The sequence below is a fragment of the Gymnogyps californianus genome, chromosome 2, assembly GCF_018139145.2.
Source record: "Gymnogyps californianus isolate 813 chromosome 2, ASM1813914v2, whole genome shotgun sequence".
Classification (NCBI taxonomy): Eukaryota; Metazoa; Chordata; class Aves; order Accipitriformes; family Cathartidae; genus Gymnogyps; species Gymnogyps californianus.
In genome coordinates, this window is record NC_059472.1 from 4,486,068 (window position 1) to 4,630,246 (window position 144,179).

At 40.1% G+C, this 144,179-nt stretch overlaps 3 protein-coding genes across 7 annotated transcripts in view; 2 read left to right on the plus strand and 1 right to left on the minus strand.

Moving 5' to 3' along the window:
* Positions 1-1,920: 1,920 nt before the first annotated feature.
* Positions 1,921-58,558, plus strand: AGO2 (argonaute RISC catalytic component 2). Its single transcript, XM_050890663.1, has 19 exons — positions 1,921-1,995; positions 23,917-24,112; positions 27,477-27,597; positions 33,579-33,760; positions 35,113-35,249; positions 35,389-35,523; positions 38,154-38,241; positions 39,313-39,460; positions 39,662-39,781; positions 40,140-40,262; positions 42,046-42,179; positions 45,133-45,317; positions 47,302-47,461; positions 49,805-49,895; positions 51,069-51,263; positions 52,444-52,578; positions 54,027-54,128; positions 54,945-55,144; positions 55,491-58,558. The coding sequence occupies exons 1-19, from the start codon at positions 1,965-1,967 to the stop codon at positions 55,597-55,599; spliced, it is 2,592 nt and encodes an 863-aa protein (XP_050746620.1). The 5' UTR covers positions 1,921-1,964; the 3' UTR covers positions 55,600-58,558.
* Positions 58,559-72,439: 13,881 nt separating this feature from the next.
* Positions 72,440-75,299, minus strand: CHRAC1 (chromatin accessibility complex subunit 1). The gene is made up of 3 exons (XM_050891894.1): positions 75,165-75,299; positions 74,376-74,502; positions 72,440-73,405 (listed from the first exon to the last, which is right to left on the minus strand). Exons 1-3 carry the CDS (start codon positions 75,297-75,299, stop codon positions 73,260-73,262), a joined length of 408 nt encoding a protein of 135 aa, XP_050747851.1. The 3' UTR covers positions 72,440-73,259.
* A 16,958-nt stretch (positions 75,300-92,257) lies between these two features.
* Positions 92,258-144,179, plus strand: part of TRAPPC9 (trafficking protein particle complex subunit 9) — a 520,942-nt gene continuing 469,020 nt past the window's right edge. For 2 of the 5 annotated variants that reach the window (XM_050890668.1, XM_050890671.1), the window contains exons 1-9: positions 92,258-92,852; positions 104,701-104,846; positions 107,429-107,557; positions 112,873-112,899; positions 114,328-114,449; positions 116,803-116,928; positions 123,222-123,438; positions 126,027-126,170; positions 143,198-143,324. In XM_050890668.1, coding sequence (XP_050746625.1) covers positions 92,269-92,852; positions 104,701-104,846; positions 107,429-107,557; positions 112,873-112,899; positions 114,328-114,449; positions 116,803-116,928; positions 123,222-123,438; positions 126,027-126,170; positions 143,198-143,324 — 1,622 coding nt within the window. In that variant the 5' untranslated portion in view covers positions 92,258-92,268. Of the gene's footprint in view, positions 92,853-97,131; positions 97,153-104,700; positions 104,847-107,428; positions 107,558-112,872; positions 112,900-114,327; positions 114,450-116,802; positions 116,929-123,221; positions 123,439-126,026; positions 126,171-143,197; positions 143,325-144,179 lie in introns of all 5 variants that reach the window. The other 3 variants (XM_050890669.1, XM_050890672.1, XM_050890670.1) reach the window with 3 other exon arrangements.

Below are 144,179 nucleotides of genomic sequence, written 5' to 3' on the forward strand. Positions count from 1 at the left end.
ACCCAACTCCTGACAGAGAGGAAAACAGCAACCCCTTGGCCAGCTCCCTTGTTTGTCTTTATAATTTTGCTAGAGCTACTTGGCTTTACTCTAGAACTAAAGTTGACCCATGATTTTGTCCTTTATTTGTTTATAGTTACTGGTAAATCTTTACTTTCCAGCAACTTGAGGAGCTTGGAATGCAGACAAATCCAAAATCACTCCAGTGGAAACTCTAGTGGTGACAATGGTTTCAGGAACAGTGCACTTGAAGTGAAAGCTGAGCTGTTAATAGCAACCCTTGAATAGCTAGAAGTATGACCCAACAGGAAGAGTAAACATACAGCTGATGTAGCTTTGGAACAGTGAGATGCTTCTATATCACTTCAAATATGAACTGATGAGGGAGGATATTAATTGGTTCGATGAACCATACAAGCCGTATGTTCGCCTCGTCCTTTGGCAGATAATATTTACCGAAGGAATTCAGTTGACTTTGAAGGGACTTGACTGTTCTGGGATGAGAACTGCATTTTTTTTTTTAAAGGCTTCCACATCATAATGGAGTAGGTGAATGAAAGTATGGATCATAGCTGCTATACTGTAATTCTGTAGGTAACACTTTTTGGTGGAAGCGAGCATCATTAACTTGCTCTTTGCCTCCTCAGCAGGTTTAACATTTTTTTTCCTACTTTCTCCTCCTAAAAGGAAGAGGTACCAATTAAGTGATTACAAAAGGATGATGATTCCTGCAGGAATCATCATCGATACCTCCTGGGTCTCAGTGCATCATACTGACCAATACTATGCCTCTTTCACATTATTGCTAGTTGGTATTCCCCCGTACTAAACTCTACATACATACAGAGATTATCTGGTTGTACAAGCCAGTAAGGTACCACACCACAGCTGGGTTTCATAGAACAAAAAGTGAATGTGGTATGGAGGTGTGAGATCCATGAGGTAAGTGATCTGAGGTTTTCACAGCAGCGTTGCCTTTGTCTCATAGGGCATTGGGGAGGAATAAAAGAAGTGAAACAAATCCAATTTTCAAGTACACAGGGTGTTCAAGATCAAGCAGTACGTGTTATATTGATGCCATTCTACCATCCCTTTTAAACATGCATAACTAGGCAAACTGCCTTGAAGGAGAGGTAGTGGAGAGAGAGCTAGAGGCACACAGTTATTTTCCAAGGTCTCATTGAAAGACAGAACAAGTCTCTAGCAGTCCTGGCTGCAGCATACACTTTTAGTTTGACTGTTGATGTTGCACCTGCCTAAGGCAGAGGCTTGGTAAAAAGGAGCCATGGTTCATCTTGGTGGGTGACTCCAGGGCCTAGAAAGGCTCCTGCTGCAAATGGTTCGTGTCTGGTTAGCCACATTGGCAGGCTGTAAGAAGAGCAAAGCACAACGTGCGTGGGTACTGACGGCAGGGCTGGGGAAGAGCTGTTTAGATCCAGTTGATGAAATTCGTGCGGGGGTGGAGAAGGAGGCGGCAGAAAGGTGGTCAGCTCCAATGGGCGGACTGGAGGCGGTGGGCGAACAGCTCGGCCCGGGCCCACCGCGCGGCCCGGCTGCGGAGAGCGGGCCCCTCGCCGGGGGGGGGGGGGGCGGGCCGCCCTGTTTCCCGCCCGCCGCGGGGGCCGCGGGCGGCAGGGCGGAGGAGCCGGCAGCGGGCGGAGCGCCCCTTCCCCGTGACCCCGCGGCTCCTCCCTTCTCCCCACCCACCTCCCCGCTCCTCAGTGCCGCCGAGTAACCTTGTTTCCCGGCGTCGGCCCGGCCCTCCTCCCTCTTTTCTTTTCTTTTTTTTTTTTCTTTCCCTTTTTCTTTTCCTCCCCCCTCCCCTCCCCTTCCTCCTCCTCCCCCTTCCCCCGACAGCGTAGCCGGGGCTCGGGCTCGCTCCCTCCCCCCCTTCCCTCCCCTCGAGCTGCTGCCGCGGTAGGGACCTGGAGAGAGGCGCCGCCTCCGCCGCCGCACACGGAGACATGTACCCGGGAGCCACCTCCGCCGGACCCGGTGAGGCTTCGGCCGGTTTTGTTTCCCTCCTCCGGGCCTCCCCCGAGCCGCCGGAACGACTTTCTGTTTCTCTCTCGGGGCGGCGGGGTTTGAGCTCGGCGGCCGTGCGTGTGGTGTGGTGTGTGTGTGAGGGGGGTGACCGTTGGCGCACGAGGCGGTCTGTCAGCGCGGGAGGCGGCACGAGCCCCCTTTGCGGCCAGCTCTGCACCCCCCGCCCCTTAGCGCCACGAGGCGGGGGGCGCGAGGCGCCAACGGCTGGCGGCGAGGCGTTGCGGGGGGGGACACCCCTGCGCGAGCGCGCCCCCCCCCTCCGTCCCCCCCCGCCCCGGCTCGGGCCTGGCTGGAGCCGCTGAGGCCGCGGCCGGCCGCGCTCGCGTGGGAAGGAGGGGTCAGGCCGCTGCCGCCACCTCGGGGAGGGCGGCGAGCGAGCCTGCGTGTCCGGAGGCCCCTTTTAGGGGAGGGTCGCCTTCCCCTGCTCTCCTCTCCCCTCCCTCTGCCGCGGCGGGAGGCTGGCCCCGGCCTGAGGTGGGGGAGGCGAGCCCCGAGGCGGCGGGGAAGGAGGGGCGGGCGGAGGGGGGCGAAGCGAGGGGGGCTGCTCCTCTCTCCTGGGCGAGAGGTCCCCTCACGGGGCTCTGGTAGCCGCTGCGGTGGCCGCTGGGGTGGTGGGAGACGGCAGAGATTTCCCTCCTCCGCCCCTTCCCCGGCTCGCCGCCGCTCCGTCCCCGGGGTGTCCCCTCGGCTGTGCGCTACGTGCTGCCTTCCCCAGGCCAGCGCTTGGCTGTTCCTGCCAACTCAGCCTCCTGCTGGCAGGGCGGTATGGACTGGGGTCTCCATTTCCTCCCTCCCAGATCCTCGTAGCGGCTGCATCCTCCTGGGCTAGCCTGGGATACCTGTCTCGCCGTGCACAGAAGTTCAGGCCGCTGTGGCCGTGTTTCCCTAACAGCGTGTTTGTCAACGACTGTGCTGTGCTAGTTTGTGTTGTTTAGAAGTAGGTAAACCGTATCCAGATGTCGGGTAGGGCTGGAAGAGGTTATCTGCTTCATGAGATGTCTTCAGGCTCCGTTGTGTAATGAAATCTGGGAGCAAAGGAAAGATGAGTGTAGAGAGAAGAAAGGTTACCAGCTCGCTCAGGGATGTTTAATATTATTTAGGGGAAAGATAGGTTAATACTGTGGGAGTTTGTGCAGTTGATATGGGAAAGTGTTTTTTCTTTTTAGTGCTAGGCTGTTGCTGTGGTGAGAATTCTTTTCTTATGTAGAAACTACGAAGTTTGGGTGACTGGTACCTAGTTTTCTTCTAGAAAAGTTTCAAAATAAGTGGAACTATTTTATATTACTGTTCTCAACAGTTTTGCATAAAATGTTTTCCCTTAGAAGGCTAATCTAGCAAAGAATAGTGTAGTGAAATGTAGGACCTGTAGCTGAGATGTCTTTTACTGCTTCTCTTACGAATGCTTCTACTATAAGAGCATTCATATCTTAGGATCCACTGCTAGGTGCTGGCTTCTTTTTTTTCTCTCATTTCTCTGATTCTCATGAAGGGACAAGTATCAAGAAAGGCAATCAGGATGATTGTTTTCCTCTTAGAGTACAGCTCCTCTGTTTTTACTTTCTTGCTTCTCTTTCTACAGTGCATGAAGACTTTCACTAGACACACCAGGAAGATAGGTCTCTGCAGCTGTGTGTATCCAGACTGATGTTCAAGATTTTGCTTGTGTATGTTCATGTATAACATCATTTGCACATTTCAGTACCAATAACTGTGTATAACTATTGATGTAATCATTTGGTGGCTTCTAGTGTCAGGTTCTCGTGCTCAGGTACAGGTTATACTTTCAGCGTACAGGTATTCATGGTGCTCAGATTGTGCTGTTGTTGCTAAGGCTGTTATGTTCACCTCCTATTGATACACCTTTTTCAAAATTGCACATAAGGAGGCAAATAATTGAAAATATTGCCAGTGTATGGGCTGAGAGTAGTTTTACATGTGGGAGTCTCTTTATCTTCCTTTATTTGCGCTCTCTCTGATCCTACCACTCTCCCTTGCACTCAGAATGATCTTACTTCCACGGCACCAGCGTTGGTGGCTGGTTTACCATCAGAGACCCACATTCAGTGCGTAAGGGTGTTTTCCCCTTACTGGAACAATCCTCTCTTAACTTCGGGCTCTTGATAGAACAACCACTATACTTTTACTGAGTCCTCGATTGCTACGTGTTACTGGTGTGTGTCTCGGGCTCCTGCTATTCTGCTTCCTCCAGCCAAGCGCATCTGTCTTGTTTACTTCCTAGTTTATCTCTGTGGCTCAGCCCTTTCCCCCTGTGCAGAGCTGGGCAGTGACGGTGTCTGTTCTGGGGTATGAACTGTGAGTTGTTCTCCAGATCGTGAGGCTCTCCGTTTCCTTCCTGTGAAATCATCCACAGAGAGCCTTAGCAGCACAGTGGCTTCTAGCAGTCCAAACAGCTTCCTGCTCCACACCAAATCATAAGGCAGAGCATTTGAGTAGAGTTTTTTAAGAGAGCATGGCTGTACTGTGAACCAGTCTGGAAATGGGGACTGTCAGCAGGATGCTGATAGTCTTGTGTAAGGCTGTGTGTGGCCCGCGAGCTGCCAGTGAAAGTCCCCTTCCATACGTTACTCTGATACCTATAAAATCAATGTACGCTGAAATCCTGTTCAGAGGAGTGAGCAAGAAGTGTGGTTTACAACCATTCACTGAGCCGCAGCTGCTGTGAATGCACAAGAACTCCAGCCTCTACATGTCTGTCAGCACATCCTTGACACCGCTTAAATGCTCCATTCATATCTCCTGTAACTTAGATCTTGCCGCTGTTTGCTTCTCCAAACGTTGCTGATGCATACAAGCTACTTTGCTCTTCCAGCTCCTGTTGCCAAACTGGACACCGCAGCCAACCCCGTTCTGAGGGTGCCTGTGGTGCTGGCCTCCTGCCAATGTAATCGCTCAATTTGCCACAGGGTTTGCTATTTTAATCTTAATTCTTTTTCTGGAAACAGTATAAAGCAAGTTAGGAGGCCGTATCTGACTAATTTCAAAAAATTGCTGCCGAGTGTGGAAACTTTGTTCAAACATGCAGTTACATTGGGAGTAAGATTTTTTTTTTTTTTTTTTAATATACAAGAGGGGGGACATCACGAAATCACTGTTTTCATGGTTAGGAAACCTATGATCCCTGTTCCTTTTTCCCCAGTAGTGTTTGAGTTCTTGATTTGGTGTTGAATTTGCTGAAACATTGTGCCCCATACACTTTTTTTGCCTTCAGGAAATGGTGAAAAGTAAAAAAATCTGAAAATATGAGAACTTTTTTTTTTAAAGGAAAAGAAGTTTGATACTGCTGCATTTTGGTGGATCATTTTCTAGAAGGGCAGAAAAATGTCAAAGTGGTGTAATAAAAATACAGTCGTTCAGTTTAAAGAATGGATTAAAACTTGTGTAAACTTCTGTAACTTACACTGATTGGTATTCGTGTATTTATAAATTCTAAACTTCTCACGCTTTGAAAGGATACTTGATTTTTGCCTGCTACTCAAGTTCTTAATTTATTGTTGAAGCAGCAGTTGTCTGAAAAAGAGTGTCTTTGAAGGGGGTTATGGCTTTGCATGTAAAATATAACCTTTCTTTCCTAGCACAAGAAACAACGTTGAGTCCTCTGTCAAACTAGTGAAACTAAGGTTGTTTTCTCACTTGTTGTTTAGTTGTAAATTACCTCTTTAAAATTGTTAATAGACTGTTGAAACTTTTAAGTCTTTCTTGTTTTTCAGTGTGTGTACTTGTTTTTAACTCCCATATATTTTCTGGAAGATATGCGATGGTTGGATGTTGATTCTCTTTAGGACTCTTTAGTCCTAAAATGTGGTGCAGGGAAGGGTGTGCTCATGCCTTACTTGGGGTGGTAGAAACGGCAACATCTTCATCTCATGGAATTTAACTCCACCAGCGTCCTCTTAGCTCGTGCCCCAGTAGCAGCAAGAACTCCCATGAACCTCCTGTCAAGGGTCTGCCCTTCTCTTCTTAGAAAGGCTTTTTGTATTCTTTTGGAGATGGATCTGGACCTGCTGCTACTGTGCTGGCTCTGCTGGTATCACAGAGTTGCCTAGTTTCTTTGGCTTAATTTTAGACAGTAAATTATGTTGAAATTCATTGTAAGCTGCCATACATAGAAGAGGAAATGTGAACTTAATGTACAGCTTCAGCTCTCTTCCTTTTTGCATGAGAATTTTTCCTTAAATTTAAATTGCATTTAACAACATTACAGCCTACAAAATGCAGTGTAACTTTTTCAAGCATATTGTTGTCGTGGCCAGTATATTTTCCAGAGGAAGAAAAAGATTGCATATTATTATGTTGTTTCAGCTAGCTGTGTAGTTTTAAGGTGGCTTAAAGATGAGGTAGTCATTTGATGAAAAGATAGTTGATGTTGTCATATGTGTGAACCAAACTTTCTCCTTAGTGAATTGAAGTAAACTGTTTGCTGTGTGAAAAGTGAAACATTTTTTTCAGCAGTGATTCTCTTGTTGACTCTGCAGTTTTATGGGATTTTGTACACTTACTTTTCCTTTGTGTTGAAATTTTTCACTTCTGCAGAATCATCGTGTACTCATACATACTTAGTGGTGTGTTGTAATGTATATAGAAAGAGAACAGCCAAACCTTCCTGACTTCCAGGAAAGTACCACTTTCACAATTTGTATACCCTCTCCTGCACTACTATCACCACCAGTCTTCCTCTATTTCACAGAAGGCTGGGAAAGGGAGTTAAATGCTTTAACTCTGTAAGAGAAAGTATGTCTTAGATTATCATATGATGGTCTGTTCTTCTACCCACTTTGAACAGTATAGGAGGGAAAGATTTTTCCATTTCAGAAAATAGCCCTTCTAAATACTTTTGGCCGTCCAGAAATGGCAGGGATTGTCGATGGACGTGGTAAGCTTGTAACTGCTAAATTGACTTTGCTAACATACCCAGTTCTCACTAATTAGGAGCTTTACATGCCTAATGAAAGTGTTGTTTGTGTTGGCTAAGCATGTGCCGACAATAGCTTTACAAAACTTCTAAGACTTGTCAAAATTTTGTTGTGCATTGCCTCTCTTATTTCAAGTTTTAAAGAAATACTTGGTCATATTTTTAGTGATGGAATTTCTAATACTCAGACTACCAGAAAATATTACTAAATTTGAAAATTAAGAAAAGTCAACCTCCAGTATCTTATTTTTGGTAAGTTATGAACTAGAAGAAAATAGCTGGTGGAAAATATTACGTAGTTTTAACTGTAGTGGCTGTGGGTAGGGATCTGTTCCATGCATTGTCCAATTAATTTGCTTTAGTATCGTGCATCCTTTCTGATGTACGCACAAAGCAGCCCACTAGAATGTAAAGTATCTCTTATCCTATCGACTAGGGAAGTGCAGCACTTTCCAGCTTGGTGCAGGGGGGTTTTTGTTATCTTTTCCTATTTATTGTAATACCCAAAGTTGAACTTAAACATTTCCGTATCCATTCTACGCTATCAAAATTGGAAAAGTAAAAGACATACCTGAATAGCATCATTGCCAGATACACTAAGCAAGTCCAGTCTATCTCATGTCTTACACCAGAGTTGTAATTTGTTAGTACACAGTTCTCTTTAGTAGACATTTCTAAGTAGTAGTGCTTCAAAGAGACTTTTTAGTACTGTCTAGGAAGTGTTTTTTTTAATGCTCAGACTGAGATGATGCCCATATTTTTGTATACTCATGACTATTTTAATAGGTGGTGTCTTTCAGTGTGTTTAGTGAGCACCATAGGTTAGTGCAATTCATTTTAACTTCTCCATTTTAATTTGTTTTGCTTTTACTATTCCCTAGTTTCCCTGAATTACTATTTAGTGCTTTAAATAAGAAGTTTTAGTATGAGCGTTATTTCATCTGTTTCTGTAGTGTCTCTTTGCAGAAAAATATTTCTCCTAAATATCTTGATAGCTTTGCTGCAGCTGTGAAGCCATGTGATACCTGGTGACCAGGCTTTCTAGAAAGAAAAGTTTTGGGTTTGTTTTTTTTTTTTTAAACTATATGACTTCACAAAACTGGACACTGCCAGGGTAGAAGCAAACCATTGATTTAGATGGGAAGGTACTGTTGATAATGACATAATCAAGTCAGTCCAAAGCTTGCTTTGATGTTTTTCTCTCTTGCTGCCATCAGTGTTGTCTTTTGAATTCGATTCTCATTGAGCTGTCCACAGTGCTGCCAAATTTTGTTTGTGAAACTGATTTTTTTTTTTTTTAATCACAGATGTGGCAAGAGTAGTTCATTCTCTCCTGTTGTAATTTGTTTGTCCTCTTCTATTTTTTGCCAGTGCTGCTCAGTTGTATTTTGTCTTTGTTGTAGGTTTTGGTCTCCATTCAACCTTCATTAAACAGGCAACTGAAAAATGAAACTCTTTGTTGCTGAAAGGAGATTTAAAAGCTGTCCATATGTCAGCCTGTAGTTTTACGTTCATCTTAAACTAGCGTAATCTAGCCCTGCCGCAGAAAGAAATGGTTGTGCAGGAGTTAGTGTGGGAGGCTGTCTTGTGCACTGTTGAGCAGACCAATCCCAACTAAACCCAAGTCCCTTTCATTCCTTGCCTTCATGCCCCCTCCTAGTTAGTTTCAGCTGCTTTGCTTCTCTGCAGGAACACTCATGGTAACACAAGTTTTGGGATCATAGGACAGACTGAACATCTGCGTGAAGGCAGGACTTCTCTCTCAGCGCTAGTTCTGTCTTATACCGGCTTAAGTTGTACGTGAGCTTATTATGGCCTGAAGTGAAGTTAAGGCCTGGGTGCCAGCGTTAATATATGCCACAATAGCTCTGCAGTTGTGAAAGTCTCTGTCTTTGAGAGAAGTGTTAAAATATTTAACTTTTCAGAGATACAGAATAACTACATATATCCACACTGTTTTGGGCCTCACATGTCTCTCCTAACAGTTCTTCTGGCAACAATCTGATTGCATTCCCTTGTACCATATAATTGGAACGTGGAGAATATGCTTCACCTCTGTGAAGAATTATATCACATTACATGTAATTCCATAAAATATGTGTAAGTCTGAAGACCGTGTGTTTAAACAGTACATGAATTTTATGTCTCATTATGTCACTTCCAACCTGTGTTGGGGTGTGAGTGAAGCAAGGGGACTGCGGAGCAAAAATTAACTCTCCAGTCTTTTGAGGAATAAACTAATCTCAGCTTGTCATCTTGGGGAGCTTGAAAATATACTTTTGAAACTATGTTGGTTTTACAGCGCAGATTTGCGTATAGCGAATCAAGCTGATGATTTCGTATGTGGTCTAGAAAAAAAAAATTATAACTGTTTTCTGGCCAGATGAGGAGCTGACTTGGCAGGCAGTGTTAGATACTGTGGGTGGCTCTGTTCGAGCTGCTAATGTCACAGATTGGAGCTTTAGAACTTTTTGTCTTAGTGGTGCTTTCAGTCATGAAATTTATGTTAGAGCTTATTAATGTGAGAAAATAATGAAATTTAAATTTTAATTTAGTAGTAGGAAGTGTGTGTGGATGTGCTAATTTAGATTTATTTTAAATAAGCCAATTTTAGAAGAATTCCCGAGAGGGGAGGTTTCACTGGCTTAGCTAGATCAATCTAAAAATTGTTTGAAGTTAAACTTGCCATGTAGATGAATAAGGCTTTAAAACATAATTATTACTGGGGCCTCGTTATATATGTTCTGAAACTTGTTTAGCAAGTGTTTACTATTAAAGGACAGGCATCTATTCATACGGAGGGTAAATTCCTATCTAAATGTTGCTGTGTTCTTGGCTTCGCATATCCTTTGATAATGAACTTATTTCATTGTCCTTTCATAAAACTTGTGGTTTGCAGTGAATGCTCCCTTTCTACTGTTTTTTTTTTTATCAACCCTCTGTTGGTTGTGCTTTCTTGCCCCATCGTACTCCTCCATCGTTTCTGAAATCTTCGTTTGCTCCCATGTGGATGACAAGTCTGAGGGCTTTGGGAGAGCAGGGTTTTCTTGTTTGTGCTTTTGTCTTTTTTTAAGTACTAGTGAAGGGTAAGGTTTCTCAAACAATAGTACTTGTCAGCTTCAACTCTTCTGACGAGTATTTCTGTTGAGAAAGCTAATGAGAGACATAGGTTTAAAAAGAAAACCCAAAAAACCACCAACCCTCCAAACCACAAACAAAACAAAAATAGAGAAGAAACCCAAGTTCAGGTCAAAATGTCAATACGGAAGAATGAATGTCTCTGTGAACCAGTACCTTTCTTTTTGGGAAGAGCTTCAGTGTTTAATGAGGGAATGCTTAGGAATAATTCATATGGATTCAGAATATTTGCATGAGGGTGTGTTGTTTAAAAAGTGAGAGCTTCTTTCAGAAGGAGGAAACTTCCCACCAGGGCAAGGAAGTGAAGCTTTATTGTTTGGGTCTCGTTATGTGATTAGAATACAGTAGTGGTATTTTTTTTTCCTAATTGTTTCTGACTTGCAAGTCCCCTTTAATATAAAATTTCAGTGGAGATACAGGCACCTCTGTAGGAAACTTGTACGTGCCTTTTTTGAAACTTACCTTTCACAGAATCCTTAAAATAATGCACAGACCAAAAATGGAAATTTACAGGACTAGGTGCCACATGGAATAAGGTTTTGATAGTGAGACTGCAGGAGAAAATTCATTATTTCCAGAGAAAAAAATCTGTGGGGATTTGGATCTCCCTATAGTAAGATGCCATTATTTGCAGTCTCCTCCCATGTTGTTGCTGTCATGACTGGGCTGGCGCAGTGCCACAGCTGAGTTTTGGGTTGTATCAACTAATATGAGAACTTAAGTTGCTTACAAGAAGCAGGTGGAGGAAAAAAAACCCGAGACGTAATAGGAAAAAAAAAAAAAATTCTCATGGGGGAGTTCTGCTGAAAGCCTACACTCTCGGCATATCTCAGTTATTCCATTATTATGAACCTGCATTTTACCCCTCTTTTCAATGATGCTGAAAACCACAGCCCTATCTCTTGAAACCGCATTAGATACTATTGGATCTCTTGCATGTTGAAGATGCTCCTACAGCTGCTTTCACTATCTGAAATGATAAAATAAAGCATAACCTCAGCTCTTAACGGTGAATTTTCTATTTCGAAACTAAGCCACAAGAGTGTTCATGTTTTTGTAGATTAATCCAGTGTGGATATGGGGAAAGATTTCTTTTTCGAGGAAAGCATGACTGCTTCTGAGTTATAGCTCAATAGTTGAGTTTTGTAAATGAAAAAAATATTTTAGGCAGGAAGACAACTTAAAATTTTTATTTTTAGATTTTACACAAAAATACTGCTAGCCACAGTCTGTGGGGGTATGAATGTGCTTGCAAAGGTACAGCGCAAAATACAGCCATCCTAGCTTATTTCTTTAATAAGCTGAGGACAAATCATTTCTGTGTTTCATTAAATTGTATACAATGTGAATACCACAGGGAACGTGGATTTGGGGCCTCTGTGGCACCAGTTTCCAGCTGGTACGGCACAGCACACTAGAAAGACATGCCAGTGGCAACAGAGTAAAGCCCAAGTCATTAGAGCTCGTTAAGCTTAGTGGAGCTTGTGTGCATGTGGGCACTAATGTCTCTAATAATATAGAAGGCTGGAGGAGAGGCATGGGATGTAATGGCAAGGGATCTGGAAGGAGAAAGAAGGGAAGGGAAAGGTGTTGGTAGAAAGGCTGGGGGAGCAGCATTGTGCTGACAACTACGGCTCCGGTTCAGGTGACTTAATCTATCCAGTGTCTGCTCATGAGCTATAATACAGAGAGCAGTTCTTACTATTTCTAAGGGTAAAAAAATCCATGAATACTGAGATCTCCAGGTATAGAGGTAGTGGAGTGTCATAGTGAGGTGTACAGTACGAATGGTGTTATTTGAAGGCAGTTTGTGTGTGCAAAAGGTGTTGAAGTACTTAATGCGGGGGGGTTGGGGCTAAGTACCCCTCGCTGAGCTCAGTTCTGCACCTGGCACTAGCTGGAATGACTGTGCGCTCTCCTTGGGACTGAATGCAAGTGCTTGTTCGTCTGATATGCACACCAAGTAGTTTGATGGAAACTCCAGTCTGTGCATTGAAGTAAATATTGGAAGAGTCAATACTGATGTATAAAGAAGTCATGCTTTACCAGCCTTGTAGTGACTTTGAAAAAAAGAAAAAGGAAAAAAGAAAACCATTAAAAGGTAAGACAGTGGAGGGTGGGTTATGCTGTTTCCCACATACCTATGCAGTTGCAAGTGTCAGCTAATACAGAAGGAGGGGGAGCCACGTTTCTTTCCTAACCTAAATGCAGCATTTCAGGAAACAAAGGGTAAGGGAAGGGTCATATGGAATGACGAATACAGAATTTCTGGTATTACCTTCTGTAGGGGAGAAGCAGCGTGGAGGGAGGAATAGGTGCTAGTGGGTGGGGCTTTTTTCTCTTAGAAGATGTGTATATTCACTACACAGGCCTTTTGGAGTGGCAAAGAACAGATTGTATTGAATGGAGGCATTGTTCTTTACAAATGCTGAAAATACTATTATATTCTTTATTTCAAATTGTTAGAAAAGGCATCTGGAATTAGTTCAACATCGTTTTCTAAGGTATGGAAAAGTGAATGAATCATTAAGGTCAAGTGTGATAAATAAGAACGTTCTCCATTTCCCCCTTCATCAAGTAGAGGTTTGCCTGAAGATAGAGTCACTTTGTAGTTTGAATTCACATTTAACTTTAAACTGGGTTGCTGACTTGTGGGTAAGCCATAAGCATCCCCTCCATTGTTCAGATGAGGCTCACTATTTGGATGACTTAATTCAACATTGCAGTTAGTAATTAAAAGCATTTCTCTGCATCCCTTAAGAAGGATTTCAGTAGTACTTTGTACAGTTTTGCGTACGGGGATCGGTTCAGCCACCTGATTAACAGTAAGGATGGATGTTTTATGCTCTGTATGCTCCTTGTGTGCTCTGATGGTGGTCTTCTGCCACTCGCCCCACTTGCAGGTGGCCAGTAGAGTGGTGAGAACCTTGAAAATTTGGAGGATAACTTTGACGGTCCAGGCTGCAAGGAGAATGTGGGAGGAAAAAGAAAGTACTAACACTTGGTGTCTTTTGCTAGTTGACGTTGTCCAGAAGAAGCTTGTGGGCTAGAAAGAACCATTCTTAGTTTTTTGCCTGCTGCTTTCTGCTGGAGTATTGATCTCTTCCTCTTTGGTTCTCTGGCATTTTGTTCTTGTAGTCTTTCACATATTCTTATTTGAAACGTGGTCATAACTTTACAAAGCAAGCTGGATTGATGTCTTGTTTCTCCCTTTTATCTCTGACTGCAACGCCCACTCACAATACTGGTGTCTGGGAGTGATTCCGGTCTCTGTGGATCATACCACTTCTGGCACTATGAATAGATCATGTCTTTATCTTACAGAGATCAAAAAGTAACCAGGATAACCAAGGGAGCTATAGATTGGTAACTGATTGATTATTCTAGACAAAATAATCATAGAATGATTTGGGTTGGAAGGGACCTTTCAAGATCATCTAGTCCAACCCGCCTGCCATGGTGTCATGGTTTAGGCCCAGCCGGCCACAAAGCACTACGCAGCTGCTCACTCACTCCTCCCCCTACCCGCCAGTGGGATGGAGAGGAGAAAATACAAGGAAAAGGCTCATGAGTCAAGACCAGGACAGGGAGGGATCACTCACCAATTATGGTCACAGGCGAAACAGACTCGACTTGGGGGAAAAAAAGAAGTTAATTCAATTTGTTAACAATCAAATCAGAGTAGGATAATGAGAAATAGAACCACATCTTAAAAACACACCTTCCCCCCCCATCCCTCCCTTCTTTCCGGGCTCAGCTTTGTTTCTGATTCCTCTACCTCCTCCCCCCGCAGCAGCGCAGGGGAACAGGAATGGGGGTTACGGTCAGTTCATCACACGTTGTTTCTGCTGCTCCTTCCTCCTCAGGGAGAGGACTCCTCACACTCTTCCCCTGCTCCAGCGTGGGGTCCCTCCCATGGGAGAAACTCCTCCACGAACTTCTCCAATGTGAGTCCTTCCCACGGGCTGCAGTTCTTCACGACCTGCTCCAGCGTGGGCTTTCCCTCGGAGTCACGGCCTTCTCTGGGCCCAGCCACCTGCTCTGGCGTGGGGTCCTCCATGGGCTGCAGGGGAATCTCTGCTTCACCGTTAACCTCCATGGGCTGCAGGGGGACAGCCTGCCCTCTCACCACGGGCTGCAGGGAAATCTCTGCTCTGGTGCACTTCCTCCCTCTCCTTCTTCACTGACCTTGGTGTCTGCATGGTTGTTTCTCTCACATCCCACTCCTGTCTCCACTGCAGGTTTTTTTTTAAGCAGTCTTTTTCCCCTTCTTAAATATGTTATCACAGAGGCACTACCACCGTTGCTGATGGGCTTGGGCTTGGCCTTGGCCAGAGGCGGGTCTGACTTGGAGCTGGGGAAGCTTCTAGCAGCTTCTCACAGGAGCCACTGCTCTAGCCCTTCTCCCGCTACACAAACCCCTGCCACACAAACCCAGCACACATGGGCAGGGACATCATTCACTAGATAAAAAGGTTGACTTGCGAGTTAACATTGCTTGAATTCTTTTGCAGTAAGTGACAATTATTCAGTAAAAATCATGTCTAGATTAGGTCTACTGAACATAATGAGCTTACAGGTTTGAAGGCAATGCTGTTTATCTAACACTTTGACTCGTTGTTAAGGTATTTAATTTCATACTACAATGCTAAGAAATTAGAAACAATCTGGCAGAGTGGGATCCCTAAACTTCTCAATAGTCATATGTGGGACTTAAAATATGATCAAATATGAGGACAGCTCCTTCATTTTTGCTCATCAGTATTGAAGCAGCCATAGCTCTGATAGCCCACCTTGGCATACGCAATGTACTGTGGTTAGAAAGTGTGGTAGCTGCTCACTGAGAGACCAGAAGAACTTTTAGAGAGGGGCTCCATCAAAAATGATGTGAAAGGCATCATACATGAATCCTTGACAGGATCCAGGCACAGTTTATATATGGTCAGAGTGAGAAAAGAAATAACAGAAATGTAACACATGCAGAAAAAATGAGGAATGCAAGAAGATAGTTGCGCTAAGTGGCTTTAAGGGTTGGCTTCCATGTGTAAATGGAGACACGCGGTGGCCTGGAATGAGCAGGTACTTGAGAGAAGTACAGGAACAGACTGAATGCAGTGGGGAATGAGGACACCCCATCCCCGAACAATCCAACTCTGGATAGCATTTTAGGGGTCATTCCAGGAAAATAATGATTTACCAGCTGTGGAGTGATACATGGCTAGGAAACTCATGACAAATATAAGATGAACATTACCAGGTACGTGTTGAGAGGGGGAAGGCACTCTGGTGCCTGAAGACGGTAAAAATCCAGCCTTCAGACATAGGAGAGGTAAACAAGGAATGAGTGAGCTTGAGCTTTAGAAAAGGAAATTGAGATCTGCAGATTCAGTGATTCCAAAGGATGAATACAAGCGGCAACTTAAATCTGCGTTCTGGAGCATGCATAGGTGCATACAGCTAGAGTTGCAACTTGCTTCAAAGCAGAAATGTGGCTCTGGACAAATAAAACAAGTCGTAAAGCATCATTAGCAGTGCTACCTGCTTATTTTGCTACCAGTAAAAGGACAAGCAACTTCAAAAGTTGATTTTGATGTGTCTAATGACTACTTTGCATGCTGTACAAGTTAGTGGAACACAGGGAGTTCAGCAAGTGATTAAAGGAGTTGTCCTAAGTAGTCTTACATATGCTTTATTTACATAAGCAAGGTAAGAACTGTTTTTCCCTTTCGCTCTTTACCTATTTCCATTCCTTCCAGTTGCTTATCAGGTTATTTACTGTGCTCTACAAGTACTGTTTTTCTAGAGGATGCATTATTAGCAGAAAACCTCATTAGATCTTCTGGCAATCACACCTTAGTAAAGAACTGTCGATAGCTGATATCTAAGATAATGCTGTAACAGATATTAGATTTAACTGAAGTTCTGATTACATCATCTCTTCTGCTTCCCTCTAGCGCTTTCCTCGTGGTTTGTTGAATTCTTGGGCACAGTAGATACCGTTACCTTTATTTGTTGTGTGTCATCTAATCCAACAATGCTATAGCTTGACTGAAGAACTTTTAGTTTCCATACTCTAAAACATGCTTAATGAGCAGCAAGAGACAGACGTACGGTTCCATATAGATTCCTCTACCCCCATAATATCAAGGGGCTATGAGCTGCAGCTTTGAGTTTTCCTTATCTCATAGAAAACACTGCCAGCCTTTCTCCTATCTTTCTCTAACGGTTCTTAACAGAAAGCCAGTACGAAAGTTAAACTTCTCTATAAAACCTAGACTGTAAGAAAACTTGAAGACAGCCCAAAGGTTTTTTTAGTTGGGTCCTAAAAAGAAAAGGCCGAACTCCCTGTATTCCTTTTCTTGCTCTGACCATACATATACATAAATAAAACACATTAAAAACTCCGTGCAGATCCTGTCAAGAATTTGTATTGGATATTTTCCACATTCTTTCTGAATTCCCTCTGTTACTGGTATTTGAATAACTATTTGTGGAAATCCTGTTTCTCCTGCCATGGGATGTCCCCTCTCCAAGTCTCCCATTCTCCCACTTCAGACTGCACTCCCAAAAGGGAACATTACCCATTTGCAAGCCCAGTGAGAGGCCACCAAGGTGCCTAGGGGAAGGAAGGAGTACATCACAGACCAGGAGAGGCTGAGAAAATCAGGTTTGTTCAACCGTAAGAAGAGAAAGCTAAAGGGTGATCTTCTGGCCGTCTACAACTACCGAAGGGGAAGCTATGGAGAAGATGGAGCCGGACTTATGGCAGGTGCACCAGAACGGGGCAGGAGGCAATGGACAGAAGCTGGAACACAGGAAGCTTCAGTTGAGTATGAGACAAGTTTATTTTACCACGGGGGTGATCAAACACTGGAACAAGTTGTAAGAGATGTTGTGAAAACTGTCCTTGAAGATATTCAAAACTTGACTGGACAAGTCAACCTGGTCCCTTCCAACCTACGTTATTCTATGTTCGTGATACTCGGCACCTCTACAGCAGCTGCTGGAGAGCCTTTTCAAGCAGAAGTGTCTGTTCCGTTGCCAGTCTTGGTTCTTTTTAACCTGACCATGATGAAGACGTTTGTCATTTTTTTGTTTCCTGCAGTTCTGGAGGCAAAATAGCTGATCACTAGTTGAGGACAAGTTATTAAACCCCTTTTTTTTCCAAGGAGCAATGCTTCCTCTCTGTGTCTGTGTGATGGAATCAATAACTGACCTGGAGGCAGCAACAAATATGCACAATGGTTGTATAGTCTGTGCCGTCTGCAAGGCTGGGATTAGCAAGCAAGGTAGATCAAATCAAGTGCTGCAGGAGAATAGAATTACATATTGAATTAAAATTCTGTATACTAGCATGAAATTTGGCCGCCTTTTATTAAATACTTGGGTATCAAGTAATCAGTGTATGTAAAATACTTTGAAAAGTGCATCTGTTATTGCGCAGCGGTATCTGAAAACACGTGTAGTGATGATCCAGAAGAGCTGCCCTGTTGTCTGATATTAGAAACCTTAACTGAAAGTGAAGCTTCCAAATAAGGCTTCCTTCCTTCACCTTAGTTTCATTTAGAGACTGTATTTTTAGAAAAATGGTTTGAGACTTCCTATTGACAAACATAGGTTGCGTTAGCCCAATGCTAATACATGCTTTGAGTTGTGAAAACATCACCTGATTATTAAATATGTGCTAAGACTTGCCACACAAGGAAACTTATTGATATAATTACACTAGTATAATTACGCTCAGACGATTTCCTGTGTCGACAAGCCCTTAGATGCAACTAGTTTGGCCTCTTCTTATTTAGCAACTCATTAGGCCTCTGACTGCACATTAAAATTGCATAATTCTTTGCTAAAAAGCCTTCAACGTGCAAGTTTAGTGCTGACTGGCAGCGCTTCCAGGGCGCTGAGCAGACCAGCAGTTAAGCTTTAAAAAATGATGAAGAATGAAAGACAAAAGACATGAACGCTCTAAGCCTGGGAAATGGTTATAAATTAAACGGTCCTGAAAAATCATCATTACGTAATTGCGTCGATTTTGGAGTAGACGAGCTGAGCCATGCTCCTTCAAGAGTGTGGCTCATTCACACCTTTTATATACTAGGAGTGTCTCGGCCAGCTGACTCCTTGAGTCACTTTCTTATCTCTAGTTTTGATCCACAGTAACGTGCTGGAGTAGGAGCATGCACACAGACAGCCTTGCGTTTACAATCGTCAATTTGCAAAACTCTGTATTTGTACTAAAGCAGCATTTCTGTGATTGTGTGGAGTTCCTCTACCACCACCTTTCCCCTGCCACTCTCTTTTGACAGAGTAATTTTGCCTGATTATTAATTTTATTTCAGAAAACTGCCACAAGACTCTTATTTTTCTAATATGTCTTTTTCCAGATTTCTTTTTTTTGTTAGAAATTACAGTTCTTAAGATTGATAACTATGAATGTTTAGTTTATGTAAATTGGATGAATTATAATAGGAAGTCTGGTTTTTCATGATAAAAATAAGCCTAAAGACAGTATACTGGCACCTCATTATTCAATACCCAGCTTACCTTAATTCACACCTTTAAAATGGGGCTCTTAATGGTCTCAATCATCATATCAAGGCTGAAACGTTCTCATTATTCGCATTATCATCTAGCAAATGAGTGAGGAGCTTCTGATACTTATCACACGGATGCTCCGGTTTATTAGTCTTTCATCTTTCTTCTAATTCATTCTTTCCTTGACAGCGCTTTAAAAGTAAAAGCCAGGTATGCATGTAGATTTTTTCCAACGCTTTGAAATACTGTCTCTCTGAAAGTATCATCTGTGTTCGTGAAGGGGTCTCTGAAAAACAGGAATGGAGCAAATAATGTGCGTTGGGGTATGAATTTTGGCAGGTTTCTTTGGGCAGGGCGTCACCTCGAGCTCTGGTGTCCAGCTGTATCCTCTGTAACACACCTCATCGCACTGCAAAACCTCCTTAGTAGGAACCTTTGCGCTAAGAAAAGCGTTCTTGTATTGGTATGGCTTCTGTCACATTTAAAAGTGAGTGATGGGAATTATTCGGGAGTGCTTCAACAAGGAGTTGGGGCAGCTGAATCACTTTGAATGTAGCAATTGTGTTTTACAATTGAGGCTCATGGTTTTTTCTTTGGTAGAAAAGAGTAATAAGGCTCTATCCTCTCCTGTCATCACCAAATTCAGTATTTTCTGACTCTACACTTCACAACAGGTTGCTGTAATACATTTTACACAAGATCGTTTGATTTTTGCATTCTTAATTTGAGGCAGTGGTCCTAAAAGTGAATTCAGATCAACAGTTGTAATATTTCAGTTTTTTCCCTTGAAGTTCAGTTCACATCCCTCAGTTCTATAGTTAATGCATATGTATCTGTTTTATGCGGCAAAAATATAGGTTGACTGCTTATCAGGTCAGTGCTGCTGTTTAATAAACAGTACTTATCTCCTTGAAGCAACACCCTGCCCTAAATAAGTTTGCCATGGGAGTTGAGCCAGAAATAGCTTCCTTTTTTTTAATCTTTTTTTTTTTATTGGCTTGTAAAAAAAAAAAAATATCATTGAAAAAAATGTTTAAAATGAAAATACAGGGTGGTAGTAATCCTGCTTTCTGAACAGCTTGATTCTTTTTTTTTTCTCTATCAGACATGCAGGTTGTAAAACTGTATGATCATGTCTTTCCCCAGGAGTCCGTACTTCTCTCAGCATTTCGTGTTATTCTCAAAACTGAATATAGGCCCTCACTTTTATTTACTGTTTGTCACTAAAATTCCAGTGGAGGAATGTAGTGATGTTCTTGAGCAACATATGATTGTGTTGATCATAGAATCATAGAATGGTTTGGGTTGGAAGGGACCTTAAAGATCGTCTAGTTCCAACCGCCCTGCCATGGGCAGGGACACCTTCCACTAGACCAGCTTGCTCAAAGCCCCATCCAACCTGGCCTTGAACACTTCCAGGGAGGGGGCATCCACAGCCTCTCTGGGCAACCTGTTCTAGTGCCTCACCACCCTCACAGTGAAGAACTTCTTCCTTACATCTAATCTAAATCTACCCTCTTTCAGTTTAAAGCCATTACCCCTTGTCCTATCACTACACGCCCTTGTAAAAAGTCCCTCTCCAGCTTTCTTGTAGGCCCCTTTAGGTACTGGAAGGCTGCTATAAGGTCTTCCCGGAGCCTTCTCTTCTCCAGGCTGAACAACCCCAACTCTCTCAGCCTGTCTTAACAGGAGAGGTGTTCCAGCCCTCTGATCATCATCTGATCTCTGAACACTTATAGATATGGCTTCGTTACGCCCCTGTGAGAAGTAGTGAATGATCCCATTTTAATACACCGGGAGGAGGATGTATTACTTAATTACAAAATTACTTAATTTTGCAGCATGAATAGCTTGTGGGGGGGTTCCCCCCTCCATGATGCTAGTCTTTGTACTTCCAAATCTTGTAAGCTTTTTTTTTCTATTTCTGAAAACTAGTTGTGACGTACCAAATCTGGCACAGAAAAAGGAAGGGCAGGGGAATTAGGATGTGGCAGTAGATACAGAAATGTTAGAAGGCATAAAAATAGACAGCAAACAGAAGGGAAATGCTTAGTATTGATGAGATAATAGTTGACCAGGTAATAGTGGTAAGGCAATACATAATATAGCTAGAATGCAGAGTGTGGATAACAAGAAACGGAAATGTTAAAATACAAATGCCAGGAGCCTGGGCAGAAAATTAAAATGTTTTTGAATGGGTGGTGTTATGGGGATCATGGAATGACACAGAAAAAATCCTAGAATAACGTTAATGACTAGGACGTGGTTTTCAAATGGGAACGTTCTGTTACGGAAAGATGGAAATAAAAATATGTGCAGTGATGAGCTGTAAAGCATTAAGCAACAGAATGGCTGAAATCATAGGTGGGAGCCAGATTTCTTCGGGAAAACGATGGTAAACAAGATTATGGTGGAGTGGAGGTAGATGCTTGGTGCACATCCTCCTAATCTGATCTGGAGGTGGATAATAGAAACCTTTGTCATATTGCAAGTATAAATATTTGTGGGAGTATTTTTTATGTTACTTTCCAGCTGTAGTGATAATGCTATAAATAACTTTGTTAGTTGTCATATCCACAGCAGAGGGTTCTTTCCACTTCATGACACAGAAACTTTGTGAATTTGTCATACCAAGCAAGGGGATATGGTGACTGCGGGGGCCACCTGAGTGAGTTAATCACCTTCAGAAAAAATATTTGAAGTAAGCAGAGATCCTGTAAGTGTTGGGAAGAGATGACAAACCCGTGTCTTAGAAGTCAAGATGTGCAGGAATTAAAAAAAATTGCTAAAGGTTGAGCGGAATTAGAGTCAGCTAAGTATTTCAGCTTGTCTTCGGGGATGTAAATAGGAAAGGTCAGATTCAGAGGCAGATGGGCTGCTTGTGCTGAGGACTGGCTTATAGATAAGAGTCTAGAGCTATTGTGTGAAAACTAAGAAAATACTTTGCTTCATTTCTCAGTACAGGTGTTGACACTGCAAAAGCAAGATGGATCAATAGTAAGAATAATATTCAAATGAGAATTGCTATATTGCCATTGAAAGCAAAACCGAAGGAGCTGGTGTACTTAAATTAGGGAGACAGAATAATCTTTTATCACAGAAACCTGAAGCTTTAGGTCATGGAAATGTGAGTCTTAGCAACAAGCATCTTTAACATATTGATCAAGTTAGTGTCGGAGAATCACAGACTTTAATAGCAATGTCTACGAAAGGGAGGAAGAAAAGCAAATTGAACTTCTGTAATGTACATCAAAAGGGTGTATGCCTCGGAATACGTTTGGAAGACAAGATCTGAAACAAGCTTCCCAAATGTAAAACAAATGAGAAAACCCAAGATTCTTTTAAATAAATAAAATAAAATAACTAACAAAACTCCTAATCGTATTCCCAATGTTAAACCAAACTATCTGGATTCTGATTAAATATCTAGTATGTGGGGAAATTGGTGCTGAAAGTCAGGTTCGTAGAATGATAAAAATAAGTAAGGAGATACTGATGAGTGGGAAACTGGCCATGGGGAGTGTTGAAGGGTAAAGTTGGGAAATGATGCTGCTAAGGTCGGGAATGGTCTTGTTTATTATTTCATTAACCGTCTTTGCATAAATGTTAAGAATAAGTACATGAAACTTCACCATGAGGCATAGGAGGCTTTGTCAGAAAAAGGAGGACCTGAGCATCATACAGAAAGCAGCAGGGTAATAGGTATGGATTAAAAAAATAGATGTATTAAAGATCATGTAGATGGGAGTTAATAGTGAACTGGGAGATGATCAGTCATAAACAACAGAGATGCACATACTGACTGGTCACTGGATGGCCAGGAGCTGCCATTATAAGGCAGTGGTACAACAGGCAAATGCAGTTTAGGGCTCATTAACCCAACGATTCCAATCGAGAGATGAAAGCATCAGTGTGGTTGCGCTGGACCCTGATGGGACCTCGTGTAGAATAACACTTGGTCTTGTTCAGGAGAAGTGAGCTGAAAATGCATTAGCTTGAAAAACAACTGGAAGGATGAGAATGAAGCCTGGTTTATGAAAAGAGACTAATAGAAGTAGTATAGCCTAGAATTAAGAATTAAATGGGAATTTGGTTTAAATCTAAAAATGCAATAAGGAGTACTTAATCTGAAGGTCAGTGAGTATAACCTGACAATGAATAAATAAAAATGGAACGAGGTTTTTGAGCATTAGAGCATCACAGTTCCGGAACCGCTTTCCAGTAGGGAAAGCGAGGGTGGAAAAGTGGTGACTGATCTGTTAATGGAGGGATGTGTATTGTTTCTGGTGCTAGCAGAGGACTGAATTTGATAATCCCAGGAAACCACACCTGGATTCCTACATAAGTAATGGGAAGCCTCCTGGGTTATTTCACATGTTAAGATTTTGCTGCAAGTTGTTATTGCTCTAGACAGCAGAAAACCTGAGTCCTGATGCTGCAGGAGTTTTGAATACTTGAGTTGGTACCTTATGCGCTTCTCCGTGGATTTTTAATGGAATTTCCTAGATTGAAACAACTGCAAGCAGCTATTATGCTTCTGCTTCACGTTGTCTGATCTACGGCTGGCGTTTGAGCTCAAGAATACAGTACAGCAGCAGCAGACTATTCGCTCTGTTTGCTTTCTGTTTAAAAGGAAGCAGTAGGATATAGTTTAATTCTGATACATCGCGTTTTCCAGAGAGCTGCAACATGCAGGAACAGCTCCTGTGCTGTATTTCTCTCTTTGGCAAGCTGTGCAGTATGGTCATTACAGCAAAATGTATATAGCTGAAATGCATGCATTGTATTCATTTTAGATGCACGCAACTCATCCAAATGTGATCGCAAAGGTGGTTTAAGTGGTAGAAATGCCATTTTATAGGTGTTTGCTCAAATAAACGTGGTTAGGCGATTTGCTTCGGTGCCTGTTTTGAAACCGAGGTTCTTCCTTGTAATAAAGATTTGGTTCTCACTTTCCCAGCAGTGTGTGCTTGGCTGCTCAAATTCCCACCCAGCTGACCTGTAGTATAGGAAAATGCAACTCATTTTAAGATTTTGTTCAGTAATCAGGGCTAGGAAATACAGCAAATAGTGAACCAGCATGGGAAGAAGACAGTCAGAATTCATGGACTCTTGATAGCAGGGTGTTTTTTTCAGTTTTTAGATTGCTTAATAAAAGTTATCAGTTTAAATGTGCTGTGCTTCATTGGTCAAATAGCCTGTAAATTTGTTTAACAGTCAATTTGATATAGCTGATGGCTAACTTGTGCTTTCTCTTTTTTCAGTGCTTGCACCTCCTCCACCATTGCCACCACCAATACAGGGATATGCCTTTAAACCCCCTCCTCGACCAGATTTTGGCACTTCTGGGAGAACAATCAAACTGCAGGCCAACTTCTTTGAAATGGACATTCCTAAAATAGATATCTACCATTACGAATTGGATATAAAGCCAGAAAAATGCCCTAGAAGAGTTAACAGGTAATGCTGTGCTTTGCTTTTCCTCAGTTTCTTTACATTCTTGTTTTCCTTTGAAAATGCTGGAGCTGTGTGCATCCCTGTCTTCACTGATGGCTTGGAGGATGTGTCTGTCTTTAGTCATTGTTTGTACTGATAGCTTCCAACTTTGCATATCCATCAACAGGCTTTTTTTTTTTTCTCTCCAAGTCTTTCTGTACCAATCCAAGATTTCAGTGCTTGTCATCCCTTATTTTGATTGAATTTACCAGCATCTTAAGATGCTGCTGATCAAAGCCACTGGTGACAGATGGATAAACTGTATTAACTAGTGGAGCTAGGTCAGTATAAGCCAACTTGATAAATACGATTCATAGTATTGCTTGGTTACATATTGGAGTGCAATTGGCTGACAAGTCCTTCAGCAGGGAGTTGGTGTTACCAGCTTGTTTTCCCACCCTCCCCTACTGACAGGGGGAGGCAAAACCCATTTGTTTGTGCTGTTGTGAGAGGACTGTGGAGGGACTAAATTAGGTAAGAAATTATCCTTCATCCGTAGATTCTATATAAAGGGAAAGATATGCTCCTGAAACAGATAGCAAGGTGAAAACATGGATCAGTTGCCCAAAGAAACAAGCAATTAAATCTTGCATTTTGCATATGTGCCCTATTAGTCACAGTGTGGCAACCTCATTGACTTGAAAATGAGTGGTGTTGCCAGAAGTGAAACTTGAGAACAAGACTTGGCACTAACTGGAAACCACAAGTGTGATCATCGTAACGACCTACATCTTGACTGTAGAGGATCGGAATGGCATGTTTATATTCAAGAGCAAAACCTTTCCTTATTAAAAAAGGTCACATGGGTGGAATATGCAGTCGTGAACGTGAACAAAGTGTGGAGTCAAAAAAGCCACCCAAAAGCCAAAGTTTTCTTAACGTGAATTAATTAACAGGAGTGCATTATCTGTTGTTATACTAAGGACTTGGTAATGATAGCATTTTCATAAAGCAGCATCACTATGCTTTGCTGTCCTGGTTTTTTTTCTGTGGTAATCTATTACAAATTTAATTTTTAAGCTAGTCGAGAATTGAATTGAATTTTCACTTAATGAAGTGTATATTTTATTTCTTTTGAGTGCTTATTCCTGCATGCGTTACCCTGTAGATGTACATGCAGTCACCTGCGCCTGGGTTTTTGTGGGCCGTGACCTTTCAGTCCTACATGTATACCTATATTTTTGTGTGTGCTTATATATATATGTATATAGGATTATGCAGGATGCACATGTAGTCCAATTGTAAATGATAGTTTTTTCAGCTGGCTTACACTTTTTCTACTATTTTGGTTATATAATTCAGATATCTATTTATAGTAAATAGCTTTTATCATTACTTTATATGTTGTAACCTCTAGAAAGCATAGAGGGAGATTTTATTTTCATTTATGCTACTCCCTCATCTGTCCTAGCTTCGTTCTTCAGTTTTATTCTAGGACTTACTACACCTTGGACTATGACCCTGCAGACCCACTGCAGGGATGTGTACAGTGCATACGCAAGTTCCACGCTGATGAGACCTGAGCTGGAGCAGGACTGGAAAACACACAGCTGAGACAATGTGCTGCTGTGCCAAATTAATACAGTCTGGCTACAGTTCTTCACATGTCGCAGAAAGGCCAAGATCTATTTGGATAGTTAGATACGCAGAGTGGGCAATGTGAGTTTGGTTCTGCACTGTGGACGCCCTCGGTTTAATTCACGAGGACAGCTAGGACTCGTACAAGGTTTAAGATGAGCTCTGCTTGCAGTCACTGGCCCTGAGTTCTTGGTGTGCTTGCATGATCTCGGTAGAATAGTAGTACCAAAGGGCTGAAGTTAGTGAATTGGTAAATAACTCTTCTTTTAACTTCACATGGAGAAAATAACTTACTTTTCATTAAGATCTCTCCACCCACAGCTGAGAAGCACCATTGCTAAATGTGGCTTGAAGCTTGAAAACGTTAATTAAGTGGAAGTGTTCATTTTTATATAAAGTAGTTCACAATCGGAAGAAGTTGCTCAGTAAGAGAATGGGTTTTCCATTGCTCAATCTTTAACTCAAGGTTCAAAAATACCTCCTTCCTCCCACTCTCCAAATTACGTACTTGTTCAGTCAGACATTGCAGACCTGAGGCAGATATACTGGGTCAAGTTTTATTTGTACTTCTCAAGAGGTCATACAGGTTTCTTTCAGTGGTCACATCTTGTCTTAAAGCCTTGAGACACAGCAAAGAAATTGTCAATTAAACCAGTCTTCATTCTTTTCTTGAATGAATTCAGAGTTCCATCTCAGCTTTTGCATTGCTATAATATCTAACTGTATGCTGGGTTAATTGCCTTTTCAAGTCAAGGTGTATGAAATAGTCATCTGCAGCCTCTCTGAGCTGCTAGTTGACAACGGTTCTGAAGAAAGAGCATGCCATGGCTTCCTTTCTGTGTCAGTTTAACTTCTTAATGCCCTTTAGCCCCAAGCTATGTTAAGGATCTTGTAGGCAGCATATTGCAGACTGCTGATGGATTTCAGATTTTACAGCCTTGTGGTACAGATACCCTGAAGGATGTCTCTTCGGGACATTTGGACCAAAGACCTTTGGCATCAAAGGGTGTTATTGTTCCAACAGACCTCTCATCGGCTGGTGAACTGCTTTGCATGACCAGTGTGTAAACACTGTGGTTTGACAAGAACTTTGTGAGTGGTTACCTCATTAATACAAACGTGCAACCTTAATTCCAGCTATGCTTAAAAGAATATGTATTTTTAATATGCACAGGTCCCAGTGAATGCACATACTCAGTTTTGTTGGATGGATCCTAGTTTTGTTGCATACATGAAAAAATTACATTTAAAAGTAATCTTTCTCAGTGTGATATAAAAAGTTTGCATATCACTGTCATCATAGAACTATCATCCTTACACTAAGGCTGTAAGCTTGGATGGTGATTTTTTTTGAAAGCTTCTCAGGCTGCTGAGCTTTTGGTACATGGTCCTCTGCAGAAAGGGCTGTAGGACAGGGGAGCAGAAGCCCCAGGAGAATACCAAGCACATCTCATTTTGAGCTTGAGAGAGCACGAGCTTTCGCTTTACCACTTTCAGTAGATCACAGAAAAGAGGAAGGAAAGTTTCAATCTGAAAAAGCTAAAAATAGCTGCTTTAAGAAAACAGTTTAGTCTGTGAAAAGGTTGCTTTAATTCACATCAGTCAAACAAATCTTGCCTTTAATACCCAACAGTGGACAACCCTTTCATTTACCTAATACCTCTATTCATAAATATTAGTGTTAGTCTTCATCTGCTACTTAACATTAAAAGTAAAAAGTTGAATTAATGTAATCTTTTTGTATTTTCAGAGAAATAGTGGAGCATATGGTTCAGCACTTTAAAACCCAGATTTTTGGGGATCGCAAACCAGTGTTTGATGGAAGAAAAAACCTTTATACAGCTATGCCGCTTCCCATTGGGAGAGATAAAGTAAGTTTTAAATAGAAAAGTTTCTAATTGGAGATTTTAATGTGATATTTGCAGAACTTTTTAATAACTGATAGAAACTGATTTTATATTTCTGGAACAGATGTCTCCTTCTGTTGCCACTTTGCTCAGGGTGTGGTTTGGCAGGACAGAAGTGTGAGCTTGTTGCCATCAAAATGGCCATTCCCCTTTCCATATCCCTCTTTCCTCCCTCTTTTTCTCCACTCCCGTGGTTTCTGCTGGTTTGGTGAGCTGGATCAACTGCCCGGGACTGCAGACAAGCTCCATACTGGCACTAGGGAGAAAGTGAAAGCACAGCTGAGTTTGGGAGAGGGGAGCAGAAGCACCCCTCTGAGCAGCAGCAAGCTGTTAAGTCAGCTCGTTAATCTCGTCAAAGCCCACTGTAAGCTGATTCTCGCAAGCCACTAGCTGGAAGAAACTCCTCCATCCCTCCGTTGCCTGTCTGGAACCTCTTCCCTAATCCTTTACGACGTGAGAACCAAATTAATTTAAATTGCACAGGTTAAGACCTGCTAGCTTAGCCCTGGGGCAACTGAAGAGGACTCGCATGTTCTGTACACCAGCTCTGTACGTGGGGCGGCGACCTCTTTGGTCACTCTGGTTGTAGCCACGAAGTGTACCAGTGTCTGTGCCCGTTGACTGGTGAAGTAGAAGGGACTGCGTTGGAACATGCTAACACACAAACCCTATAAAATCATTTAGCCTACGCATCTGTGGTCTAGTATCAGATTGAATTTTCTGTGGCCTCTTTTATTTAGATGAACATTTGAGGATACAGTCATTCTTGTTACTTGTTTGTACTATAGTAGTTCCCAGAGGCCATTTTACCCTCCTGCTGTGGGTGCAAGGTGAGGCATGCACAGTTACAGGGGAAGACTGTCCTATCCTATAGAAGTTGATTACAACCTAAGTAGACAAAAGTAAAATGTAAGGAGGAAAGGGAAATACAGAGAAATGTGGAAACTTGCTTATGTGATAAAACTGGGAACAGAGCTCAGGTCTTCTGAAATTCAGTAGCAGTGTGCTATAAAATAGTTCATGCTGTCCTTTGCTGTCTCATATTGTATGCCTGTGCAGTGCTTGACATAATTAATAGTTTTACCTGAATCAAGCTCTTAATCTCATATGTGTAATTTTTATTTTCCCCAAATGTATTTAAGTGAATGTCATGCAGTAAAGGTCAGTCTCTACTCCAGTCTTAATTATTTTTCATTAACCGATAAGGTAACGTCTGGGAAATACTTTTAATGATTCCTTTATAGTTTAGAGAATTTTTTTTTTCACTTTCATATATAGTATTCCAGTTCCTACAGATTTGACACATAAGATTGCAAAGTATTTGCCAAAGGTGGAATGACACTTGATGAGTGTCTCCTAGGGGTTTAAACAAGTCCTCTGAATGCACAGAGAGTTACCTTATAACTATAATACTTGCCAAATTGTGGATGACTGACAATATATTTTATGACAAGGATAAAGTTCTGCATTTAATAAGTAAAGGTAAATGAAAAATGGTTTATCTATGGAGGATAAAACTGGGATCAAATTAATCCTTGGATCTAATGAGACTCTGTGAGATGCAAGTTGACCCTTCTCTGGGAACTGGATGAGATGACCTCCTCCTCCTCCTGTTCCTTCTGTGTCTGAATGCCTGCTGACCGAATAGGACTCGATTCTTGATGCTTTGGATTTTAAAGCCCACGTATACTAAGTCATACATGGTAAAAACGAAGTCTAGTGGCAGTGTGTCAGCAGGAAGTGCTTTTGATGCCCTGATTCCTTTGTGTCTGTGCAAATGAATGTTGTAACCTACACCTGGGAAAAGGCTGACTTTAATGATTTTGTTAACTATTTTGGGTGGGTCAGAATTATCTAGGCAGAGTGATGATCATTTGCAAAAGGCAGTCACTGAAGAGAGTGTTTTTAGTGGAGGTTAGCACAAGGTGGTTCAGATAGTTTCATCTGTGGCTCACATTTAGGCTCACTTTTAATAAACTCATATTTTTTCCCTATTTTCGATGGGATATAGGACTTTGTCGGTTGTTCTGCCATAGACATATTAATGTTACTGCCCTGGAGGAAAGAGCTAATAGAGATAAATCTTCAGCTGGTTTAAATCGGACGTGGCGAAATTTAGCTTAATGAGGGAAATTTTTACATGGTGCTAAATTGATTTAAGCATGGTTTAAACCAGTATAAAGCTTGTAGGTATTAGGACTTTCCTCCAGCATAATTAGATTAGGTTTCTCTGGCGGTTTTTTTTGGCTGTTCTGTACATAACAGATGTAGCAAGTTTACTGCACATCTGATTACATTTAGGATGTATTGAAAAGATTCATGAATGTACACTGATTAATAGATGATCCTTAATCTAACTGGAAGAAGACCTTGATTTACTTGCAGTGTGCATTGGTAGTGGAAGAACTGATGCTAGACAGAAGGCTGACACCAAATTGCCAACATTTCCCTCCCCCGCCCCCGTTGCTCTTTAATTTAATTAATGCACTCTGTCCTCATCTCTTGTCGGTAGTGGTTGTTCTGGGGTGGTTGTTTTTTTTTTTGTTGTTGGTTTTTTTTTTTTGTCCTTGCTGACAACCCTGCTTCTTTTATAACTTTCTATTATATAAATACTTTTCTGCTTGGCCTTCATGGTTATCATACGTGTTTTCATTCCTTCCTTATCGTACCTTATTTTCACTCTTTAATTCCTTCATTTCTTTAGACCTTTTGGAACAAATATGGAATATGCAAATATTAACAGAATATTTTCTTAGTTTTTACTTGTACACATTGAGAAGAAAGAAGTGTATAGGTCACTGTCAAGGTATGAAGATCTTAGTCTCCTCTTTCCTCGTAGGTTCTAACAGCAAGCCCAGGTCACCTCTAACTGTGGCTTTGTACTCAACTGCTGCATTACTTGTGTATTTCCCTAAAATGTCCTTCTATGATTAAGAACCAGAATTAAATTTTGACTGAACTTGAAAGTTTTCTAACCTAGCAAGATTCAAGAACTACTGCTATATCTTAACGTACATCTTAAGCAGTCTTTAATTAGAAAAACAGTAATTACGAGTGAACCGAGCTGCAGTTTGATACAGAAATCCTACTGCTGTTCCCTTTTTCAGAAGGAAAGTGTTAATCCTGTCTATGGCCACAACCTTACTCCTCTTGACTTTGTCTATTTGAAGTACTGCTAATGACTCTGTACGTGATAGAAGCAGACCTCTTTCTTACATCCATAGCTTGAGATTTCCAAAAAAGTCCATGGGAGGTAGGTACCCAAATATTTGATTGGAAACCATGTATCTGTTTTCCTCTGAATCCCTGGGAAGGAAAAGCTCTTAGATTAATAGAGAAAAGGTACATTGTAAGCTCAAAACATGATAAAATAATCACGTAGTGTTGCATATATTTTATAGAGAAGAAGGAGTACTAAGAATTCCCCAGAAAGACATGGTCAAGTTTAATTTTTATTATTTTTAAACAGTCATATGCTGATTTGTATGAGTCAATCAGATTATATCAGCTACAAGACCTATTCTTTTTAAGAACAGCTTTCAATTTTTTCCACACGCTTAATGATTTTTCACATCCTTACAGTAACATCCCTTTCATTTAGTTCCTTTAGCTGCAAAATTACGTCAACTGTGTTGCAGTTTAGCAATGGGTCTAGCAGGTAGTAAGTTAGTGACTGAGATTGTAAATTTTTTATTTGGGGATAGATTACACCTGGTGAAACTGTAGGAAATCAAACATTAAATTTGGCTTTAGAGTTTATTCATAATAGTAAAGTACATGGTAAAATTCCCATTTAAAACTACTTTGTCTTGAAATTTTTCATATTTTGCTTACTCTGTCAAACATGAGTGTGTTCGTTTGCCCTTAAAAGTATAGAGTGGGGTAAATAAAATATTACTGAGAGATTTAAATTCTGATTAGCAGTGCCTAAAAGTATATGTGATCTTGTGCATGTAGATTAAGGACACATTTTTTTGGTCCTAATGTATTTTTGTGATTTTTTTTTTTTTTAAACATAAACTCTTCAGTAGTGAGTTAATTCATGTGAGATATTAAAGGAAGAAAACCTGGAAAGCTGGTTTTAAACCTTCCTTATTTAAGCAGTGACTCTAAGCTGTTTTGAAGTGGGGTTAGACCCAGCAGCAAGAACTGTTTGGGCCAAATTCAGTAGTGAGAATTCACTGTCACAGCTATGCTAAACTTAATCGGTATTTGCAGTCTAGCAACTGGAATAGAAATTCTTCGATCCTGGGTCTCGTATTTCCACCAGGGACGTGGATACTGCAACACAGGTAGTCCCGTTCTTCATCTTTTTCCGTTCTATTGCGGTGAAGGAACTTTGTTGAAACCAGGAGGGGAAAAAATTAAAATGACATCTTTTTTTAGATTAAGGGTACCAAAGTTGTTAATAATCATATTAGTTGCGTATTAACAGTATCGGGAATAATAGAAATTATGAAACTTGATTTGGAGGAGGAGAGAAGTTTAAAGAAAATGCAGCTCAGGTGCAACAGACGTCTTCCACCTGCTGTAAATGAGATGTAAGTTGAAGACCTTTTGATGGTGTGGTGGAAAAAAAGGCTTCATAGAAGGCTTCCAACCTGTGTCAGCTGAAAACCTGTACCTTTACTTGCACAGCTTTTCGGCAGAGTTAACCTTCTGGGCCAGATTCAGACCAGCGACCCCGCAATTACAGACTCCGGTTCCTGTTGCTCTCCCACAGCCATACAGCTCCTTGCTGTGCTCGAGTCTCCTGGTGAATGATGTTTGTACTAGGGGAGAGATGCAGCTGTAATATTAATTTTGACTGCCTACTGTAAATTGTCGACCTGTTTTTTTGGCATATGGAAAGGCTTATTATTTGTGTCTTATCTTTCCTTCCTATTTTTTGACTGAAGAAGCGAACTGTCGCGAAAGACCAGATGATTGCGTATATTAGCTTGCCCTTACCCATGTATTTTTGCTAGCCCACTAATTACAGTTTGTCTGTTAAGTGGATGCCTTTTATATTTAAATTGTAAGCTCCCTAGGACAGGATAATGCAAAGTTTTTGTTTATATCGAGCACAAAGCATACTCTGATCTTGTTATCCAGAACTGCTAATCATTTCAGACAAGCCTTAATTTTAGTTGGTTTAAAGACTTTGGTGCTCAGACTTTCTTTGTTTTAATAAAGAGGAGAAATCAGCATTACAAGTAATTGGCTTAAGTAATTTACCATAATGTAGTTTGCCAGTGTTTTTTAGACAAAAAATTCAAAGTAGGGCATAACATGTCAAAAGAATGCCCCTGTTTCCTGCCTGTGATAGCATCACTAATACTTGGGGGTCATCATTTATTCTGTCTTTGGTATTTAAAAATAAGAGGTTTTGGGGTTGGTGGGTTTTGTGGTTCTTTTTGTTTTGTTTAGGGGGTGGTGTTTGGTTTTTTTTTTTCCTCTTTGAAAGCTCCTTGTGGATTTTATTTTCTCTTGTTTGAAGTATGTCTACAGTAATAGTATATAAAGCACTCTGGCGCTCTAGAGAGCGAATACCAGAAATTCATGAATCTTGGCAGGTAGTGACAGACCATGTTTTATTTTAGGTATGCAGGAGCTGACATGAGTGGTGATGCATTAGTATGTGTTAGGTATCTGAAATCAGGTTATCGGATCTTCACGGAGACCTCCCAGTTGATATGGAAGCACTTCCAAATTATAATGTTGCCTTAAAGAGGGAGATAGATGCCAGTTGGGAAGCGTGCCAGCTTTCTGAAATACACCTTTGGAAAGATCTAGCTGTAAAAAGAGGCTGTACCTAATGTATGTTGTTTCTTCATCATTGCTTTTTGTCTCCTCCCATGCTTTATAGCGCTGTTCAGAGGAATCCATTGTCCCTTCCAAGCCCCTTCTGTTTTCCCCTTTAAATGGAAAGAATCATCTTGGTTTGTTGTTTGGCATTGTTGCAGGTGGAGCTGGAGGTCACGCTGCCAGGAGAAGGAAAGGACAGAATATTTAAGGTGGCTATAAAGTGGATGTCCTGTGTGAGTTTGCAGGCTTTACATGATGCTCTTTCTGGTCGGCTGCCGAGTGTCCCGTTTGAAACCATCCAGGCACTGGATGTAGTGATGAGGCACTTGCCTTCCATGAGGTGAGGGGAAGACCTTGACGTTGTTTAGGAGGTTCCATTGTTATTTGAATCGCTTCAGTGGCTTTTTGGGTAGGATGTGCTTTCATAGCCCAACCAAAATAATAGCTATCTAGCAGATGGCATGCTCAGGCAAGAGGCAATATGGTGCTTTTCTGGTCATCTGGTGGACTTAGTAGCCTCCAGCCTGCACACAAGTCCCTTCCCCACTGGTCTTCAGACTCGCTCCATGTTTGTATGCTCTCAGGTCAGGGGCTCTCTGCCATCTCACTCGTACCCCGTTTCTCTGTAGGCCTCAGAGAAGGAATCCCTCCCCGAGTGGAAAGTAGTTGAAGGTTAGTAGATGTGTGAGGGTGGTTTTAAAACTTGTTACCCTGTTCCTATGTGTCCTTGGGCAGATGTTTGTTGCCGATTTTGTATAAAGGATACTGTGCTAGGGGCACATTAATGTCAGCCAGTATAGCTATTTTTATAGAAAAGAGAAACTTGAAAATTATTTGGTTTTTTTTCCAAGCAAGTGGGATCTACAGCATTTGCAGTCAAACCCAAGAGATACTGGGTTTAGTTCTGCTGCCATGAAACAAGTCGCTTAAGACCACTGTTCAAATTACATTCAATTGGAAAGTAAAGTACAAAGCCTAATAGGGCTGAGCTTTCCTGTTTTGAAGGGCTAAACAGGGAAAATGAGTTAAATTTATGTAAATATCTTCAAATAGCCTTATATTATGTTGACTTTATCCTCACATTAAGGATAAAAAAAAAAAAAAAATCGCTTTAGTCAGGTTTTTGCAACACAGAAAACAGCCCAGACTAGTTAGTCACACATTTTTGTTCAGAGAAACATACTGGCGCTGGTTTTGATTAGTTTGATATTAAGTGCGCAGTACCGAATTACCAAGATGAAATATGCATCAAAAATATTTGTTAGAACAGTTGTTTACCCACGCAAGGTTTCCATGGATTTCAGAGGAAGCTATGCACAAGTAAGGGGAGAGATTACTACATTGTTGTTTTAATAGCAGAGAAGTTTAATTATTTTCTTACTGAAGCATAGCTGAATTTTTAATAGAGTACAAAAAAAAGTTATTAATGCTTTTTGTTTGAATTAGTAGGTATATTAACAGTATACTGAAAACAAATTTAAACAAACATGAGTAGTAGCCAGTTTCTGACTGTAACTAACTGGATTTTGAGAGGTGTAACCTGAGTCCTGACAGGAATCTCAGATTATTGGTAATTTGAAACACTGACATTTCTGTGCTTTTGTGAATAGGAATTTGCATTAGATATGGCTTTATTGCAATTTTTTTTTTTTGCTTTAGTTTTATGATCTGGATTTATTTTCTTTATTGCAGATATACTCCTGTGGGGCGATCTTTTTTTACAGCATCAGAAGGGTGCTCAAATCCATTGGGTGGTGGCAGAGAAGTTTGGTTTGGCTTCCATCAATCAGTCAGACCTTCATTATGGAAAATGATGTTAAATATTGATGGTAGGTCCTATAAAAAAAATCTTTTTCTTGATCCTTCTTTCTCTTTCAATGGGAAGGCAAAAATTTAGTTCCATTTGTTGGATTTCTTAAAAATTTCCTCAGTATTGTTGTAATACAACATTAACGTTTTTGTCTACAGTATCTGCAACCGCATTTTACAAAGCACAGCCAGTTATCGAGTTTGTATGTGAAGTTTTGGACTTCAAAAGTATTGAAGAACAACAAAAACCTCTGACAGATTCCCAAAGGGTAAAGTTTACCAAAGAAATAAAAGGTAATAAATTACATAAAACTGCTTTATTCTGTCTGGTAATGTTACCACTACATGTTCAAAATATTTTCTGTACCAGTTGCCTTATTGGGAGACAGATTATCACAATGAACAATGCACATACACTTTTTGAGGAAAACTAAGAGGCAAGAATCGTTTTGTTACTTAGATGTCTTTCAAGACTTTTCAGAAGTCTACTGATCAATGTTATGTTTCAGTCTACTTGTCCTTTTTTCTTACTACATCGGTTAATCTCTGTAGCTTGACAGAGTCACTTTGTGAATACAAGCAAAGTTGGGTCAGTTCAGATAAGTATGTGGCTTCAGATTTGATGAATCACTAGTACAAAAAGTTAAGTGAGCTTGTTTATTTATTGAACCAGCCACATTTAGGGCTCAGGTATGCACAGAATTAATTTATCACATATTGAAGAATCTGTAGTAACTATATACGTGTGTGCATTTTGCCTGGGGCAAATATAGGGTAGTTTAATTAGCTTTGCCCTTAATGAAAGTGCTTTAGTGAAACTATGAAGATGATATGTTTTACTCTAAGTGATGGGCTAAACTAAAACTTTCTAGCAGATGGATGATAATTTGTTTTAGTGAGATTAGTTACTGCCTTGTGACTTGTGCAAGCTTCTCCTCATTTAAGTGTAGCTTCTCTTGACATACCTTCATTTTTTTTTTTTTGGTACCTCACCACCACGTAATCAGGTGTCATGTCAAAGTTAACGGTGTGTGTTGGCATCTGAGAGCATCTCAGTGCAGAATTACTACTGAGATCTTTTCAGCATGTAGAGCTGCGTCCCTTGTTATGTCAGTCTCCTTAAAAACAGTTTATCTTCCCAAATGAATATTGCTTTATTGTAGTTAGAGGTTATATTTACTGTAGTGCTTTATTCTTCTTAAGGTACCTCCATCTCTAGAGTAAATACGAGTTAACAGTTAGAAATACAAAAGATTCATATTTTTCCCTTTTGAAACATATCGGTAGCGCTGATCCCAGTTCCATGACAAAGATACTCCAGTTCCTAATCTGATTATTTCAAAATGTTTACAAAGACTGGGATTTCATGGTTTTTTTTTTTTTAAGTTACCTGATCTTAAATTTTCCAATTACTAATGTCAAGATTTTCATATTCCAGATTCCACTAATAAGTTAGCAATGTGTTTTTGCATACTTAAGTATATTTCATACATATACTCTCCTGGAAGTAAATTACAGTTATTCTAATATGTAATGGCTGAATCAAAGAGTAGGAGGAAGGAATCTTACTGGTTTTGTTCACTGAAGGTTTCTTCTGGAAAATCGAGGTCCTTCCTTCATGATATGCTTGCTAGAAAGAAAACAAGTTAAAAAAGAAAAACAAACTCCATAAATCTATCATGCAGCTTTCTTATTTCCACAAAATGTCCATGAAATCGTCTTTGCCCAACTAGAAGTTAGCAAGAAAAGTATAAATAAATCCCGAGTTTGTACTGGTTGTAAATGTTTTGAAAAAATAATAAGGCACTGAATTGCTGGCTGCTATTGTCATTTTTTTCATGAGGATTTTCATTCTTCAGATAAAGTAAGTCATCTCAAATTTGCAGCAAAACTAGTTGTGAATCGACATATTGAGGTAACAGTTTATCTTTTAATGAAAATACTGTGATACAGATTCGGAGGTATTCATGAAAACTTGATATTTATTGAAGGTTTCATAATAGATGGCACTTCGAACCCTATCAAATTATGTGGAAAGATTAGTGTGTTGTTTGGCAAGTTATTAGTGCCTTTGACAGATAGGGGAAATATGCACTGTTATTCAGCAGCAGCCTGAGTTAATATATGTGTGCAGATATATAAGGAATTCCTGTCTACAGCCCCCTCTTTCCTATTCCCACACATTCAACTTCCTATCTCTAATAGTCCACATATGTCTGTTTCTGCCTAAGCATGAAGGTAATATAAATGAAAACGCTACATTCAAGCTTATATTTGTGGGTAATAGTAAATTAGACACTTTTTAACAGGTAGGTGTGTTGTGCTGGTTTTGGGTAGATAATTTGTTCTTCTAGAAGTTCTAGGCTTTCAGGTGGGCTCAGCTTTTGTGCCGGTGGGGTTTGCAACAGATGTTTGTCTTCACAAAGAATAAAGCCCTGTGGCCTCATTCCCATGGGCTCCTAGAGGCTGTATGGGTATTCCCCCTTCCCCGATTCATTAGTTCAGGGTTGGTTGCAATAGTTGGAGTTCTCACAGACACCATATATTTAGACATAAAGTATAAACAAGCTTTTTGTTTCAAGGAGTTGTGTACCCTTTTTGTCCTTCTGCCATCCTGGACTTCCTTAGAGGTACAGAATTGGAATTCACTGGATGCGTTCAGCTTCATCTGTGAGCTCTTGGGGCTTTGGGGTTTTGTCTTGTCTCTCAGATTCTTTGTTGAACTTTGGCTGAAGCTCAGCATTTTTGAGTTTTAAGACTATAAATTGGTTTTATGAGTTCTGTCTGGGATACCCTTCAGTGCTTGGAGAACATGCTAAATAGTGAATAGCTTTACTGCACAGTTTAAGTGGTCTTGTGTAGCAATGTAGCGGGCTGACACCTTGATTTGGAAGAAATGGTGATACGTGTTTTTTGATTTTTAGGTCTAAAGGTGGAGATAACACACTGTGGACAAATGAAAAGAAAGTACAGAGTGTGCAATGTCACCAGACGACCAGCAAGTCACCAAACGTAAAGTATTTTGCTGCTTTTTAAGCATATGTTTAATCTCAGGCTGGAAAAGTATCTTGCCTGCCTTACTGACATAGGAAAAGTTGTCTTGAAAAATGATGCTTTCTTTGGTCAATACATTTAAAATACACCTCCTAGTATTCTCCCAATTTTGCTGTTCTTTTTGTTCTATTTTTATTCTATAATGAATGTTATGACATCTGAACCAATTGCTTTGTTTTAAATCTGTGATGGTTTTTTTTTTTTTTTTTTCATTTACGGATTTCTTCAATGTTGGAAGAACAGGGTGCCCTATTGGTAGCGTAATGTTTCCCAGAACTGTTGAGTAGAAAAGTAGTGCCAATTGGGATCAGCTTTCTTATCTTACTTATTACCAATTATTTTTCCTCTGGAAAAAATGTTTATTTTTAATCACTAACCAGAGATTTGCAGATAACTTGAATATGGAGGTATTTATTCCCATTTTTAAGAAAGTAGTATAAGGAACAAAACTGATACCAGCTTTTTACAAGAAGGTAACTGACCAATATCTACATCTGGTATTTGATTGTTTGGGCTTTGTTTGTGCTCTTTCAGTGATGTATTGTATTAATGAAAAGACAATATTTGTACCACCTTGATGTAAGTATATGCAAATGTGTGTGCATATACAAAAATAAATTTGTAATGTACAGAAAGAGAGAAATGCATTTCTGAAGCAATAATTGGTTTTGCAACTCTCGAAGTAGGCTTACTATTTGCTATGCATGGCATATCATAAAATGTAGTACCACAAGTATCCCAAATAAGCAGAAAACATTAGTCTTTGTCTCTAAGGCACCTGCTCTTAGGAAACTGAATTTATAGCTTCAGGTATCAAGAACGTTAGAGAAATAGCCTTCTGTGGTACTATTAGAAGACACATAGTAGTGGCAATGATGGAATCTTAATTATAGAAGTACACTTGCATCATTTCAGCAAGATAGCTTTAATCTTCAGTAAGCTTAACTTCTGCCAAGAAGTGTATTGAGCAAGTGTGGGAAAGTATTCTACATAAAGTAATGGCTTATTTTCATATTTGATTTCCAATAGATTCCCACTTCAGCAGGAGAATGGACAAACAGTTGAATGCACTGTAGCTCAGTATTTTAAGGACAGGCACAAATTAGTTTTACGCTATCCTCACCTTCCATGTTTACAAGTTGGACAGGAGCAGAAACACACATACCTTCCTCTTGAGGCAAGTAAACTTTGCGATAATACTGTATTCTGTGAATGGGGGAAGCGGGTCAGAGGAAAAAAGACTCAAATGTTGACAAACTGTTTTTTTGAGTAGCCAACTTTAGAAATTTTGTAGTGCAGCAATGAAAAAAAAAAAACCCAAAAAACAAAAAACAGTTGCATTGTGGTTTTTAACTTCCTTTGTGTGGGGATATTTTAGGTGTGCAACATAGTGGCAGGACAAAGATGCATAAAGAAACTCACTGACAATCAGACTTCCACTATGATTCGAGCAACTGCCAGATCGGCACCTGACCGTCAAGAAGAGATCAGTAAATTGGTGAGTGTTCTGTCAAAGATGGGTGAAGCGTAGTAATGGACTTGATTTTTCTCTTACCATTAGCAGATACTGAATAGTTTGTACACTACACACAGGTTATGAGCTTGTTTTTATAAACCTTTCTCCATTAATCAGAGAAATACATTCTCACAAAAGGTTTTCAAGTGGTTTTCCTGGTGCTTTATTTCGAATTTTGAGGCATCCATGTATCCAAGTGGAATTAACAGAGGCTCTGGATGCATGGCATCACCCATATATAAGGGGTATGTGCCCAAATACAGGTTATCTCAGAAAGTTTTAGATCTCGTAAAAAGAACTTCTTTTTCTGCAAGAAATATCTAATTCCTTTTAATTTCAGATGCGGAGTGCGAGTTTTAATACCGACCCTTACGTTCGTGAATTTGGAATAATGGTCAAAGATGAAATGACAGATGTGACCGGCAGAGTCCTTCAGCCTCCTTCAATCCTCTATGGAGGCAGGGTATGTTGAACAGATACTGTACAATCTGTGGTAGCTTCTGTTACCAGCTGTGATAACTTCTGTAATATGGTTGTTTAATTATGTTGGATGTAATGGCATAAAGTCATCCTGGTGTAATGTTTAGAATGTACATTTAAGTTTTGAAAGTCCTTTAATGTAATGGCCATTTTGCACCTCCCTCGACTGCATCTTTGTTTCTGAAAGTAAAGCTAGGTTAAAAATGCGTTTATGTAAACGTCAGAGAAAAATGTGTGTATTTTTCCTTCACGCACTGTTTTATTGTGTGTTGCAAGAAGAAACCTGCAAGTAGTGGTTCAAATCAATGTGCGTGAAAAAGAACAGAAACAACTTCAATTACTACCGTTTATATTTTCCTCCCTTAACTTTGAAATCTTCCTGAACTTCTGGTTGGTTTTGAGTGTTCTGGGTGGAGCAGCTGTGTTAAGGACAACTGTCTTAAGGCATCATTTCTATCAGCATGTGTTTCTCTAGAGCCATCTCTTCCTGTTGGAGTATTAACTCACGTGTCTTTTCTTTACAATGGCTTTTCAGATGACCTTTCTGACATAATCTTCCTACTGTGGTGTTTTTCAAAAAAAGCTTGAGAAACAGGGTTTTCTATCAATTATATAACGTGTCTTGGTTTTATGCAAGATGAAAGCTTTGATAGCTGGGGTAACTTAATTTGTGGAGGCTTCTGATGAACCTCTTCTAGATCATGCATTGCCAGCTGAAGATAGTTCTGTCCCTATGCACAAATCAGACTGTTACCTCCATAAACCCGCAATGGGAGAAGATCTTGCATCTTCTACCTAAAGCTCTTCAGACAAAATTGGGCGGAGTAGCTCAAACCTTCCTTCACTGACAGGTTAAGATAACCTTAGCTGTCTTTGCCTGATCCTGATTAGAGAGAGTGCTCTCATGAACTATTCTTGCACCAGGGGAAAGGGGGAACAAGAGCTTCATGGCAGATGAATGATGGAAAGTCGGAGTGGGGAAGGTACTGCCTTCAGCAGACACAACTCTTTGCAAAATGAATTATCAAATTTGTGTGTGTGTCCTGAAAAATTCCCATGAATTTTAGCTGTTGCTGCTAAATGAGAAGGCAGACATTGTGATAACTTGTCTAAAACATCTACGGGATACTAATACTTATTAAGGTAATTAACATCACCAGAATTACTTTAGTCATCTTATTATATCCCTTGTCCTCTAGATAACCCATCACAGTAACGTCTGCTTGATGGGAGAAAAAAAGTGTTGCGCAGGTCAAAGTTGAATAACGGTCATCTTTTGCCAGCTTGTTAACATTTTGTCCAGAGTTGTATGAGTGACATCGAACCACTATTTGCCTTTGCTTAGTGATGTGTAAAATATTGATAATACTTAAATTAAGTCACTCTTGGAAAGTTCACTGAGCGGTTGTAAAGTCACTGTAGAAATATACGTTCTTGTTAACATTACATACCAAGCATGAATCTGACTTACTATCTGTACGTAATTTCTCTCTGCTGCTGATTTATATAACCAAAGGAAACCATCAACAATAAAAATGAACAATATAAGCTTTATTTTTATGAGCTTTATTTTTCACCTGGCTAGCAAGCTGTCTTGCTGCAGTGATAGAATGATCTAAGATAGGATAGGTGTTTGAACAGCAGAGAGAAAGACCTGAGAACATAAATAGCCTGCTAGTTGAAGGGAAGTAGAAGCATAACTGATTTTTGTTATCATGAATCAATGTTTGCTTTAGTGTTTTGGGTTTTTTTCCTTCCACTTCCAGAATAAAGCAATTGCTACACCAGTTCAAGGAGTCTGGGACATGAGGAATAAACAGTTTCACACTGGAATTGAAATAAAGGTTTGGGCAATTGCATGCTTTGCTCCCCAGCGCCAATGCACTGAAGTTCATCTTAAGTGAGTGTGTTTCATAAGATGGTGATTTTATTATTTATTGTGTATGGAAATGCCATAATTTCACTTATTTAGAATATAGATTTTGTTAAATTGTTTAACGTATGGCAATACATGTTTAACAGTGATTTTTTTATGTTCTGTCTTTGTGTTTTGAATGATGCCAACACGATTTTAATGCTAGCATCATGAAATCCTCCAAATCAGACTTACCAAAAGCAGTTTACACTATATGGCAGGTTTCTGACCAGTGAGGCCTTAGGACAGAGTTTAAGATCACCGAAATGATGTAATGACGGGTGTTTATCACTAAGTATTTGTCAAGAGTGAAAGCTAACATGTATGTTGTCTTAGGTTCTTTTCCTGGTTATATGGAATAGATTTATTCGTGCAGAACTTATTTAAAAGGAAAATTTTAAAAAGCAATCCAACTTTTGTCTAAAACTTTCTACCCTCTAGAGTTACCATAATGTGCAAGTTGCTGTATTTGCAAGATGAGTAGGACTAGTTGTTTTGTTGACTTTGAGCATTTGAATGGAACTTTCAAATTTGGTTTCTCTCTCTTTGGATGAAACATGATTGTTGAAAGACTATTGTTAAAGGTGACATCTACCATTCTTAGATCAAGGGAAGTGTGCATGCCTGTGTAGGTGGATTGTCTAATTCCTTCTTTTGCACGCAGTTGCTTTCCCTTCATGCATGGACAAGTGCAGCTCTTAGAGTTGCCCTAGCAGGTGACTCAGCTGCTCTTTGTAAGTTGAATGCAAGACAGTGATTGTTCATAACAACGGTATTGCCATAACAGCGTTCCTTTAGATGATTTGCCAAATAGCTTGGGAATTTTTCCCTCATGAGTGGTGAGCAAACAGTGGGAATCTTACGTTTTACTTTTCTTCCCATTGTGTAAGGCTAGGGACTTGTTCTCTCCAGGTACATGGCAGGAACTAAGTTGCCAGAGAATTTTCCTTTCCACACTGTTGCTTCTAGTGGAAATGCTGCATAGGAGAAGTTAGTTTTGAGAGCTAAGCAGAAGTCTTCAACATAATGAGCCAAAATAAAATTATTTGATGGCTTAGATGGAGTTGTCCTTACCTTGAAAGGACATGCCTTCATACTAGGAATATGGCTGCATCCAGTTGCATCTTGCTGCCTCTTGTTACATCTTGCTGAGCAAGTTAGAACTTGGCTGCTGTAGATCTGTCAGAGTAAACACCTTCAAAATCCCTAAAAGTTTTCAAAATGATCCTCCTTTACCTCTCAGGAAAAGGGAGAGAACCTTTCGTCTTAGACACCATACTTACAGGTGGACTTCTAAAGGCTCGAAACCTGTGCCATTTTAGACTTGCATGTTCTGCCACTGACTCTTTCTGCTTATAGTGGTGAGTGCCTGTTTTGCCAGGGAAAAATGCTTAATGCGCTTATTTTCTGCAAGAAGCCACAAGCTGCAGGGCTAAAGCTCACAGACTGTTATGATTCATGAAAGTTAACAATGGGTTTGGAAGAAACTAAATCTTCACACCCTCTTGGTGGGTAAGACTGTATTATCTGGCACCCTTTGGTGAAGACGAGCAACTTTTTAGACACCTATGGGGGCATCCGCTCCAAAATAATAAAAGGAGCTTTGTCAGCATTTACATCAGTTAAGCATTGCTACCTGGGATCACGCATTTACTATGCTGGTCGTTAAAGCAAATGCCAAAGAAGGACATCTCTGGATGCATCTGCACGAGCGTTTTAGTTTGGATCGGAAGTGCATATTTGAAGTGATGCTCCTGATGGTCACCAATTGCCATACCATGTTCCGCATCAAGGAGCAGTCTGAGTGCACAATGTAGATTTCTTTTTGATAAAACTGGACTAGAGGATGTGCTTCAGCTGCTAATGGACACTCAGCCCACCGCACCAGACTACAGCCACCCTGACAAAAAAATCTCAGAAACGCATGTAGCATGGATGTTGGTGCCTCGGCACCAAGTACTCCACTCTGCAGGTCTGCACTGTGACACCTCACTACTTGCTCATCTTGCCTTTGTTTTATGGGGATGGGACTTACAAACTACTCATGCACCGTTGACTGCAGGCATCTAACCTGGAGAAGCCATGACTTTGAAGATGCTTTCCAGACTCTGTATACTTCATAGAGCCCTAGGCTCCCTACACTGAAGTGCTTTCGATTGTCTTGCTTACAACAGACACAGTGTCATCTTGGTGTCCCTTCAAAAGGAAAGACAGCCAAACACTACCATGTCAGCAAGAGCCAGGAGAAGGAGGCACGCTGCAATGCAGCATACTCTGCTAGCAGGGGGCCTGAAGCAGCCTTCACTGATAAAAGCCTCTGACAAAATTAGGTTGTCTCTGTTTCTGACCAGTTCCATCAAAGGTGACTTACATTTGCACCATCCTTGGAGAAGGTTTGTCTTCACCTCCAGGATACAACCATCTGTCCCAGCCCAAACCAGCACACTCTGATATCTAGCAAGGTTTTCTTGTGCGTTATTGTTGATGTTAGATCAATTCGCTGAGACACAATTGCTGGTAACTTCTGTTGGTTGTTTTCCTCACCAAGAAAAAGAAGGAACTCCAGCCGTTTCTGTAGTGGCAGTACCACACGGAAGTATGGTAGAGCAGGCCGTCCAAAATACCATCATTGCAGTGTTTTTGCAAAAAGTGGCTTGTACAGTATCTCTCATAGAAAGATCAAAGAAGGTGGAATTTGCTTTGGAAATGAAGTTTTTAGTAATGTGTTATTTATACAGTGTATTTCCTCATCTTCCCCTGTCTTTCCTTCAGTGACTACATAGACATAGTCAATTAAAGATGCACTTGGGGTAAATTCCCAGGTTTTTGGACAGCACAACTCTGCAAGTTTAACAGGATTGTTCCATTAAAAACAAGAACAAAAATCAAGATGGATTTTGCTACCTGAGAATCTAATGTATTTATTTACATCCTTTAGGTCCTTTACAGAACAACTGAGGAAGATTTCCAGAGATGCAGGAATGCCAATCCAGGGGCAGCCGTGCTTCTGTAAATATGCGCAGGGAGCTGACAGTGTGGAGCCCATGTTCAGACATCTCAAGAACACTTATACTGGGCTGCAGCTTGTTGTAGTAATTTTGCCAGGAAAAACGCCGGTCTATGGTCAGTAAGTGCAAATAATGAGCGTGTGTGTTTCAGTCGCAATTTCATATATTTTTTTTGTGAAGTATCTGAATGAGAGAAGTTTAATTCTGGTTTAACTTTATAAATTCCATTTAGGGAATGGGCTATAAATTAATTTTATTCTTCTTCTTGTGCTGCATGATGTTTTATATTAAGACCTTAATTCTTTCTTTTCATTATTTTTGTCTATACTTTTAATTTGCTTTTCCACATTCTTCCTGTTGGTTGCATTTGAGATGCAGTTTGTGAGTGAGAAAGCTAAACCAGGACTTTTGTGAAATTGATGAAATTGATATGCAGTGGATTAAAATATACTTACTATAATTTGTGTGCTAAAAATTCCAAGTGATTGAAGAAGTAATGACCTCAAGAACCGTGTAGCTTTTAGAACATTGCTTACTCACGCCATCACCCTTTGGCAAAAAAAGTTGAGTGAAGGAGAAGATTTCTGCCAGTCATTTTTTCCTATTCGATTTTTCCTATTCTTTCAGTTTTTTTAACTCTTGGGTTGCGAGGACATAGATGCATGGAAGGTGAAAACTCAGCAACTTAAACTGTTTTTTGGAAACAGATTGACAATTAGTGCATTTTACATAGCACGCATAGGTTTTAATATGTTTTAGATAAACCATGCATTTTGGTTTCAACTAGCTCTTCTGATAGGCAAGACTGCTCATTTTCCTAGCCTACCTTCCTCCTTTTTTCACTTACCTTGCCTAATTGCAGCACCATCCACTATTTTTCTCCCGTAGCTTCATGGACTCTCTCTTTTCTAATGGCTCAGATCCACCAAGTAGCTGCAGATCTGTTTTATCCCATCCCTTACCCTCACCAATTTAATATAGCAGAAAATAATTTCCTAGCTTTCTTTTCCCAAGATTATCTCATATAAGATAAAAAGAGATTAAAAAAGGAACCTTGACGAAATAGTACCTTTTTTCCCTCTTGAATTCAGCCTTGCAAAGGAAGTGGCTCATCTCTAATTTGTTCAATAGAAATTCAGCGCAAAATGACATTTTCACTTTTCCTGCTTGGCATTAAAAGGGAACTCTTTCCTCTACTTAACCACTGAGAGAATGTGGTACCACTCTCATCTGCTTTCCTTGTCATTATCTTTAATTATAGTTCTTTCTGCCAGCTCTAATCATCTCTCTCTATTTTTCTCCCTGTGCTCTTCCATACTCTTGCACTTCCTATACCAACAAGTCTTGTCTTTTCTCCTCTTCTCACCCTGCTCCTCAAAAAGCCTCTTTCCCTCTCCGGTTGCCAAAGGGGGGTTGCATCTTCTCTGAGCCTGTCTTGGAGCCTAAATTTCTCCTTTTCCTGAGTGTAAGAGTATGGCTCTCTTAAAGCCTTTAAGTCTCAATTTTGTTGTTACCAATAGGATTTGTTTTAAGCTTTTGAATAGTACAGTTCTTAATGAGTTTCTTTCAGAGTTTTTTATGGGCCGTGCTTTGCTAAACTGGCCACTTCTTATGCAAGTGATAAATTTGCAAGGATGAACTGATAAACTGGTTGGCTGAATATTACTCAGCACGTTACTATTAAGTTTGTGTTACTAGTCCAGTGTTTAATAATGAAACAAGTGCTCATCATGCTAATATTATCCACATTACCTACTTCCTTAGCCAAAGGTTCTTCCATGCTGATGATAAAACACTATAATTCTAAAATTACAATTAGAGTAATTTTTAAAAAAATTCTTAGTTAAAATAAGCCAACAGTGCCTTTAGTTATATTTAGGACCCAGTTACTGCGCTGTCAGCAGGTGGAGCAGTACAGAACCGGGAGGAGGTTTATTGGAGGCTGGAGTTGGGTTTGGGGGTTAGGTTTCTTCTTGTTTCTTTAAGCTTAATGACCACTCTGCTAAAACTCTGTGTAGTTAATTGTCACTGAGTTAATGTCTCCTACGTTGTTTGATTTGCAATATGCAAATATTTTTTGTTTTTTCTTTGTTTTGCAGCGGAGGTGAAGCGTGTTGGCGACACTGTGCTGGGAATGGCTACGCAGTGCGTTCAGATGAAAAATGTGCAAAGAACAACACCGCAAACGCTGTCAAACCTTTGCTTAAAAATAAATGTCAAATTAGGAGGCGTAAATAATATTCTACTGCCACAGGGAAGGTAAGCCATCTTTCAAAGAGGAAGAGGGTATTGTATTGTAAAGAGAACATGCGTCATATTAAGATAACTGAGTGCTTTTATCTGTAGTCATAGCACTGTAGTTTACGTGACTCTTCAGATGAACTATCTTTTGGCTTCTAATAAATAGTCCTGCAAAAGTTAGGTTACAAAGACTGGAGAGGAATACTTGTTCCAGTTGAAATTTGTAATAAAAATATTGTTATTGCAATCTGACCATTGGAGTATACAACTTTCATTTGAATGAAAGGTTTATAATATTTTATTTGCCTTGAGTTTCCAGAAACAAATAGAGACCATCTTGAATAGCAGTGCCTTTCCCTTTATAGTTTAATTGTGATCAAGATTCTTCATTTTGTTGTATGTCTTAACTTACATAGACATTTAAAAAACCAAAAGCTGGGAACAGAAAACTCTTAATTGGTTTCCAGGTCCAGTTTACCTTGCAATTTTTTATTAGTATTACATTGATAAATTTTAGTTACACTGTGACTATATTCTGTGAAGTTGCTTTGATACTATTGAGTTCCGTATCTGACGTGTCACTGAAGTCCTGCATATAGTTGAGTGGGAGTGAAATCAATATCATCCTCTTTGTAAAAAAGGAGGGACCCTGCTGTTAAAGACTAAGTTCGGTTTGTGTATCATCTTAAAACAAATGTTCTTAAATTGAAACTTTTCATCAGTTTTATTGAAAAATCAGTGACAAGACATTCTAATGGAAGAATGAACAAAATACAGCTTGTTTTGTCTTACCTGTGCAGGACAGAGAAGGCTAGCATAAAGATATATAAAGTTACTTTAATCAAAATGAACAACTAGGTTTCTACGTCAGTAAAAAGACGGCATTTTTACAATCGTTGCATTTCAAGTTGTGGAGAGAGCTCAGGGAATAACCTCCTACATCGTTCTTGGGAGCCTGTTTGAAAGAAGTCAACATTCTGTTTTGCACAGATAAGCAAATTTTCACTTTGACGTATTTAGGCTAGTCAGAAGGCAGCTGCTGAAAAATAATCCAACAACAAGTACTGAGGGAGGGGAAAAAAAGAACACATCAGAAGGGATATATATTTTGTGTATCTTGTTAAATTCTGTTTATTGAACTGAATATAATCAGCCTGGGTAATGTGCTTGTTGGAAACTCCTATTAAAGCAACTAAAAATCATCGTATTACAGAGCATGTATTTCAAAAAGGCACAGTGGGGTTTTTTGTTGGTTTTTGGGTTTGTTTTTCAAAAAGGAGTTAAAGATACTGCTGTGGAACCAAAACAGAAACACACACACACACCATATAAGTAGTTTTATGCTGCATTCATGAACATAAGATCGCTGTGAAGTGGCATGTGTTGACAACAATAATGTGGCCAGAAAGTTGAATTCTGCTCATTATACCAATAAACTGTGCATTCATGAAAATGGAGTTAAGTAAAGGGGAAAGAAAAAAAAAAAAAAGGCACAACTACACACAACACCTAGGCATTCTGGAAAAGTGCAGGTTTGGGGTATTTAAAACAGAACTCTCTATTTTCTGTTGGTTGAGGGGATGGGAATAGAACAGCTTTTTATTTGTATAATTGCATTGTAAGTTACATTGTTATGATTACCTTCAAATTCCTTTTTAGAGAAGGTCTGAAAACAGCTGAATCTACACACATAACCATTCCCCCACACACCCACGTACACAAAAAAATTCTGGTGGCCTAAGATTTCCTGTTTAAAATTGTTTTATTAAGGAATAGAGCTGAAGCTTAAAACTTCCAGTGTAGTGTTTTGGTGTTCTACTCTTGATGCAGTAGATTATTATCTTAACTTAAAGGTTTATTTAAAACTTTGAAGCATAGTTTTAAAAAAAAAAAAAAATCTACTTTTAAAATATTACCTATGATATCTACAACTTTTCTACGTCCTTACCAACACTGTTTTTTTGTTCAGAAACAAAATCATAACATCTGTACGTGTGCGCAGTCCCTTAATTTTCTCAGATGCTATTTGATGCTAAGGAATCAACTTTTATTTTTTTTCTATGGTCTAATTAATAAAGGCTGCAATTCTCCAAGTTAAAAAAAAAAAGGATTATTTTTTTTTTACTCATTTTTAATGAAAAGTAACGATTAGCTATGCTTTAAAAATATGCCTAAGTATTTAGTATGAGAACCCTAATCAGGACTTCTAATTACTGTCACAGTACAAGTGACCAACTCTGATCAAGAGCAAATTGTTGACTAATTCACTGCGAGAGTATAGAGTGCTATTTACTTGAGTTATAATGCACTTTATTAAGCGTAAGCCTTGCTGCTTTTACAAATTTGGTTTCTCTTTATCAGACCACCGGTATTTCAACAGCCTGTCATATTCCTTGGTGCAGATGTAACTCATCCACCAGCTGGAGATGGAAAAAAGCCTTCCATTGCTGCAGTGAGTAAATTGTGTAATGATCTTTAACCCCTGCTCTCTCCTGCTGCTCAGCTCTAATGCATTTTATTACTTTCAATTCTTTTGTGGTCCATTTCTTCTGATTGCCTAATTATAGTATTATAAATTATTTTTCTGCAGGAATCTAATGAAACTTCGGAGAGCTTGCTCTGATACTAATTACTTGAATGTGTGTATTAGCTTGTAAAATGCCTGAGCTGTTAATACACAGAGGAGCTTTTCTGTTAGCTGATGTTTATCGGCAACCTGTGATAAGCTGGTGCATGTTTAAATCTGCTTTTTCAGCAGTTAAAAATGTTAAGAATTTATCCGTTACTTATAGGGAACTAGGCTGGCTCGGTTGTGGTTTTTGGGGATTCACGCTTCCTGACAACACAAAATATGCAGTAATCTCTTGGAAATGTACTCCTTAAATACAGGGAATGACCTTTAACTTGCATTATGTCAAACACCTGTAATGGTTGGTCTGGCTTATTTAATAACGAAGATCTTTGGTGACAGTATGTGCAGTATCTTAGCCTGTGGTGCTAAATAAACAAATACCTGTTTTAAAAACTTACACACATGTGTCCAAGGAAAACCAGGTGGAGATGTGCTTAGTTGTGATTTTTGACATACGGAATTTGGATTTTTTTTTTTTGTCTGGTTATTTTTAAGTCTTATGCCACTTTTACAATATATGAATTTTGATGTTTCATAAACAGAAAAACCTCTTCCCTTGGTGAGCGGTGTCTGTTTGGTGTGGATGTTTTTGTGGTGCCTCACCATTTCAGTTTTATGGATTCATCCACAGTGTCCCAGAAAGGGACTTGGTCTTCAAGAGTTCAAATTTCTGTGCTGCAGTACTAACTAAATCAATGGTTTCATGGTATCAGTGCTCCAAATTGTATTTGGTTTTTTAAACAGTATGTAGGTGCAAACAGGAAATGAGTCTTTTAGATTTAAAATAAGTTTTCTGTTTCAGCAGGGTATGTTACCACAGGTAGACTAAACTCAAAGCTCTTTTCCAGGCACATTATGGTTTTGACTACATCTTTGCTACGTCAACCCCTTAGTTTAAAAGATAGTGTTAAAAAGATAGTGCAGTTATCTTCATGAAATATCTTTATTAAAGTGCTTTTAAGTTTGGTTTGATACTAAGCATTTTTTCAACAGGTTGTAGGAAGCATGGACGCTCATCCTAATCGATACTGTGCCACTGTTCGGGTCCAGCAGCACCGCCAAGAAATCATCCAAGATTTGGCTGCCATGGTCAGGGAGTTACTTATTCAGTTCTACAAATCAACTAGATTTAAACCAACTCGTATAATCTTCTACAGAGATGGCGTTTCTGAGGGGCAGTTTCAACAGGTTATATTTTTCTTTTTGAGATTTTGATTATGTAGTTTTCTGGTAGTAATTTAGCTTTATGTAGTTGGAGTTATGAAAAGTAGTATACCATCAACAAATCTTGCCTCAACAAATTTGTTGGATTCTACCCGAGCGGAGCAGGGAAAGTGTTTTTCATATTTTTCATGAGCTTTTTTCCCATACTTTTCCCCTTTAAAATACTTCCCTTTGCAAATTTAGAAATGGTAAAGTATAGCACTCAAGTTATGTTCAACACCTATGACCTATTCAAGATATATTAGTCAAACTGTATCCCATAGAACTTGGACAGTAAAGAAAAACCTAAGTGTAAGCTAATTTTCCTACTTTTTTAACCAGGATTAATAAATGCTGTATTTTCACACTGTCACTTTTAATTCATTCCCGATAAAATTCAACAAATACTTTCTTGTATTTATTTTGTTTGCTTACAAGTACCATATTTTATGAAATATTTTTCTATTTTTTTATATTAGATATATATATTTTAAAGATATTTGCATATGCTTTCCTTTCTAATATTTTTATATGTAAATTAAAAGAGAATTTAGTCAAGTTCTCAAAATCCAAGGGGAAAAGAGTAAAGGTCACTTAGTAAACTTGAATTAATAAAATCTTTGTGTGAACTTTTGATATTTTTTTCCCATTTATCACTGTTTTTGACTGAATTTTTAATTTATAATTAACCCAAATCCCAAATAAATGCTTTTTGTTTTATTGCACTTCCCTCTCAGTTTGTATTGATGCCTGTAGTCCTGCATGAGACTTCACAAAGCTGGGAAAGAGCATGCAGTTGAGCAGTTTGGATTTTATCCCTTGTACTGGTCTGAAAAATAATTAGGCTGTTGTATATTCAACAGCCTAATTAAATGTTCATTTGTATTTGGCAGTTAAAAAGATTTTGACGTACAGCTTATTAGTCCAAGCCTCATGCTTGGAGCTGAACAAATATGGAACCAGCTCTCGCCTGGCTCAGGAAACTGGTGATCTAATTTGTTCTCATTAAGTGAAGAAATTAAGGTTTAATCCTGCATGCTTTGACATCTCATCACTCTGACAATGCAAGAAGGAACACGATAAATACGAGTAATCTGTAGATAAGGGTAATCTGTAAGATAGCTATCTTTCATACTTATCATACATCTTTATGTTTATGGTTCAGGTTCTCCATCATGAATTGCTGGCTATCAGAGAAGCATGCATTAAACTAGAAAAGGATTACCAGCCTGGAATTACGTTTATAGTTGTGCAGAAAAGGCATCACACCAGACTCTTCTGTACAGATAAAAATGAACGGGTATGTTCTAATTGTGACTGGCAAGTATCTAGCAGGCAGCCAAGTTATCTATTACTTACTGCTTATTTAAGCAGTAAAAGAGACTTGTCTGAAGAGCTACATAACATAGTGGGTGAGATCTTCCTACCTGGAAAGGAAAACCTTCATTTTCTGCCCCATATAATAAACTGGCAAGAAACTTATGAAACGTCAGCAGGATGTGACTTGCAACAAGTCTGTCCATCCTTTTTTAAGTTCTTCAAAGTTTTCAGGTTTCTTTTCAGTTTTTTTTACTGTCTCGAGATCCTCAGGGTTGAGATTGATCTGAGTAGTGTAGGGTTTATCATGTAGATGTTTACATCTGGAACAGTTACCTTGGGCACTCTTTGTTGTAAATGGAGATCTGTTTAGTATTCCCAACGCGCTTTAAGGCACATTTCATCTGATTCTAGCGCTAGTAAGTTCACTGGTTTGGTTGCCATTGACTACAGAGTGACTCTGGGGTTACCAGCTGAGATGTAGGCACCTGCACAGTAGACACTGAAATTGTTAGGTAAGGTGAACCCTACGCTTCGAGAATACTTTCTTTTCCATTAACGCTACCTTTACGGTGTCTTAGGTGTCTAATGTCTTAGACACGTGGAGTTCGGTTTGGGCATATCAAGTGTCACAACACATTATTTGTAGTACTGAACATCTCACATTGTTTTACGAGTGTTTTATAGTTGTTATTGTATCTATGTGAAGTACATGTAGAAATATTTGATTCCACCTTTCTAGATAGAGAGGAGACTCCCCAAGTCTAGGATGGAGTTATTGCTGTAAATGAAGAGTTCCTAATGGCAAACCTCTGTTCACAGATAGGGTTTTTCATGGTTTTTTTTTTTTTTTTTCCTTCTGTCAGGCTTCTCTGTGTAAGCATTTGAAGCCCACTAGGCTTCAAGGCAATAATTAATAATTTTTAATGCTGACGTGAAGGTGGTTTTTATATTGATGACATGCTATGATGACAGTTGTACAATTCTTCTAAAGTAAAGATTATTTTTAAGTTCTGCTTTGAAGTAAAGTGTTTTTGAGGGAAGAGGAGGCCTGTCTTACAACTATAGATTGTCCTCTTTCAGGTATAAACAAGAAAAGTTACAGAGGAATAACCTGTCCTGGAAAGGGAAGGTGAAAAGAATTTGACAAATCAGTGGCAGGAAATTCTTTTTACATTAATCAGAAAAGCTAATCTTTGTAGGTAACTTCTAAGAAGATTTTGCAGCTCATCTTTTTTTTTTTTTTTTTTTTTCCCTCCGTTGTAGAGACACTCCAGATTTTCAGTTGAACAAAATTTCAGTTTTGCTCATTCTTTCTTGACTTTTTGCTCTTTACTGTTCTTTTTTTCCTTGTGTTTTTTCCTTACTATACAGCTGAAAAGAAAAAAATTTCTGTATGCCGTAGTATATTTGCATTTTCTGTTTACACAGGTTGGAAAAAGTGGAAACATTCCAGCTGGTACCACAGTGGACACAAAAATCACCCATCCATCAGAGTTTGACTTTTACCTGTGTAGTCATGCTGGTATTCAGGTACAGCGTTCTGTGTGGGATGGTAGCTTTCAAAGATAACACCGGCTGTTGGTATTTCTCACATTCTTTGCACAGAAGACAAACGGAACAACTTCTGTCTGTGTATTTTGGCTTTTCATCTGTGCCATCTGCAGTGCTCTTCTGTCATTGTTAAAATCTAAAAGAAATAATAACGTAAACAGTTACGAAGCACACTCTGCGTGTTTAGTTTATTGTGCTTCTCTCCTGTCTGTGTACCGCTTTGAATGGTAGCAAGGTAGCTGGACTGTTACATAGCTGTCTCTTGCATTAAATTGTCCTGAAATGTGCATCCAGTTCCTAGGAAACAACTAATACATTTAGATAGCACCGTTGTAGTTTCACATTTTCTTGTGATTTCTTCTTCCCAGTCAGAAACAGAAACTATTAAACAACAAGAGTGCTGAAAGTCAAAATTTAATGCTCTCAAAAAAAGCGTATTCAACAGGGGCACAAGTTAGATTGCTGGTAGCTATTAATATTTTGCCTGAAGCTACTTTATATGATGGCTTTTTGTCAGATCTAAGTTTCACAAGATGAACGTGCATTTCAATAAGATCATTTAATTTCAGTAACAGGGATGAAATTCTAGAAAATGCAATCCTACCCAAAAATGCAAAGGGATTAGTTATATGGGGAGCAAGGAGGGAGGTGGTTTGCCTTTTTAAAGGAAAAATTTGCTGAAGTACGTAGAATTGCTCACATGTGATTTTTGAGGAAGCAGCTGGTTCACCTGCAGAGGTAGAAATTTCAAGAGGTGTTTTTGAAATGCTGACGTCCTCTATGATCTGCCTTCAGGGAACAAGCAGACCTTCTCATTACCATGTCCTCTGGGATGACAATCGTTTCTCCTCAGATGAACTGCAGATTCTTACCTACCAGCTGTGTCATACGTATGTACGCTGTACTCGTTCTGTTTCCATCCCTGCACCAGCATATTACGCGCACCTGGTTGCTTTCAGAGCCAGGTATCATCTGGTGGATAAAGAACATGATAGGTGAGTTGCGTAGTTTTGAATTATTACAGAATTTGAAAGGAAGCAGGAAGGAAGTGGGCTTGTGAGTTCTGGGGCCAGCAGTATCCTCATTTAGCAGTCTGAGGGTAAATTTGGTCTTACCACTGAATTATATTGTGAAAAAAAGCAGAAGATGTTCCTGTATGCTTCTGTGCTTTTTCCTGTTTCAGAACTTCAGTGGTGTTTTAAGGGTAATTAACTTTTGACCGTTCTGTTCGGAAGAAATGAATGATACGAAAAGATTATATGCAAGGAGAGGCAGATTAAATAGGGTTTCTCTTCCCCGCCCCCCCAACCTCTTTATTTCCCCACCTCCCTTCTCTTTCAGTGCTGAAGGAAGCCACACTTCCGGTCAGAGTAATGGCAGAGATCATCAAGCACTTGCTAAAGCAGTTCAAGTTCATCAGGACACGTTGCGCACTATGTACTTTGCTTGACATGTTTTAATGTTTAGCGACTCAGTACAATACAGAGTTGGATTCACATGAGACCAGCTGCACTTAGACCAACAGTTGCCCAAGCTACAGTGACAGCCAGCAATGAGTGATGCATCTTAATTTTTTTCTTTCCCATTTGCAAGAAAGCCTTCCGTCCAGAATTTCAGACTTGATTATGAACTGCATTCTTGTACCAAACCCCACTATTGTTGAAAATGTGGTTTGCCAAAAATCTCTAAGCTGCTTGGTATAAAACAGACCCATATTTTATAATTAAATCAAGAGCTGTGATCTCAGGGCTTAGGGGGGAAAAAAAAAAAACCAACCACCCAACCCACAAAACTCCTCATTCAGTTTGCTATTCATTGAATTGCTTTTAATAATTTGGAAAGATCTAATTCATACTAAAGTTTGATGGCCTAAAATGCTGTGAATTAGCTTTTAATACAAAGGAAAGCAAAGCATTTTTTGACTATTTATGAAGCCTTGATTATTCTAGATGCATTTACAAAATTTTTATTTTCGAAAGAGAGTGACAAAATTCTGGTTTTCAACTGTCTTAAAAAGATTATTCTCTGTGTGTCTAAGGGCAAATGTATTTTCTGAAGCTTGTTCTTGAATGTTTTTTATTGTGCTGCATTTGAAAATGTTTTTCATAGACTAAAGAAGAATTTTAAAAAAGAATGAACTTGTACCTAAGCTTTTAATAGGTCCAGTTAGATTGGCAAAAGAAAATGTGCCATTTAAAAACAAATTTCTAAAGAATTTTTTTTAAATCATACTGACAGCTAACTTTAGAATTTGTCATACAGGACTGTGACACTTACTTTCCAAAGTCTATAAAGAATACGGGTCTGTGGTGATAAATACAGTACAATCCTTTTTCACTGTTGTTTGAGTTAATGTAAATTTTATATATGTTTCACAGTATTAATGTGATAGACTAGATGCTATTATTTATTTTTATTTACTAAGGAGTGCTCATTATACTTGTGTTAACATATCAAGAATGCTTTGGATTTAGAATTTAAAACCTTATCGTGGGGACATTACTATTCAAATGCAAAAATATGCAATTGACTTTGTGAGAGTTCAGAGATTCATACAGTGTATATTGTATAGCTTGTAATTTGTAGAAAGGCTTTTTAAGCGTGCACACAACATAGCAGGTTTTACCTGTGCAGTTCAGAGACGCACATGAGACCAACATTCTACGTTCATTCAAGCACAAAACAATTGTATTTTATTTATATGTTGAATATTGGTGAAGCAGGAGCTCTAATAGAGGAGAGTGGCTCACTGTTTGTAATTTAGACATAAGCCAGAGAATCTATGCAGTAGATAAATCTTAGGAAACTGAAGTTTACTTATGAAGGGAGGTGAAACTCTCTTCATTATGCATAAGGTCAATAGTAAATGTGAGAGTTTTGCCATTCTCTTAGGAGAAGCATTAATTAAAACTGATCATTATTAGCCAAACGCTTCTGTTAGTTTGCACACTGGGTTCATAAAAAACCATAATACATATGTAAACCATTGCACTAATTACGATGCCACAAGGAGGTTTAGGAGAAAATGGAAAAAGCCCAGGAAACTTGTTTATGCTGACTTGATTCTGTTTATTTTTTCATAGGATAACTGAAATAACATGCTAAGAGGCAGGTTTTAAAAATTTCGTTCTCTTCCACTGATTCATTTTGCTTCGTCTTTTCCCTTTTCTCTTAGCAGATGCTCAGTCACTGTTTCGAATACATTTACCTCTAGCCACTGGGACGGACAAGTAGCTTTAACCAATACAGCGGTCTGTGCCATATAGCGGATAGACTATAACTGGTTGCTGTTGAATAAGCTAGAAAATGCCCAACCTTTGCTGCATAAAGAGTTTTTTAGGTACATAACTTTGTGCAAGTTCAGATCTTCACCTTGTAGCAGTGTGTTGGTTGTCAGTGTTGTTTAGGTGAAATAACAATGTAAAACCTATTAATAGCTTAATTGTATTTGTATTATTCGAATTCGGTGATTAGGCTTCTGGGTCAGATTTTCTTCTTGGTCATAGTTATGTAAATCCAGATTTTAAATTATGCTGGTATAACAGAAAGCAAATTCCAGGTCGCACTGTCTATCTTTCTGTGTTCCAGCCAGGTTGTTGTACATACCTCCCCTAAAGTAGCGCTAAACTGCAAAACCTTTCCATGGTGGGTATGTTGCACTTCTCTGGGCATTTGCTTGAGAGGTTTCATATTTCAGTGAAGATTTTAGTATGGCAGAGTTTTATATAAGAATTATTTTTTATATGAATTATTCTTAACAAATAGGAAAAAGATCAACCATTTTAAGACGCCATTTAGTTTATTTGCTGTTCGTTATGCAGAGACCTCTTGGATGTGAAATTCATCCTCCTCTTTCCTCTCCGTGAAGATCTGGAATAAATGACTTATACAGGTGGCCAGATGGGGCGAGGAGGGCAGAATCTGTCTTGACCTCAGATCTTCTTTCTAAAGCAGACTGTGGGACTTCACTGCATCCTATTTAGGATGTATTCTTTGGGCTGGAGTAGTCATTGCAGCTCCTTTTTGTGGGAAGAGGAGTATTAGGCAGACCCTTCATCTGAGAGTAGCTGTTGTCTGCGTATCCTCTTGGAATGAACAGAAACTTTGTGTAGCTTTCCTTCCCTGAGTATGAAGAACTTGGGATGGTTATATGCATTTCAGGCTAGGGACATTTTTACCTTTTACAGATCTTTTTAAGCCTCTAATACTGCTAATTCTCTCTCCTTTCTTCTCCCCTCCCACCCCCTGCAAGTGGTGAATTAGTAAACAATTTAAAGCATTTTTCTAAAAAAATATTAAGTATATACTTTGAAAAGTACAGCGTGCTAGAAGTCCAGCAGCTATCTTTCTGGGAATATTTTTACTATAAATTACACATTCAAAAATGTCTCCTGTCAAAAAAACCCACCATGAACACCTAAAACCCTACTCTTTTTTTTCTTTTTTTTTTTTTTTTCCCCTTACCTCCCATGTGTCTTGTAAGAACAGCAATATCTCAGGTAAACACAAAGCTGAAGATGGCTCTATCTCACACATTCCTCCTGTTGAAGTCACAGCTGAGGTTAACAGTTATAACCACTAAGTCACTATGCAGCTCAGGTCAGCAATAACCAAATGTGCGTTACCCTCTGGCAGGTTGTTTTTTTTTTTTTTTTTTCAGCCCACGCAAAGGAGTTGCGTGACTCCCGTTGCAAAAGAGCACTGGGCAGGACCTCATCCCTTGCCTTCCTCTTGCTCTCCGTTATGTTCCTGGCAATGACCTTTTGCTTTTGAATTCAGCCATCGGTGCTGGCGGTCCTGGTGCTTAGCAGTCTGAAAACTGATAGTAATTGCATCCCGGTGACAAAAATATCTTATTCCCATTGCAGGCATGAGCGATGTGATGGACAAACTGACCACTGCCAGTACTGCAGTATTTCTTTTGTTTTAAAAGAGTGTGCTTGAGAGACGAACAGATATTCATGAGTTGCCTGCTATGGATTAGTTTTCTCTGAGTATTTTTTATGGAAATAGTAACACTATTGAAACAAAAATATTCAAAGATTGAAACTGGTTGTAGAATCTCTGTCCTCAGAGAGGCTCAAACTTGGCTGGACAGGTCCCCGCGCAGTCTCGGCTTGCTGGACCTGCTTTGGGCATGGGGCTGGACCAGACATCTCCAGAGAGCCCTTGCGAAGCACGTGGTTCTGTGGCAACCCCCCAAAAACCAGCAGCAGCAAGTGCGAAATGCTCCTGTTGGGAGGTGAAAAATAGTATCAACAAACGTAAAATACTTAAGTTATCTTTTTTTTTTTTAAAAATATACAAAATATAATGCAATAATTAAGTTTGCTTGGTTTTGGAAATTTCTGCTCCAGTGGCTGAATAGAATAACGTGTCTGCTCCACCTCTTCTAGCACCCAGGAAACAGCTGAGTCGATCCTTAGGAGGAAATGTCCGGTTGTGAAATGTTGGAAGTAGGTGGATTTGTCTCTGCCTTATATGAGTTTGGCATTCAAGACAGCCCTATGCAATCTTAACATTTTTAGTTTGTATATATGCACTGATATACAGAGTGAGATCACTTGTTTTTATTAGAACAACTTATTTTGGCTTGGTTTGGGTTAGACTATTTCAGCAACCGCATTTGGCTTGCTGAATTACAATCAATGATCTTCCATGTTACAGAAGCTTTGGCATATTAATTTCCTTGTTTCTAGATCTGTCAGGTTTTGAGTGAGTTTGTTGTTTACCCCAGTTGTTAGGGAAAGGTGGTGTGTCTTAATCCGCTGGAACCAGCGTGGAAAATTTACAGGAAACTTATGCTTAAAACAAGAAATCCATAATAAATACTTCTGATCTTCATCCAGGCCCCCAGGCAATGTTCCCTGATTGTAAAAGCAAAAAGGTTACGAAGGTTTAGCTTTAATTCTGACACTATCAATAACTCCTGCAGCCTTTGTCCACTTTGAACATGTCTTGTTCGCATGTTAGTGAATCATTTTTATAACTAAGACAAGACATAATATTTCCACAAGGATTTTAAATTTAAACTTTTGAAGGGTAGGTATGGGGGTTTAGGTTTTTGCATGCCCAGGTTACTTTCTGAAAAGATTGACGTTTCTAGTCGAGTTAAGATGCTTCTGAATCTTTTATCTAAGTGTACAAAGACTTTCTGTTAAATAGAAGATGGTGATCTGGAGGGCTTTGCGCACTGCTGCCAATGCTGTTTTCTTTACTGCAGCAGTAGATTCCTCAAATACAGTGGTCACGTGAGTCTCGCCTGTAGAAAGCCCCATCTTTCTCATGCCAGTGAATCTCTGAAATGTAACTGAGAGCAAGGATAGGAGGAAGGTCTGCTTTAACACCCCCCCAGCCAAATTTTGTGGATTGTTCTAGGTTTTTTAGTGTACATGCAGATTGTTTCTTTTTGAGGAAGAATGTTGATATTTTGCAGTGAGAACAGGTTGGTTCTGCAGGTCATGCTTATTCAAGACTACAAGTACTAGAAATGCAGGACTGCGTCCTTTGGAGATTTAGATGAACATACTTGCCTCTTGATGTAATCCACTAAGCATCTCTGGTGGCATAAATAACCCATAAGGGACTTTTTTCTTTACAAGATCTTTTACACATTAAATAAAGGAATGTAAAAAAAAAATTCTCACTCAGTATTTTTTCACACTCGCTACCAGTGTAATAAGATCACATTTTTTTCCTATTTTTTTTAATACTCTTCTCCTACAGTAGCATCTCTTTTTGTGTATTTGTCCTGCCAGTGTGGCTTTCTCAATTTCTAATGCAGGGCAGTACATTTTTTTACTTTTCTATTACATTTGGTAACATGCTTCTTGATGCATACATACAGTCTTTTCTAAGGAAAACTTCAAGTAGAAGGTAATTGCACTGATTTTTTTTTTTAAACTCCCTTTTTACTGTAAGACTTCTTTTTGCATCTGCTGTAGCTGTTTGAAAATACTGTAAATAGTGCTATGTATAGCAAATACTGAAATGCTGTGGATACCATTCCTTGTTCTTATATTTTTAGGAATACTGCCATATTTTACAGTATTGAGAAATGAGCTTTGGTTTTAAACGTTGTTATACTTTCTGTTTGCATTATGGTATGAATCCAAGGGCACAGTTGCTTTATTACAGTGGAAATATTTAGGGTTCATCTGTATTTATAAAATATTTCTTCCTTCTCTCCTCTATGCACATTTCTCTCACACCGTAAAGATACAAAGACAGGTTTTTAAGCTACCAGTGTGCTTGTTGTCTGTACAACGTTCAAATGCCAATCTTTGATATCACTGTTAGATGACTAATAGCATTAACGTAATATCCAGACTATCAACTGTAGCTGTCACACGTTTTTCTTGGTTCTTCCAGCATCTGATTCTTGTGTCACATGAAGAAGAACCTGTCTGTGTGGCAGAATTAGTGGAATAATAGGGATTTGGGATCCAAGGTAAAATGTCTTGCTCTCTGTCCCTCCACAGGTGTGGGATTGTCAGGTGCAGTAGATGTTTTTGTGCTCTGAACTAAAAAATAGTGTTGCCTCTCTGATTGCCCGCATGAGAAAGCCATCGATCCCTTATCCATCAGTAATTGCCTTTTGCTTCTGTAACCCTCAGGGACAGGAGAGACCCAAACTCCAGCCCTGTCGTCTAGCGTTAGGATGCGAAACAGCAAGTTTTGCCTCCTGTTTCTGAGGGTTAATGACTGGAAAGATGCATTCCTCCAAGATGGTTTTAATCCGAAGGATATTTGGGGGGGGGGGGGGGGCGGGAGGTGTGCTTGGTGTGGCACGTAATCTGTTTTATCTCATTTAGTGTGTTTCAGTTGATCTTTCTGTGTTGTTTCTTTGCCTGAAGTGTTAATATGAATGTAATGGCTTGGCCAAATCACTACAAAAGGTGGTTTTGTAATACTCTTTAGTTAGCAAGCAGATGCAGTTAAAGGCTACCTCCTGTGTTCCTCCACAGATGAATTAATTTTTAAAGTGAACCTACTACTAAGCAGCCAAAATGCTCCCAAACGAACTGTATTTTTACCGTTTTGTTTCTTGCTGGAGAACTAGCGGTGCCATACTGTGATCTTGGACGGCTGCTCGTCGCTCCTTCTGTCTTCCTAAGGCGTAGATGTGGCTTGCGTTGATGCAAGGTATTAAGAAGGTATCAGAAATGGCGAGGCAAATGGCACATCTGGCACATTTGCTTTTGTGCAGGGTCACTCGATAGCAGCGACTCCCTCTATAACCTGTCCCTTCACTCGCTGAGTTTGTATACTGTTGTTTCCAAATGAAAAATGCTTTCGTACTTTAGGTGTTTGCTGAAAAATGTCATGCTTTTGCTGAAAATGACATGAAGGTGCTTGAAATATATTTTGAATCAGAGGCAGAAATTAAGTATTGGAATATTTTTGTAAGGTATTTTGTAGAGAAGTTGACATGAGACTGTAACAGTGAAAATACTATATTCCCTGCTCAGATCACGATAAACTTTAAAATGGGGAAAACAAAACAAAACACCAAAAAACAACCCCAGACTTGAGTATGTTCATATTGTGAATATTTAGTGTCAGTTATGTGCAAAGCCTTGGCCGTAACCCAACCTTGAAATAAGTGCATGCAGTCTAAAGGTGCTTTAAATGACCTGAAATGAAACTGTAGAAAACTGTGTTAATACATCATATTTTGTTTACAATGAATCCAAACAAGCTTCCTTATTTTATAATTAACCACTCTGCTGACAGAAATACTACCTGTTTAAGCACAACGCGCTGGTGTGGTTTCATAGCAGTGTTATAGCTTGTTTTTGGTTTTGTGGTTTTTTTTTTTTTTTAATTTAAAAGTAAGTGGGCTTTATGCTATGGATGTTGGTATCTCAGAAGCAAGTTTGCTGGGATTATATGCTACCTGCAATTTCATTATCTTAATCTTTGGACGTAGACACTAATGAAGCTTATGGATGGCAGAGAGGATTGCTGAGGTTCTGACTTTCTGGAAGCCAATTCTTGTTGAGCAATGGCGAGTGACTGAATAACTAAACTCACTAATAACTGAACGGGGTAAAATCCTGAAAATTTTTGTTCCGTTCTCAGTTATAATTTAACAAAACTCCCCCCAAAAGCATGAAGTATAGGGTTTTGCTCTAGGATAAATGGCTGCTTTTCAGAAAGTATTTCACTACATCTTGTATTACGGATCCATAGACACTATTGACGTTGCTGTGGCCTGGAAGGGGTTTCACTGTGCAGGCGTGCTGAACACACTTCTCTGTGAGCATATACTTGCAAAATGACAAGAATAACATTGTGTGCTTTGTAGACTAGGTCTGCAAACCCAAAGGAGCATTGGAAGTTTAAGCGAGGAAAGAGTCCTGTGCTAGGTGCTTGTCATGCCTACATGGAAGAGAAATGCCATCTGTGCTATGCCAGCTACCCCATCCCTTATGGAAATGAGATAAGGAGGCGAGGGGAAACATTTTCTTGCAAAACTGCTAATTAAGCACTTGTTAAGGTGACAGTTAAATAGTATTCTCTTGCTTTTCCTTCTTGCTTCCCTGCGAGGGGCCCCTGAGTGCAGTCAGAGCTGTGGCACAGCCCCTTGCAGATCCCCCACACGTCCGTCAGCCCCTTCCCCAAAAGGGGACTATCGGTAGGCAGTTCCCTCAAGCTGACTTCTGGTTTCAGCCCTCTGTATCAGAGGGATTTGGAGTTGGTTGGAGCAAGGACAGGGCTGTTGGCTGATTTTGGAGGTGTGAGAGGTTGGCGAGAGCTAGTCTTGGGAGTTTTGCATGTGGCAGTGCTAAGAAAGTGGACCCACAGCACAAGATGAAAGCTCGCTACTCCCTTCCTCCCATCTAAATGTCCTCAAAAGAGTAATTGCTTTAAATTTGTCCATGGACTGCCTCAGCAGATGCATCTTAAAACTACCTGTGGCTGCTCTTCAACCAACCTACCTACCTATGTTGTGTTTAAGAGCCTAGTATTTGCATTATAAATCTGTATTAAAGCACATATTCATTTTTACATGGCTATTATGAGTACACAGCTTAGTTCTCATTTTTCCCCCCCTCACTTTGGATGTGCTGTTGTACTGGTCTGCTTTAGTTTTGCTGGTTTTTCTCCCCCTGGCTCCGTCTCTAAGCACAACTAAAATACCTGCTGGAATAACTACTGTCTTATCAGCAGCAGGGATTACAGATATTGGCTAACCTGGGCAAGCCTAGGAGTTGTCCCTGAAATATGAATTTCAACTTTTCTGGCCATTTTTATGGGGTTTTTTGAGTGTGCTTGGCAAGCATGAATTGTGAAAAGGTCGGCAGCAAGCTTGGGAGTTTCTAATCCCCTGGCTGGTGCTCTTTGTATTTGCTTTGTTAGGTTAGATTTCCTGTCAGAAAAAAACCCCACATTTAATGCGGACACTATTCTGTATTTATCAGCTTTTCCTGTTTTTAAATCCGTGAAGAGAGGAAGCTTCACTCATGCCAGTATATGTAAAATTGCACATTTTTGCTTGCCATGTACTTGACTCAAAGCAGATCTGGTCTGTGCTGTATGGGCACCCCAAAATCTCAGCCGTTCAGTGGACGCTTGATCATGTGCTGTGGGTAGGATCGTGCCCATCATGTATCACCATAACATACCATACACAGAAGTTTGTTTCTAGATTTCACCAAAGTTAATTCGGCATCAACTGTGAGATGCTCAGATCCCGCTGTTTCTGTGCTATTAAAAAAAAAAAAGGTATAGCGACTCTAATTTTGTTGTTCCTGTTATGTTTTCTCATGGAACTTAACAAGACTGAGCCCTTAAATTGCTCATCTCATTTACGAGTGACAACTTTGTAATTTTATTTTGAAGTAAATAACATGTATCTAATTGCCTGATCGACTTGAATCTTTAACTGATCTTCAGTTGTCTGTCAATGTTGAATCCCCAGAGTGTCTCCCACTAAGAGATTGTTGCATTTTTCCAGTTCTTTATTACCTGGTTTTGGGCAGTAGAAATAATTTGAGTACATGGGGGGGAAGGGTTAGATACTATGTGCTTTTCCTTAACAAAGTTTACTTAAGGAATAATTACCAGTAGGCCTCTTGAGAAGGCATTTGTTCAGGGGAGGAAGAAAAAAAAGAAAAGGGAAAAAAAAACCCAAACAAAAAAAACCCATTAAGGAGTAAGTTTCAGAATTATGTATCTTGGAAAATCAAATTTTAAATTAGGTGCGATGAGGAAGTATATCTGGCAAAGTTACGTGCTATCCTGAAGAGTGTTACCACTTGTTTTCTGTAATTTGTTGATAAAGCTTAGTAGATTTTATATATATGTACGTGTGTGTATATCCATATATGTGTGTGTGTGCATGCACACACATATGTTAGTGAAAGGAAAGGAGGACTGTTTATAAAAGATATAAAGGCAGTATTTTGCTGGAAATAATAAGCACAATTTCACTGGCTTCCACAGTACTTTGTTAGTTTGTATAATCACAAAAATCTCAACATTTAGGGCAGTTTGTAAGTAAAGATCCAGTCCCAGATTTCTGTGCAGCAAAGTGGTTAACCTGATCTCGGGAGGGTGAGATGGAAAACAGAATGTATTGATTAAATCCTTTTTTTTTGGTTTTTCCTTCTTAATTTTGGTACATTGCAGATTTAACTGACATCTGTTAAGGTTTTAATCTGTCGTTTAATAGTTGTCAATTTTCTTATTTTTATAAAATAACTGAAAAAGAACCAAAAACCAATTTAGAAATTTCATATTGTAAATGTTCCCTTGAATCAAAATGTTTTTATGACCATTTAAAGTTTGCTATTTTTTTGAAAGAAAAAAAAAAAGATGTTAAGGGCCTCATTTCAAGTGGTACTAAATGTATGTTGAGTAGTTTGTTTGTGTGTTCCATCTGTATTAAAATGTCTTGTGCTTGCAATATATAAATGAGGTAGTGCTGTTTGGGTAAGAGTAGCACTTGTAATACAAAAAGCAGACACAGAAATACCCTCGACTGACTTTTAAATGCATCAAAGGCATTGTAGAATTTACTACATAGATTGTAAGTGTCGCTTTACGTTGCTCAAACCATGAGGTTTCATGTAGGTGTGCTTAGTTTAAATACATTGTATGTATCTTGCTAAAGTAGTTTAACATTTGCATGATGCTGTGTGGCGACGCCACTTTAAATTAAGCCTTAACAAAATGATAAATTTGTCAGATTTTTCTCAGAGTATGCAAAAATACTGTTGAACGAGAGTAGGATGTTCCTAAAAAGCTCAACTGGTAGTAAAGGACGTCTTCTCACCTGAGAAATAAAGGGACACTTGTGGATCTGCATACTGTGACTGACCTCTTTAGGCACTGGCTGTCACTGTTGCTCTACAGAAACTGGGCTCTCGGGCATTTCTCTGGCAGTTTACCGAAAACAGGCTTTCTCAAATCTCAGCTTGTTTTTTTTTTTTTTTTTTTCCTCGTTGAACGTATTCTGCTCCCTCCCCCTGCTAGGAAATCTCTGCCTGAAGGAGGATTGTGATTTAACACTCAAATTTACATCGAAAAAAGCTGTTCTTGAGTTCTGTGCTTGCTTCAGATAGTGCCATCGCTTCCACTTCTTACGACTGACGTGTAATCCTTAAAACATTTTAAATAGAGGTAAATAAAGTGTTGGGGACCCAGCTTTCTTTTTTTCGATTTGGATCTACCTCATTTAAACAGTTGGGTGCTATTTACTCAAATTGTCGATGAGATTGGCAAAAGCGACCAAACTGCGTGTGGTGACTGACCTCTTCGGAGGCGGCATTCTGCGAACCAAAACCTCTAGGTTTATTGTTCAGAGACAACAATATTGTATTTGAGTTTTATTCTTTGTGCCTTTGTGTTTTTTCCCAGTGCATAACAATCAAAAGTCATATTCTTAATTAAAAACAGCAAATGAATTTTAACCGCAAAGTAAAAAAAAAAAAAAAAAGCCACAAAACATAGTTTTAGCAGATTTTAAAATATTTTTCGGTGTATCAGGTCATAAAATGTACAGTATCACAGCAGACCTAGGCAAAGAGAAATACCCAATAAAGAAGTTTTTGAAATACATAATCCTGACTCTAGATATATACATCTCTGTGTGTATCTATCTATATATATGCATATATACACACACATATAGTACACAACATTTTGCGTGTGTATGTGTGTGTGCATGTATATATATATAAAATGAAGGGATACATGTGTAAGGGTAAGGGAATAACATGTCAGTGACTTTACCACAGTTTTGTATGTAACAGTTTACAACTATGTGTAAGTTTTTCTACTATGTGAACCTTTTTTACTTAACAATTATTACTTTTTGGAAAAATTTAAGTTGTGATATGCTATCATTTTTTGAAGTTTAAAAAAAAAAAAATTTGACTTTTTACCAGTACCTAAGACAGAGGGGGACTCTTTTCTGTAAAATTGTATTTAGTTTAAATATTAAAGAAAAATCTATATATGGAATTGTAAAAGTGCTGACATTCCATCGTGGCAGGACTTCAAAGCTGTTTCCTAAGGCTTTCTGCTGCAGAGAGACTCGAACAAAAGGAAAATGCCTCTGTTAAATGTTTTTATAAAACTGCTCCATCAGGTCTATACTTAAGCTATATTTTCTAAAGCCTAATCATCCTTTAATATGCTGCATATAAATTATCAGCATGGTTGCACTTTCTCAATAATAATGTATGCCCTGCAATTGGCTCATGATAAGGACTTTAGTTTTTTAACAGAACAAATAGTACTTTGGGCAGAAGGTAATATTTATATAGGTACCTCAAGAAAAAAAAAAAGAGCCTGAATATGCTGCATTTTGTTCCTTTAACATTTTTCATGTAGCATTTGTTTGCTTTTATATATATATTTTTTTTTTTTAGTAGATTACTAGTTACCTGTTTTGCTTTGGGGGACCCTGGTAGCATTTTAGACCGTTGTTTTCTATTGATCTCATAGAATGTAGTATCCTTCCTTGGTTTCACGCAGTAGTTCGGGATGGGATTTGCCCTGCATCGTGTACGCAAGGGGGAGGGGGATCACGAGGAAATACACTTTACATAGACTTCAGGAAAAGGATACTATATTTCTAAAACAGACAATACATGTTCCTAATTCTTAATTTTTTTTCTTTTTTTTTTTTTTTTTTTTTTTTGCTCGTACTGCTTTCTTGACTCTTTTCTCAAATACGAGTGTGGAGAGGGGCAGCTTATTAGCGGAGGAAAACCAAACTGACCAAACTTGCCCTGTTGGTCGATGTTTTGGGGGTGATGGAGAAGGGGCGGGACATGGGCTCGGCCACGCTGTGCGCCGAATTGCCCGAATGCCGGCTTTGGTAAGAGTTGCGCCCCGTGTCAGAGCAGGATCCGTCCTGCGCTCTGGCCGCTTGCTAGTGTGGGTGCGTTGTCTACTTCTTCGTTTCCGAGTCAGTAAAAACCTAAAAATGTGCAGAGATGGGGAATTTCTTTGTTGAGAACTGTTGAAGGAAGCTTCAAAGGCTGTGAAATTGAGCATTTATTGTCATGTTTTTAAGCTTAGGTGGGTCCTTTTCCAAGTTTGTTTTACAGCTTGCAAGGTAAAATAGTTTGCACTACTTTTGCAATAAACTCATGAAAAAACCTAACAGTTTCTGTTTTGGTTTCTTACTGTATATATACAACTAATACTAAAGATTTAGCATAGTGTTTTTCACCTCAAAACATAAGACTTGTAACAAGCTCAGAATGCTGTAATTCCTGACAAAATAATGATGTGAATGATATTTTATAAAATGTTATTTTGTATGGTGTCAATTTTGTTTTGCCTCATAGTATGTCAATAAAATAAAATTCCTCATCTTTCCAAGTTTCTGTTCGATGTCTTTTTATTTAATTCGGCCATTTTCTGCAGTTACTTGTGCACTGTGAGACTGTTTCTTCCGTGAGCACGCAGCGGGACGTATTCGTGGCCTAAATAACTTTCCATGACGAGTAAAGAGGAGCAGTGGGAGGACATCTCACGAGTGGGGAGCTGTTGAATGCCACTAAATAGAGAAATCCCAGGACGTGGGTAAAAGGTCCCTGTGTGCTATGCAAATAGCAGTTATTTTGCAGCATTGGTGCTGTGTTTTTCTTGCTGCCAGAGGTCAGAATCGAATCAAAAATTATTGATCGCTTCAGTTTGTAGCTCAGAAACAGCTGTTAAAAGCCCCAGTGGCGGATCGGAGATTGTACTGGAGCAGAGATCCTTATGCTGTACCAAATTCTGCTCTGTCAAATCGTAATCCAAATGTAAATGTGCTGGTCTAGAGGCTTTTTTTGTGACAAGAGAAGATCGCTGTTGCCCGAGAGCCAAAAGGTTCTCCTAGTCCCATCACCCTCACTTATATTACACCGCTTAGGGTACTATTAGGGTATTATTACACTGCATTTCAGATGTTTCTGTGGGTGCTCACCTGCTCTGTGCCCAGATTTCCAGAGGCACCATGTGCTGCTTTTAACTGAGTGTCTTACAAGTTATAATCCTGAAATTATTTATGGAAGGTCAGCATTTTGGAAACCACTTGCCTGAAATCCTACCTTTTGTTGCTTTCCGAGTGAATACTTACAGCGAACGATTTTGTCGTGGTTTAACCCCAGCCAGCAACTCAGCATCATGCAGCCGCCTCCCCCTTCCCCCTCCCAGTGGGGTGAGGAGGAGGAAAGAGGGGAAAAAAAAGGTAAAACTCGGGGGTTGAGATAAGAACAGTTTAATAACTAAAGTAAAATATAATACTAACAATAGTAATAATGAAATGTAATAGTAATGAAAAGGAATATAACAAAAAAGGAGGGGGAGGAAGGGGGGAAAAAAAAAAAAAACCAAAAAAACCCCACTAGCGATGCACAATGCAATTGCTCACCACCTGCTGACCGATGCCCAGTTAGTTCCCGAGCTGCGATCCACGCTGCCCGGCCAACTCCCCCCTGTTTATATACTGGGCATGATGTTCCATGGTATGGAATACCCCTTTGGCTAGTTCAGGTCAGCTGCCCCGGCTCTGCTCCCTCCCAGCTCCTTGCACACCTGCTTGCTGGCAGAGCATGGGAACCTGAAAAGTCCTTGGCTGAAGATAAGCGCTACTTAGCAACAGCTAAAACATCAGAGTGTTATCAACATCATTCTCACACTAAATCCAAAACACAGCGCTGTACCAGCTACTAAAAAGAAAGTTAACTCTGTCCCAGCCGAAACCAGGACAGATTTTTAAATAGAAAAGAAGCACGCGCTTGGTGTTTACTATAAAGCATCAAGTGAAGGGGGCTATCGAAAAGAATTGCGAGTGTGCTGAGGAGCTCCTCTTGGGAGCCCAACCCTGCAAACACAGATTAGTTTTACTCAGTAATACAAAACAAAGTCACAGCCGTCCCTTCTATTTCAGGCAGAGCTTTATTTTTTTTCCCTTGTTTTTGAAATACTACTTTGAATTGGACGTGGTTTTGCTCTGTGTCAAGCTCTTGGGGAAAACAAATACCACTTACTGGTTTTGATGGCAACAAGCTTTGGCAGATGCAAGGCCTTGGAGATGGCTGTGGCGAATTTTGGCAGGTCTGAAGTCCCCATGGAGGATTCTGGCTGAATGAATCCAGAAGGGTGTTCAAGTTCTTGTGGCCTCACTAATTGACAGAGTATGTTCATCATCCCACAAGAAACTTCGAAGAGGAATGAAACATGGTAATTTATACTTAGTAACCACAGTTCTTTTGCCATTTTTGCAAGCTTGGGAAGCTTCATCTCCTTTGAGCAGCCTTGGCTGGGGGGGGGAGGATCTCACAAGCTAGTATTGTAGGGGGAAAAAAAATAGAAACATGTATATAATAATAGATTCATCCTGGAAAGCGTCCCCTGGCCTGTGTTCCACTGTCTAAAGTCCCTGAACACCTTAAACAGGCCAAGATACCCCTAGTACTACCACTGGCTTCCTGCCTCGCCGCTGGCTTCCCTGCAGCGCAGGAACCTTCAGCAACTGCAAACTTTGAAAACTCGAAAAAGCAATGTGTCTCGTAAGCCAAGATGGCCGCTTTCCACGACAACCCCCCGTTTGGGATGCCTGTAGTTTTGTCGAGATTTAGCCATTTATAGTGAAGTTTTCCATACTAGATATGGATAGACAGGGACTCGATCACAGCTTTCCAGTACCCGAAGGAAGGTTGTCCTTGGCGTCACGGACTTCCCTGTTCCTCCTTTGGGTGTAGGAAGAGGCTGTGTCAGCCTCCTTGCTCCAAGGAGGGAGCAGCTCACACAATCTACGTACGCTACTGCAGGCAACCCCCTTCCCCCAAAGAGACAGCATTCAGCCCTCAGCTTCCCACAGATCTCCACGCGCTTTTAATAATAATATTTTAAAAAAGGCAAAACAACCCTTTCAATGATAGTGTAGTTCTGCATATCCACTTGGGGATTTCTCCAGGGATAAAGTATCACTTAGCACTCGCTGCAGCGTTCCTGATACGATTTTGGTTTATGGTAACTTTGGGAAAGTTTATTATAGTGCAACATACTTTGATCTTTTAAAATACGAAGAGCATTTCTTGTGCGGCTCAGTAGCTTTACTCCTCTGCCAGTCTCTGATCTTACCTGCCCAACCCCCATCTTCGCTTTCTTAGAACAAATCTGGAGCATGCCGGATTATGGAGCTGCTAGAGCTTTCTGCCTTGTGTTTTAAGAGCAGTTTAGTGTGTTTGTGCCTTCAACCTAAGAGAAGCTGTTAGTAGTATCCTGACAGGGAGGATAGAGTTTCCTGGTAACTCTTTACCATGCCATCCAAATTAGGATGTTGCTTGAGACATCTCCCTTTCCTGACTGATTTAGGGGAGGTTGCTGCCCAGCTTTTTGGAGTGGGAGGTTTTGTTCCTTGGTAACGTTCCCATGCTTACTTGGGGCATTCTTCACACCCAGGGAGAGATCTTGATCACTTCTCTCTCACTCTGACTGACCATGACACTGTGCAAGCGTTAGTTGTGTATCAGCAGAGACTGCTGGTTGACGCAGCTAAGACTCCCAAAGCAGACTAGATCAAGTTAGTATTGCCGACAGAGACTATTCAAAGCATCGCTTAGCCTTTTGTCTCCCCTTCCTTCCTGGAAGGATGAACAGTGAGCACGCTAGGCTTGTACGCTGATCATGTACGTGACTGAAGCTGGAAAGAACTACAGAAAGTCTCTGCATCAATTGTCACTTTTCATACAAAACATTTATTTTAAAAAGTTGCATAGAAAAGTTCTACACAGGACGGTTACCATTTCTATAGTAAACCTCCCCCCCCCCCCAGCCAAAAACAAATGAAAAATCCGGCCCTATCACTCGAACGGTAAAAGGGTTGCTCATTCTCAACAACCCACACCTAATAGACTTCAGTGTGCATTTTGGTAGAACACCATGGACAAACTGCAGAAGTAGAGTTCATTAGAGAAAAGGGTTCTAGACGTACGTATTTACATCATTATCTAACACATGTACTTTTTACTACCACAGCTGCAGAACCACATTAGCTCTTGGACTGGATCTCATCCTCTACCCCGTTTCTGTGCCGACACGGCTATTTAGGCTGCGTTACAGAAGTCGGTGTTTTTACAGAAGGCTTTTTTAATGGGCTTGGTCCGCTGCTAAAGCCTTGGCGCTGCTCCAGAAAACTGAGGGAGGGTTTGATCGGTTATTGGCTCCCCAAGGGGGAGAAGGCTAAGGATAGTAGACACTGTGTAAAACACCTCCCCTCACCTCATCTTCCGCTCTGAGGAGAAACACAAACTGGGGAAGGACTCCCTTCTAGTCAGAGGGCAAAAGAGCTTTTGGACTGAAAGCTGCCTGTAAGAAATTTTAAATTTGGATAATGATTGTCTGAAGAACTCATTTTAAATGATCTGAGCAAGTTCTGCTGTCAGATTTACATTAGCTCTTCTTACCCCGCCATGTTGCTGAGGGAAGAATTCCATTCTTCAACAAGTATAAAGTTCAATTTCTAAACTTCTTAAACAAAGCAAAAGCAGATGGCTCAGTATATAAATATATCCAGCATCTGGATTCTCAGTCACAAAAATAACATCCTTTATAAAACAGAAAATGGATCAACTATGAAGCAATTCTCTGTTGGCCTTAAGATCCAACATCTTCATCAACAGCTTCGTCCTCATCCTCTTCCTCCTCATCCTCTTCATCATCTTCCCCCACTTCTCCATCTCGCTTCTCTTTTTCAAGCATTTTTAGATATTTGCTAGCTAGGATCTTCTTTGGCAAGATATCTGGAAGGTAGAATCGTTTCTTTTATAGTCAGTTTGAATACTTATATTGCCTCATTAATACTGTTGCATCCATACCGCTAATGAAATGAAGTCAAAAAGAGGCTTTGCTAAAACCACTATTATTTAAGTGAATAACCAGATAAGTCAGTCTGACCTATACAGCTGTAAGAGGGAATTACCCACTTATGGTACAAGTAACCAAAGATAAGGAATATATTTTACGACTGATTACTGGCAACTGTCTTTACTCTCTGCTCACGTACATTATTTATTTGATGTAAAACAGAGTGCTCAACTACTCAACTGCCTTAGACAGATTCAACAAGCCAGCTATCCCATTTACGTCCTGCGGAAATGGGTTTTCTGCATTAAGGTAAGATACTTGTTCAGGGCAATAATGATGGACCTGAGACAAAGCAGAACTGCGTGCTCTGAAAGTATGTCCATGGGGAACGCAGAGAAAGACTGCGCTAGGAGTAACTTATTCTCGACTCATATCCTTGAGCTAAGCATTACAACAAAAATCCAAGTATCAGTAAAAAGTGTGTGCACACGCACACGTGTGTGTACATATACATATAAAAGGAGAGAAGAACCATATAATGAATCACTTTTTGAGAAACAAGACATACAGATTTAAATGTGTAATTTTGAGGCCACATAACTTCTCACATAAAGATGTGCAGTGATCTTGTTTTATAGGCTGAAAGCTTTCAGATGGAGTTGCTGGAATTTAAGAAATGCTTAAGGCATATGCTGAGAACTAATTAGCCTTGTATAATTTTGAAGCACCAGAAAAATCCCTATTCCCAACGAAATGTTTTCAGTGATACAGTTTATGAGTTCCAGTTGAATGTTATACAGGAGATTAATGACCACTAGGAGAATTGTGTCCTCACAAAATGATTCAATAAGAGCAAGATTTCATTTTCCAAATTACGTACTGGGTTTACCATCATGCTATAGATACCTGCAAGGAACTGAAAGGTCTCACACTCTTCTGCAGTATGAGACAGGTCACTGTAAGTTAGAGCGTTCTTCTCCTTGCCTCTACCATGTTTGTAGGAGTACGTAGCCAAATACTGAACAAAAAGCTCCTAAAAAATTAAAACAAAAGCAAATAGTCAAACTATGAATTCACATATAATAGTTGGCAGCAGTTTTCTTTAATCCCTATTTAAAGGCACAAGCACCATATTTAACTGTACATATACTGGGCACTCTGTGCAGAGACTCACTGATTTCAGAAAAGCTTAAGGTCAGGATATGGTTGCATCTCCTCGGAGCACTGACTGCAGGCTTGGGTTCTGGTACATAACTTAATTTGTGCTGCTCTTCAACACTTTCCACAGCCCAGCAAATGACGCTTGGGATCAGAAAGAGGCAGGGTATCATCTCCACACGGGCTAATTTATACTAATTGACAGTGGTGGAAATAAGAACCTCCCGCATCGCTCACAGCGTCTGGGAGCTCAGCTGGACGGGACGCCGCCTAAAGCCCCTTTTGCACAGCGGGAGCCTGAAACGTGATGCTTCATGGCCGCCGAGTGACAGACACAGGGAGGAGGGGAAGAGAGGTGCGGTGAGAGTCGCTCGCTGGGGACGAGGTCGGCACTGACACAGGGCGGCTGCGGCCGGGGTGCCCCAGCAGCGGTGAGAGCCCAGCCCGGAGGCAGCGGTACCTCAGGGAGGCACAGGCCCAGCACAGCGGGGGAAGGAGCGGGATCGGCCGAGAGGGAAGGGAAGAGGGAGCCGGTACCGTGGCTTTGGCGGTGAGGAACAGCGCGTCCTGGTTGATGCTGGAGACCTCCGGCGAGCTCTTCATGATCACGCGGATACGCGACAGGGGCAGCGACACCAGCCGGTTCTCGCCGCCGCTCAACCTCGCCGCCATCTTTCCCCCCCCGACCTGCTCCAGCCCTTCACCCCCAACCCGGCGAGAAATGGGCGGCCGCCGCGGCACGGCCCGCTGGGAGCTGTAGTCTCCGGCCGCCACGGGGACCCCGCGCGCTGCCGGCGGCCCGCGGCGGCGGGACTACAACTCCCATAAAGCCGCGCGCTCCTCGCCTGTTCGCCGGGAGAACTACAAGTCCCGCGGCGCACCTCGCACTCATCCCCGCCCGCTCCCTCGTTCCCCTCACGGCGGCGGGACTGCGGTTCCCAGCATGCACCCGGGCGCCCTGAGGAGCCGGAGGCGGCTGGCTGCCGGGTCCCTCAGGGCAGCGGAGTCTGCCCGCGGGTGAGGGCGCTGGGCGGGTTTCTGCAGGCCGGTGCCGGCCCCAGCCCAGGCGGGAGGGGCGTCAGGGCTTCCCTTGCGCAGCCCCTCGACGTGGGCCTTAGCCCCAGGCTAGCACCTGAGTTTTGGGAACTTGTTTTTAATGGCAAATAGGCTCATCCTATATATATTCCAATTATAGGCCAGTGGCTACAAAATTGTTAACTCAAACTGTAATTACAGGCTGCTAAGTACCTCTTGTGCTGCTGTAGTACAGTAAAAGGAAATGCTGTCTGGTAATCCTGACACTTGTCAGAGGTATGTTGAGGTGTGGAGGGCACATGTAAACTATTAAGTGATTATGGGGCTGTGTCTTTATTATTAACGCATTCCCCATAGAGTATTTACCCTGTGTGTCTACTGTGTAGGTAGCTTGTAACATGCTTATGGATGACATGTCAGCCTAGGCCTGCTGAAGGCAACAGGGGTTTTGCTACTGATAGTGTTGGCTCCAGAAGTTCGTCTGTGCCTGTTTGGGTAAGAGCTACTGTACACCCACTGAGAGTGAGTTAGCACTTTAGCACTTCCAGAATTGATGATGCATAGTTTGCATTTCATTAATGGCTTAAATAAAAAGTTTCCAATATGCTTTACAAACAATATGCCTGATCATTTGTATTGGTAAGAAGTCTGCTAAGGCCACTAATTTGATCACTACTTAGCATGAAAGGGAAGAATGGGAGCTTTTCCATAGTACAAAATAATAGTTCACAATAATAGTTCACATAGAATTTAGGGCAGAAAGGGATGTACCCATAAAGAATCATATTAAATGGAAAATACAGCAATTTGTTAACTGAATATTACTAGCTTATATAGAATTTGCCCAGTACATAAGGACAAGGCTTTCCTACAGATGATACTGATTTATTAATAAAAGACAGCACCTTAAGTAGTTGTAAGCACCTTAGTGCAAGGATAGTACAGTGATGTGTTCATTGGCATCAGTTCCAACATTACTGTATTTGGAGACATCTTTTACAGTTAGCTGTTACAGATAATCTACATCTCTTAGACTGCATAATTCCCTTGAGGTTACAACTTCTGTGAGGTCATTCTGTGTAAGTTATGTCTGAAGTGAAGCGTAATGTCCTGTGATGCTATATGGATATCTAGCAGGCTCAGTTTCTTCCTTGATCCTTGTCGTCTTGTGACATCTTGTGGAAACAGTTGACATTACTATGACAGTGAATTTCTTATAAATACTACTGGGGTCTTCCATGATTTCAACATACATATAAACCCCCATCAAACTACCAAGATTTCTGAGGGTATTGAGCTATTTGGATACGGATTTAGGATCCAAATAGATCCCATAGGATCTAGGGACCTGCCTGTAGTCATTTTACTCAGCTGTTGACAGTGCAGTTTAAGGTGGTCTGGGCAAACCAGGACTCGCTCTTCTCCTCTAGGTCCTATCTGATTATCAGACGTTTCCTCTTTTCCTGTGCAGTGCTCCCTGAAAGGCCACATGTGGGACAACTCTTTTTTCTTCAGTACCGTGCTGGGCAGATGACGGCTTTCAACTGATAGAGAATAGGAGCAGGAGCACAGCAAACTTAAGGCATCTCTCCATGCTGCTAGCACAGCTTTAGTTGGCGGGAGACAGAATCATGATGTAGCTGTATAGTGTAAGGTGGGTGTGCACACACTCTGAGAATACCATGATATTGCCATATTACTGATATTTAATAATTCAAGTTTTTTTAGTATATTTTGAAATTGCAAAATTAATGTCGTACCAGTAATGGAATCGAGCCTGTTCCTAGTTAAAACAAACCCATAGAGCAGTTCATACTTGAATTATTTCTCTTGAATCAGAACTGAATTGGTATTGTTATTAAGAATTCTTTGTGAAACGTGACTGGGAACACAGGTAAAATAAATCTCTCTTCTGGTAAATTCAAAACAACATTTTGCCTAAAAACTAATATGCCCTGTTCAGTATAGGGGCTGTTTGTACTAATTACAAACTGCAGAGCAGGATCACATCTCAGTCTCTCCTTTCCTACTCTCACTTGACTCTTCAGTCTGTGCTAGAGGAGTCCTTTTTGCTGTGCTTTGCAGACTTGAGTAAGAAACTGCTCAGTGCAGGTATTTTTCAGCTCTCTAATTAAATTAGGTCTAATAAAGGACTGACCAGAGATGCTATTCTTGTCCCGTAATGAAGATTTGTTTCTTGTTACTGACACCTGTGAGCTTCCCCACAGCAATCTCATTTTTTTACTGCATTGCGTAAATATGCGTGTCTGGGTGGTGCATGCACATGTACAAATTTCCCAGGAAAAAAAGGAAAGATTGGATTCATTCCCCTGACCTCTGTCTCTCACTTCCCCACTGCAATGTGTACTCTCAGTGCAGTGCCATGGCTTCTCTAAGCTTCTCACCCTCTGTTTCATATTTAGGGAACTCGACAGAAACTGTGGCGCTCAGTTAGCAGTATAGGTACTGTGCAAGCTCCAGCAGGAGACCAGGAGGATGGTGTTAAAGCCTTTTCCTAGCCGCAGTCTCACTCTATAGCATCACCGTTTTAATTGGTTATATGTGAGGCAGGGTGCATAAATTCCAGATTACTGGTACGAACTCTTAGTGCTCTGAACCTGAACTACACTGGAACAAATTTATTCATGGGCTGAATCTGAAGCAGAACCTAACTGAAGTAATGTACTACTTTGACTCCCTAATTTACTGATTTTACTTCCTACTGTCCTGTACTGAGTGGAAATACAGCAATGGCCGAAGTAAAACTTGCTGCTCCAATAAATAGTCTGCTCAAATGAGGAGAACTTATTCACATGTACTAGTGAGCTATCTGAAAGCAGAACAGAATGTTGAATCATTGAAAAGTACTTCTCTGTATCAGATCTTCATTGTATGATATTAGAAGAAAAATAATGATAAATAATGATATAATCAGAATTCCCCATAGAAGAGAATCTGGAGAAAGTATCTGCCAAATTCCCAAAAGCTACTGGCAGAAGTTAGAGTACTATTGGAGAAAGAGCAAGTATAGTAACTGGGGTTACATCAGGCTGGCAGCCAGTCACCAGTGGGGTTCCCCAGGGCTCAATTTTAGAGCTGATGCTCTTTAATGCTTTTATAAATGATCTGGACACAGGAATGGAATGTACATTAAGTAAGTTTGCCAATGATTCTAAACTAGGAAGAGCTGTGGACTCCCTCAAGGGTAGAGAGGTCTTACAGAGAGATCTGGATAGACTAGAGAGCTGGGCAATCACCAACCGTATGAAATTTAACAAGACCAAGTGCTGGATTCTCCACCTGGGATGGGGTAATCCTGGTTACGCATACAAATGGGGGGACGAGAGGCTGGAGAGCAGCCCCAAGGAAAGAGATCTGGGGGTTTGGATTGATGGCAAGTTGAAAATGTCAGCAGTGTGCCCTGGCAGCCAAAAGGGCCAGCTGTGTCCTGGGGTGCATCAAGCACAGCATAGCTAGCCGGTCAAGGGAGCTGATTGTCCCGTTCTACACCGCACTGGTGCGGCCTCACCTTGATAACTCTGTGCAGTTTTGTCACCTCCATATAAGAAGGACATCAAACTATTAAAGTGTGTCCAGAGGAGGGCGACCAAGATGGTGAAAGGTCTTGAGGGCAAGACTTATGAAGAGCAGCTGAGGTCACTTGGTTTGTTCAGCTTGGAGGAGAGAAGGCTGAGGGGTGACCTCATCGCAGTCTACAACTTCCTCAAGGGGGCCAGTGGAGGGGGAGGTGCTGATCTCCTCTCTCTGGTGACCCGGACACCAGGAAATGGAACGAAGCTGCATCAGGGGAAATTCAGATTGGATGTTAGGAAAAGGTTCTTCACTGAAGACTGAGACTTTTGCAAGAAGACTTATGTAAAATCATGTAGATTGTGGATTAGTCAGCCGTATTGTACGTTTTGGCATGTGTGAGCAACGGATGAGAAGGCTAGGGTCGTGTCTGCAGTGTAGTGTATGGCTAGTAATAGGCCGGTTAGAATTTGTGTCATTAGGCAGATGCCTAGCAGGGATCCAAAATTTCATCAGGCAGAGATGTTTGAGGGGGTGGGTAGGTCGATTAGGGAGTTGTTGACTATTTTTAGTAGGGGGTGTGATTTTCGGAGGTTGGGGGCCGTTAGTCTTAGTTCTGCGTATTGATAGGATGATGAGGATGGATAGAGCAAAGGATCCGAGATAGGTTTTGATTAGTCCGGTATGGAAGGTAGTTGAGGTTTTGGTTGCTATGAGTTGTACATCAGCAAGTCCTTCAGGGACTATTTTTTTATATCAGAATAGGTCGATTAGGTGCGAGGCGATTTTTTGTCCGTTGTTTAGTAGTTTTGTGGAGCTGAGGCGGTGTATTAAGGGGTTGAAGTATCCTAATGTGGATGAGAAGTTTAGGTAGGTGTTTTGTTTTGGTTGAGTTAGGGTGTGTTATGTTTGAGAGTTCTAGGGCTAAGATTGCGCCTAAAATTGTGGCAATAATTGCTGCAGTTTTTTGTGAGTGTGGGCATGGTTATTGGGGGGTGGGGGTTGTAGGGATGGTATATGATGTGATGAGTAGGCCAGCTAGGATGCTACCTAGGGTGAGGCGGGTGATTGGATTGATGATTATTGGGTTGTTTTCATTTATGGGGGTGACTGTTGGGGTGCGGGTGAATCCCATTTGAACTAGTAAGGTTATGCGTAGGCTGTAGGTCGCAGTGAATGAGGTGGCTAGGAGTGTTAGGAGTAGTGCTCAGGTGTTTAGGTAAGAGGTGTTTAGGTTTTCAATGATGAGGTCTTTTGAGTAAAAGCCTGCTAGGAATGGAGTTCCTGTTAGGGCTAGATTGCCGATGGTTAGGCATGAGGTTGTTGTTGGGAGTATTTTTTGTAGTCCTCCTATCTTTCGGATGTCTTATTCTCCGTTGAGGTTGTGGATGATTGATCCTGAGCAGAGGGATGGTATAGCCTTGAAGAAGGCATGTATTGAAATATGGAGGAAGGCTAGTTGTGGGAGGTTTAGTCCGATGGTAACTATTATTAGTTCTAGTTGGCTAGAGGTTGAGAAGGCAATGATTTTTTTGATGTCATTTTGTGTGAGGGTGCATGTGGCAGCGAATAGTGTGGATAGGGCTCCCAGGCATAGGCAGGAGGTGAGGGCGACTTGGTTGTTGGTGAATATGGGATGGGTACGGATGAGTAGGAAGATTCCGGCTACTACTATGGTGCTAGAGTGGAGTAGGGCGGAGACTGGGGTTGGGCCTTCTATGGCAGCTGGTAGTCATGGGTGGAGGCCGAATTGAGCTGATTTTCCTGTGGCGGCTAGGATAAGGCCGAGCAGGGGGAGTGCTGGGGTTTGGGTGAGGGAGAAGGCTTGTTGAATTTCTCAGGTGTTTGTGGCTGTGGCGAGTCATGCTATGCTTAGGATAAGGCCAATATCTCCAATTTGGTTGTAAAGTACAGCTTGGAGTGCCGCTGTGTTGGCTTCCGCTCATCCTTGTCATCAGCCAATTAATAGAAATTATATGATTTCAACTCCTTCTCAGCCAATGAATAGTAGGAATATATTGTTAGCAATGGTTAATGTTAGTACAGCGATTAAGAATTATTAGGAGGTAGGAGAAAAATTTTGTGATGTGTGGTTCTGAGGCTATATATCATGCTGCGAATTGGAGGATTGATCATGTTACAAAAAGTGCGATGGGAAAGAATAACATGGAGTATTGATCTATTTTGAAGCTAAGTGGAATTTTGAAGTTTATGATGAATTTTCATTCTCAGTGGGTGGTGATGCTTTCTATGCCTGAGTGTATGAAGAGTATTAGTGGTACCAGGCTGGTTAGGAAGGCGGTTTTGACAGTGTGTGTGATGGTGGTGGGGGAGTTTTCGAAGTTTTTTGATGGTAGTGGGAGTCGTATTGGTGTGAGGATAGTTGCTAGTGTAAGGAGTATGGAGGTGTTGAGGAGTAGCGTGGTCTCCATTACTTTTACTTGGACTTGCACCAAGATGGATGGCTCCTAAGACCAGTGGATTACTTTTATCCTTTAAAAGTAAGGGGGCTGAGGTTTTAGACTCAGATGCAAGAATTAGCAGTCCCTGCTGGTTATAACCTCCCCTCGGCAGGTAAGAAGGGTTTAACTTCTATTCTTAGAATCACAGTCTAACGTTTGGGTTGAAACTATAATTGCATGAGGGGATCCCGGAAATTAACTCTGGTTTTAAGATTAGGAGTAGCAGGGGGATAATGTGGAGGGTTATTAGGAGATGTTCTCATGTGTTTGAGTTTTGGATAAGTGTGATGTGGGTTGGTAGGGTTCCTCATTGGGTTATTAGTAGTATGAATAGGGTGTATGAGGCAGTTAATAAGGTTGCAATGCCGGTTAGGATGATTGTGAGGGCGGATCAGTTGAATAGGGCGATTATAATGGTTAATTCAGCTATTAGATTTGTGGCTGGTGGGAGGGCTATGTTCGTGAGGTTGGCTAGGAGCCATCAGGTGGCTATAAGGGGTAAGAGGGGCTGTAGACCTTGTGTTAGGAGGAGAATTCGGCTGTGTGTACGTTCATAATTTGTGTTGGCTAGGCAAAATAGTATTGAGGATGTTAACCCATGGGAGATTATGAGGATTATTGCTCCTGAGAATGATCAGTGGGTTTGGATTATGCTTGCAGCGATGACTAGGCCTATGTGGCTTACGGAGGAATAGGCAATAAGTGATTTTAGTTCAGTTTGGCGTAGGCAGATTGAGCTGGTTATTAGTGCACCTCATAGGGCTAGGGTGAGGAATGGATAGTGTAGATGATTTGAAAGGGGGGTTATTAGGAGGGTGATTCGTATAATGCTGTATCCGCCTAGTTTTAGAAGTAAGGCAGCAAGTAGTATGGACCCAGCAATTGGAGCTTCTACATGGGCTTTAGGTAGTCATAGGAGTAGGCCATATAGGGGGCTTTTTACTATGAATGCTGAGATAGATACACATTTAGGCAACTTCTCTTCAGAGTTGCTCTACCACTTCGAAGTATTCAGAACATTACATACCTTCATCCTGGAGGATCTCAGGAAACTGAGTAGCTTAATGGCAATGAGAAAGCTCTAGAACACAGCATTTACACAGCCACAATCTAAATGATCTTCTAGAGATGATAAAATATTAGATACTCCAATGTACATTTAGTCATAACTATCTTAATTAATGCAAGCTGTATATTGTCATCTCCTTTTTGTCTTGTAGGGAAGAAGTGAAACAAACTGCTGAGATAAACTATGTCAAAAAATGTTTCTAAAACCCTCTCCAACCAATGCTAGAGGGTAGATTCATGAATAATTGTGCTGGTTTTGGCTGGGATAGAGTTAATTTTCTTCATAGTAGCTGGTATGGGACTATGTTTTGGATTTGTGCTGACAACAGTGTTGATAATACAGGGATGTGTTCATTATTGCTAAGCAGTGTTTACTGTTATGGATTTACACATGCAGGCCACCGCAACAGGGTCCGACCCTAGGATCCCGCTGAGAATGCAAAGTCCAAGTGAAGGTTTCCAATTAGTCTTTTATTAGTTCTTAGGTTACAGCTCAAGCTGGGTGCCTCCGGAGAGGGACACCTACCCCAGTTCATGCCTCTCAGTTATACCCATCACCCGATGTCCCAAGTCCAACCCCAAGTCCAATCACTTAATTCTGGTCAGTGGTGTCTTGAGTTCTTACTGGCTTTCACTGTCACTGGGCTGGCCTTCTTCTGAAGTTACTTCATTCTCTTGGAATTGTCTCCTTGGTCCTTGTCTTCTTCATTCTGCTCATATCTTCTGAATTCAGCGAGTTCTTTGTTAGCAGCATTAGTTTTATCACAAAGTTTATGCTTGGTCAGCTCCTGCAGCCTAAGGCTTCAGCTACTTTAGCTGCTAATGCTAAGCCACTAATGCTAAACAAGGCTATTCAGAGAGAAGAATACAGTTAATCAAATTTCTTCTATAACATTACACAGAGTCAAGACCTTTTCTGCTTCTTACCCCACCCCACCAGCGAGTAGGCTGGGGGTGCACAAGAAGTTGGGAGGGGACTCAGCTGGGACAGCTGACCCCAACTGACCAAAGGGATATTCCATACCATAGGACGTCATGCTTAGCAATATAAAAGCTGGGAGAAGGAGGAAGGGGGGGATGTTCAGAGTGATGGCATTTGTCTTCCCAAGTAACTGTTACACGTGATGGAGCCCTGCTTTCCTGGAGATGGCTGAACACCTGCCTGCCGATGGGAAGTGGTGAATGAATTCCTTGTTTTGCTTTGCTTGTGTGCGCAGCTTTTGCTTTACTTATTAAACTGCCTTTATCTCAGCCCATGAGTTTTCTCACTTTTACCCTTCCGATTCTCTCCCTCATCCCACTTGGGGGGAGTGAGCGAGCGGCTGTGTGGTGCTTAGTTGCTGGCTGGGGTTAAACCACGACAATAATGCTCAGCATTGGCTGTCTTCACATGAGACCAAATCTTTAAGGTATTTTGGTATTACCGATACCACAACCAAATACAGTGTCAACATTTGCCACCCAGTTAGTACTCACATCAATATTGTAGAAATAAATGTAGCAATCACTTCCCTGTGAGAAATGCTCCTAGTTACATTCCTGGTAAAATTCTGTGAGAGAAAACCAGTTATTTTCTTTATTTAAAACTGTCACTCTCTGTCCCCTCCATCCTAAATTTGGCCAAGTGCAAACATACCCATCTTCCTTCCCGAAAGGGGTGTGCAACTTCCTAGCTTTGTATTCTTTCTGAAGTCCACAGAACTGCTCTATTTGAAAATTACAGTTCGATCTGTATCATCTTAGAATTCATGTTAAATCAGTTTACACTAGTTAAAGGTGTAGGCGAGCAGCTCCGGTGCCGCCACGATCGGCAGCGGAGCGCTCTAGCGCGGTGTACAGCGGAGTTCCTGAACCAGGGAAACCTGAGGGGAGCGGAGAGACCCGCCAGGAGCCCGCAGCTCGCGCCACAGCGGCTGAGGAGACCTGGGCGGGGCCAGGAGCGACGGCGGCCAAGCCTCCCCCCTCCCGTATAAAAGAAACCCCCGGGGTGCGCTAGCGGCCAGGGTGGGGCGCGGCAGTTTGCGCGGGAAGGGCGTTATAACTCTGCCAGCTCGACCAGGGAGCAACGGCATCCACCCGGCAGGCGGCCATGTCCCCTCTAAACTCTGCACCTGCCGCGACTGACGCAGCTGCCCAGACAGAGCTCCGGTGGGAACACGGTGCCAGCCAGGTGTCAGGCTGCAGGGTGTGCCCTGCTCTTATGCCAGTACGGGACGGCAGCAGTGAGCACCCCTGTGGGAGGTGCGCCCAGGGAGAGGAACTCCTCCGCTTAGTGGCAGAGCTCCGGGAGGAGGTGAGTAGGTTGACGAGTATCAGAGAGTCTGAGAGAGAGACTGACTACTGGAACCACACCCTACCATCCCTGGGACAGGCCTGTCAAGAAGGGAATCTTAAAGGTGCAGGAGCAGCCTGTCCCTACATGCCAAAAGACAAGATGGTGGGGAAGAAGGCTGGCCTAGCTGAACAGAGAGCTTTGGCTGCAACTCGGGGGAAAAAAAGAGTTTATGACCTTTGGAAGAAGGAGCAGGCAACTCAGGAGGACTACAAGGATGTTGTGAGGTTATGCAGGGAGAAAATTAGAAGGGCCAAAGCCCAATCAGAACTTAATTTGGCTACTGCGGTAAAAGAGAATAAATGTTTTTATAAATATGTTCACAACAAAAGGAGGGCTAAGGAGAACCCCCATCCTTTATTGGATGTGAGGGGAAACATAGTGACAAAGGATGAGAAAAAGGCTGAGGTACTTAATGCTTTCTTTGCCTCAGTCTTTAATAGTAAGACCAGTTGTTCTCGGGATACTGAGCCCCCTGAGCTGGAAGACAGAGATGAGGAGCAGAATGAAGCCCCCATAACCCAAGGGGAAATGGTTAGCAACCTGCTACACCACTTAGACACACACAAGGCTATGGGGCCAGATGGGATCCACCCAAAGGTACTGAGGGAGCTGGCAGAAGTGCTCACCAAGCCACTTTCAATCATCTCTCAGCAGCCCTGGCTAACCAGGGAGGTCCCGGTTGACTGGAGGTTAGCAAATGTGACATCCATCTACAAGAAGGGCCGGAAGGAGGATCCAGGGAACTACAGGCCTGTCAGCCTGACTTCCGTGCCAGTGAAGGTTATGGAGCAGATCATCCTGAGTGCCATCACATGGCATGTACAGGACAACCAGGTGATCAGACCCAGTCAGCATGGCTTTATGAAAGGCAGGTCCTGCTTGACTAACCTGATCTCCTTCTATGACAAGGTGACCCGGTCAGTGGATGAGGGCAAGGCTGTGGATGTTGTTTACCTGGAGTTCAGTAAAGCCTTTGACACCATTTCCCACAGCTTTCTCCTGGAGAAACTGGCAGCTCATTGCTTCGACGGGTGTACTCTTTGCTGGGTAAAAAACTGGCTGGATGGCTGGGCCCCAAGAGCAGTGGTGAATGGAGTTAAATCCAGTTGGTGGCTGGTCACAAGTGGTGTTCCTCAGGGCTCAGTAGTGGGGCTGGTTTTGTTTAATATCTTTATCAATGATCTGGATGAGGGGATGTTACGACCCAGACTGGACAGACCAGAGGGTTGTAGAGGTTCTGGGATCCCCCCGGGCTAAATTAAGGTGAAATTACACCAAACGATCACTTTGAATGCTTTATTTGAACAATCCAAACTCTGGAAGGTGTAGCGGTGGGCAGCCTGGGTTCTAGCAAAACATTTACAAGAAGAGAGGAAAAAGAGGGGAAAAGGAAAAAGAGATAGTCACCACCCTTGGATCCCGTGGCGTCGATGGCGAGCACGGCAATCTTCTGGCAATGGGTGCGCAATCTGGCTCTTTACAATTGTGTCTTTTATAGTCTAATCTCTGCCCTCAGTCACACCTCTTGAAGACTTATATGGGCTCATTCTAGACGGTTCTCACCATATATGGTGGTATTCGAGATGGTTCTTTATCTACTGAGCATGTGTGGCTTATTGGGGTGGTGGTCTTAGGGATTTTCCAAGGAGCTGCAAGCCCCTTCCTCAAATAAACTTTGTGTGACCCCTGGCCATGTTGCCATGCAGGGTCTGCCAGAACACCAGACTGTGCAGGCTCCGGCACGCCCCCTGTGACCATGCCAACCTACTTCTCACTGAAGTCCCTAGTTGCTATGCAGACGTACCTTGGTTTGCTACAATGTTTGAGACATTGACAGGCATTAGCTCTTTCAGTCCCTCACAGGGGCTTGAGTGCACCCTCAGTAAGTTTGTACATGACACCAAGTTGGGCAGGAATGTTGATCTGCTTGAGGGTAGAAAGGCTCTACAGAGGGATCTGGACAGGCTGGATCGATGGGCTGAGGCCAATTGCATGAGCTTCAACAAGGCTAAGTGCTGGGTCCTGCACTCAGGTCACAACAACCCCATGCAACGCTACAGGCTTGGGGAAGAGTGGCTGGAAAGCTGCCCGGCAGAAAAGAACCTGGGGGTTTTGGTCGACAGCTGGCTGAGTGTGAGCCGGCAGTGTGCCCAGGTGGCCAAGAAGGCCAATGGCATCCTGGCTTATATCAGAAAGAGTGTGGCCAGGAGGACTAGGGAAGTGACTGTCCCCCTGTACTCGGCACTGGTGAGGCCACACCTTGAAACTGTGTGCAGTTTTGGGCCCCTCACTACAAGAAAGACATGGAGGTGCTGGAGTGTGTCCAAAGAAGGGCAACAAAGCTGGTGAAGGGTCTAGAGCACAAGTCCTATGGGGAGCGGCTGAGGGAACTGGGGTGGTTCAGCCTGGAGAAAAGGAGGCTGAGGGGAGACCTTATCGCTGTCTACAACTACCTGAAAGGAGGCTGTAGTGAGGTGGGTGTCACTCTCTTTTCCCAAGTAACAAGTGATAGGACGAGAGGAAATGGCCTCAAGTTGCACCAGGGGAGGTTTAGATTGGATATTAGGAACAATTTCTTCACCAAAAGGGTTATCGAGTGCTGGAACAGGCTGCCCAGGGAAGTGGTTGAGTCACCATCCTGGGAGGTATTAAAAAGACGTGTAGATGTGGTGCTTAGGGACATGGTTTAGTGGTGGACTTGGCAGTGCTAGGTTAATGGTTGGACTCAATGATCTTAAGGGTCTTTTCCAACCTAGATGATTCTGTGATTCTATATCTAAATGCAATTGCTCATCCAAAATCTGCAAAACCTGTGAATTCTATTGAAGTTATTTTGCTGGAGTGCCACTACTTTAAGTCATGACATGCCCCCTTTTACTCCAACAAGCATCTGCACTGGAAAGATAGAGACAGAGCCTGAGAATGCTCCCATGCCAGAGGATTTGCAAACTGAGGCTGGGAGCAGTTTTCACTTCCCTTGCTTTGGCTGAAGAGCAAAGGTGGCAGAGGAGGGCTTGCAAGAACATATCATACAACTTTCTTTTCTCTTCATATTCAGACAACAAAAAGAAGGTTTGCTTGATGATCTGTCTTGATAAACGTATAAAATACTTGGGCCAACCAGCTCCATGGGGAGTGGAGTGGCAGCAGGTGGATCTGTTCTATGGGGAGAAATAGTAGCATGTTGGAAGAGTTGGTGGCAACCAGGAACATATGTCTGCTGTCCGGCGTTACTGTAGAGTATAAAAAACCTGCTGCAATGAGGAAAAGGTTGTCAGAGGTGATTATTCCCAATGTTTTGTAAGCAGGGATATACATATATGTAAAAGCATATATATATGTGTGTAAGCGTATATATATATAGAAAATAAAATTATAGAAGAAGAGTCTGGTTGCTGAATGTTGATTCCCAGCTCACCCCATAGCCAGCAGATCAGCAATGTGCAAAGAATTAAGTTTGCAGTATGTCTCTTGTGTTTTCACATGCATCTGTAAAGCTAATAAATGTTGCATTTTAAAGAGAGACACCTAGCTCTCAGGTGTCTCTCTTTAAAATGGTCTCTCCATTTTTTTCGCTGAGGTTTCTGACCTGTCATTGAGAAATATGTGCTTACCATGTTATTAAAGTAATTATTCCCCTAAAATGGATTAAGACCATTCATTTGCCTACATTTATGTTTAATATTTGTGTGTTGGAGGTAGGCTTGTGATCCGAGTGACCCTTCCCAGGCTCTGTAATCTTTCCTCAGCAATACACTTGTAACAAGGTCTCTCTAATAGTGACCTTTGAGGGATCCACATTGCCAATAATGTAAGTAAATGACAGTCTCTGTCTAAAGCTGGTAATTAACTGTATTTTTTAGTATCCCAAAAATGTTTGTATACCTACTTTAAAATTTATGTTTTAGAAAATTTAAAGACTTACACTTTCTAAACTCAGAGGTAATGTAACTCATTTTTCCCAATTTTTTGGGGGAAAGGATACATTTGCACCACTTACATGAGCTCTCTGTTGATAAATAAGATGGCAATGATGTTCTTTGGGCTGCCTGCATGAAGAATTTCCTGCTGGCAACAGCAAATGCTTTACCAGACTGTCTCGTGAATAGAAGTCTCATAATTTAATATCATAGTTCAATTGATGATCAAGATTTCGGATTACAGAAAATCCCTAAGGGTACAGTCATATGTAGTGGGATCTTAAATGGGACGAGAGGCAAATATGGAGAGGCTTGGCACCACTCAAGAGATTGTTGTTTGGAAAACAATGCTGGAAGGATGTTATTTGGGGCCCAGAGCTGACAAATTGCAGATATGTCCTGTCAACTCTTGCCCGAGTGAAAACCAGAGGATAATCTGCGAATCTGTGTTAGAGAGCTGCTGTAACGAGGTATGCCAATGCTTTGTTTTCTTCACCAAACCTAAGAGCCTGTTTCCTAAGTTTGTAGTTTAATGGAATAAAATGTTGTTTATTTTTCATTTAAATACTGCCTGATTTCAAGAGCGATTTCAAAGGTATTTGGCAAATACTGAGATACGAGATGTCAGTCTCACGGAGAACTGCTGCTGTAACTAGGATGTCAGTATCACAGAATGGTTTGGGTTGGAAGGGACCTTTAAAGTTCATCTAGTCCAACCCCCCTGCCATGGGCAGGGACATCTTCCACTAGATCAGGTTGCTCAGAGCCTCATCCAACCTGACCTTGAACAGTGTCAATGACGCAGCATCCACAACTTCTCTGGGTAACCTGTTCCAGTGTCTCACCACCCTTGTTTCTTCCTTATGTCCGATCTAAACCTACCCTCTTTCAGTTTAAAACCGTTGTCCCTTGTCCTGTCACTTCAGGCTGTGGTAAAAAGTCTCTCTCCATCTTTCCTGTAAGCCTCCTTTATGTACTGAAAGGCTGCAATAAGGTCTCCCTGGAGCCTTCTCTTCTCCAGGCTTAACAACCCCAGCTCTCTCAGCCTGTCCTCACAGCAGAGGTGTTCCAGCCCTCTGATCATTTTTGTGGCCCTTCTCTGGACCAGCTCTAACAGATCCATGTCTTTGCTGTGCTGACGATTCCAGAGCTGGATGCAGTACTCCAGGTGGGGTCTCACCAGAGCAGGGCAGAGGGGGAGAATCTCCTCCCTTGACCTGCTGGCCACGCTTCTTTTGATGCAGCCCAGGATACGCTTGGCTTTCTGGGCCATTGCTGGCTCATGTCCAGTCTTTCATCCATCAGTATCCCCAAATCCTCGGCAGGGCTGTTCTCAATCCACTTCTTCCCTAGCCTGTATTGATGGGGATTGCCCCAACCCAGGTGCAGGACTTTGCACTTGGCCTCATGGAACTTCACGAGGTTCCCATATGCTCCACTAGAAAAGCACCCTAACTCTCACACAAGGCTCATGCTTCCCAGAGTCCCAGAACATCTCGCGTTTGCAGACACAAATGGAGTCCTTGGGGAAACGCCGGCAGAGGCACCGCGGGCAGCGGACGGGCGACGGACCGCACAGCGAGCCCGCCAACACCTCCCCACCTTTGCGCATGCACCGCCCTCCCTCGGCGGGGCGGGGTTGCGAGCGCCCATTGCCGTCAGTTCCGCCGCGCCCCGCCCCTGCCCGCCCCGCGCGTCCGGCAGCAGGAGGAGGCGGGGCGGTTCCTGTCCCGGCTGTGAGTGCCCCCCCCCCCCCCCCCCGCGCTACCCACCCAAGAGCCCGCGCCGGCGCTGAGGCTGCCGCCCCCCCACCCTTGCCGAGAGACTCTGCCCCTCCCCGCTGCCCCCACAGGGACTCCCCTGGGCCTCCCCTCTCCTCACGCTGCCCCTCAGCCCCTTCCCTTACAGGGCGCGGGTCTGCGAGACGTGTGTACCTGCCGCCGCGCCCCCTCTGGGCTTGTCTCTTGTTTTAATATTTATTTCTTTTCCCCTCCTAAAGTTCGCTGCGCCCAACGTGGGGATCTGCCTGGGGAGAGGGAAACGGGGGAAGCGGAGGGGCCGCGCGGGGTGAAGCCCTCCCATCCTCCCTCCCTTCCCGCCCGCCCGCTGCGGCGGGACACGGCCTCCCGCTGAGTCGGAAGCGGCGGGACGGGCAGCGGGGGCAGGGCGCTGCTCTGCTGCCTGCGCCGCTGGCAGTGGGGCTGTGCTTCTGGCTGACGGTGGGCAGCAAGGCGGAGGAGAGGGGATTTACGTTACCGGGTCTTCGTACTGTCAGGAGTTATGAGGAACCCCTCCTCCTCAAACAGCCGCTTTTCTGCCACCTGTGCTCCCGGGCTCAAAACTCTTTTTCTTCGTTCTGCTTAGTAAAACCAATAGCGTCAGTCCAAAGCTGTGCTACGGGGTTTTTTTTTTGGTTGGTTGTTTTTTTGGGTTGGTTGTGGTTTTGTTTTTTTTTTTTTTTTTTTTGGTTGTATGTAGGTTTTAGAGGGTGCTTTGGAGCTGAAATCCGCCAAGGGATCTGTGTGGTCCAGGAGGTCTCAGAGGAGATGTGAGGGCTTAGCTATGCGCGTCTTCATTTAAGACACAACTGCAGTACAGTAATCAATTTTAGATAGCTCAGGGGAGAAGGAATTCTAAATATTTAAATATAAAAGCAGAAAACATTGCCTGGTCCTTCTGATGAACCTGCATCTGTTTTGAGAAAATGACTTCACTTTTTCTCAAAAATAAGTGTTCTGGACCTGATTTTCCTCTGCCTGGCCATGTGGGAGCACTGACAGCTGTGTAAAGTTTCGTCGGTCCAATTTGGTGTCGGTTTACATCCCACCTCACACAATTTTCCTTATTTCCTCCAAGGTGTGTTGTGGAGACAGATTGGAGAGCCTGAGTCTCAAGGACGTCTCTTCTGAGGTGGTGCTTTGGCAAGCATTTACTCTGTCACTGTGGCAGAGAGAGACTTTCTGCTGCCCCGTGTGTTAGGTTGGCTTGTGTGGCTGCACAGTGAATGGGAAACTGACTCGGTTGGAAAAACCTAATTTACAGATTTTTGTTTGTGGCCACACTGATACGTGACTAACAACGCTCCTTGTGCACTGTGTAACTTTGTCAGTAGGCTGCGTGATTGAAGATTTAGTAAAATGATGAAAGAAAGTATTAGTATTGTAGCACCTACATACAGGATGCAGAAGTGTTTAGCATCAAAGTCCTGGTTTGATTCAGCAACCGTGTGCCCTTCTGAATGTTAATAAATAATATACGTTTTTCTTTTACTAGCCTGCAGTTGATGCAAAATGAGTGTTCCTGACTACATGCAGTGTGCTGAGGATCATCAGACTCTCCTGGTTGTGGTTCAGCCGATTGGCATTGTACCCGAAGAGAGCTTTTTCAGGATCTACAAGCGAATTTCAGCAGTGAGTCAAGTTAACGTGCGCGACTCTCAGCGTGTGTTGTATATCCGTTATAGGCACCATTATCCCCCAGAGAACAATGAATGGGGGGATTTTCAGACACACCGGAAAGTTGTGGGGCTGATAACTATTACGGACTGTTCTTCTGCAAAGGACTGGCCTCAGACTTTTGAAAAATTCCATCTTCAAAAGGAAATGTATGGTTCTACTCTCTATGATTCCCGGTTGTTTGTCTTTGGGCTTCAAGGAGAGATTGCGGAGCAGCCCCGCACAGACGTGGCATTTTATCCCAGTTATGATGAATGTGAAACTGTGGAGAAGAGAATAGAAGATTTTATCGAATCCCTCTTCATAGTGTTGGAGTCTAAGCGACTTGACAGAGCCACTGATAAGTCTGGAGACAAGATCCCACTCCTTTGTGTTCCTTTTGAGAAGAAGGATTTTGTAGGTCTGGACACCGATAGTAGGTAAGCAGCTATTTTTGTCAGCTTGCAGGTCTTAAAAAACATATGTGGCAATTGCTAGCTTTTAGAGTAAGCCTATTAGAAAGGACAAAGCGTACTTTGTTACAACAAGATTGTGCCCCTGTCTTTTTGTGTATGCCTGCTGTAATTTAAGAGAATTTAATTTGTAGTGTGACCATATTTGATGTTTAGAGTTTTTATATATATATATATATATATATTTAATTTATGAGGGTAATCAAATAATAGGAAGAAGTCACAGGAAAGGTTTGACAGATTCTGCTATAAAGAGACCTTTTGCTGGAAAGCTTCAAATGGCTTATAGATATACAATATTAATAAAGAAATTCAATTAACATCGATGAAAAATAATTTTATATTATGTTGAGTAGTATTTGACTAATCCTACTTCCTGTGTTTTTTTTCCCTAAGCCTCTGTCTACTTTTTCATCCTGTGAAACAGTGACCATTTATTTTGGTGACTAAGTCCAGCATCTTTCCCTGCCTTTCATTTTTGTTTAATTATTTGATATTCTTGACCTGTCTTGTTTTGCTACCATTCTTCTCACAACTGTTCTCTTTGGTTTTGTGTGTGTTAGGTTTTTTCTTCCCCCCCCCCCCCCATCTTTCCTTACTAATCATTTGCATGCTCAGCTTTCAGATTTGAGTGTTACATAGTTCTGTATTAGGGATTAGTAATTCTGGCTTGCTAGCTACAGGCAGGTGCAAAATCTGTTGGACTGCTGTTCGCAGTCAAATCCAAGGGATGGAAGCAACCGTCTTCCTTTTGTCTTGGAAAAGACAGAGGTGTGAAAGCCCTATCAAAGTACATAGTATGCATGGGAATAGTATCTTTCACATCTGTCTTGTACCACTAGGGATGCCAGCAGTGGTTATTGTGTGTAAAAGCTCAGAGCTGTCCAGGCAGGTTTGCAAAGCCTTCTGATCATGTTAATCAGCTTTGCCTGCATAATTAGTCCTAGCCTTAGAATCTCTATATAAGAATGTGATATACTGGAAGAAAGTGTTCCAAGTTTCTAATTAGTTTGAAGCCCTCCATTAAATTATCTCTGGTTGCTTGAAGGACTAACAATACCTTTCTCCCCTGCTCCTGGTCCTCTTTGCTGGTGAGCAGTTGAACTTGCTCTGACTTGCTTACCCAGTGTTGTTCCCTGCTCGAGCTACTCTTTCAGTGTTCTGGTTAGTCCCTGCACTATTCAGCTTTCATTAGCGGTATAAATTATTATGTTATTGTTTCTTGCGCTCTGCATGGGCCGTGAAGTTTTGTAGGCTAGACAAGCCCTTTGAGAGTCTCGGCTTTAATTACTCAGTTTGGATGAATTTTGGTTGAACGTAATCACTGAGATTTCCTGTTCCAATTAGCTAAGAAAACTACAAGTTTTGGCCAAGAGTCTCAAAATCAGAATTAATTATGCTGTTCAATTGTGTCTTCTGAATAGCATGCTTCCAAATTGTACTTTGGAAGTCAGTTCCTCACATAAATTACTTATTTATGAGCAGTGGCTGTGTTGTAGCTAGTGGCTAAACATTTCCTGTGACGTTCTGAACTGGTGGGGAGCTCAAATAACAGGCAGCATGTTTGTCCGTACATATCCAAGAAGGTATTTCATGCTGTTGCACTGAAGAGTTGAAACAGATTTAGTGTGATGCTTGAATTCTTTGCAAAATGGAAGGTGTATGACCCTGGTTCTGTAAACATATGGGTTTATACAGAGTTTAATCACTGGTTCAGATATGCATACAACCTTGCTGAGTGGTTTGAATACCAAACAGTTTTTCAGTAAGTCTAGATCAATGGAGATACTTTAAATGTTTGCTGCACTTAACTGCTCAAAGAAAAGGTGTTAAATATTCTAATCTTTCCTCTTTCAGTTCAATAGTAAGAAAGTTTTTCAGCTTTATTTTGCTGTTGAGTTAGTACTTCTGATTGTGTTAAAACTGAGGATTTATATATGAATAGCATAAGCAAGCTGAATTAAAAGATCTTTATATTCAGTTTATTATTTTGCATGGATGAGTAAGAAAATACTCTAAATGCCTGGACTTTTTTTTTTTAATAGTTTTGAGTTTTGTAACAGAAAGGAGACATTTATGTAATCCCAAGTAAACATCAGAAAAGTTGTTGTCCTTGATTGAGTTAGAAATACATGTGCAGAGAGTACCTGAGCTTCTCTGCACAGGGACCTTTCTAGGCACCTTTCATGTAGCATGATGCATCTCTGCTTCCATGTTCTACTTAGCAGAAGTTCAGGACCATGAAATGTGGTTGAACTAAGATCAGTTTAATAAACTAGCCTACATTTTCAAGCCTAAGTCTTTAGATGTGAAATGGTAGTATATTGCATTTTATTACTTGGGTTGCAGTAAAAGTTTTCTATTGTAGCCTGTTCTCTTTTGCAGTGATGGACTCCCTAATTAAGGGGAAAGCTTTGCATTAAGTCGTAACGGGGAGATACAGGGTTAGAAAGGACCTTCTTCAGTGGAGTCCAGTTTCTGTTTTTACAAGATGCGATGTTGTATAATTCTGTTCAGGGAGGGTTAAAGGTTGTCTGAATGCACGGAGTGCATATGAGAACATCTGGTAGAAAAACTTCTGCTACTTTGTTGTTTTGAGTCTGTCAGCATAGTGAGTTTAAAGAATGAGATAAAAAAATGATGTTTTTGAGACATTGAGGCAAATGAAACAGCTTTTTCTAGAATAGGTGGAAACTTCTAAAGGGTTAAAGGCAAAGAATGTCCCCTTACTCTTTTTTTATATACCCTCCGTCCCTTTTTTAAAATTTTTTGTATATAATGTATCCTGACCTCCCAGTCAGTGTGCGACTAACTGGTTAAAAAGCACAAATATTCTATGTTAAATAGATGGAAGAGAAGGCACACCGTCTGTGCTTATAACAGAGAGTATATCTTTGCTGCTGTAGTTGCTGTAGTAGGCTAAATAAGCATATCTTTTCCTGTAACTTCTAAAATTGAAGTTAAATTTCACAGTGTGTAGCAAAGGTCTCATTAGATGTAGAGTGCAGCTGTAACCTTGAGCTAATGACCTGGGTTGATATGTTGAGTGAAAATATGTTAAGAAGTTACATGGGACATAGTAATTTTGATCACGTGACTTGAAGACTAATGAAAACTACTGAACTTTTTTTGTATGTTAAAAGAGACTTTTCTCCAAGCAATTTATTGTAAAATATTAAGGTTAATACTTATATTATGATCAGGACTAGATATATAGAACTAATCTTCTCTCTCCCGGTGAGTAAAACTAGTATTAATTTGGTTGCATAATAATTGCAACATGATTGGCTTCTTTTAAGATGCAGAGTTCATAAATTAGGAAGATGGATTATTATGCTGCATTTAAAATAAGATAATTCTTGGAAAAAGTGGAGCTGATCTTTGTCTTTTGCAAGTTGCTTGTATAATGAGCAGAAGAGACAACATTCCCAGACCTCATACTGAGATGACAATATACACAAACCCACTGTATTATTTGTGTAGAAGAACTTTTTTAGCTGGTAGAAAACTTTAGGTATGAAAAATAGTGGGATTAAGTCGTAAGAAGTTTTGCAGAAAGATTGTCCTGTTAAATAGAAGTTGTAGGACTGGGGGTCTGACCTTGGTTTAATTCCTAGAGCACTCGGCCAATAGGTGATCTTGGCAAATCTGTTAATTTTTCTTTCTGTTTCTTCATCTGTAAATTAGGTAAAATATTTATGTGGTCACAGGGCTGCTGAGGATAATTGGAAAAGTTTCTGAAATCAGTTGCACTTGATAGTTATTTGTAGAGGCTGGGAGACTGACTGAAAAGAATGGAAATGCATGTTCTCATGATGATACAAAGGTCCTACAAACTTGAAACTAGGAAACGTACTTGCCAGAAATACCAGAAATCCCATTTTTTTAATTTTTCTATTTTATTTTTGTTTTCAGCTAAGAAAATGAACACACTCATGTATGATTATAAATCTACTTGGATAAGCTCATTTTAATGTTGTTTACATCAGTTTGTGTCTTAGGTTCTTTCTTTTTTAATACTGGTAAGGCATTCATTTAATAGTATCGAGTGATGAGAAAGTAGGGCTCTATTTATAGACGTGTCTTTACACAGTATCGTAGATGGGATTTGTTCACTGATTTATCAAAGTTTATGATATCTCAGTATGTGTATGTGGCTGTTAATTTTCTTTCTGTTCTCTGTCTTTCTAATTTTTGTTTTGTTCCTTTCTTTTTTTTTCCTTCTTCTCTCATACTGCCCTGTGAGTTTGTTGTTGGGTCTAAAAAGGTAGGCTGTGATTGCGTATATTTAAAAATAGTTAGCTTTCTTCCATGTACTGCCTTTCCACTCTGCCTTCATTGCATATTTTAGTGTTGCTTTTCATATTTATTTTTCAGTACACACAAAAATAATTGCTGCCTGAAGCCTTACTACTGTGGTTCACCCCTTTTGGCGCATTTGGCAATTATATTTGGTAGCAATGCTGAATTTTTTTGTAGGACACACATAATTTGCTTAGGCGGCTGCTGGCCTCTGGAATTTGCTTTATTTTCTTAAACTCCAAAGCCATGAAGCTGTTGCTGCCTGTGTTTGGTTTCCAAATTCAAAAGTTCTGGCAGTCGATCAAATGCCATAGCTGTGTCTTTTAAGTCTGGATAATGTTATGATTGGTGATATCTATAGTTCTGCATGCTAATTGGAATTAGCAGAATTTGATGGAAATTTTTGTTGAAGCATTTTGCATGAATACTTTTGCAAATTCATTTTGCATGTTTCTTGTTTTTAAATTTAGCCACTTTGAAGTTGTGAGGATCCAGAAATTCCTTCAAACCTGTTGCTGGATGGTTTGTAGTGAAAATAAATTCTGTCTTGAAATATAATATTGTTGCTCTGAATTTTCCGTAAAGTTTATCCTGGGGTCCTAGAAAAGAGTTGGGGATGAAGGGGTAAAGCATGTATCCTATATAGCAAATGAGGTAGAAGTGGAAGTGGAGTCGAGTAGTGCTTTTTGGTTCCTGGAACAGGTTTATTGTCCTCCAGTTTGAAGCGGTAGTAGTGGTCACTGATGGTAATGACTGTGGTTATTATTCTGACAAGAACATGAAGAGTGTGTTAGGTACCAAATTAACACACCTAACTTTAGAGAATAAGATTTTAAACTAGTTTTGTTGTCAACTGTATGTGTACATGTGTTGAGGAGAGGATCTTCTGAAGAGGAGTTTGGATGACTGACGCTATGGAGTATTCCACGTGTGGTCCTGCATTATGTGGCATTGCCTTCCTTGAGGATATTTCTGAGTGCATCACACTCCGGAAGGGGTTTGTGGTGTGTCTTTGGGTGAGACTTGGGTGCATCTTTGAAATTTAATGTCTTAAATGATCTTCTAGAGGAAAAAGAAACAACTCGTAGCAGTAGGGTGCTACAAGGAGCTGACCTAGAAAAAGGTTGTCATCTTGTGCTAGAAAAAGTAGCAGTTAATTTACGTGGACTTCCTGCCATCAAATAGATTAGGATTAAGCAGTAGAGAGCCAAAATAATTAAACAGTGTTTTAATAAAAAAAGAAATTGGAAAGAAGATATCTACAAGCTTCTCACTTTCAGCTTTGTGGCCAGATTCTTCAGGTAAAGCTGTGAAGCAAAACTAGCTAGGTATTAAAATGAATAATCATAATTTTATGCTGATTATATATATATGCATGTATGATTTTTTCCATTAAATTTGCACCCCAGTATGCATTGAAGAAACCATCAGTCACTTAGACATGCTTTTAACGACCTGATATTGTAGATATTAGATTTTTTTCAAAACAGGCTTCCCAAACACAAAGTAAATTGAGTTTTGCTGTCTGTGGAGAGTGGCTTTCGTTTCAATGAAATCTTTGCTTTTTGTCTTCTTGGACATACTTGCAGTAATTGGGGAGGGGGGAAGCCTGAATTAATTGTACTTAATTGTGAGCACTAAATGAAAACACAGTTTATACATTTGTACGGTGCAAATTTACTCTGTAATTAGTGAGAAAATGTTTTCCAGGAGGATGGTGAAGGCTTGCAGGGACTGTAGGAGATAGATCCTGTCTTGGCACCACATTTAAGAGCCTAAAAGTAGGTGGAATGAATTCAGTCTTTGAATAATTAATAGTAAATTTCTTCATCATCAGGAATAAATTATGTTTGTTTATAAATAGAGTTTCTAAAAGACAAGTGTTTTGTATGAACAATGTTTATTGATGTCTAAGTGAATAAATGCATTCAAACTTTGCATATATTGACATATGCATAAATCTGCAGCAAAATTAGGTATTGGTTAGGAAGAGCTGTTGGTGAGGCAATATGATTGCAACAATTCTGGTGTTAGGTTCTGATTTAGGAGTCTGGCACCACCTCTTTTCCTTTTTCTGTATGACTCATTTGTGAACTTAATCGTATGCAATCCGGAAAATCTGGAAAAACACTTAAAAACTGCAGTTTTGAGAGAATAAGAAATGTAATTTGTCCATAAACAGAGATTACTTGAAAGTGTAGAGAGAGGAAATTTGAAGTGTTCGCATCTTTGAAAGGAATTATAGGTGTGTAAAGAAGCAATGATTCTCCAATTCCACTATTTATCCTGTGTTTTAAAAAAAAAAGTTAAAAGCAATATAACACTTAAAATCTTAATTTCCTTCTGGAATGCAGAGATTAGTAAAACTTGACTTGTAAACAATTTATTATACAATACTGATTCAAGATTACAAAGTAACTTTTTGACGGAGGTATTTCTCTATAACCCAAAGCTCAGACTGAAATCTCGGTAAGATTTGGTGCCCTTCCCTAGTTCGTGCAGAGCAGCTTTAGTTTTCACTTTGAATTTTCTTGCATTTTTTTCTTAAAAAGATCTGTAAAGTACATGCTTGTTGGCAAATAAAAGATAAGAAATATTGCAATTTCTTGACATATCTGAAAGATAAAGAAGTACAGTCGTCTTGTATTTAGCTTCATTTAATGTCATCTTCACATCAATTGTGAATATGATGCGATAGATCAGAAAAGTGGGACCACTTATATAGGAGTTATTTGTAACTTTTTAGATGGAGAGCAGCAATAGGAGACACGCTTCTTGTCTCCTTTTATAATTTCCAGTTTTTCTTGTAAACAATGACACTGGTTCTGATTGCTTTTCTATTTAATGTTTATAAGGACATTGTGTGTGCTTCCATATATCTTCTCTTTTTAAATTTCAGTCCTCCATCTGTATAAATCAGTTACTTTCTCTTAATCTTCTTGATGAACTATCCTTTTTTCGAACCAACTACAAGGAATAAGACATTATTTGGTGGCTGAACGCAGTGGTTATCCTTTGGACTTGATGCTTCTCTTTGGTGTAAAAAAACTCAAACCAAACCAAGAACCTAAAAAGCAAACAAACCAGTAACATGCAATTGTTTTTATTATTACCATTTCTCCTAGACTTTCTGACTTAAAATCTAAAGGAAATAAATTAATATGCTTATTCCCATCCTTATACTTCATATGTTCTGTCCCCCCTTTTTTTTTTCTCCACATTACAGACTTCATGAAGACAGTCTGTTCAGATGTGTTGAGAGATTAGTTCAGTCGCACTTTAATTCTTCTCTGGGGTCCTCTGGGAAGTTATTTGCTGCAAAAAACCCACTACCCCAAACTCCACTTCTTTCCATAATCGTGGCATTTCCTCTTATATTCAAGTCTTGCTCTAGGGTATAACAGTTCAGCATCTGGAGAATGGATGTTACCCTGGTGGCTTTTTTTTTTTTTTTAACGTTGTTAGGTTCAAATATGCTAAGTAATTTTTTAAAAGATATTCTGTTGGACTTAGTTTAATTGGAAAAGTATCACTACATCTACTGAAAGCTAAAAATGTTGAACTATGACAGTCAATCCGAGATGGTTCTTTGTATTTTTGGAAACCCCTTTTAACCAGATTCTTTGGCGATACTTCATGTATACAATAAAGAATGACATCTATAGCAATTCTTTTAATTAAAATTTCATTCTCAGGTAACTTTTAGTTTAAACCATCCAAAGAAAAAGATTTTTTTTTTCCTTGATGTGAGGTTTGAACAATGCAATTGTATGCCCCTCTCTATATTTATGTACTTAGAAGACATTGTTTGAACAAAAGGAGTGCTATTGGAGTAATGTAGATAAACGAATAAAATATCTAAGTTGACATTTAATTTTTCTCAAAACAATATAAGGTAAGGCAAGGACATTCTTGCTAGGGAATACTTTTGCAGGAGGGAGAACAGGAGAATTGCTGATGGACTCAGAAGAGCAGCATTGTTCTGAACTGTGACTTAAATCATGAGGTGCTTCCAAAGTCTAGTGTGTCTTAATTTCCATCTGTTACATTTCTTTAGCTGCAACTTACTAAAAAAAAATTAAATAGTAAGGTTAGTGCTTTTATTGCATGGATTTGTGCCCAGGTTGCCTTTTCAGTTGTACCAAAGTGTCTGTTTAGTATTTTCAGTAGGACTTCATTGGCCTTGCCTATTAATTTTGTTTGGGAAAGAACTTCACCATTTTAATACGTAAAAAAGGAGTAGCAAGAGAAACGCTGTCAGTTCTTGCCTGAAGTGATAGTGGTCTTTCACTAATTATCCCTTTAAAAGAAAAATGTAACTGTTTCAGGACCATGAGATTTCTAAAAAGATAGTATTTCTTCACAAACATAAGCAACTCTTTACAAGCCGTGGGAAGCCAGCGCTGGCAGGAGCAGCAGTTGCTGCGTGCTGAGAGGAGTGCCAGGCTTGCAAGGCCCCCGCCGGGTGTCTGAGGGGGTTTCTGGGCCGCCGACACCTTTGGCCTGTGTGTGGGGAGGGACCGGCCGGCAGGGCGGCAGGTCTCACCACAGGAGAGCGGCGGGCGAGAGCTCGGCCGTCCCCGCGGCCGGGTAAAAGCGCGGGAAGCCGCATTTAACCGGCCCCTGCGCAGCGCCAGTCACCAGCAGCGCCGCGAACAGGGCGTGCAAACAGGAGCGGCGACTGAGGGGAGCGGTGCCAGCAGTTCGCGCGGGAAGGGCTGCGCACTCTGCTAGTGATCGGGCTGCTGCTTGCTCTGCTTCTCCTCAGGCTTAGGCTGCTGCCCCGACTATCACCCCAGCTAGCTGGTGGCTGCGCAAGCCTACCCAGCACCTTGAGGTCTCCAGGGAATTACAAGGGCTGATTAGGGTGTGCTTTGAGGTCGGCGGGAGCATGGTGGTAGAGACCAGGCAAGGGCTGTGCTCTGCAGCAAACAGGTACCAGCTACCTTGCCAGGCAAGCCTGGGATGAGTGGAGGCAGCCACCCAGAGCTTGCTCTCAGGGCAGCTGCTCTCCAGGTGGAGGGCTGCAAAGACTGCACCCCTGCCTCCTGGGTGGAGGAGGGTGGAAGCTCCACCTGGGCAAGGTGTGCTCTGGTGGGGTCACTCAGGCAGTGGGTGGAGGAGCTGCAGGAGGAAGTTAGCAGGTTATGCTGTATTAGGGAGGATGAACAAGAAATAGAATATTATTTGAGACTTATCAAGAAGAAATACTAGGGCCCTACGGCACTGACCTCCAGAGACTACCGGACAAAGAGCTTCAACAGCAAACTGATAGCACCTTGGAGCAGGAGGCGCCATGGTCTCTTATGACCCACAGGAACAGGATACCACTACACTCCCCTTCCTTTTATGTACCAACCAGCAACAGATAGGAGGCCTTGGCAGAGGACAGAAACCATGAGCAAGATTCACGGGGAAAAGCTGCACCAGCAGCACATAGTAAAAGCTGCAAAAGGACATGGCGAGTGGTAGTAGTGGGTGACTCCCTGCTGAAAGGCACTGAGGCACCCATGTGCCGGCCTGGTGTGCAGTCAAGGGAGGTTTGCTGCTTGCCGGGAGCCAAGATCTGGGATGTCAGAGGGAGATGACTGCCACAGCTGGTTAAAAGCACAGAGTACTGTCCCCTACTTCTTTTCCCTGTGGGCACCAATGACATGGTAAAGCAAAACCTGGGCAAGATCAAGCAGGACTTCAGAGCCCTGGGGGCACAAGGGACAGATGCGCAAGTGATTTTCTTCTCTGTCTTGCCAGTCATAGGGGTGCAGGTAGAGGTCGATACATCATGCAGATCAGTACCTGGCTTCATGGCTGTTGTTGTCACTAGGGTTTGGTTTCAATGATCACGGGCAGATTTTTGATGAATGCAGCTTGTCAGGGAGAGACAGGATCCACCTTCCTAGAAGAGGCAGGAGAATCTTCGCTAGCAGATTGGCTGACTTCATGAATCGTGCTTTAAACTAATGAACTTGGGGTGGTAGTGTCCAAAACTGTGACACCTGCATATTCATAGGCGACAGGGTAGATGAGTGCACCTATGAGAGTAGTTAGGAATGCTCCCCAACCCTCTTCAAAGGCAAGAATCCTAAGTTCAGCCACCTCAAGTGCATGTCTACCAACGCAAGTGGTCTGGGCAACAAAAAGGAGGAACTGGAGCTCCGTGCCCAGCCTGAGAGTTATGATGTCATAGGAACCACAGAAATGTGGTGGTAATACTCACATGACTGGAAGACCACAGTGGATGGCTACAAGCTCTTTCAGAAAGATAGGAAGGGAAGAAGAGGGGATAGAATTGCACTTCATGTGAAAGAGAAATTTGAATGTATGGAGCTGAGCTATGGAGTCCCTGAAAGTTCTATCGAATGCCTTTCGATCAAGATTAGAGGGATCATCACCAAGGGACAGCTTACGTTAGATATCTGTTACCAGCGTCCCAATCAGGATGACAAGGCTGACGAAACCTTACTTCGGCTGCTTAAGGAAGTCTCGGGCCAGCAGAACCTGCTCCTCATGAGTGACTTCAGTTACATGGACATTTGTTGGGAAAGCAACACAGCGGTGTACAAGTTGTCCATCAGTTTCCTGGAATGCATTGAGGACTGCTTTCTGCTATAGATGCTGGGCCTGCCGACTAGGAACAGTGCAGTGCTAGATTTACTGCTCACAAACCAAGATGACTTGCTTGACAACATAACTACCAATGGTAGCCTTGGATACAGCGACAACAACATTGTGGAGTTTAAGATCCTGCTGAGCACACTGAAGACCAGTAGCAGGACAAAGACCCTGCATTTTAGAAGAGCCAACTTCAATATGCTCAGAGCCCAGATGCGAGGGATTCCATGGGAAGCATTCATGGATGGCAAAAGAGCTTGTGAGTCCTGGGAGTTGTTCAAGAACAGCCTCGTGGAAGCACAAGAACAGTCCACTCTCTACCTAGGGAAAGGAAGAATGCAGAACGAGAGACCACCGTGGCTTAAGCAATGAGCTTTTGGGTATACTTAAAAGCAAAAAAGAAGCATACCAGCTATGGAAAGGCAGCGAAATACCCATTGAGGACTACAAGAACCTTGCTTTGGAGGTTTTCAGGATGCGACTGGACAGGGTGCTAGATAATCTCATCTAGGCTCCCTTTCCGATGAAAGGTTGGACCAGATGATCTTTCGAGGTCCCTTCCAACCTGGGCCATTCTATGATTCTGTTTTATTTAATTTGTGACAAGGCTATTAAAGTGCTCTGAAGTGCAGTCTTTTAACTTTGTGACTCTATCTGCGTAAATGCAATGAAGCCAAAATACGTGAGGCATTGCTTTTTTTCAATATATCCTCAAATTGTTGGGTTTTTTTACTTTTGCATATTATGCTGGTTAGAATTCATACTGGATATTTACTCAGAGAAAGAGAGTAAATTAATGTTGATCTACTATTAAGGAGGAAAGAAAATTGACTTTAGGTATTTATTACCTCAAATAAGCATTTCCTGTAAATAACTGTAAATTGTACCTTTTATTTTGCAGACACTATAAGAAGCGTTGTCAAGGCCGGATGCGGAAACATGTTGGTGACCTGTGTTTACAAGCTGGCATGTTACAAGATTCCTTGGTGCATTATCACATGGCGGTGGAACTTCTGCGGTCTGTGAATGACTTTCTGTGGCTTGGAGGTAGGATTAAGTGGTGATAGTGAATCAAATAATTAGTTGCTAAAACCAAGTAAATCAAACTATCTTCTATAACTTTCCTTCTGTATTGTGAAGAGCAGGAATGATTTTGGTGACCAAACTCTGAATATCAGGTGTGACTAAGAATTAAGTTGAAATAAAAATAAGTTAATAAGACATGAGAAAGAAACGTGTTTAAGAAAACCTGCAACAAAATGTGTTACTGTAGTAAAGCATGTACTTAAAAAAAATTCTGCATCTGACTTTTTAATGATCCTTTGGAAAGTGTTTGGTTTTTTTCAGTGGATTGTACTGATGTTTTAAGAATCTTTCCTGTGGGTATCTACTATGGACTGTTAGGAAAAGGTTTTTGCCTTTATAGCTACCAAAGCCACAAGTGTTTAACTTCTACTGGCATAACTTCCTTCCTTTCACATTAGGTCCTAGGCTTCACTTTTTTCCCTTGCCTTTTCTTTCATCCTTTCCTTCTCTTTTTTTCATTCCTGCTTTTTTCTATTTATTGCGTATACAAGTGACATTTGAGCACAATTTCTGCTTCTCAATTTCATACCCTTTCAGGACAATTGCTGTCTCCAGTTCTGCTTTTAGCTTTCTCATTCTACTTGGAAATCCATTTAGCTTCCTAATGGCCCTGTAGGGTACGTATTATGAAAACCTTAACACCTTCTGACCTTCCACTTCTTTCCTTCTACTCTTCCAAAAGGTTAAATGGCTCAGGATTCTTCAAGCAGGAAAGGAGAACTTTTCTCCTTGTGCAGAACGTGAAAATATTTTAAGGCCCATCTGTTGGACTACCAAATTATACTTAAAGACACAGAATAATTTGGACTGGAAGTGACCTCTAAAGGTCCCCAGGTCTGATCTCCTGCTCATATCACATCCAGTTAAATCAGATTGCTCAGGGACCTGTCCAGTTGAGTTTTAGGTATATTTAAGGATGGAAGTTCTACAATCTCTGAGCTCGTAGTTCAAAATAACCCAACAACAAAACATTAATTGTTCCTACATTAAAGCAGAATTTCCTGTGTCAACTTGTGTTGACCCTCATCCAATCACTGCACCTCTGAGAAGCATCTGACTCCATCTCTTCTGTACCTTTCCACTGGGTGTTTAAAGACAGCAATAAGAACTGCCCTTAGCCTCTTGTTCTTAAGGGTTAACAAACCCAGTTCTCTCTGCTCCTCACGTGTCATGGCCTCCAGGTCCCTGACCATTTTGACGGCCCTCCACTGGACTTGCTTCAGGATGTCAATGTCTTTCTAGTACTGGGGAGCTGAAAGCTGGACACAGGGCTCCAGATGTGGTCTCTCAGATGCAGAATAGAGGGGAATAATCACTTCACTTGACTTGCTGGCTACACTGTGGCTGTTACAGCCCAGTATGCAGTTGGCCACCGTTGTTGCAAGGGCCTACTACTAACTGCTGTTAACTTGTTGTCCACCAGGACCCCCAGGTCCTTTTCTGCAAAGCTGCTTTCCAGCCAGTCAGCTCCCAGGCTCTACTGCTGCATAGGCTATCCCATCTGAGATGCATGAGCCTTTCTTGAACTGCATGAGGCTCCTTTTGGCCCATATCTCCAGCCTGGCAAGTTTTCTCTGCATTGAAGGCCTGCCCTACTGTTCCCCCCAATTTGGTATCACCCAGGAATCTTCTGGGAGTGCTCTATGCAATCATCCAGGCTGTTAATGAAGACATTAGAGTATTGTCCCCGGTATTCATCCCTGAGGGACGTCACTAGGAACTCGCAACCATTTGGACTTTGTAGTGCTGATCACAATCCTTTGAGCCTGGCTGTCCAGCCTGTTTTCCACCTACTTTATAGGCCAGCTATCCAAATCTTATCTCATCAATTTGGCTATAAGCATGCTATGGGAGACCCTGTCCAAAGGTCTTGTGAAAGTCAAAATATACAACATCCACTGCTGTCCCTTTGTCCACTGAGATAATCGTCTCATCATAGGAGTCAGTGAGGTTGCTAAGGACGGATTTATCCTTGGTAAATCAATGTGTGCTGTTCGCAGTCACCATCTTGTCCTTCATGTGCTTGGAAATGGCTTCCAGAAGGATTTCTTTATAGCCTTTCCAGGGAGCTGATGTTGATCTACCTGTAGACCCCTGGTACTTTCTTCTTGAAGAAAGGTATGATGTTTCCCTTTGTCCAGTCGTTAGAAACCTCCCCCAGTTGGCGTGACCTGTTGGAGGTGATAAGAGAGTGATCTCACATTGGCCAGCTTTCTTGGCATCCATGGATGCATCTTACCTGGTTTTGTGGATTTGCATCCAATTGAATTAAGTGCTTTGTATGTCTGTCTTCCTCTACTGTGGCTAGTGCATACTCCTACAGATTCTGCTAGTAGGCTTGGGGACCTGGGAGGTCTGAGCGTAAACCTTAGCAGTGAACACAGAGATAAAAAGGACATTGAGTATCTCAGGCTTTTCCATGACCTTTGTCAGTAGGTCTCCGATTTGAGGCATACTTAATGTTTGTGTAAATAGACTTTACTACATGATACTTCATTTCTTGCAATTATCTCTACTAGTCTGTTGGCTTTTTTTCTTTACAGCTGCTCTTGAGGGGTTATGCTCAGCATCAGTCATCTATCATTATCCGGGTGGTACTGGAGGTAAAGTTGGATCTCGCAGGGCACAAGGAGGTTCTCTTTCTGCTGAGGCAGGCAATAGGCACAGACCAGGTAAGGATGGGATTTCGTTTTTACTCTGTTTGCCACCACTGAACATCTGAAAATTTCCTCCCTACTTCCTAGCTCTGTAAAATTATACCTGTGACAGGATAAACTGGAGGAGGGGGGCAGGAGGGGAGAACTGTATTTCTTTTTAAGATTTTTACATTAATGACTTTTCTACTGTTTTGGTGTTAATGTTGACATGTGTGCTTTGCACAGAGTTGCAAAGCTTTTGATCTCTTCATCTGATTGTTAATAGTGTCTGCATTAGTTTGAATTTTGCTGGAGGAGATGCAGACAGTTTTCATAAAGTACATACGATGTGGCAGAGCTGCACATATTAAGAAGAATAAGTTAGGTACGTTTATTCAGAGGTGTTTTGCTATTCTAAAGTCAACATTTATTAAATAGATTTGGCTAACTAAATACCAATAAACCAACATAATTTTTAAGATGTAGTATACTTATTCTAAACTCTCAGATTGCATAACGAATATGAGGATTGTATTAACATTGATATGATAGACATTCTTTGAGAAATGGCCTGCTTAAAATATTTCAGAAATTATTAGGAGAGTAAGAGAGAAAAAAAATAGAAAATATCATTAAGTCTGCAGTTCACCTGCATCTGGAATATTGTGTGCCATTTCAGTTTTCCATCTCAAAAGGATGTTCATGTTCCCAATCTCCCATTTTTCTACTGGAAGGAGGTTGCAGATTGGCAACAAAGATGATCTGGGTATGGTCTCTGTACAAAGAGTAACTGAATAGCTGTTACGACCCGGACCGGACAGACCAGAGGGTCGTAGAGGTTCTGGGATCCCCCCGGGCTAAATTAAGGTGAAACGACACCAAACGATCACTTTGAACGCTTTATTTGAACAATCCAAACTGTGGAAGGCGTAACGGTGGGCAGCGTGGGTTGCAGCAAAACGTTCACAGGAAGAGAGAGAAGAGAGGAGTAAGGAAAAAAAAAGAGGGGGAAAAGAAAAGAGAGACAGTCACCACCCTTGGATCCCGCGGTGTCGGCGACGAGCGCGGCAATCCTCCGGTGATGGGCGCGCGCAACGTGGCTCTTTGCAGTTGTGTCTTTTATAGTCTAAATCTCTGTCCACAGTCACGGCTCTTGAAGACTTACATAGGTTCATTCCAGACAGTTCTCAACATATATAGTAGTGTTCCAGAGGGTTCTTTATCTACTGAGTATGTGCGATTTATTGGGGTGGTGGTCTTAGGGACTTGCTAAGGAGCTACAAGCCCCCGCCTCAGATAAGCTTTGTGTGGCCTCTGGCCATATGGGGTGGGTTACCAGGCTGGGTCTGCCAGAACACGGGACTGCACACCCTCCGGCACCCCCCCTGTGTCCATGCCAGCCAACTTCTTGCTAATGGCCCTCTTTGTTAGGCAGACCGCACCTTGGTTGCTACAATGTTTGACACATTGACAGACATTAACTCTTCCAGTCCCTCACAATAGCCTAGGACTCCTCAGTTTTGCAAAAGAGATGGCTGAGGAGAAATACGAGAGCGCTCTGCAATATGGTGAACATTGTGGAAGAGGATGGATTCGGATCAGAGGTTCAGTGTTTCTTCCGATAGAAGAACTGGAGGACATCAAATAGAGCTAGCAGATGGAAAAGCAAATGAAAGAAATTATTCTTTATCCAATGTATAGCTATGACGTGGAACTCCTTATCATTAGGAGTTACCAGATCTGGTAGCGTGATAGAGGCAAGGCTGCTGCAACTCCACATCCTCAGGTCCAGCCAGTCATGAGGCTGAGCGTGCATTCCCAATAGGCGTACAGGCACGCACACACAAAATGTATATACACACAGCCACACAGACCAACACAGACAGAAAACACAGCACTCATATAAACGCAGACAGCACTAACAGCCTGATCCTGCTCGCCTCTCTGGCTGATGAGGATGAAAGCCTGTTAGTAGTATGGATCCATCCAGCAGCTGGTTTTAGTCAGTCTATCCAGTAGCTGGCCACTGGCTTGCACCAGTTACTGGCACCTAGACCTAGAAGCCTCTGAGACCCAGAGCCCCATTGCAATTGTTGGCACTTAGACCTACACACATGCCTTATCCCTCTATTTTTCCATGCTTGTTCCCTAAACTGCCTTGATCCCTCTTTTTCCTTGTCTTTGGTTCGTCCCCTACACATCCCATAAGAAATCTTGTACAATCCCAAGATGTTCTTTCCCTGTATCCTATAATGAGCCCCATATCCCTGTAGGCAGTAACCCCCACAGTCTGTCTGTAAGGTGGTCCAGAGAGCTGCTCGTGTTAACTAATCTTGATGGGTTTCACCCCCGGACAGCTCTGTTGGCTCTGATTAGGTTATTGGGGTTCAGCTGATTGTCACTGTTCCTCTGTGCTCCTTTGTGTTTGTGGAGATGAGCCTTTAATCACGTAACCTAACACTTGCCACACGATGTTAAGGCTCCTGAAAGTTTCTGTGGCTTCCAGGAGAGGCTGGCTAGGGTAGTGAAAGAAAAATGTGTTCTTTATTATAAGCTAGATGGGCCTTTGGTCTAACCCAGCACAGCTGTTTCTATGTATATACGCAGGTTCTTACACAGTACTTAAACAAACAGAAGCTGGGTTTAAGTGCTGGTGTTAAGTACTCTTGTGTGCAATGTGATCAAAAGGAATTCCTTCATCTAAAAAAAACAACCACCCCTCTTTATTCATCTATAAGTCACAATCTAGTAAACACTTGCTTTGTATTATCTTTATTACAAACTGTATGTTGACACCAGGTAATTGTGATAGTAAAATTACCTTATTTCGGGAGAGAATACTAATTTTTCATATAATATCTACTCATTAAAATCAATGCATTTGGTCCCATGACCTATGGGTGCATTTTATGTTGGCTGTTATTGTACAATTTCGCACAGTTATTGACCTTTGTCCACTTTTCAACAAATATTTAACAGTAGATGTTGCAATCTGTTTGTTTGTAATGGGTACTCCTTGTTACTAAAGAAGGTAACAAATAAGTCACAGCTATCAGAATAATTGAATAAAACATATTTTGGGTATGTTATTGCTGGTTCTCTATATAAGTTGTCTTGTAATTCAAAGTCCTGTTTGCAAACTTGTTAGTGTGGTTGTATTTTAAAAATGTTTTGGTTTCATATGACAAGATTTTTCAAAGGACTTTTGTGTGAAGAAAACCTGATTACAGGTTTTTTGTCATCCTTTCCAGATGAAAATGTTACTTCATGGTCCATTAGATATTGTTCCCGAACCCTAGTTATGATCTCTTAATGTTTTGAGATCTGAACTGCTGAACTCCGTCTAGCCAAACAGCTATTGTTGTGATGTCTTTCAGAAAACTACAAGGTTTTCTGAAAGTTTATTTTCAATACCATTTTTTGACTCTGCGGTGCCTTTCATTTAAAATCTTTTCAAACTAACCTTTGTTTATAATCTGCTTTGTTATAATTAATTTTGTGAGGACAGTATTTAATCTGGGGAACAAATTCCAGCGTATCTTTCGTAGGATAAGGCCAGAAACAAAAGGGATTTCCAAATTCTGTGCAAATTGAGAAATACCATACTTGGAACTGACATTCAATTCGTGCCTACTTTTGAGGCATATAGATGCGAGATTTACCTTTATTGCTTCCTGATGTGCCTGGAATTGCAACTCTTCTTGTGCCTGTACTTCAGCCTTGCCAGGATGGGGTTTCTTGGTACTGCCTTTGTGCCCAGACCCGGTCAAGAGAAATATCTCTCTCTTGAATCTCCTGCGATTTCCAGCCTTTGGCATTTTTAGGCTATAGCACAGGACCTGGCTGCTCAAAAAATGTTGTGGTGTCTGCTTTATATAGAAACATCTTTGGAAAGAGAAGCATTAATATCGTCTTTCTTTGTATAATATAGAGCACAAGCTTAAGAGAGCAGTGTTAAAGGGGTTGTTTTTGGTGTGGTTTTTTTTTCCTACTAAGCAGAATTGCAATATATTTCATACCTACCTGTAACCATCAGAACATTGTCTGTTTTTTTGTTGGTGTACCCTTCAACTTCTTTTGAAGATCTTTTGATAGGATTAGTTCATTCAGAAGAGAATTAGTTGATAACATAGTGTTTAAAGTACTTGTGTGATGGAAGGAGACATGGAATCTTGCCTGCTCCAAAGACAGGTTTCTTCCTTGGTCATTGCCATGAGCCCTTGGACTGCAGTGTCTTGCTGATTGTGAAAAGGGAACTTCGACATTTTAGAGAAGTATGACTTCTCATGTTCCTAAAACCTTTTGTTTGTAGAGGGAGAGCTTTAGGCCGTGTCCCCTTGAACGGCTGGATTCGTCTCTGCAGCCTTCAGTGCAAAAGAAGATTTTGAGTTGCTTAGTTCCTGTTGGCCAGGAACCTGGCCATGGTCTGTTGGCTATGTGATATGTATGTTGAATAACCTGAGTTTAGATTGCTTTATGTTTAGCTTACTAGCTGTTTTGGGTTTCTCTATTGCGTTTTATTTGTTTGAAGTGCTAAGGTCTTAATTTTGTCACCTGACCTGCCTCCTTCCGCAAGCAGAATTAGGACACCTGAGTGAAGTGTTGGAGTATCTTTTTGATCTAGCTCTAAATCTCTACTTCACTAGTCTGGAGTCTGAGCAAATCAACTGAAGGGAGGTCCTGTCTTGCTCATAAAGCAATTGTTTTTGACTGCTTAACGCTTGTTCTTAACAATTTTATCACCATGTTTAATGAAAGTTTAGGGCAACAAGGTGTTATATATCTGATAATCCAACTTTGCCATACTCTTGGCAACTATTTTATGTGAATAGTCTGGCTTGTTGGGTTGGCATGACTCAATTATTCAGAAAGTTTGGTGGAGTGAAATTAATGACAATTGAAAGGGATACAATTAACTTGAAAATGTTATTCTAGAGTATTGCGTAGATTAAATGAGCGCCCACAAGGAGATGTAAGTACTGTAGGACCTGATATTAAAATATAGTAAGTGGATTGTGACGAAAACTTGCCAACTAAAGCAAGAATAAAGAAAAAGGAGAAAAAGGATATGACTTTAAATTATACACTGAAAATTCTTCAATTCTGCTTGATGTGTCTTAGAATTCATTGCAAGTTCACGGGATTTTTACATTTATTTTTTAACAAAATGAGATTTAACATATGGTGACTACTTGAATTATAATTGGTAGTCCTTCAAAATAGCCATGATGATCCTAATAAATCTTATAATTTTGTTCAAGCCTGATGTTAGTTATAAAACATTATAAGAGCTTATTTTGTTGGCTATATTTAAGGCTGAAAAAAAAAATCATTTTTGTTCCTCCTTTTAGGGGCACAAGAAGTTCTCATTGATCCAGGTACACTATTTTCATGCATGTTTCCAAAGTATTTTCTTTTGTTACTTGCATATGTTTTGCATTTGTATAGATAGTTACTGCCACTTGCCAAAACTACTACTAATTCCTGGTGCTTCAGTTTTTGGCTATAAATCTTGAGGAAGCAGAGAGACTGAAGTGTAACTGGCACAAAATAAATGATGTACTTTCATGATTGTGTCCCAGTAAATTCTAATCAAGATTGTTTCTTCTCATGAGTAGTGAGGAGTGTTAAATTTTTTTTTAACCGACAAACCTGAATGGTCACATGTAGTCTTGTAGTGTCATGGTATTCTTTCAGTCATCACTAACAAAGATTTTGCACTTAACTTCCATAAAAAGCCTAAGGTGTTAATCTACAGATGTGCTTAGTATGATTCTTTAAGGTTGATAAACATATAAAAAAGTTGCTTTAGCATTTGAGCATGTGAAATAACGTATTTCTGAATATATAGAGGGAGTAGAAAATATCTTTCACAATAGTTTTTAACTAGCTGTTGAGAGTTAGGTCCAGCTCTGAAACACAAAGATTTCTTTGCCATCTTAGTAGAGAAACCCCTTGGAGAAATAAATTACCGTATAATCCTACAGATTAAATAACATGTAAAAAGGTATAGAGCCTTGCCAAACCTCTGATGTATGTTTTCAATTTTATTATGTTAACTCTGCAATAAAATTAAATTCTAGAAATAAAATTTTCATGTCCTTTGTAATACCCCAGATTTCCTTGGCTTCTATTTCAGATTCTTATCCCTTACGTATGTAAAGACTCTTTCTGTCTCTTGCCTTTTTTCTTATGTAAAAAAAGCAATTTCTTACTGTTTTGTCTGAGCCTCAGGTAATTTTTTTTTTAATGTGGAAGGCTCAGATTTGGTGGCCTTTGTTACAATGTAACGCTTGGTTTTCTGTGATTAGACATAAGGAAGAGAAGTATTTGTTTTAAGTGATTGGAGAAGGTCACTTCTAATAATTAGTTTATTAAAAAATTGCACTTTTTTTTTCTTAGGTGTGCTTTAGACATAATTTTTAAGTAGAACAAAGAATAATTCAAAGATTAAAATTGCATATTCAGATGTGGCTATAATCTAATTTTAGCAATCTAATATTTTATTCGTAGTCTGAATATTCAGATAAGTGTAAAAGATTATGAATATATTTGTTTTTTACTAAGTGAAAGATTATTTCCTGATTGCTGGTTTATGATTGAATCCATTTTTCGTTTGTACTCTTTAAAATAGCATAGTAAAACAGAATTAGCGTTTTCTAGGTAGGACATGATTTCTTTCTAGGTAGGGCAAGTCTTCTTTGTGTATGCTTTGGTCAAACCTACAGCGTATCCTAGTTTTCTTCTTAGATATTTAGTATTTGCTAAAAGTCCTTCTGCTCACTTCTTACCCTGTTCTGTTCTAGGTGCGCTGACTTCAAATGGTATAAATGCAGATACCAGTGCTGAGATAGGACGTGCCAAGAATTGCCTTAGTCCTGAAGACATCATAGATAAATATAAAGAAGCCATTTCTTACTATGGCAAGGTAATCCTACTTATTTTTAAGAAACTTCACTGAAATTCTTGTGAATAATGAACTGCTGTGGTTTTGATTTCAGAGGATCTTGTAAAGCATGTGCAATGAAGTTTGTAAAGCATATGATAATGGAAGAAATAGGAATAATTTATACTGCTGAACTAGGTGCTTGGTTTAGAGTCTGGGAATCTCAGAACTTTGATCAAAGACAACACCTAAACCAGCAATGTGCTGAGTAAACTATTCACTGTGCTTGCTAGTACCTGGAGGTTTTGGATTAATTGTCTTATATTTTTAAAGCACTCTAAGCACAAGTGTTAGATATTTGAAGGTTTGTTAAATATTACATATGTTTATGGTCCTTAATACATACATCATCAACTCCAGTGATGCTTTTATGCATTGTGTAAGCTGAATGCTTATTTACTGTGCCTGCTGGAATGATCTCTGGGGAATTCAGGAGTTTATGAAGAGGTTGCTGATGATGGATATGATTTTACAGGATTATTCAGGGAGGCTAGTATTCAGAGCATGCAGAGAGGTAGGGGGTCATGGAGGAAATGTGAAGGACAAACACTCTTAAAAGAAGATTTAGAAAAATTAAACAGTTTTCAGCTCTACTGGAGCATTTTTTTAGATTTTTGTGCAAATGCTCAGAGCTCGGATAGTAAGGTAGCTTAATGTTTGCATTCATAAAATGCAGAGAAAAAAAAATTATTTCATACTGTGACAATAGTGGCTCAGTATCCACATCAACATTAAAGGTAAGTTTAACTGTGTTGCAGTGTAGTTATTTATTCTTTAATCACTTTTTAATTTCAGGTATCTCTCTTGTTTGATATTGAAAGTATCTTTAGACTAAGCTATGTAAATATGATGTGGCCTTTCCATGTCTGTGTTGAAGCGACACTCTCCAAATGAAACAAGATAAATTGTGTGCATGAGTTAATTTATGATCAGGAGCAATGAAAGGTGATAGTTTTGGGGATAGTTTCAGATAAATTTGAATCCATCAATGTAACAATAATTCTCAAGCATGCATTCAGCTTTTTATGTTACCTTAAGGGTAAGTTGCTTGTCTAGAGAGAGTATGATTTCTTTAGAAGTATAAAATTATTGGACTTTGGGCTTAGGGCAGGATATTTATATTTTGATTATAATAATATACATTATGCTCTCAGCAAGTAATAACTATGCTTCACTGTAGCTTCACTTGCAAATAACGAAGAGCTTTGTCTTGGGTCTGATCTATAACTGTTCGAGACAAGCATAGTTAGCTTTTGTCTGTTTAAGACCTACAGATAGAGTAACTCCTAGCTCTAATGCTGAGGAAGCAGCACTTCCTACGTATTTTTTATGTTATCACTGAGCTTAAGAAACTTTTGTAGCATCTTCTAAAATGGATTCAATCTCCAATGATTTGTTTTTGCTGATATAAATGCACCAGAGAGGAATATGAGACTGCTTTGCTGGAGTAACTCTTGCATTATGTTCTGAGCTTTATTTCCCACATTAGATTTCAAACATGATAAATACCTGAACAGAGTCTAACTTCAGCAGGAGATAGGCTGACTCAAATATCCAATATCAGTATTGTTTGAGGAAATAACTAGATCAGATTGTTTGTCTAGAAAATTGCCTGTGTTTGTTGTCCAAGCTCAAACAGATCAATGCACATCTACATTGTCTCCTGCCTTTCTTAAGCAAGCTAAATAACTGAAACAGTCATTTACAGAAAATGTTTTGTAAATAGATACTAGAAAACTCAGAATGGTTTGTAATTCACTTGTCATCAGTGATACTGTTTTAACTAAAGAGAAAATTGATGCAGTAAAACTAAAGTTCTGTTACTACAGCTTCCTGTGCTATATAGCATATTTTGTAGTACGTAGAAAAGGCAAAATTAATTCGTTGTTTATCGTGATAGAACAGTTTTAGGTGGTGATGAATTACTGTAAAACTGACCTTTTTGCTTACATACCTATTACACTGTGAAGGTAGAATTTACTTCTTTGTTGCAAACACACCACCCATGCCCACCCTATATATGAGGTTATCCAAAATGATACTAATATTCCCAACTTTTCTCCTCATCTGAACTCTCAGACTGAAGCTGTGCTGTGTCTCAAAATAAGAAAAGTGAGTGAAGAGGCTGAAAACCGTTGTTTTGCATAATAGCATTTTAGATGACACCTTAATTTTCACTTGGGCATATGCTGATAATTTAACAGTATAGTCACTAGCATTAAGGAATTGCTGGGTTTGGAAGATGTGACAGCTGATTTATGTGTTGAGCAGAAATACTTACCAAATCTAACAGGTGCAATACTTCAATATTGTTTTAATTTTCTTCCTCTTCAAGTACAAGAATGCTGGTGTGATTGAACTGGAAGCCTGCGTGAAGGCAGTGAGAGTCCTTGCAATACAGAAAAGGAGCATGGAAGCCTCTGAGTTTCTTCAGAATGCAGTTTATATCAACCTTCGTCAGGTTGGTGCAGAAACTCCAGTTATTTTTCTCTTCTCGTTTGAGAGATTACACTGAAGTGTGAAAGTTACTTAGATTCAGGAGACTGCAGTTTATTTTTTGTATCACTACCTTCCTTCTCACTAGGACTTGACTTCTGAGGATTTTCACATCTGTGAGTCTGGTTTAAAAGGTATTCAGAGTTCATCTAAAAATATGAGGACTTAGTTTGAGGTTAAAGACTCCGTTGGTTATTCTCCCTTGTGAAGAAAAAAAAAATCCCATTGTTCTATTGTGATGTTGTACGAGGTCAAAAAAGCTGCTTGGGACAGATCTGCAATGGATTTTTTTTTTTTTTCCCCCCCCTTGATTGCATCTTGTTCAGTGAAACTATGAGCAAATCAGGAATGGCCTGTTGCAAAGTGAGCTTAAGAGTCTGACTAGTGTTGTTAATCAATTGAATTTTTGTTGTGTAGTGCAAAGTCTTGGTCGGGCCAAATCAGAAAGGAATTCAGAGGAGAAAATCAGTACTTGGAACTGTGAGAAAAATGCTCAGTACCACCACAGAACAAGACTAACACTTCATCAGTGTCTCAAGCTTGGTGTCACTGGTTACAGAGAGACTGCTGTGGTTGAAAGAATTCATAAAAAGCTGTTAGGTTTCGTACCGTTTTTCCTTTTTTGCTCATTACATCTTGGTAAGACTAGCAGTTTAAGTCCACACCATTGAGCTTATTAAGCCCAAATGGGGACAGCAAATTTATGAGGGAGATAGAATACTTTCTTTCATTTGCAGACAATCCTTTCTGTGGAGTCAATTTTCTAACCCAACCCAATAAATGAGAAATTAATTGATAAGCTATCGTAATAATCATCAATTTTGTTGCAGCGTACCTTAACTGCTGTAATCCTTGCAGTGCTAAGGGCCTTCTCTTTAATTCTGTAGTCTGTCTTTCGCTGGCAGCTCAGTAGCCGTTCATGTAAACTGCTGTGGCAGTGTTTTTCCCTTGTTCTTGCGCTGTTATTCTCATGGCCTGCAAACTCCAGTATTGTTGTTATGCTGTTTTGCTTATGGAAGCAATTACTGTCATTGTGAGAATCACCTGTTCTCCTCCCTGACACCACTGATGTTGCAACTTTCACTTTATATTAGAGGAAAAAAATAAGACTTAGCGAATGGCAAAGTATATATGTCATTTAAATAGCTGATAAGTATTACCTAATAATACACAAGCACAAACCTTGGCAGCTAGGCAGCATGCAACACGTGCCCTGATCACAGGGCCAGCTCTAATAGTGTCCCAAATAGAAACGACTAAGAGTTTGAGTGAGTCCTGATGAAATGCATCTAGTGAAAAAGCGTGGTGAGAAGGCATCATCGTTTTTGTCACCTGCTGTGTTGGAAAGAACCAGAGAAGGGTGTTCTGGAGGCCCCACTGCTTTTCATCCTAGCTGGCTGGTCTCTTTCTCTCTGCTTTGTTTTTCCCCTAAAGGAACTTTGAACTTGATGTATGCCATCAGCTATTGACCCCGCAAATAAACCTTTGTGCATGTAAAGCACGCCTCAGTGTGCATTGTCATGCTATATAAAATATATTCTATAAATGCCAGATCTCCCACTGTCTGGAAAACCTTGAAATAAAAATCAGGTATATTTATGTATTTTTGTTGTAGCTCAGTCAGAATTTAGGGAGGTAATGCAGATACCATCCAGCAACCTTCAGCCAAGTGTTTGACACTGCTTCCCACAGCCTTCTCCTGAACAAACTGGCAAGATACAGACTGGATGGCTGGTCTGCGAGATGGGTAGGAGATTGGCTAACAGGCTGCACTCAGAGGGTGGTGATCAAATGTTTTTACTCAGGCTGGCAGCCTGTCACAAGTGGGGTCCCCCAGGGATCAGTACTGGACCCCAGGCTGTTCAATATCTTCAGAAATGATCTGGATGATGGGATTGATGATGCCACCAAACTGGACGGTGAGGTGGACACATCAGAAGGGAGAGCCATTTTACAGAGAGACCTGGACAGGCTGGAAGAGTGGGCAAGCAACAACTGTATAAAGTTTAACAAAGACAAGTGCAAAGGCCTGCACCTTGGATGACATAACCAAAGAGCCCAGTACAGGCCAGGATCTCTGCATGGCTGGGGAGCAACCTTGCTGAAAGGGACCTGGGGGTCCTGGCAGATAACAAGCTGAACAGGAGTCAGCAGTGCGCCGCTGCAGCAACGAAGGCAAATTGGATCCTGGGCTGCATCCACAGGGGCATTGCCAGCAGAAACAGAGACATGATCATCCCGCTCTACTCAGCCCTTGTCAGGCCCCACCTGGAGTACTGTGTCCAGTTCTGGTCCCCACAGTTCAAGAAAGACAGGGACAGACTGGAGAGGATCCAAAGGAGTGCCACAAAGATGATCAAAGGGCTGGAGAACCTTCCTGATGAGGAAGGAAAGACTGAAGGATTCAGGTCTTTTCTCCCTGGAGAAGAGAAGGCTCAGGGGGGATCTCATCACAGTATTCCAGTACTTAAAAGGCAGCTACAAAGAGGACAGAGGCTCTCTTTTCACAAGGAGCCACATGGAGAAGGCAAGGGGCAATGGGTACAAGTTGCAGTGGGAGAGGTTTCATTGCAATATAAGAAAAAAATTTTTTACAGTGAGAACAATCATTCACTGGAACAACCTCCCCAGGGACATGGTGGAGTCCACATCATCGGAGCTTTTCAAGATGCGATTGGACAGGGTGCTACATGATCTCATCTAGGCTCCCTTTCCCACAAAGGGTTGCACCAGAGGATCTTTTGCGTTCCCTTCCAACCGTGGCTGTTCTATGATGATTCTGTATCACTGAGTGTAACACTATCATTTGCACAACATGGGAGATCAAACTAGATGATGATGGTACTTGGTAGATGTGTTGTAGGAAAAAAGATATGCTAAATTGGATACTAAGGATCATGATCGTTTTTCTTTTCAAGTGATATTGGTATTCACTGATTTTTTTTAAAAAAATTTTTTTAATCATATTAATAGTTTGAGTTGGGTCTTTTCCACTGAATCTTCTGCTGTACCTTGATTACCTAATGATCACCTGTTCATTTCCTGATGTCAGCTGTATCTGCTATTATCATTATGCCACTGTAGAAGTTCAGTGTATGGTTGCTTTAAAAAAAAAAAAAAAAAACACAAAACAAAACCTGACACCTTGACAATATTGATTATTTGGGCATTGAGGCCCACTGCTGAGCTGTGAACCATTCTTTACCTTTATTGATTTCAATCAAGGATGACATTCATCCTGCTCGTAACTGCACGTCTACTATTTTGTCATTTTCTTGGGTGGAAGTGTTTCTAGAAAGCATTATTATGAGAAATATGAGTAAAATAATCTTTCCAGTGTTGGGGAATGTATTTTCCATGAAGAGTGGTATGGCTGGGAATTATATTTACAGCTCTTCAAGATTTACTGTATATAGCATGGAAGCAGGTAATAGTTATATTTATAATTTCGACTAACTCAAAGGAGTCGTCATCCTGTGATAGGTTAGGGAAACAAACTGTTGGACAGTGTTTTTCTCTTGCAGGTAGATAGAACATCAGCACAACCAATATTCAACAGCAGAAGAAACACCTCACAGGATAAAGTGTATGCCTCTGATAAAAAGGAAAGCTAGTTTTTTTCCATATATTCAATCTCCTACCCAGTCTAGTAACATTATATAATTGGTGTTTTCTGATAATAGGAGAGCTGCATGGTAATAAGACTTATCTTTCCATCCAATTATGAGGAATAAATTATAACATCTAATTACAAAGAAAGTGAGATTATATAATTTTAATATAGTAAGGAATAATTAAAAAACAAATAAAAAGCTACCCTCTTGAAAGCCTGTCTTAAAAGAAGCCTATGAAAAAACTGGCTCAGTTGCTTGGATAGTGAACTACAGCCTTTACAGGTGCAATTGCTAACTTGGTTTGTTGTAACAGTTAAATGAAAATTAACCAGATGGAAAAGAGGTTGTGCTTCAGGTGTTGGCTATTGTGCAGCCACTTCATAGGCCTTCAGCTTGTATAAATTTGTAAGGACAGGAAAGATGTTTGTGAATGCTACACTAATGGCCTGCAGAATGCCTGCTGCAGTCTTCCCAGAATTAATTACTTGGAGTATCTGTGTGGTGGTTTTTGTTTTGTTTTGTTTTGTTTTTTCCTTTTAAATCCCTGGGTGGTAACACATAACTATTTGCGCTGAGGGAAAACGCAATTTTGCTATCTTTGATGAAAAAACAGTTTCCTGTAACTGCAGAAAATATTTGAGTAACTTTGTGGACAATCATTAAGCAACAAGTTAGGTAGCAGTGTTAAAAACTTACTCAGATATGATAAAAGTAAAACTTTCTGAGAATCTGTTGCCTCTCTGATAGTCTTTCCAATTATTAGTGAGTGCTCATGTCTACCTAAATAGTATGACCCTGTCTTTTTTCATCTTAAAAATTTAGTTTCCATAGGTGTGTGAACATTGACAGTATTATGTATTTGAGGAATAGCTTTTGATAGTTTTTTTTATGCTTTTCTAACTTTAGTACATGATCGTGCACTCATGCCCTTTTCAACTCTGCTGCCATATTTTTTTATTGTGCTAACTTTTTAAAAATGACATAAATGGAAAAAACAGAGGGGAAAAAAAAAAAAGGTGGAGCAGCTTTTTTTCTGCTAGAGTAGGTAACCTTAATCTGACACCTCATGTTCTTTCTGAATGATAGCTTTTAGGGATTCTGATAAACTAGTTTAAAATTGTTCTGTATTTTCTTTTTGTGCCTCCTGTTCTTTCCAGCTGCATTGATTCATGAAAGTTTTCAGTTTGGTGCAATTGCCTTTTTACAACTCTTGTTACAGGGATCGGGCTTTCATATGGATGGGTGGTATTTTTGCATTGGGCATCGTCTTGTGTTGTCAGTTCTGAGGGAAATAGCAACTTCAGCTTCAAAAATTGTCTGAAACTTTCTAAAATGATTTGCTAGTCTGTCTGTGTCTCTTCATATCCTGAAGTACTAAGACTTGAACTATCAGATAAGGTCATGGTGCCTTCTGAAAACTCGAGGCTTCTTTGAGGTCTCTCATATCCCTATGTCCAAAATTAGAAGTGACTTTTGAAAACAGACTATTTTTTGTAATTATATTAGGATTTAAGTGACTAACAGATGTTTTGAAGCTTCATTTACAAGACCTAATTATTTCTGTAGAAGTTAAGCGGTGTGGCTAGCATCTTCTTTTGACTTTCCAAGGCTTTAAGTATGTGAAGTTAAACGTACAGAATCCACTGATTGATACTTTCAGTTTTGAAGGATGAGTTGCAGAAGCGCTGTTTCTGTCCTTTAGTGCTATTGTTGTGTGAAGTTTGTCATTTTAAATGCCTTTGCAAAACGTGTTAGCAGCTTTAGAGTAATTTTAAACATTTTATATTGCTTTTGGTTGTGCATGCCAGATATTGTGCACTAGGTGTCAGCATTGGTCCACCTTCAGACCTCAATACTGCTTGTTACTGGGATGTAGACTTGAAGTAGTTGGTAGCTTCCAGAGTTTCTGCGGCAGTTTCTTCTTGGCTGTCTGATTTCAAAGCAAGATTGTCATTCAAAGCAGAGGGGAAAGAATGGTTACTTGGGACTTGTGCCAATATATTGAAAAGCTAAAGCAGCACATGTCGGTAGCTACTCATCAAGTTTGTTTCAACTTTAAGCCTAATGGGGCTTAACCCTTCACTAAATTCTTCCTCACTAGTTGGCAGTCTGCATATGTATAGTATCATGGAATGAAAATTTTGTGGTTTACAAGATCAGAGACACATAAAAATTGAGACAGTAGTTTCTTTGCTTTCATAGCCTGAGATTTCAAGATTAATAATTAGATTTAGTCTTAAAGGGATGACAATATTTAACTTGGTAAATCAATAGATTTTGGAAGTGGTATATTTTTGCATTCTTGTTATGCACATGAGTATCATGTTAAATATCTTCCATAAAATGTGGAGCTGTTTAGCTGGTATTGACTGTTTTGACTGTTTACTTGTTAGTACTACTGACAAATAAAGTTGCTAAAGAACTCTATCTTGGCTGCTTTTGTTAGCTGTTGAACTTGAAGCAAGCTTAAGTTTTCCTGGCAGTAGAAGCTGTCATGACAGGCTATCTGCAGAATCACTGGCCTTCTGTAGTGTTGGAGATATGCCTACTACATTTTTTTCCTTCCCTTTTTTTTTAAACTCAGATACATGCTTTAAAATTTTGATTAAAAACAATCCTTTTCTCTTTTCTCTTTAAATTTCAGCTTTCAGAAGAAGAAAAAATCCAGCGTTACAGCATTCTTTCCGAGCTGTATGAACGTATTGGTTTTCACCGAAAGTCTGCTTTTTTCAAGCGTATAGCAGCAATGCAGTGCGCTGCACCTAGCATCCCAGAGCCTGGGTGGAGGGCCTGCTACAAATTGCTTTTGGAAACTCTCCCTGGCTATAGCTTATCATTGGATCCTAAAGATTTCAGCAAAGGTAAGCGTCTCTGGGAAAGTATGGATTAGCATAGTAGGTCACTCAACTGGCTTTCTATAACTGATTTCCTTCAGAGATTTCAAATTAAACCAAATTGACCTATCTGAAAGTAATTGTGGCAAATAGAGCAGTTCTTTAACACTGTACCTTCACTTTTTCTTAGTGTTGCTTTCAATAATTTCAAATTTCTGCGAGCCACTGCTGAATGTATTGCTGTATTCCTCTGTTTGCAGCAAATAATTATGTTTTATTTATGAGAGCTTCATTTCTACTTTTTCAAAAATGTCTTTGAATATACACTTCTCAGTGCAAAAAAGGTCTTATTTTATTTTTGAATATTTTTTTCAATTACAGTGCCTTCAACTTGTGCATCAGAAATTGTATTTCTTTTGGTATTTGTTGCTGTTCGATCTTATAATGAAAGAATGAAAGATTCTTTTACGTATTTTTGTATATAGACACACATAGATACATATAATGTAATTATATCTGTATCTGTAGGGTCAAATATGTCACATTTTTCCATAAATTAGATCAGAGTGATGTTATCTGTAAGACTAGCATTTGGTTAAGACATTTCAACAGTTTTTAGATGCCATATATTGTTTGAATTACTATTTTATTGCATCTATTAAAAACCAAAGGAAAAATAGTCCGTAAGAACACATGCCAGTTCTTGTAGCTGTTAAATACTGTGTTCACTTTCTGCAAGTTATGTGCTGCTTGCTGCCCTTCTTTATGTAAGCTATGTTTCAACAATTTTATCAATGTTAGCTAAAGCTGTAAATAAAGTAATAATTGTAAAAGTTGTCTTGATTTTAATATACTGTGCTGCATTTTTCCTCTAAAGGAAGAGACAGCTAATATGCTGCTTGGGAACTCCTTTTAAGTAAACCTTTCCATGTTGCCCAAACACTTGCATTCTTTTGTATAGTAGCATTTTTGGGGACCATTCATTAGATGTTGTAGCTGCAGGAGAGCGGCAGCAAGCAATGGGCTGAGCATTTATTGGTGGAAAGGAGGTGTAGTTCACCAGTACGAAAACTCTGAACTGGTTTAAATATGAATGAACAGCAGCTGGAATATTCTTCTCCCTTTTGTGAGAGTACATTGACTATTGTTGGGATTCCAGTTCGATGTTGTCTTCTAAGTTCAGTTGTAAGTTTAGTTGTTTCTGTATATGCTAGGTCACTTAGCCATTGAAATAATGGAGCTATCTAGTCAATTCAGTCAAGGGAGAATATGGAAAAACTCATCTGACTAGCCACTAGGTGATATTTTCCAAGCTTGCTTAGCTCCATTGACAAAACAGGCATGTAGACAACCCACTGTACGTGTGGATGGTTAGGGTTTTTTTAAAACTGGTGTGATTTTAGCAGTCACTGAAAGAAGTAAAATGTGAGAGGAGGCAGAAAATGCCAAGTGGACTAGACAGAAGGATACAAAGAGTCTAGGAAGAGGGAGTGTACTGGAAAAAATATGCTGTGGCCTATGATGGAAAAGGAGGAGACTGGGATGGGACTGTGTTGGGAGAAGAGGTTGTAGAAGTTCTGCAAGAAGTGATGATTAAAAAAAAAAAAAAAAAGTGACATGATTGGTGTTTGTCTTTCATTTTTACCTTACCTTTATGTTGCACTGAAGTGCTTTGTCAGATTTTACCCCTAAAATGGCTCTTTCAGAGACATATGGAAAGATTGCTGTAAACTGTAAGAACTACTTGATAAGAACGACATTTCACACATGAAGAATAATGAGACTCTTGTGTGCAAAATATAAACTCTCAAGGTTTGGTTGCAGTAAATATTTCAAGAAAAGTTTGCCAAATGGTGAAGGGTAATATTAGAAGGAAGGCTGTTTAGAAGTTTATGAAGTATTGCACATCTTGGAATATGTGTTATTTAAAAATTATTGCTCTTGCTTACTAGTAAAAGCAGGTTAAGTTTCATGAAGAGTACTGCATATTACATTTTTGAAAGAAAAGTTACATTACAGTGATCTATTTATTGTTACCATAGATACTTTGCAAATATGAAATTATTTATAGTCTGAAACTTAGTTTTTAAAGACTGAAAATCAGGAAATGTGCTTCATGTCCTGTAATTTTATTGCTTTTTACTGCCTCTTAATGGCCAGGAAAGCATTTAGAGGAATGCTTTTGCTTGATCTTTAAAGAGAGTTAAGAAGTGCTTGATTTGGATAAAAATGAAGTTTCTGTATGAAATCTCATGTGAATTTCTTGTTCAGAGAATTTAGAAAATATAAAACTTTAAAGGTTTTGTGTATCGTTTTGTTTTTACTTCATGGGAAGTGTTAACTTTATCATTAGAATTCAGAAAATGAATTTATTAGTTGATAGACAAGCATATAACACAAAAAATGCTTTCACAGTTAAATATTCAAGCAAACTCAAAGATCCTAACTTTTCTTTTCTTTTGAGTGCAAGATTTGGGTTTTGTAATTATTGGTTCCATTGGGTGATTTTTAGAAGTGTCATTAAATTACTGCTTAGTGTATAAAGAAAACCCAAACCAATTGGTTTGTGATGACTTCTAGCTTTAAAAAGTACTAAATGACTGCTTACTTCATAGGAACTCATAGAGGATGGGCTGCAGTACAGATGCGTTTGCTTCATGAACTAGTGTATGCTTCCAGAAGAATGGGCAATCCTGCTCTATGCGTCAGGCATCTGTCTTTCCTTCTCCAGACCATGCTGGATTTTCTTTCTGATCAAGGTATGATTTTTAAAAGAAAGAGATACTTGGACTTTCTTCTGTCCTACAGTCAAATAATGTGACTTTGTTTTGAAATATACTTAATTTGAGAAGTAGTGGAGAGCACAGAAGTTAGGGAATTCTGTATATGCATGAGGTAGCTTGTTGATGGTAATCAATCACGTATACAGTGTTATTAGCTTTAAATATTAGTGTTCTGACGTTGACGTGTATTATCTAAAATAAAACTTCCTTTAATGTTTTCCATCTGTAGATTGACTGCCTCAAGCCTAATACTCTATTTCCTTTGTAAATAGTAAGAATATGTTCAGAGGGCTTAATTTGTGTGTGGATTAAAAAAAGAAGTATTATTTAAAAACACTAGCACCTTCATAAATGCTATTAATGAAGAGATTGAGAGGAGTTGAGGTTCAAAAGTAAATTCAGAAAAGAAGAGTGTACGGTAGTTCAGACTGAATCTACCATGAGTTTTCTGATGAAATATGTTTTCTGACGAAACAGTCATAGTGTGGATACAGAATTAATCTAAGGGAGTAGGCACGATCCTTGTCTCTGTATTTGAGACAATGAACTTGTAGAAGCTGAACGTGATGGAATTGAATTAAGCAGTGTTTAACTAGGACAGTAGGCTTAAGTTTCTGTAAGTTTCTGTGGTTTCTTTCAGAAAAAAAAATTAATTCAGCAATAAATTTCAGTGGGATTTATTAAATCAGTCAGTGGATGACAATGGAATGAATGTGTCTGTGGATGGTTGTCAGAAATGATAATGATGTGTCAGGACCCTTTTGCGGGGGAGGGCCACACAGCATGTACAAAATCACCTGGAAAAGCAAACAGTGACAACTGTTATGTTTGTATTATGTTTCTTAGGAAAAATATTTCAAACAGGTTTGTTTATTACCCAGATTAATGAGCTTGGACTAGTGATGAAAGGTTTTAAAAAATGTTTTTGATTCACAGTAAGCTAGGCAAAAAGTGCATTTTTTTCAGTTATTCCCATGTTTACAATGAAGAAGATGGGAGTAAAATGGTATAGGTTTGTTCTTTTCTCTTTTCCCCTTTAGTTATGGCCAAACGTCTCTCCTTGGTGACTTTGCTGGCAAGCTTTGGGTCTTTGCCTGCCAGTGAATTCCCTCTGTTTAGTGGCTCAAATCAGTAGTGGAGGACAGAGAGGAACTGACAGGAACTGATAAACTGGAATAAATTATCTTTCTGTCTGTAGATCTTATTTGCTGTCAAAAGGTCCTTGGATTTTCCAGGACTTTTAATGAAGCTTCGTTGATTTATGTATGGAAAGTTTGGCTGAAGACAAGGTTCTAAACTCTTCTACTATGCATGTCCACATATGATACTGCTAATCCCTAATCCTAAAAAGGTTTGAAATCTTAGAGAAGCAACTTCTGTGTTTCTTGTCTTCAGATGTTATATGTCTGAGTAAAGCTTCCAGTTTCATAAGACCTATGATAACTGTGATGTTTAGTGTCTTTGAAAAATCAAACTAAATGTTCTCCAGTCTGTTTGAAAAGTAGCTGAATCTTTTTCTCCTTCTCTCCTGAAGACATCCAAAATAGAACTTGCTGTTGTGTTTGAAGTCTTTTATTGACAGCATGTTGCTCAGACACGGTTAGTGGTGTTCTAAACTAGCTAGAGTGTGGATCATGGTGCCAGAAATGTATTTCTGGCTTGTAATTTTTTGGTAATTTTTCTGAGATTGGTATTGTGTGATGTTGTGCAAGGGTCCATTTAGCATAGAAAATTACTTTAAATTTATAGTTCTTTTTAAAATATCAGAATATTAGGAAAAAATAAACAAAACCCCTTCAACCTTGGATTGCAGTAAAGGACAAAAGCAAGATGATTTGAATGCACAGGATTATGCTACTTACTATTTTAAGTCTGTGAACTGTTTCCCTTATATTATGAATGTGTTTTTTCTTAAATCAAACAAACTTCATATTTTTAAAGCTTGTAATTGATAACATATGTTAAATCCTACGCTTGTATTTAAAATTCAGGTAGTTTGCAGATCATTTTTAAAAATAGAACAAATAGAAGTGAAAACTCTAAGCTGAAAAAAAGTTACCAGCTAAACATTTAGCGCTGGAACTTGATCTAACCCTTTTTGTCTCAGGATTAGCTGCCTCTAGACACAGAAAAGGAATAGTCTCTCATTCTAGTTTTTTAATCTAATTCTGTTCATTTACTAGTTCAGTTGATGTTGAGATACTGGAAGTTCAGAAAAGAGAAAAAAATTTCTTGTTCACTTCAAGTAGAAGTTCAGAAGATGAGATTTAGTAGGTATAATGAAAGATCTATTAATTAGAAGCTCTTGCTTCTATTAGCGAAATACAAATGCATCATCAAAACTGTTTTGTGTTTAAAACAAAATTTTCTTATATTTTAATTGAATGACATTTGATAATTATTTTAAAGTACAACTTTTGTATATGTTTATTTGAATTACAGTTTCCAACCATGGAGCCTGGCAAATCTGAATAAAAAATATCATCAAGTAAATGGGAGATGTCAGTCACTATTTTAACAACATGGAAGCTAAGAGTCTGATTTAAAGTTAAGCTATTTAGTTACATAAATATGTAAAATGCAGTCTTCTGCTTAGCAAAAAGAGGTACCAAATTCTGCATAAAAGCTTTCTAATCTCATGCCATTATGTTTTAGTGTTGACAAGCCCTTGAGAATCACTCTTTCTGTAAATAAGAATTAAAATGTGCAATTGCAAAGTTGCTTGGAATTAAATCTATCTCTTTTGCATAATGCTTTTTGAAATATAACACTGTGTGTACAGCTCACACTGAATTTGATTTGGGTAAGGTCAGATTGGGGTTTTTTCCAAGTATATTTTATTGTGGATCTTTATTGATAATATCCATACTACTTAAAAGGACTGTGATTTGTATTGTGTGCAAATGATTCTGAGTTAGCTTATCTATTAGGGCCTGTCTAAACACAGAGCTACTTAGAAACAGCTATTATTGAAATGTGACTGTCCACACAAAAACCACTTACAGAGAGCATGTCCGTCACCCCTGCAAGCTCACATTCTTTCAGACATTCAGTAGGTTTCCAGCTGTCATGCCTGCTGTTTTGCTTGTGGTGGCAAGGATCTCAGTGCACTGAGGTGACCTTTTCTCACCATTCATGGTATGGGATGAAACTAGGAATGCTTCATTCCTTTTTTTTTTTTTTTTTGGTGTGCGAATTCAGTTCATTAAAGATCCTTGAAGTCTGTCTATTTTATTATTTGGGAAATAATGTACAATTTTCAGTGCTGCTTAGTATACCTCTGCCATTAAGATCTTCCTGTCCTGTGATTGTTGTTGCGCTTTAGTTCTTTTCAGCCTTCTAGTGAGATGACAGGGTTCACATTGGAGATCTCTACTGCTCCATCTGTTGTGTACTTAATTAATTAAACTACTGACTCTATGATGATTCTGCCTTGCATGAAACATGCAGAAGTAATTTTTCATCTGTTGACCAGTGTTCTGGATGTCTTTATTCTTGAGGTGAGTGACAGTAGGTGATGGAGAGAACAGTATCTAGAAGTACGTCCTGAAACGTCCTCGGGTGCCTTCCTGTCATTCCTGTGCGTGGTTGATTCTTGTATCATTGGACACCACTGTTAGTTCCAGCTGCATCCTCTGTTACCAGACTTCAGGACAGAGGTTGGTTCCCAAAGCAGTCTGGCAGGGGTTTGAGATTGTGGGGGCTAAAATTAAGGTGCACGTTGGCCTTTTGACACCAGTTCTACCTGTTGGTCCTGGATAGTCAGCAGGCAAAGGTAACAAGACAAATGACAATGTTCCATATTTTTTCTTCTCTCCATCATGATTATTGATTTTGGATACAGCCTACATGGTTGTCTGAGCTCTCTTGGGACCCTTTAGGTGCTTCTCTAGCCAACTGGATTGTCAGCACAGGTACTATTACAGCATTAGCATGGCCTTGGCGTCTCAAAACGTCTGTTCTCCTGCTCTTATCATTCCCTAGATTAATATGAATACTCTCTTTAGAAACAGAACCATGTTGGCTAACAATCTGAAGAACAACCACGTGGCCTCTCATGTATGTACATGTTCACCTCTCAACACCAGAAAGACAGAGAATAGTGGATATCATGTAATTCAGAGTCTTTCTGTGATGACCTTTGCCTTTAGTCTTTTCAGTAGCAGCAGTGACCAAAAAAAAATAGGCTAAGTTCCACAGCCATGACCACAAAATGTCTGGCAGTTTGGCAAATAAGATAGACTTGTTGTTCCAGTTTTGCTGATCTGGTTATCAGGGCTTCTTTGCTCACTGAGAATAAGATTTTGAACAGTTTTAGCTTATTTATCTTTCTACTGATGTCATGAAGAAATTTTTTTTAGCCCTAGCAAATTAAAAATGATACCTGGGCTTCATTACAAATGCCCCTTTGATAGAGGCATGCCCTCTCCAGAGTGGATACTCATCACCCTGGCCACAGTCATTGATTCTGCTGAAAGACATGAAATCTTTAGTGAAAGACTTAACTTGTTATGACACTTCTCTTCAACCAGAGGACAGACAAGGTCCTGCATGTGATGAAGGATTTAGGGGGTTTCCTTGCTGTAGCTGGGTATTTTATCTTCAGAAGCAAACCTTATCAACAGAGTTCATCAGTCTCTGTTAGGAGGGATTTCTGTGTGTGGATTTTGATTTTCAGTGTGCCTACTTTATATATCTCCATGCAGGCATTGCACAGGAAATACCACGGAGTGGCTGAGATCATTACTTGGTCAGGAGTTGTTTTTATGGTTTATCTCAGATAGTGACTGCATGTCATGGCTGCACTTGATCAGTGGGATGATAAAAACATAGCTCTACCTAAGAAAAAGAGTTTTGTTCCTTTCAAAGGTCCTGAGTTGAATTTTCAGAAATATCCCTAGTAGTCTAAATTTCATTGATGTGATTCTGAACTCCATGGTGGCAGGATTCTATCCCTACTGCAGTACTGGCTATTACTTGGCACTTCGGAATTGTATGACACGCTGATCCATGCCATGCAAACCTTAGAGGTTTGTAAGTTTGGCTCCAGGCTGTGGAGCCAGGTTTCATGTTTCTCATGAAAACAATCTCTCACCTTCTAGAAGATGCCTATTCTCAGCCTGTGCTGAGGTCATCCTCCCTGATGAAAAATTTCTGCCAAAATTTATGCTGAATGCTATTTCAGTTCCCCTCATCCTCTAGATCAGTTGTGATGGACTTGTCAGTGTTGGCTGGGCAGACCACTTTGATGCCTTGACAGCTTAGAGCTGTTGGTAGTTGGAGGACCAGGGACTGCATGCCAATAATCTGAGATTGCTTTCAGAACCTTTTCGTCCTCCTTTCAAGACTGCTGTGCTCAGGTGATGGCTGACATGTCAACTGCCGGGGTGAGGTCTGTGCCTTTTGCAAAGAAGTGATGAGCTTGATGTAAGAAAAAAATCCCCAAACCTTGTTTATCTTTAGAAATTATGGTTAAGCCTGGACTGATCATAATTTGATGATGTCAGACATGGTGTCTGACAACTCTTAAAATACGCCTTTCTATCTCAGAGCTTGAAAGAGGAAACTATGCAGTATTTTACAGACATTTTTATTTATAGAACAGATTGCATATGCATTCACTTGGTGATATTTAAATTTCAAATTGCTATGTAGAAATATAGGAAATAAGAAAGAATATTAAACTGGGCTTGGAAAAATTGACAGCTAGACCAAAAGCGAATGTGTAAATGCCCTTAAGTGTAACCCTTCTGCCAAGCCTATATTGGCAGCAGTAAGACCAGACTCAGTTTCTGAGGTTCTTTACTTAAAGCGTTGTCTTGAATTTCCACCCAAACACCTGGGAAAATGAAATCAAGCTGCATGGGTACTTGGTGAGTTATACTTCCCCACACAGATTTGACTAAATGGCATTTCACTGGAGAAAGGGATGAGAATAACCTATAAACCTATAAACAACTGCTGCTACTCTAGAGCGTGGAATAATTTAAAACCACCTCTTTTTTGAGGGACTTCTGGAGCAACTTGTTCCGGTATGTTAACCCAGCCGTATCCTGTTCTCCTGTTTATGTCTGGCTATGACTTTCTCATTTTTTCCCTGTTTAGGCTGCTGTAGCAAGAGTTCTTGAGAGCTTCAGCTCATTTTTTTAGTTTGAGCTGGTTGCTCGCCATTGCTCCCCTCTGTTTGCCTTTCCTCCTGCCTATTCTCATTGTGCTCCTCCTCTTTTTTTCTCCTGTTCTTCATATTTATGTCACAGGAAACAAGATTATAAGTATTAGAAATAAAATATAGGATAAACAAATGTGAATGCCTGATTTTAAAATAAACAAACCACTTTGACAGTAGTATAAACTTTGAAAGGAGGAGATACATAAAAGTAAAGAAGCTAATTGGAGGAAATTAAAAGGAGTGGTATGTTTGCTGGTAGCATGGAGACTGCTTAAAGATGTCATAGTAGATTCTCAGTGAGTGTATTCGCCTTCTTCCTTAAAATAAATTAAAAAAAAAAAAAAAGAAAAAAAAGCAAGGGTAGTTAAACAGCAAAATAAATACAATTGGGGGAGAAAAAAAAAAGTTTACTGTATAAAAGTGGATGTTGTATCCAACATAGAAAGTTGAAGGGGATGTCAACCCTGATAAATTAAATGGGGGGAGGGGAGGAACATAAGCCCAGAAAAGATTTTGAGGCATAACTTGCTGAACTCATGAAAGCTAATAACTTCTTCAGACAGATTAGAAACAGGAAGCCTGCCAGAACTGAAACATAATTGAGGTATAAAAAGAGACACTCAGGGAAGATTGAGCTGTATCAGAAAATTTTGATCAAGGTTTTCTTTTTAGGAAGGAATATTCCGAGGCTTGATCCTTCCTCTACAGAGAATAAATCTGTGGAATTCTTTCAAAGTGTAATTAGAAATGGTTTATGGTGGGGAGCGATCTGAACTGTAAAATGAGTAGTAATAAATTTCAGGTACCAGATAAGGTTCAAAGAAGCTAAAAGAATTTTAAAATTAAATAGTTGAACTACTAACAGTTGCAATTAAAGGATTTCTTAAATTGTCTTCATTCTCATTTTAATATTACAAATGGCAAATGCATTTCTGCATTTTTTTAAGAGTTCAGAGAGGGATGGAAGTTCTTCTAACTGAGGTGGGTGTGTCTTCAGTGTAGATGTCTGCATCCTAGTCATCCTAATGATCCTGGCCATCCCAGTGATTCTTTTGACAAGATTCATCACTCCCTTTACACATATATGGCTATCTCAGTACTGACTAGGTATCTGCACCTGACCCTAGTCATTGACACTTCTCTTGAAGTATTAAACTGAATTCCATCCTTTGAACCCATCTGGAGTTCAGTAAATTTGGTATCTGTACTGGGTAAATGATTTAATGATAGTAAATAATAGTAGGCATATGGATAATTGTGATCTAATGGGAAGGAGTTGGAACATCTTTGAAGCGTGACTTCTTTCCAAGGAATGATGGAGCATTTAAATGAGTGTGATTTAGTTAATACAATGTTCCTGAACTAAAAAAAAACCCACCTTTTGGTACATTGATTAATTAATGATTAGAAGAGATAGAAAGAAACAGTAAGTGACTGAGATTATGGTGTTGAGGAGAGAGATTATTAGTCATGTGGCTTTTGCTTTTCAAAACAGTTGTAAGCTATTAGGAAACTGGCAAAAATGGCAATATCACAATTTGTTGCTGGGCCAGGGTTATTTAGAAGAGTTTCTAGAGTAGACTTGATTGTGATATTGTTTCTTGAGTGGCAAGTAAGAGATCCTGTGTTGGAAACCTTCTCTTAGAAGGTCTGCTCATGCTGACTGTCACAAGTAATCCCCTGAAGTGTGCATAACGTAGGCACAAACTGCTTTGATCTATAACTTCTCTCCTTTTGCGCTGCAATACTCGATAATATAGACGTAGCCTGTCAGCACTGGGCAATGTTTTGTAGTCATAAGGAACGTTATTCCTGAATACTGTGTTTAAATTAGGACAGCATTTCCCCTAGGATCGTCTATAGTGTGTAAATTAATTTTTAGAAAGGTAAAAGTTCCTGATTTCAAGGGCGGAAAAGAATGAAGCTTTCATCAGACTGAGCAGAGAATATAATGCAAATTAAAACTTGATGTAATACTTCTGAGTTGAAGTGAGGTTTACTTAACTGGCACTAATGAACTGGTTTTAATGCACTGCATTGTATTTTAGTTGACAAAGTACCTGCAAGTTGTTTTTGCCTAACCAATAAATCTTTCAAAAGAGAGTTAGTTTGGTTGGTCTTACAATATTAAAATTAACTGATTTCAGGATGAAGACTGAAATCTTCAATATAATTACCAGGGAGTATTTATAGCAGCATGGTAGGTTCTTAGCCATTAATTGGAAATCTTTTTACAGCTTCAGCATAGTGCCATATCTTATCTGTGTACATATATATTAAAAAAGTGTATGTGTGTATATTAAAAAAAGTAATTGAACAGACTTGTCACCTCGTGTGTTTGATGTATAGCAGTGGCACAATATGGCGTAAGAAGGAATATATTAAAAAAACTTGAATGTAAATGCTTTCTGACATACTGTAATAACAGGCTTCGGAGATTGTACATGAAGCAGGAGGAAGCTTCTTAGAAGCCACTTAACTTTTCTTATTCATCATGGTACCATGAATTTTGCCGCTTTTCATCTAGTTCTGTTTTCTTCAGTTGTGTACTATAAAAATTCAGCGCTGTTATATGCTCTTGTTCCTAGGAATTGTTTATCTGCAACACTTTTTCCTGCTTTTTTATCCCCCCCCCAGTCCCTTTGTTTAGACTGGCGTGTTGATGAGGTACAGACAAAAAATCCAGCCAATACCATATCCAAATTCTTAGGTAAAACAGAAGATCTATCATAACAATAAAATAGTGCATTTCTTTATAACAAAAGTTTCCTATTAATTTGTTTGAAGTCATTCATGAACAAAATGAAGTTTCTGAGCTTTAGCTCAAAATTCCTATGTTTGTGTAGCTACCTCTGATTTTTGAAGAAACCTGATTTGATTAATTGAGGGAAAAGATGAAGTGTTCAAATGAAGACAAGTTGCAAAGTCTTTGTTCCAGAAAAAAAAAGTACTTTGGGGAAGACGTACTTTAATTGGCAATATGAAGACATGAAGAATTTGTGCTGTATTTTTAAGAGCTAATATTTTTGTACTGAAGGAAGCTATTTTAGGAGGTGCTATATTACTAAAATTCAAATAAATTTTATATGACACTTAACAGACTCGATACTGCTCTCTTTAGCCTAAATCCAAATGAAGGCACTGGAATCAAGGCTGCTACTGAAAGTAGCACTTCGTATGTAAAAAGAAATATCCATGTTTAAAAGAGGATCATCCATGTACTTTGGCGAACTCCCCATATGATGTCCATTGAGTATGATCGGATGTGCTAAGAAAAGAAGAGTAAGATCTAGGAGTGATACTGAAGAAATGTTTTTTTCAAAAGGATGGGAAAACTCGACTATATGTTAGTAGAGAGAGCTGATGTTTTCGTTGTAAGTTTTCAGACAGTTGTCTAGTTTTTTAAACAATTAAACTGTCCTTTTCTCAAGCAAGAGTCTCTTCTCTTTGTATCGCTAGTGGAGGCATTGAAACTTTGAATCATGGTAATCCTCTCTGGCCAAATTCCTGTGACTTTGCATAACAGTATATTGGGGAAAATGTCCTACAGAAATTAGTGTGTTGTTCTTGCCATCGTCTGTCTCTGTGCTTCTTCCACCCAAAATACAAAATCAGATGTGTTTAACCATTATGCCATTGTATCTGTAAATTTTCACAAAGCCTACTTTGCTCAGAAGCAGCTTCGCAGCAGTCCGTAACTTTTTTTATTGTTATGGAAGTTATCTCTGCTTAATTTGCTCCACTTTATGTTAAGGTAGGTCTTCTGGTATTTCTTAACATGAAAAAATCATTAATATTGTTCAGTGGTTTACATACTGATTTTGTATGTACAAAATATATTTTTGTAGAATTCCAAGTATACAGACATCTGAAGTTCTCAGATACGGTGGAGAACTAGATACTGAAATTTTAGTGGCACGTTTCTGAACTCTGACTTTCAGCTATGTCAATTTTTCATGAGATTTTATCTAAAAATATTTTTGTGCTAGCTGTGAATTTCAAACTGGCTGTGACTTAATGTGTACACATTTTATATAATTATTAAAAATCTTGTAATAGAAGACCGTGTTGTCTTTAGTCAGTATCTTCCCATTCTCTCTCTCTGTGGTGGTCAACTTAGAAGCAGAAAACATTTTGCTTCTAGCAGACAACTCTTCTATTTTTATTTATGTTGAAAAGATTATCTTCTTCCCCCCTCCTTCCTGCAAAGTTAGTAGTAAAGCTGATAGCTCATCTTTGAAAAAGAAATTATTACACAACAAATAACTGAATCCTTTTGCTCTCATTCTCTTCTTTGTGTGAATGGAGCCACTTTCTTTGATATTGTTCATGAGAATATGTTCATGAAAGTGAGTCTAGCAAATCTCTGGGTAGCATAGATCAATTATTTTCTTGTTGTTCATGCTCTTTTCTGTGTCAAACTGTGAATTTTATTAGTTTTAGTCTCCACTGCATTTATTTAGAGATTTATTTTGCTTGATTTCCTCAAAGAAACAGGATTCATATAATATGCTGTCTGCTGGTGCCTTTCTGGTTTTCCCCGTAATAATAGCTTTTGAGTCTATTGACAAAACATGGTGTGGAGAACAGATCAGAGATGTTAATTTTGTTCCAGTTTTCGTGACAGTTGTTTATACATAGAAAAGGCAGATGCTAACAGTGCCCTGAAGAGGCAAAGGAAAAAAGACCATTAGTTCTCACTTGCTTTGGTCATTTTGTCATCCAGTTAGCCAGTCAGCTTGCATGTGCTTCCTGTTTAACTGATGACCTAATGAATATAGGTAGGAGTCTGAAATGTAGCTGTTCAGGGCAGTATAAAACCATAGGTAAGTGCTGAGATTTATTGCAGTAGAGAATATTGGAATGAGACCCCAGCATTCCTTGCGTTGTTTTCAAAGCAACTTGTTCAAATATCAGATCTCTGAGCAGTTTGAAGTCATGTTTACTTGTTCCATGTATGTCCTGGTTTCAGCTGGGACAGAGTTAATTTTCTTCTTAGTAGCTGTTACAGTGCTGTGTTTTGGATTTAGTGTGAGAATGATGTTGATAACACTCTGATGTTTTAGTTGTTGCTAAGTAGCACTTATCTTCAGCCAAGGACTTTCCAGTTTCCCGTGCTCTGCCAGTAAGCAGGTGTGCAAGAAGCTGGGAGGCAGCAGAGCCGGGGCAGCTGACTTGAACTAGCCAAAGGGGTATTCCATACCATGGAACGTCATGCCCAGTATATAAACAGGGGGGAGTTGGCCGGGCGGCGCGGATCGCGGCTCGGGAACTAACTGGGCATCGGTCAACGAGTGGTGAGCAATTGCATTGTGCACCACTTGCTTTGTATAGTTTAATTCTTTTAGTATTGCTATTGTCATATTATTATTATTATCATTATCATTGTTTTTCATTCCTTTCTGTCCTATTAAACTGTCTTTATCTCAACTCACGAGTTTTTTTTCCTGATTCTCTCCCCCATCCCAGGGGTGGGGGGGCAGTGAGCGAGCGGCTGCGTGGTGCTTAGCTGCTGGCTGGGGTTAAACCACGACAATGTATTTTTCAGAAAAATATTAGAGATGCTGTTTGTTTACTAAAACTGTAGAAAATGCTGTCGTCTAATACCTATCAGACTTAATGTAATGGAAAAACAGGTGATGCTTGCCTGCAAATTAGAGGAGACCTGCTCTGTTCTGCTGAATTAAACAACCGAAATACTGAATTAGTGGATTGATCATGCAAGTCTTGCTGAGGCACTTCGCTTGCAACATTAGCTTGCTTGTGGTAGTGAAGAGTGATGTACTGAGTATACAAATAGGATGCTTACTGTCCATCTGCATCTATCTGAAACTAGAGTTGAGGGACTACCTGAAAGGTCGTGAAGACATTTGCGTACATGCTATGATCTGGTGATTAACTTCAAGGTAAAAAGTTTGTAGCAGTTACTGTCTATGCATACTCAATTTCTACTTGAGCTTTTGTGAGGGTCTTAACGTATTTTGTGGCCTTTTTGAAATTCTTTTCTAGTTCTAAGTTCTAAAGAACCTAGCTGTAATCTAGTTTTAAAGAATACACTGCGTCCCGATGGCAGGGTGATGCTGAAGATCTCCCTGGCAGCAGACACTGACTTTTTTTCCTTCTCTAGTTGTAAGAGGGCTCACCAAGCAACTTTTTCTTTTTTGTGAAGGAAATACCTATGTTTCTGGGTGCAGAAACTACTGTTTCTCTTGCTTTTTCTGCTGTCAGGCTGACTTTTCTGTCTTGTCACATGTTACTAGTAATTTATCAAGGATATGTTTGACTCTGTTCCTGAGAGAGTTGAATAGGCCAGCTGGCTGCCGCTTCTCAGGGGCTGACTGCTGCTGGAGATCTCCTCGGACTTCTCCTTTGTGAACATTATTTGCTGTTCTCAAGGGGGAAGGAAAAGCTCAGCCAGCACAAAGAACCCTGGGTACTAGTTTCTGTTAAAACTTTGATTCTGGGCTTATCACCAGGGGAAAATTGAAATCAGAAGGCTTTTAGCTATTTGTTTCCCAACTTCCTTTTTCAATATCTTAGCAAGTTGCATAAGGAAACAGAAAGTTGTTTGTCTTCCAGTGTAATTGGCAGGTCAGACATAAACTGTTCCCTTTCTTCATTCTACCCTGCTGTAGGTTGTTCTGCAAGGGACACAATGACTTGATCAAAACAAGATCAACCAATTGTTTGCCAGAGAATAAATGTTGTTTTTTTAATATTTGACTTAGTTTTTTAATGGGTAGTGGCTGAGACCAAGTACAGATATTTTAAATTTCTTCAAATATTAAAGAGCTAAAACATACAGTTATAGCAATTGTGTTCTTCTAATTTTCTCCATTATCTGCCAAAGCATGAAATGCTGTTCGTGTGATACTGTTAAATCACAGTTACTGAAGTGCTTAAAAATGTTGGTCTATAACTGACCTTCTTTCCTGTCCTGGTCTGATTTTTCAGTGGCTCCATTATTGTGAAATACCGCTTCACATTATTGTGAAACTAGCAGAAAGACTTTTCTTTTTCACGTTTAGTAGCTTTCAGTCACAAATGGTTTCTAACTGTGCAACTGAAGCTTTCAGATTTTTGTGTTCTCAGAAGAAGGTTCGAAGCAGCTTTGGGACAAAACCAATGTTTATTTTGTTGACATAAAGTAGTTAAGCAAAAAAATCATGAAGAATACTGGTGGACGTGCAAAATTTTCAGTTGTCAGAAGTAGCCAAAAAAGGGCTGCTTTTCAAGGGGCAATGAAAAAAATTTGGTATGAAATGGGGAAATTGTACTATGAGGTTATACTTAACAAACTGAAAAGTATGTGCTCGAGTGGCAATACTGACTATGGCTTTGTTCAGCTTTATTTGGTTACAGCCGTTCTATGATCCTGATCTTTCAATGAGTCTGGAGAGAAACTGGAGAAAAAAAAATCATGAGCGTAGTTATTCCAGATGAGGAAATAACCCATCATTTCTCACTCAATGAATGAGTCTCTGTAATACCTACACAAGAGTATCCAGTAGTGTTTCCAGCTGCAGTGCAGGCTTTTACAGCTGTTGAGGTGAATTCACAGGTCAAAGGATCAAGTGGTGGTTGCTTTCTTGCTGATATATACAAGCATGAAGACACTAGGTGGGTAATGACCTCCAAGAGTAGCTGTTTTTTATCTCTTCTTTGCAAAGAGAAAGATAAGTACCAGTGATAACTGTTTCAGTCACAGTCAGTCTTCTAAACTGTGGGTCAGGAGACTTAGTAGTCGAATAGATCCTCCCAGGAGGTTCGTGCAGTTTCTGATTGTGTCAAAATACGATGACAGCCAGGCAGATGCTAGGAGAATTCAGAGCTGTTTGAAACTAGCTGTCTTGTAGCAGGTTTTTGGCAACTATTAGGCTTTGCAAATTTGACTAAGTAGAGAAGTTTGTCTCATTCATTCATACCACAGAGGTCAGGTAGCAGAGGTGCTCAGTCAAGGGAGAAAGGCTCCAACATTTGCTTTCAGAAGTACCTCTCAGGCAAGATCATGCATCTCTTGCTCTTTTGCATCATGAATGCGTCTTGGTATGTCCTATTGATGTAGATTCCTTTAGCATCTCAGCTGAGATGCAGTGCTAAGTAAAAAGTAATAGAGCTGCTGGCTTGGCAGCAGCATGTTTTAAACTGCATTTCATACAATATCAGCATAGAAAAACATCTTGGTTTAGCCTTGTCTTTGCGGAAAGCATGCTGAGCTTCTACTGTGAAATAAAAATGCGACTCTAAAATCTATAAACAAATTCTTTTTGCAAGGGGCAGCATGCTTTCTTTGAATACAATAATTGACAGTGTTTCACAGTAGGAAATGAAAGCCAGTTCTTCAGAATGACAGACCTCCGGTTTCAAGCAGAATTAAGCGCATACTGTAGTGTTGTCTTCATCATTCTTGGTAGCTGTGATGCTTTCCATCTCAGTGAATTCTACTTGTACTATGTGCCCTTGCTCACGTAACATGGCAAATAACAACCTGAATGCTGTAGCCTGAAATTTTAATGAAAGTACTCAGTCTTGAGCCACTACAATCCTGGCTGTGCTACGCTGATCTGAGTGTATGTGTATGCCTCATAATATATTTTTGGGAACATTTTCTACACGCAGTTAAAATGTGGTGAGTGGCTCAAGAGACAGTGCAGTGAAACACAGACACAAGCAAGGCAATTTGTCAGTTATGTGGCATTAATTTCATAGTGAAGGCAATTACAGTCAATGTTTATTTGCTTTGAAAGAGTATGTACTCATGGCATTAGTAGCTTACAAACTAAGCTGGATTGATGCAGGCAGCACAAACATCAGTGGATGTTTGTGCCTTTCACGGCCCAAGATGGTGTTTTGGGCAGTGGCATGGTTTACAGGATATGTTTCTCTCACATTTTTCTCACTCCTTCCTCTCACAGCTGCTACGCAGCATTTTTTACCCTTTCTTAAATATGTTATCATATAAATATGTTATCATAGAGGTGCCACCAGTATAGCTGATGGGCTCGGCTTTGGGCAGCGGTGGGTCCATTTTGGAGTTGGCTGGAACTGGCTCTCTCCGACATGGAGCTACTCCTGGTCTCTTCTCCCAAAGGCCACCCCTACAGCACCCCTCGCTACCAAAACTTTGCTGCATAAACACAATACACTTGTCTAAGCAGTTTTTTTGGAAAGCAGTATTTGCTATCACCCTTCCCTTTTTTATTTTGTTTTATCATTGAGTATTTTGATCTCTGAAGTATTTTCTAGAAACAGTTTAGTTATGGAATAGTTATTTTTATTGGTAGCACATATATGGAGGAATGTTGACTGTGCTTTAAAACAATATAGGTCTAAGACTTGTCAGCTATCTCATTCTCCCCTCTAAACACACACTCTTAGGCTTATTCTGTTTGCAGACTCCTATTTCATCAGAGAAATATAATTTTGCGTTCAGGCTATATATTTCCAAATAGACATTTTTTTTCTGGAGACACAATTGTATACATTGTTGAAAATAATTGTTGGATAAAATTCATAAGCATTTATTGTATGTCATTGAAGATAACCCAAATAACATATGTTTGTTTGAATGTTCTTGTATTTTTAAGCAAAACCAAAGAAAAATTTTCTTACCAGTTGTTATGATTTAGTAGCATAATATAGTACAATTATTTTAAGAATTAGGTAGTTCTAATACAAGGTAACATCAAAAGTAATTTATTTCTCTTCTTTGCCTTTGGTATTGTTTCAGCTAGTGTTTCAGAGCAGGGCTTGTTCACATAACAATGCTATTATTAATAACCTTAACATGCTTGAGGCCAATTGTGTTGGATATGTAGATTTACTAGATAAATTGTAGAAATCTTTATTTTAACAATGAAAAAATTAACAAAAAGTAAGTATAGACTGACACTTTAAAAATTCTGAAAAGTCCAGAAAACTGTCTTGCTTAAGGTCACTTAATTATATTTGATCCTTCCATTAAGGCTTCTGGAGCATAACTCTAAGCATTGTATGCAAAAATTAGTTGGCATTCCATTAGAGTTATTTTGTATAAATGTAAAAAACTGTCCTGGTTTTGGCTGGGACAGAGTTAACTCTCTTCTTAGTAGCTGGTACAGTGCTGTGTTTTGGATTTAGTGTGAGAATGATGTTGATAACACTCTGATGTTTTAGTCGTTGCTAAGTAGCGCTTATCTTAAGCCAAGGACTTTTCAGTTTCCCATGCTCTGCCAGCAAGCAGGTGTGCAAGAAGCTGGGAGGGAGCAGAGCCGGGGCAGCTGACCTGAACTAGCCAAAGGGGTATTCCATATCATGGAACAGCATGTCCAGTGGTTAGCTCAGTTTGTTAGAGCGTGGTGCTATTAACGCAAAAAGGTCGCGGGTTCGATCCCCAAATTTCCAGTATATAAACTGGGGGGAGTTGGCCAGGAGGTGTGGATCGCGGCTCTGGCATTGGTCAGCGGGTGGTGAGCAATTGCATTGTGCATCACTGGGTTCCCCCCCCCCCTTTTTTTTTTTGTTATATTCCTTTTCATTACTATTAGTAGTAGTAGTAGTATTTTATTTCATTATTATTATTGTTAATTTTATATTTTACTTTAGTTATTAAACTGTTCTTATCTCAACCCACGAGTTCTGCCTTCTTTCCCGATTCTCCTCCCCATCCCACTGGGAGCAGGGGGAGGGGGACGGGGAGCGAGGGAGCGTCTGTGTAGTGCTTGGCTTCTGACTGGGGTTAAACCACGACAAAAACCCCAAGAAAAACTTTAGGTTATAACTTCATCTTAAACTCTTAAAAAAAATTTCAAATTTACATGTAACAAATTTTATTTTAAACAAATTTATTTTCTAGAAAAGAAAGATGTAACACAGAGCTTGGAAAGCTACACAGCAAAATGCCCTGGTACAATGGAATTCATCACTCTTCCAGATGGTTTGAAGTTACCTCCTGTTCCGTTCACCAAATTGCCTATTGTGAGGTAAGACTCCAAAATGCAATCTTTAACTTTTCCACAGTACCTGTCAAATTTTAAAGGATACTGGAAGGATGAAGTCTTCTCAGTTTACGTAAGTTGTTCACAATAACATGGAAAAATGTCAAAATGTCAAATTGTTTTGAGAAGTTCTTAGGCAAAAATAGAGCCTTTGAGCAGAAAATACTTTCTGTGGCCTTTAGTTTCAGAAGGAGAGAGGTTTGTTGTTTTTTTTTTTTAAACTGTCATTCAAAAGTTTCTGGTACAATCGAAGAAAAGTATTTTGTAATTGCCGCTGAGATTTAAGTTAGATACCTGATCATACTGAAGGTCCACAAGTTGGATGCTGTCTCCATCCATGGAGCCTGGAACTCAGCTGGAACTGATGCCTTTTGTAGCTGTTCCCTTCCAGATGCTGCATTTTCAAGCTGGCGCCTTCACTGGCCTATTCTAAATCTATGTTCCTTTTTGTGCCTGGGTGCCAAGGCACATCATGCAGTCCGTCCAATGAATAATACCTTGTTTAGATTAAAGCCTAGCATGAAGTATTAGAGAGCGTCAGAGAGAGAGAGAGAAAACGGGCACTGGGCATCAATAATAAAAGAAAAGGCTAAAAGAAAATCTTTGTCAAGAAGTGGCTTTTTGAAGGAAAGATAATTGCTATTCAGCAAAAATATGGTAGAAGTTATTGAAAGGAGTTCTCATAGAGATTTGAGTTCTCAGTGGGATGTCATCAAACATTTCATGAAGCAAAAGTTCTGGTATCACAGAGAGATAATAAAGTGTATAACCAAAGAGTGAAAATTATATTTTTTTCAGATTACTTTTAGTCTCTAAAATGAAAATGAATGTTTTACTCTA

Bases quoted from the DNA above. Each gene is read 5' to 3' on its own strand.
- CHRAC1 (XM_050891894.1), bottom strand. From the start codon at position 75,299: ATGGCGGCGAGGTTGAGCGGCGGCGAGAACCGGCTGGTGTCGCTGCCC. The intron at 74,503-75,164 runs GTACCGGCTCCC...TTAATTTTTTAG, and splicing joins TCCTCACCGCCAAAGCCACG to GAGCTTTTTGTTCAGTATTT. The intron at 73,406-74,375 runs GTATCTATAGCA...TCTACCTTCCAG, and splicing joins GACCTTTCAGTTCCTTGCAG to ATATCTTGCCAAAGAAGATC.
- AGO2 (XM_050890663.1), top strand. From the start codon at position 1,965: ATGTACCCGGGAGCCACCTCCGCCGGACCCG. The intron at 27,598-33,578 runs GTAAGTTTTAAA...GCATTGTTGCAG, and splicing joins TTCCCATTGGGAGAGATAAA to GTGGAGCTGGAGGTCACGCT. The intron at 45,318-47,301 runs GTCAGTAAGTGC...TTTGTTTTGCAG, and splicing joins AGGAAAAACGCCGGTCTATG to CGGAGGTGAAGCGTGTTGGC.